At 42.2% G+C, this 144,179-nt stretch overlaps 1 protein-coding gene across 2 annotated transcripts; it reads left to right on the top strand.

The window, feature by feature from the left end:
* The first annotated feature begins 75,454 nt into the window (after nucleotides 1-75,454).
* On the top strand, nucleotides 75,455-143,931 carry cald1a (caldesmon 1a). 2 transcript variants are annotated; one of them, XM_072454807.1, is made up of 14 exons: nucleotides 75,455-75,545; nucleotides 79,053-79,138; nucleotides 101,782-101,922; nucleotides 103,418-103,796; nucleotides 112,457-112,569; nucleotides 116,867-117,137; nucleotides 120,377-120,514; nucleotides 127,702-127,745; nucleotides 127,866-127,941; nucleotides 129,758-129,892; nucleotides 130,736-130,831; nucleotides 134,413-134,478; nucleotides 137,328-137,364; nucleotides 143,449-143,931. In XM_072454807.1, exons 2-14 carry the CDS (start codon nucleotides 79,062-79,064, stop codon nucleotides 143,460-143,462), a joined length of 1,587 nt encoding a protein of 528 aa, XP_072310908.1. In that variant the 5' UTR covers nucleotides 75,455-75,545; nucleotides 79,053-79,061; the 3' UTR covers nucleotides 143,463-143,931. The 2 variants fall into 2 exon arrangements, with proteins under 2 accessions (XP_072310908.1, XP_072310909.1); XM_072454808.1 differs by lacking the exons at nucleotides 137,328-137,364; nucleotides 143,449-143,931 and adding an exon at nucleotides 135,372-135,413.
* Nucleotides 143,932-144,179: the final 248 nt, after the last annotated feature.

Raw genomic sequence — 144,179 nt, 5'->3', positions numbered from 1 at the left:
AATAGCCAGAATGTAGAGAGGCACGATTTTTAGAGGTGTGAACAATTTTGTGACTTTTCGTCAATGTTCACTGGGTGAAAAATAGGGAGGTTGGTCCCGAGAAGAAGAAAGAAGAAAGAATAATATTCCGATGCGAAAACAATGTTTCCCATTTTTCAAATATCATAAACTATACATTTTCGGAAAGCGCTCGCGCTTTCCTACCTCATGGTGTGGGTCCCTGGTCACTGACGGGTACTTTCGTTAATTTTGAGTGGGCTCCGCCCACTTTGTGTTTTTGGCCCTCTATACAGTAATAATGTTCAATTTTTGCATTACATGCTTATATGCACGGAACATGCAAGAGATGGGGAACGTATTCGTGAGCTACTTAGCCCAAATGAGTGCTTTATATGGGGATGACGACCGCTTCGCGGTCGTCATCTCAATGTAAAGTGCTTGTTTAGTGCGCACTTTTGCACGGGCTTCGCCCGTTTACAACGGTAATGTTCCATTTTCCTACTACTAATTAGTATGCACGGGGCGTGCATGAGTGAAGGAGTGCGTTAGTGAGTGTTTGGAAGTGGGCGAGCGCTTCGCGCTCGATTTCGTGCGCACTACGTGCGCACTTTCGCAGCCGTGCTTCGCACGGCCTTACGAGATTAATAGGCCTCTCGCCAGCTTGTGGCGCTCGGGCCTAATTACAAAGTATACAAAGAGCGCCACCACCAGAGGCTTTAAAGCGCCGCATACGGCTTCGAGACAGCAGTCGCAGACCTTCGCACTCACCTCTGAACTCTGGAGACACTGGAAGATATGGTCCAAATGGATTATTGAACTATTATTACATCGCATCTGTTTTTATTTAATTATTTGTTCACATCACTTTGACTCGTCTGTAATAGCGAATAGCATTCAACCACAATTAAAACAAGAAAATAAATGGCTGTACAGCAAACAGATTTATAATGACAAAAAAAGGTTGGGAGGGTTAAAATGTGTCCATAGCACAGGATATGTCGAAACAAGGTCGTGGTAAAGGCACAGAAGCATCCTCAAAACCCTCCAGAAGACATTACCAGCAGGTCATTTGTGGTTAAAGGCCCAGGAGTGACACCCAATGAGACCCTAACGCAATTACCCGCTGACAATCGGGGCCGATGGTTCCTTCACTCAGTGTGATGTATGCTGAATTAGCGCCGCTTGTAACCATTTATGGGCCTATCGACTGTGGCGCTGTGCTCGGAGCATGTGAGCCAATCAATGCCCCTTATTTAAGCTCTAATGGGAAAGGTCATTGGCGCGCGCGTTACTATTATGTTAACATTGCACTCCTCGCACTTCCTATTAACCGCATTATAAAAAAACACCACGTCTACATAACCGCGCACCATTATAAACGCAGTGATCTTATGCTTTACTCCGTATGGCGCCATGTTGCAACCTGACGCGGCTGCGAATCCGGGCCGCACGTCGGTTCCGTCCGCAGTGATCGTCTCGTCTCGTCGTGTGTTTGCGAATTAGTATGTGAGAGACGACCTGTCACGGCGCTGTGCATTTTAATTGCTCATCTTTTTTAATAATGGCGCCGTTATTGATTGCAGTTGGGAAATGTTTCTCTCTCTGCTCGTCGCGGGTTTGTTTGTAATTATTTGTCCTGGACTCCAGACGTATAGCGACGATTATTGGACTTGACCTGATATTCTTTCTGGTTGTTTTTTTGTTGCATGAGTTGTTTATTGAACGCGCTAAAAAGGTAATTGATCTTGGTAATGAATTGAAAGCTGTATAAAGCAATGGTTTGGTAAATGTGTTAAATCAGTGGTAAAAGTGGGTTGTAATATGTTTATAAGGTTAAAGTTATTAAGCTTGACTTCTCTTAAAAACATGAAAAACAAGAAGTAGTTCATTTTAAACAGTTTGCAACAGTCCAAATGTATTGCGCACTAACTTAAACCATTCAACTCTTGAATCCTTCAACCCTTAAATCCTTCAAACCTTCAACACCTTTCAACCCTTCAACCCTCTATCCTTCCATCCTTCAAACCTTAAATCCTTCAACCCTTCCATCCTTCAATCTTTCAACCCTTCAAACCTCCATACTTCCATTATTCAATCCTTCTATCCTTCATCCCTTCAATCCCTCAACCCTTCTATCCTTAAATCCTTCCATCCTTCAATCCTTAAATCATTCAACCCTTAAATCCTTCAACCCTTCTATCCTTCATCACTTCAATCCCTCAACCCTTCTATCCTTAAATCCTTCCATCCTTCAAGCCTTCAACCCTTAAATCCGTCAACTCTTCCATCCTTCAAACATTCAAGGCTTCAACTCTTAAATCCTTCAACCCTTCTATCCTTCTTTCCTTCTTTCCTTCAGCCCTTAAATCCGTCAGTGCCTCAGCAGTGCAGCGCCCGGAGACTTTTCCTCTTATGTTCATGTTATTAAGTTATTTCTTGGCCAGAAAACTTCTCCTCCAACACAAAGTCTGTACACCAGTTTTAGCTCCTTGAGTTCAAACTGGTGTGATTGACGGGTAGATTAGCCAATCAGGGAGATGCTTGGTCCATCCGTATCAAAACAAACATGGCTGCTCAGAAGGACAAAATAAACGGGAAAAACGGAGCACAATTCTGCTGAATCAATGAGCAAAGCGCTGAACGATGTTAATCTGAAGGAAAATACCTCATATTTTGTGGCACATACCATAATATCTGACCATTTAGTTCCTCAGTTTACCTCTAATTGTAGAGTTACGTTTATTGTGAGGGGGAAATATTCCATCCATCCATTTTCTACCTCTTGTTCCCTTTTGGGGTCGCGGGTGACTGGAGCCTATCCCAGTGACTTCGGGCCTTAGGCGGGGTACACCCTGGACAGTGGCCAACTTGTCGCAGGGAAATATTGTCATTTTATAATTATACATGGTTATTATCAAAATTAACTTCATAAATAACTATAATTTAAGGCCATAAGACGATACTGGAAACCTGAATTTAGAGACATTAGCTGATGTCCTCTTCTTTTCTTGTCTTTTTTGCACATGAAAGTAACAGTTGATTTAACTTGCAACAAATAATTCTGTTTAGTCAATTGATTTAAAACAATGGGTGTCCATTATTTAAATTTGGCGAAGAAAATAAAATCCAACAGCTGTGTATGAATAACAGAACGCTGGCCAAGCTCTGAAAACTTGATCCTTGGGTGTTTGGTGTTCTAAAACATTGGAGTGTAGAGATTTTAAAGTTTATTTTTAATTTATTCATTCAGGGTTAAAGGCAAATTTCAAAACAATTTCACCTTGTTGTTTCACACTAAATCATTTATCAGTGAAGATTTTATTTTCTACTTTTTTAGCTGATTAATTGAGGGACATTTTCCTACTCCATTGACTGAAATGTTTTTCTTAAAATAAAGAAAATATACCCTTTTTAATGGACGATTTGTACACATCTGTAGGCAAAAACTAACAAACCATTCATTATAATGTAGAAGAGCTGCTCATCGCCCACTGTCAATCACCTACAAGAAGAAATAGACTTTAGAGAATACATTGTACAGACACAAAGACATCAAACTCGTATAGTTAAATGCTAACAATAGCTAACATGCTACCGTGATATTCTTCACAGTGCATTTGTCGTTGTAATGAGTAATTTGGCCGGTTAAAAGCTCAATCCTTGGTGCTGCTCCTCGTTATTATACAATGTTGTTGCATCTCTACACTGTGTATCTGCAAAATTACCATTATTTTTTGTCTCTAGAGTACCGAGAATATAGGGTCACGTCCCGCAGGCTTTCGCTGAAGGGTGGTCCTAATTTAACAACATGGCGTGTGGAAATGAAGGTGCCAAACTTCACACAAGAGCTGTTTACCGCCTCCCCGACAGACCATAAACTTAATATGTGTTTAATTAACAAGGCAAGCTGTTACCGAGATGCACGCCTCAGTGGTTCAGGAGCTACAACTGAAGAAATATGCAGAGGAAGGAACAGTAAAACGTACAAGTAAATAACACACAAAGTAATCTTACTCAAGTAGAGCGGTTCAAAAGACTCATCATCGCTACCGTGTACTATATTTATATGTGAATATCTCATGTTACAATGTGGCACCTGTGGCTTATTGACAGGTGCAGCCCGTATGTGGACAATTTATTTTTTGTGTAAATTGGCACGGCTTTTATTCAGGAGCGCTCTATATTCTGAAAATTACGGTAATTCAGAAGTGAAGAAGCTCCTTGGATGAGTGACGAAAAATGTTCATGACCCTGTTGTGCATGTTAGCTCTAAAGTCTTATACCAATCTTATACCAAGCAGAGACTTTTTCTTAATGTTACTGTTTTTCTATAATTGATATTTCCATTTCTCATTTTATATTTATTTCTTCAGTCATGACATGTAGATTGAGAGTATCCAGACAATCATTTATTTTATTGTCTTTATATCCTTTTATTTTGATCCGACAATTTTCATAATATCGCTAGTGAGGTCATATATTTTCACTTCTTTTTTAAAATTCCCTGTAGCTTTTGAGGATTTTTATTCATTGCATGTTTTGCCTCTGATAGTTTGATCAATTTGTTTTTTCTGCCTTTGTTTCTTTTTAATAGAAGCAACGTCAATAATTTTGCCTCCCAAAACTGCCTTTTTTCCATATCTACAGTAATGTAACTAGGTGCATGATCAACTATTGTACCTATGACAACATCAGTGATATTTTATCCATCTTTAATTAATGATAGGCTTAAAGGTCACTTGAGAGTAGTTTTGGTATTTTTATCATTTAGGCCTATGTGCTAAACTGGGGGGAAAAATAAAAAATGCCGCAATGAGACTTTATTAATGATGTAAAAATCTGATAATATGTTTGTTTTTTCTAGGAAATAAAAGCTGTTTTATAGTATACATTCTCTATTCACTAATATTTTGCAATGGTAGCTATTCACACATATTTAAGATTTAATTTAGTTTTTATGCTTCTTATACACATTGTTTTTTTAAGAAATGTCTCTAAAAAAAAATACTTAGATTAAATCCTTCCACCTTTCCATTATTTTTGTCGTTTTTTAGTCGGTCAAACATGTATTTCTCTTGTGGTCAGCGAGGATTTGGCAGTAAAACCTTAACTTACAGATGAGTGATATTGAGGTGGACGTAGCATAGACTGTCAAAGAGCTGTGTGCCTTTGTAATGGAAATGAACAGTAGCTTAACTTTGGAAATAGTTTAGACGCTAAAAGCATTTGTGCTTTGCCTGGATTTACCCGAGGCCTTTGAAGTTCTGACGCTGTAGCACAATCCTCACAAGTTCTGATCTACTCGCCGCTCCAAACACGATTGTGAACGATCGTTTTTCGGGCAACTTTGAATTCACATTAGTTTTTATACAGAGAATGTGTCATTTCTCTTCCGTACATTTATAAAAAGTACAAAAAAGGAATATGATGATTAAAAAAGGAATAATGCGTAGAAGATGGTGTGATTAAAAAAAAGCATAAACAACTGTGACGAACTTTCAAAATGGAGATACAAACCTCTTCAATCACACAATAGTTGTTTTTTTCATCATTTTGGCTGCACTCGGCTCAGTTTCGGCCGCCGTCATCAGAAGCAGAGCCGTCCAAAGCCTTCAGGGGCCTTCAGGAGCCGTAAGCATTATGCCTGAGGGAACATCACCAATTCACTGCTGCTTAGGCTTCACTCTTAATGATTCACATCTCAACATGGCTCGCATCTGTAAACACTTCCACTAATTCCTCTACCAACATCCAATAGAGGTACAAAAGTTTGGGCTTCGAGCACAAGTAACCTCAGGAGCAATACCAGGATTGGCCATAGGGGCGTGAGAGTGCTCCTCCAGACATTAAAAACTCCAGTTGGCTTAAAGGACAAATATGATGCATTATTTTTATTTTTATTGGCTTTTAAACATGATCTTAAGTAGCTTCACTTTGGTATCTCCAGTAAAAAAAAAAAAAAAAAAAAAAATACTTTTCCCACGCCAGGAAATGACTTTTGGGCTCCATCTACTGGCTGCAGAGGGAATTACATAGGAAAGAAAAACATAGATTTTTGTCTGACACGCTAATGTAACCATGCGGTTGTGATCGTTATTTAGGGGCAGAAATGCTCAGATATTCAGGGTGTACCCGCCTAAGGCCCAAAGTCACTTGGATAGGCTCAGGTCACTCTAAGGGGAAAAGAATGAATGAATTAATACATGTAGATGACTAAAAGGCACGAGCGCAGACTACAGTACATCCAAGTTCAATCCCAGAGTCCCAAACAGACCATAAACAAGTGAAACAGAATATCATATCATATTACCGTATTTTCCGCACTATAAGGTGCACTGGATTATAAGGTGCACTGTCAATTTTCCATATTTTTTATATATAAGGCGCACCGGACTATAAGGCGCATTAAGTGAAACAAAACAGTCAGATAAGTCAGTCAGTTTTACTTTATTACTGCAGTATGAGTGGAAAGTGTCCGGCTTTTCTTCATAATCTTTTGGCAGTTGCTGTGGGATATTAATTCATCCACATATGAGTCGTTTTATGAGAAAATTAAAGGCTTTTAAGTTCCCCTTATAGTGCGTAAAATACAGTATGTCCTGTGAAGCAATCCAAAACAATCTGTCATGGTCCAAATTAAAATAAAAAATGTGTTCTACAGACTACATAGACGTAAAAACATATATTAATCAAAAGTTCTTCTTTACATTTGGTTATACATTGTTTCTTTTAGTTTTTTCTAGGCAATAAACAAACAAGAGCTTTCAAAAGTTTTAATTTACTTCACTATCATTTCTAATTGGACTGGGGAAAAAATACCAAAGACACAATATTATGTGTTTACTACGTTTAAAAGTTTAATCAATTATAATCTTGTTTATCACTTTGTCACCATGTTTTTTTATTTTCTCACACATCTCATTAAACTCTCCACCTCACACCTAAAAACACCTTTAATCCTTTGATATTTCTGCTCGTCGCGTTCAGTGTGAAATGGTCATTGTGTATCCGAGGTCACGTTGTGTATCCGAGGTCACATTGTGTATCCGAGGTCACGTTGTGTATCCCAGGTCACATTGTGTATCCGAGGTCACGTTGTGTATCCGAGGTCACATTGTGTATCCGAGGTCACATTGTGTATCCGAGGCACGTTGTGTATCCGAGGTCACGTTGTGTATCCGAGGTCACGTTGTGTATCCGAGGTCACGTTGTGTATCCGAGGCACGTTGTGTATCCCAGGTCACATTGTGTATCCCAGGTCACGTTGTGTATCCGAGGTCACATTGTGTATCCGAGGTCACGTTGTGTATCCGAGGCACGTTGTGTATCCCAGGTCACATTGTGTATCCCAGGTCAAATTGTGTATCCGAGGTCACGTTGTGTATCCGAGGTCACATTGTGTGTCCCAGGTCACATTGTGTATCCGAGGTCACGTTGTGTGTCCGAGGTCACATTGTGTGTCCCAGGTCATATTGTGTGTCCGAGGTCACGTTGTGTATCCGAGGTCACATTGTGTATCCGAGGCACGTTGTGTATCCGAGGTCACGTTGTGTATCCGAGGTCACGTTGTGTATCCGAGGTCACGTTGTGTATCCGAGGCACGTTGTGTATCCCAGGTCACATTGTGTATCCCAGGTCACGTTGTGTATCCGAGGTCACATTGTGTATCCGAGGTCACGTTGTGTATCCGAGGCACGTTGTGTATCCCAGGTCACATTGTGTATCCCAGGTCAAATTGTGTATCCGAGGTCACGTTGTGTATCCGAGGTCACATTGTGTGTCCCAGGTCACATTGTGTATCCGAGGTCACTTTGTGTATCCGAGGTCACATTGTGTGTCCCAGGTCATATTGTGTGTCCCAGGTCACATTGTGTATCCGAGGTCACATTGTGTGTCCGAGGTCACATTGTGTTTCCGAGATCACGTTTTGTATCCCAGGTCACACTGTGTGTCCCAGGTCACATTGTGTGTCCCAGGTCACATTGTGTATCTGAGGTCACATTGTGTATCCGAGGTCACATTGTGTGTCCGAGGTCACATTGTGTGTCCCAGGTCACATTGTGTATCCGAGGTCACGTTGTGTGTCCGAGGTCACATTGTGTATCCGAGGTCACATTGTGTATCCGAGGTCACATTGTGTGTCCGAGGTCACATTGTGTGTCCCAGGTCACATTGTGTATCCGAGGTCACGTTGTGTGTCCGAGGTCACATTGTGTGTCCCAGGTCACATTGTGTGTCCCAGGTCACATTGTGTATCCGAGGTCACGTTGTGTGTCCGAGGTCACATTGTGTATCCGAGGTCACATTGTGTATCCGAGGTCACATTGTGTGTACTTAACTTTGCAGCACGGGTCAGTAACAAACACACACTCTGAACTATTCCAGCTCTTTTAAACTGTCTCTCCACCAGGGGCTGTCCAAGCATCACACACTTTTCAGACGCTCAAAGTGAAGTAAACCTTAAGACAGAGGCAGAGAAGCTTTATACGTTCACTACAACACAATAAGTACGAGTAATTGAACCGTGATCAAAGTCAAACGGTTCAAAACTGAACTCGCCGTGCTGTGAAATGAACGAGAACATGGTTAGGGAGTGAGCACGGTTCTAGGCCGATTTTAGCTTGGGTCGAACATTAGCGTAAAAGGAAAGACATAAAGCTTTATTCGAAGATAATGATGTTAAAGATGATTTAACGCTGCGCAAAACGTAACCGCGCTGCTTCATTAATGAATTACTGTATTTTCCGCACTATAAGGCGCACTGGATTATAAGGAGCATTAAGAGAAACAAAACATGTACCACACAAAATCTCTTCAAGGTCAATAAGTACAACCAGAATTAATCCATATACAAGGTGCACTGTCGGTGAGAAATACGGTACTGGTAAAACTGTCAGATTAAAAAGTTCAAAAATTCCAGAACTATATTCAATCTGACAAAATAGTGCAAAAACCACAAATGGGGAGAGGAAGCAAACCTGAAATGAGAGCTCTGTTTCTCAAGTTGAAGTAGAACTATTATGTATGGAAACTACCGTACAGTACTACCGCACTATAAGGCAAACTTAAAAGCCTTAAAAAAACAAAAAAAAAACAGCGCGCCTTATAATCCAGTGCGCGTTATATACGGATAAACTCTGGTTGTGCTTACTGACCTCGAAGCGATATATATACTTTAATGCGTCTTATAATCCAGTGCGCCTTATATATGGATTAATTCTGCTGTAAAATGAACGAGAACGTGGTTAGGGAGCGAGCGTGAAAGTGTGACGGCAATATTAAAGTGGTAAAAGCGAGGATTTAAATGTTTTATTGCTGTGTGTTTATTGTCTTTATCATTTTATAACCTGCTCGACTCTGTTCTGTGCTGAGACTCTCTACGGACTCTGAGGCAAATAAAAGTCTCATAAATAAAGTATCACCTGCTGTTGAGTTCTGACTTCGGATGCGTCCTGCTCCGATTGCAGCGATGATTCCTATGGCGACCGGCTACGTTTTCCTCTTTGACTAATGTCCATGTGATCGCAGAAGCCAAAACGCGATCTACGTTCTGGAAAAGAGGCGAAAGTGACGTGGAGCATAATGTGATTACGATGGAGAAAGTGGGATTCTGGGAAAATCAAAGATGGTTCTGGCAAATGAAACGACACGTGACATCAGAGCCCGGTTTATAGACTATTTTAGATAAATACTTACAGATATGTTGAGTCCACAATAGTTGGATCATTTTCTTCTATTGTTTGAAATAGAAAAACAATTCTGCCTTTGAAATTCAATGTTTTTGCTGTTTAAAGTCTTAAAACTTGTCTGCTCTGGTCAGATGTCAGACGCTCAGGAGGGAGGGGCCCGGTCAGTGCTTGGGTGCAAGGAATGCCAGGTGCCACAGGGGGGCGGTAAAGCACGCTGTTGTTGTGTCTTTGGGCAAGACACTTCCCCCACCATGCCTGCAGTGTCCATGTGGTGTGTGAATGAGAGTGAATACATCAGATGACACGTGTAACATGTTCATTAGCATGCGCTGTACCCACCAAATAAACTAAATAATAAAACCATTTGCAGCAATTTGTTGAAAAATGCTGGATGTTCTTCTCCGATCGCCTCCACTGCAGGATTTTGAGCATTCTGGAACAGTTTCACACAGAGCGCTGCTCCACATAGTACATTTGTACATAGTACATTTGGATCAAATATTAAAGTGAAATTGTGCGTTATGTTCCATATTGATGCTTATATATTTTTCAATACTGAACAGATGGAGCGTTCTGATTGGACACAGATGGGGTTTCTGTGGTGCCATCAAACACTTTGTCAAGTCTGCTCCAGCAGTCATTATTTCAACCCTTTATATACTTTCTCCTGTGATTCCATAATTACTGAGGGACTCCCACACTGCAGTATGTACAGTAGAAAAGTATGTGTACTTCAGGAGCAGGAGTATCTGTGGCAGGAGGAAGACTTTACTGTTGTCTGTTACTGTCACAGATTTAACCCCCACAGTGATGTCAGCAAGAACACAATGGGAAAAAGAACAACTGTGAAGTGGAAGTAAAATGATGTTTGTTTGTTTGTTTGTTTGTTTGTTTGTTTATTTGTTTGTCTGTTTTTTTGTTTGTTTGTTTGATTGTTTGTCTCTAAATGACAATATAGAAGTTAATTTGTGTTTCTCTGTAAGCCGTATATAGCAGTAATATCAGAAGCGAGTGGTAAATCACGTAACAACTATTGTTTGCACTTTAAAAGAAGGTTCTTCAGTAAAACATTTATACCGTTTATAAGCAGAGGCATTTACCGGTGTTTAGCACTTAATTTCATTTACTAGGTATTATAATTATGTATAATAAGACATCTACAAATGAGTCATTGTCTTATAGCTTTACACAACTACTGCTTATTTAGATCACTATTTTAAAGCGTTACCAGATATTACACAAAACCATACATAATGCACAATGTCTTGTATTTTAAATAGAGATCGGCCGATATATCGACTGGCCGATACACGCACTTTTTAGCACATAGGTTCTAGGCCGATTTTTGCTTGGGTCGAACATCAGCGTACAAGGAAAGACATAAAGCTTTATTCGAAGATAAATGATTTAATGCTGCGCAAATTGTAACCGCGCTGCTTCATTAATGAATTACCATATTTTCTGCACTATAAGGCGCACTTGGATTATAAGGCGCATTAAGAGAAACATTGCTTCAAGGTCAATAAGTACAACCAGAATGAATCCATATACAAGGTGCACTGTCGGTGTCAGATTTATTGATTTTTTTTTCCTTCTAGTAAGTACAGACAGCATAAAATAACTAAATTAAATCTGACGGAATAGTGCAAAAAACACAAATGGGGAGAGGAACCAAACCTGAAATGAGAGCTCTGTTTCTCAAGTTGAAGTAGAACTATTATGCATGGAAACTACCATAAAAGCCTTTAATTTTTTCCCAAAAAACGACAGCGCGCCTTACAATCCAGTGCGCCTTATATACGGATAAACTCTGGTTGTGCTCACTCACCTCAAAGCGATATATACACTTTAATGTATATTGACCATTGACAATGACTCTTGGATGAGAGTCGAAACGTCTATTTTTTCAAACTGAGTCCAGATGACTACAACTGAAGCTTTTTCTACTATACACTTTAATGCGTTTTATAATCCAGTGCGCCTTATATATGGATTTATTCTGCTTGTGCTTATTGACCTCGAAGCGATATTGTGTGGTACACTTTAATGCGCCTTATACTCCGGTGCGCCTTATATATGAAAAATGATCGAAAAGAGATCATTCATTGACAGTGCGCCTTATAGTGTGGAATATACGGTAACACAGAAAAGGTCTATTCAAACCGACAATGACAGCTTTATTGGCCTTTGTGTCTGTGGGAGGTTGATCCAGACTCGTGTGGACGTTGTGTTTGCTGACGCCGGTGCCGGGATGCAGTGTCCTGGGACAGAATCCACATGTGTGAAGGGAGGGGGCCCTCAAAAGACCCCTCCCACATCTGACACGCTCATCCTTTCGTTCTTAAACTGTGGCTGCGGTAACAACACAAAGGGGGAAAAAAAAACTATTTCCCAAAACAACCAAACACTTAAATGTGTGTGGTCATGAGCTCTTCTTCTCCACATGTGGAAGCGACTATGTGGAGATGTTTCTGCTGTAGTTAAGGCTGCATAAATGTTTGGTTTTTGTCACAGTTAATTGCTAGTTTCATGTTTTGATCTTTTATTTAGCGCAGCTTTGTTTTTTTGTTCTTTTTTTATACCAGATTGGAGCTGATTTAAAGTGAAATATTACAACGTTTCTGGAAGAGGATCCATCACCTGCTTGTCTCCATGGAGATTCTGTTTTCTTTGCGTATTGTCTCATAGTGCATCTGTCTTACATTGATTAAATTACAGGTGTTTTTATTGCAAAAGAAACGATGACTAAAAATTTGAGGAAAAACAAAATAACGGACAACATATTGGGGAAAATTACTCTTTTTTTCAAACTCATGTTCGAATAATATGGTGTTATCTTAAAAATCTAAATGTCTTCTGTCTACTCTGTCTTCTTTACGCACTCTTCACAACCTTCTCGCCCGCTGCCTCCTCGTTCTCACTGTGGAAATCTGACCCGTGGCTGAATCCATTTGAAAAGCGATGAGGATCTACAGAATGACAGAAGAATGTGAAGCATTTTCCATCTGAATGTGAGAAGCATGCAGCTCTGTGTGCTTCAGAAACCCTTTGATATCCTGAGACGTGTGAAAGGGAAAAGAGGGAAAATGGACTCGGCCTCATAATAATAGCAGTATTTGCTTTTGACAGTCTTCAGGATTTTCTAATGACTTTGTTTGTGGGATAATAGTCACGATACTTTTTATCATGCTGTAGTGTATTTGGAGGGGGGGACCTGAGAGGGGGGGACCTGTGAGGGGGGGACCAGTGAGAGGGGGGACCTGAGAGGGGGGGACCAGTGAGAGGGGGGACCTGTGAGGGGGGGATCTGTGTGAGGGGGACCAGTGAGGGGAGGACCAGTGAGGGGGGGACCTGTGTGAGGGGGACCAGTGAGGGGGGGAACTGTGTGTGAGGGGGACCAGTGAGGGGGGGACCTGTGAGGGGGGGACCTGTGTGAGGGGGACCTGTGAGGGGGGGACCTGTGAGGGGGGGACCTGTGTGAGGGGGACCTGTGAGGGGGGACCTGTGTGAGGGGGACCTGTGTGAAGGGGACCTGTGAGGGGGGGACCTGTGTGAGGGGGACCTGTGTGAGGGGGACCAGTGAGGGGGGGACCTGTGTGAGGGGGACCAGTGAGGGGGGGATCTGTGAGGGGGGGACCAGTGAGGGGGGGACCTGTGAGGGGGGGACCTGTGTGAGGGGGACCTGTGAGGGGGGGACCTGAGAGGGGGGGACCTGTGTGAGGGGGACCAGTGAGGGGGGGCCTGTGTGAGGGGGACCAGTGAGGGGGGGCCTGTGAGAGGGGGGACCTGTGTGAGGGGACCTGTGAGGGGGGGACCTGTGTGGGGGGGACCAGTGAGAGGGGGGACCTGTAAGGGAGGGGCCTGTGAGGGGGGACCTGTGTGAGGGGGACCAGTGAGGGGGGGCCTGTGAGAGGGGGCCTGTGAGGGGGGGACCTGTGAGAGGGGACCTGTGAGGGGGGGACCAGTGAGGGGGGGACCAGTGAGGGGGGGACCAGTGAGGGGGGACCTTTGTGGGGGGGACCCATGAAGCTCTACGAGTCTTTCTGGATTTCCTCCTCTGCCTCCAGGCGATGATCAATTTATTTATTTATTTTTTTGCCAGGGACATTGCACATAAATATATTGCACAGACTGGAGAAAGCTACAGGTTCATTTTCATCTGTCCCTGGCAGAGGCAGGTGATCCATAAAATGACCCATGCGGTTGACAAGGGTCGGAGGTCAGATGACAAGACAACAAAGATCACCCCTCTTCAGGTGTCCCTGTCGTTCTACTGGAGGTCTTCAACACCCATGTGTTGAAGTCCTCCAGTAGAACGACAGTCCTTGGTCAATGTCCTGTCCAGCACTCCTCCCAGGGACTCCAAGAAGGCCGGGTACTCTGCACCTTTGTTCATTCAATAGGCCGAGACAACAGTAGAGACCTGTCCCGACCCGTGCAGGGACAGGGGCCCTTGTTCACTGAGGGGAACTCCAACACTGAGCTGTGGGACTATGATCAAGCCCACACCAGCCCCGCCTCTCATCATGAGCAGCGCCAGAGAAGTGGAGCGTCCGGCCCCTCTGGAGGACATGGGTTCCAGAGCCTGAGCTGTGCGTGGAGGTGAGGCCTACTGTACTGTATCCAGCTGGTAAAAGCTCGACCTCCCGCACAAGCTCAGGCTCCTTCACCCCCAGCGAGGAGACGTTCCATGTCCCCAGAGCCAGAGATCGTGTGTGTGCAGATGACCAAAGATGGTCATCTGCTCAAGCCACCTGCCCTTGACCACCTCCAAAGCACACAGCACCGGCCCCTTAAAGGCTCCGTCATGCGGGTATTGGGCCCAGAGAGAGGTGGTCCTACATTGCCTTTTGGGTCTGGGCCCAGCCGGGTTACAGGGGACCTCCCTGCGAGCACCCACCCCGGGCCTGGCTCCAGGGAGGGCCTCAGTAATGCCATTCCAGCTGATGTGACGGACCTTCATTAAAAACAACCAACATAAACAAACCCATAAACATTTGCTGCCCTTGTGCATCCTGATTTAAGCCTCATACATTCAAAGACGTGGCTGATGCTTTTGCTTTTTGTCCATCTCATACGAGCAGAGCAGTGCCACTGCTCAGTATAAATCCTCCCCGCCTCATGAGTATTACATTTAGACCACGGGCTGGAGTCTAAAAGGGGGTCAGATGTCATATGTAATATATACGACTGCACTTCTGATCTAAAACCTCCAATTAAAATGATGCATGACTCAGACGAGGTACAGAGGTTTTATCTTCACTGCAGGAATGACATGGAAAGAAAACACATACAGAAGACGTATAAAGTATGTACCAGATTTAAAATAGTTGCAGAATTCACCCAAAGAACATGAACGGTGGATTCTCATGTTTCACATCTCATAATGAACAAAACAGGCCTCATGTACTTTAGTTACGTTTATGTGTGTGTAAATCCAGCTTGTTCGATTCTGATAGTTTGATACTGATACTACTTTAAAACATAAATAACATATATAGCAAAACTGCTTTATATGTTAAGCAATGTCAAAGTGTTTTCTGAGCTTTTTACCAGGTTATAATGTCATTCCTTCATGAAATACACACCTCAAGTTGTATTTAGTCTCATTCACACTTGATGAATCTATTGAGTAAGTTTAGTGATGTCACAGGAAGTGTCTTCTGCGTTGTTTTTAAGTCCATAAATCATCCTCACCAGACAAATCCTGTTAATTACGACCATGTGCTTTATTATCATGTGGGAGGAAAGGTGGCTTTTGTTCATCTGCCCTTTGTAATTCCCTCTCCAGCCAGAAGATGGAGTTCTTACACGGTTCCTGGATGGGGAACGCCTCATAGTTGTAATGTAAAGTTTTGAGTAGATACGTTATTTTAAGTTCTAAAGCGTGAGACGCCAATGCAAAGGTTCTGAAGAACGTGTTTAAGACGAATAATGCAAACGATGAGACGCAGTTAATATTTCAAATGAGAATCAGAAAAGGTTTCTTGCCGTTGCCAATAAACAGAATTCACAAAGATAGGAATCTGCTTTGGTGATTTGGTGCAACATAAAACAATGAACAATGATAAAACAAGCTATGTAAAATAAAAGAAGAAAAACAATTTAAATCTGCTACAGGATTAAAATAAAATAAATAGGTGTATATAGGTTAAACAGAGTCCCCAAACCTTTAATTATGCGTAAAAGCTCATGTAATGTGGCCTGGCATTTTGGTTTTGTCTGTTTTTGCGCGGCGGCGCGCTCTTACACCTGTGACGAGCTATCAAACACAAGAACGGATCAAAGTATTTAGTCTACTTTTATCTTACTGCGTTTGCCATATTTTTATTTATTAATGTATATCTTTGTTATCGCCCAAGTACACTCCTAGTTTGTGCATTTTTATTTTTTGTTCACTGACAATGGCAGTAAAACATTTTCTGATTGTGATTCTGAAACTAAGAGGGAAAAAAACTGTATTTTTAGTGGTAGAAAAACTTGTCTGAGGGCCACATTTGGCTCCCGGGCCATAGTTTGGCCGTGACTAAACACATCATGAGTCAAAATTGTCCTGCAAATACAGGATGAATTTACAAACTCAAACCTGTTTTTGTTTTCTGGATTGGAGCCATTGCCCAGAACCATCAGTGCAACTCTCTGTGACTCACTGTTTTTACACCTTAGAAGCTTAAAAAGAAAAAAAAAAACCTCAGCCTTTTCAACAATAGCATTTTAAGGTAAAAGAAGTACAGAGCATTTTAGTAACTGTAATAACCGTTTTCATATTTGCCAGTGAAATAACCCTCTTGGACCGTGGACTCCTGGACAAACGGTGGATTACACTGAGCGGCAGGAAAAGTTTAACAAACAAGCACTTTTAACATGTGAGAGGCGAATAATAAAGGCACATTCGCCTCTGCTGGAGCGAGAGCAGAGGCCTCTGGGAGCGGGACGGGCCCAACAACGTCAGGCAATGGGAGACATGAGTTGCAAATCACATTATTTCACAAATGGAGAAATTTCACACACACACAGAAAACTTTAGCCACTCCAAAACGACTAACAACCGTGTCGGGCGCCGCGTCGTGTGCAAAAGCGGTTCAAACACTGCTCTGCATAAAGGTCACTAATTAAATCACTCTCTCGTCGTGTTTTTATAAATGGCAAACAAGTAAATGCAAATATTCATCTTGTCAGTGACATTTTCGGGCGCAAATAACGGAATCGTCCCTCTGTTCGTCTAGTGTCTGTGTTCTTCTCTGTCTGTTGCTGTTTTTATTCTATTATTTACTATCGTACTTTCTGGACTATAAGTCGCATCAGCCAAAAAATGCATAATAGAGAAGAAAAAAACATAAGTTGCACTGGAGTATGAAATGCAGTTGCAAGTGTGAAAACAACAAATCATATCACATATAAGTCGCCCCCGAGTATGAGTATAAATATAAGTATATAAGTATAAGTCGCACTCCGGCCCAAACTATGAAAAAAGGTGCGAGTTATAGTCTACGGTACTATTATTATTTTTACTGTTTTGCAGTTGTAAATAAAAGGGGAAAAACAGTTGCAAATGCTCGACCTGCTTTAATTTTTCTTTTATTTGTTTATTTCTTTGTGTCAGCAAAAATAAATGTCATAAATCAAATCTGTAGCAGCTGGCTCTGCTGTGGACTCTTCCAAGACATTGGCTTTGATTTGGGACAATGCGTCAACAAGATATAAATCATATTCTTTGAAACAATAGAACTGGTATAAAGTTTTACAGAATTGTGAACATAAATGTGATTAAACCTATGGCATCGGCACGTTTCCACGGAGCTCATATCGTACATGTCATATGTCGTACAGTAAAATGAAACAAACAAAGTTGTACTGCTGCTACTATGAGCACCTTTTACACGCAATGTCATCAGAAAGTTAAGTTTTCCACAATTAATTGAAAAAAGATCCACGCAAATAAAGTCTTATAACTGAAAATTCGAACAAATTTGCAGTGTTTGCATTTGCTTGCTTTTTGTATTAAAACAGGATGGAAAATTGGCAAAACATGTATGTGAGTTTCATAAGAACTATAATTTGTTATGTAATATATGTCTGTAGATAAAAAAAGGAATTTCGCCTTCATGTTTATCACAAGCTCTAAAATGAGCTTTTAACGTAAAATACAGTAGCGTATTATCTGGAGTATAAGTCGCACCAGCCAAAAAATGCATAAGAAAAAAACATATATAAGTCGCACTGGAGTATAAGTTGCATTTTTGGGGGAAATGTATTTGATAAAATCCAAGACCAAGAACAGACATTTCATCTTGAAATACAATTTAAAATAATAACAGATGAGAGAACATGGTGAATAGGTTTACGTATGCTAACGCTAACACCTTCAGCTACATGAGGCACAGACAGAACTGTGGTAAGTGTCTGGTATGTTAACGTAACATATTAACAGTTATTCAGATAACTATAGCATAAAGAACATGCTAACAAGTTTACCAAAGCATCAGTTTTACCCCAAATCACTAAATCCATTGAATTCTTCTTCCTCAGTGTCACTTCTAAACAACTCCACAAACTCCAGAGGTAGAGGAAGTGCAGGTTCTTCTTCTGCGCTTATGGTTGCCAGTGTGAAAATGACCAATTATATCACATGTAAGTCGCTCTGGAGTATAAGTCGCACCTCAAACTATGAAAAAAGGTACGTCTTAGTCCGGAAAATACGGTAAATGTGTTTAAACCAGGCTCTGATATCACTTACATATCGCTGAGTGGTTTTCATTTGCCAAAACCACCTTCACCTTTAAAAGATCTTTTCGATATTGTCTACGAATGAATGTAAACGATGTGACGCGACACAAAACTCCACAAATGCTAACGCAAGTTGCAACATTTTGATAGTACTGATGGTCATTTTTCAAACTCACACTATCCGATGTAAATATCTCTCTCAACAGGGGCCAAGAAGCTCACAGCAACGACAGCAAAAGAAAGAAAACGCTTCGTAAACGGGTTTGTACGATGAAGTTTGACACGTTTATCTCGTCTCCATGGAGAAGGATGCACAGTATCAGATGGTGGCGTGCGTGACTTCCTCTCATATGCGTCGTCCTTCATTAAACGCAGGAATGCACAGAGTTACATACTGACACATACAGATGCATTTACCTTCCACGGCACACAGAGTCTTTTTGAAGTTTATCTTGAAACAACACGAGCGGAGGAGGAGCGGCGAGCGCAGCATATGGAGCTCATTCTGCGCTGTGGCCCGATGCTCTTCACTTCACTCTTTGTTCTTTGTTGTCATCATTGTTTTAAGGCTTAAAGTGGGCCAGAGTCCGCTCGCTGCTGTTAAATACTGGAAACTAGAACAGGGCAGCCATTGTGTGTCACCAGTGGCATCCGCACACAAAGGGCACACAAAGCTCTGTTTATTTGTTTGTTATATTGTATGATTAGGCCAGGTACTTATTAAAATTGTTACGAAAGCAGGAAAATCGCAGAAATCGAGTAGTAAACAAGGACGAATATGCCCGTTAGTGGTATCGAAAATTAGCTCCAATTCTGAGTGAAGACCCTGTGAACAAATATCGAAAGACGGCTCAGTAGCGCCACCTCAAAAATCAAATAACATGGGGCCAATGGGAGCCCGACGGCAAAAAAAGTGGACGGAAAAATATGATGCTCACTCCAAAAAATTGTTCATGGGAGGACATGTAAAAAATAATATTATGACCCCGCCCTAAATCATACAGGAAGTCGGCCATTATTGGATCAAACACGGCATCTTCTACAGTTTTCCTTGAAAACACTTCTAATCTAATAAAATGGCTCTCTAGCGCCCTCTCCAAATTAGATTTTTTTTTATTCATAAAAGACCATGTATTTGTTGTAGATGACTGAAAAAATGTATAACAGGTTCATTTGTGACCGGGCACAATGTGTCAAAGTCACGTGACTCTAGCTCGAGTTTTTATAGTGGAAATAAATTGTCAAAAAAAGAGTGTTCGTTATCATTATTTTTATTTTTCTCTCACAAAACACACCAATTTTGATCCCCTTTAACGAAAACTATTTTTTTTTTACCGACCAAAATTCAGGATTGGTGAAAAATGTGATTGGTGTCAAAACAAAACTAATCCATATTATATCATCTTTGTATGGAACAACTGTATTTATTTTTACAATTGTAAGTTTAGGGTTAGAAAGTTAAGTTTAGGGAACTTTTCTCATTTGTCTTGCTGGTTTCAAAGCTAGAATCTAGTTGCCTTAAACCTAAAAGTCTGTTCTTTACTTGAAGTCCAGCGCCTCCACAAACCATGACTCGGTGCTAGTTCGGCCTCTGCAGCTCAGTGAGCCTGGACAAGAGCCATGGCCTGTCCACAAACTGAGGTACGCGCCTCTGACTGCAGGATGGACACAGGATGGCTGATATTTTGTTCTTATTTTTTCCTGCAAATCAGTATCTTGTGTTTCTGTGTACATAAACACGACAACAAATTGAATCTTGAATCTTGTCGTTTTGTGATTATAGTTCCAGTTTTAAACCAGTGAGAGCTACATACGGTTCTTTTTAGGTGAATTCACTGTATTATTAAAAACTATATTATTATTAACCATGTTGTTTTGCTCAGTGGAATGTTATTTCCTTCACTGTATATTATATATTACAGTTATTTATATTAAATACTTTGGTTTATACATGTCATGTGTTGTAGCTGCAATAATCCTCGCCGTAGCAACTGACCTACACCTTCTTAAACAAGCAGGTGTGCTAACAAGCCTAAGCATACAGTGTATGTCACTGAATTTGTGTAAGAATATGTGTACATGTGTATATATGTGGGTATATGTGTATAGCTGAAAATATATGTGCAATTGTATATTAACATCCAGGAACTCTGAACTGTACCCCCATCCTTCCCCTCCCCTTTTAAATACTATTACTGTTTTCAGAAATTATTCAGGAAAAAAAATAATAATAATAATTAAAAAAATGAAATAAATGATACATAAATTAAAAAATAATATACATAGATAAATAATAATAATAATAATAATCTTTATAATTAATTAATTATAAATATTATTATTATTAATTTTATTTTTTTTATTATCATTATTTTCCTGTATAAGTTTTAAGTTGCTATTGTTTGTTTGTCTCACTAAAAATCAAAAATATATATATAAAAAAACTAAAAAAACAGCATTTACCTCTATGTAAACTAAAGCCCAAACTTACATTTACACAAAAGACCAACTCCAAATCCCAAACTCTTAAGCAGTTCAAATTGCAGCCCTTCTAGACTAATGATTATCGCGGTAATCGGAGTCCGCGGTATCGGAGTCCGCCTATGCGCATTACGCCTGCCGAAAGGGAGGGGCTTCCACGGGGACCCACAGTGGGCTTTGTGATCGCCCTGAGCTCCGTGGAGGACCGACTGCTTCTCCTCGTCTCTCTACGCGACCCTTCTGCTCCACTTTTGCCCCCGTTATAAAGGATCACCAGGTAAGACCCCCAGGGAACTGCCCCGCGCGCCTTTGTGGCACCGGGGGCCGCGCGGCGCTTCTTCTTCTCCTCCTTCTTCTTCTTCTTTGTCGTTATAGAGAAAAACGCGATGCTTGACGGATTTGGCTTGGGGAAAGTTGAACTCTCTTTAGAGCCGCTCCCTCTTTTGCGCCAGCTCGTGACAAAAGTTGCTCTAACTGCTAAAACCGTTAAAAGCGCAGTTTGGAGCTGTCACGCGCGCAACAAAGGAAAGTGCGCGCGCGTGACGAGGATTCTGCACGTAAAGTTCAGTTCTTCTCCACACGTTTGTCATTGTCCCAAAAGTCAGACAAAAGCAGGGTTTTTTTTGTACTTTTTGTGTGTGTGTTTTTCTCAGTTGTTTTTTCTCTTGTTGCGTGATGTGAACAAATGTAGTTTAAATGCGTTAAACTCTGGTGCAGATTTAGAGTCCAGATCGTTTCTGAAGCTGTGGTCAGACAGTGTGAGTGGACATGGAAGACTTGTATTACTGCAAAAAGCTGTAAAACGTGATACGCACGCATTTTATGTGCTTGTCTCATCATTATTATCATTATTATTATCATTATTGTTTTCATTATTATCACGGTGGATCGCTTTGGTTTGAATATTTGGAGTCAGATTGGAACAAATGTTATATAATAGTATGCAAACACTGCAATAAGAAAGTAATGTATCAAATTGAAAATCAGTCATTTATTTAGTAGCTCAATGAGTGCTCTATTCCTATGCATTGAGTGTTTTGCGTGTTATTTCCTGACTTCAAGCTTCACTGTAACTTTTCTGCTGTGAGCCCCACTATTAGCTTGAGGATGTTATTGCTTTGCTTTGCGTACAATCTTCCAAAATATGGCACGATACATATGTCTACGTCTTTATGTCAGGAAGGATGTTTTTACTTCACAAAAATATGCTGAAAGAAATGCATTTTACTGTGCGCGTGATTGCCTCTGCATAGATCTGAGCTGTAACTTAGCCCGGTTAACCCCTTCCAGTCGGAGGAATTCTCGCGTTGCTTGTGAGTTCCTGTCCTGCGAACCACCGGCGAGTCAGACCAATCACAGGACAGCGTTGGGGTTTGGGGCGGTAACTGACATTGTACACGTATTACGGCCCATTTTAGAGCAAATACGAACTCATTTGCTTTTAAAAACGTGCCCACTGAAGATGTTTGGTGCATTTATGGACGGTAAAGATGTTTGTGCAGTTTTTCTCTCGACTGGATTCGACAAAAGTTTGATTTCTCGTCTTGTTTGTTTGTCGATCAGCTTCGTCACGACGTTCCACCGTTTCCCGATCGCTTTCGCCGACCGGCTTTCCAAACTGAGTAGTTAGAACTCATACATATCAATACATATCAATCTGGCCCGGTGGCATCGCCCGCTTGTCCCCACGGAGATGGATGAGTTTAACAGTTCAAGCGAAGGAATAACGCAGACGCAGCGCGCCTTTAAGTGACTTTAAGCAGTAGGTCGCCTGGTCAAACCTCGCTGTGCCGCTGGGCAAGACACTACGGACAGGAGGGTCGCCCGCAGTGACAAATGCACTCACTCTAAGAAGAATAAGGAGCAATATACCTAAAATCTAAACGTTGTGGAGTATGTAAGTAAGTATCAGGCCAGTCGACACTCGCTCCTCACGGAAAAAGGTCTCGGGTTCGACTCTTGGACACGCTGCGGTGTGAGAACTTCACCCGTTCTCCCTGCGTCTCGGCTGTTTTCCCTCTGGCTTTCCGGCATCTCCCATCAACAAGAGAACGGACACGTTTTCCCCACGACAACCGTCAGATGTACCTTGAGCATCTCGTCTGTATCTCGTACGTGCCGCGCCGATACGAGTTGCCGGACGTGTGTTGTCCGTGAGCGATAATCGGTCACGGGCAACACCGATTATTGCTCGACTCCTGCGGCGTAAAGCGAGGCCCTCCGATATCAAATCATCTCAAGGCGCAGCGGCGATCGTGAAGGCTTTCGATCCGGGCTTTATTACGTAGCAGTATCTGTGAAATGGAAGCGTGGAAAATGGATGAGTGTGATTTGGCGGCGGCGGACGGAGGGTGTCTAACGCTAGCTCCCCCTTTTCTTTTCGAACGCGCTCTCGGGCCCGCAGACGGAACCTGTAATTGACCTTGAAACTGAACCTGATATAAGATGTGCAGCGCTCGGAAAAACACGTGGAGAATGCCCCGCGCTCCTTATAAGGCGCAGCGCTGACCCGGTGACAGAGCAGCGGAATAGCCCCTGGAATGCAGCGCCGAGCAGCCGGTGCAGGCGCTTTTTGGGGGTTTTGGGTTGTTCTTATGGACACGCGAAAAAGATGTTGCGATTGGAAATGTCAGCGTTAACGATTGCTGTGGGGATAAAACGCTGCGATGTAACGATTATGTGTGATTATTAACGTCACAACCAAAACGACAGCAAAGTCCTGATCTTTTTCTTTTCTTCTTGTTTTTCTTAACCGCTCCTTAATATGTGACCTGCTTTATGAAATCAAACTGTCTGAAAGATCAATTTGATATAAACGGCAAGATGAAAAAGCACTTTGCATTAAAGGTTTTCTTTTCTGAGGAAAGTCTGAGCAGAAAGGACTTTATTTTGCTTCTAAAATCAACACAATTCTTTTACCGTATTTTCTGGACTATAAGTTGCACCAGCTTAAAAAATCCATAATAGAGAAGAAAAAAACATATACAAGTCGCATTTTTCGGGGAAATTGAACCAAGAACAGACATTTTATCTTGAAATGCAGTTTAAAATAATAGATTAGAGAACATGGTGAATAGGTGTACGTATGCTAACGCTAACACCTTCAGCTACATGAGGCACAGACAGAACTGTGGTAAGTGTCTGGTATGTTAACGTAACATATTAACAGTTATTCAGATAACTATAGCATAAAGAACATGCTGACAAGTTTACCAAAGCATCAGTATTGCCCCAAATCACTAAATCCATTCAATTCTTCTTCCTCTGTGTCACTTCTAAACAACTCCACAAACTCCAGAGGAAGAGGAAGTGCAGATTCTTCTTCTGTGTCGCTCAGAGCCTAGAGCGCCCTCTTGTGGTTGTCGGTGTGAAAATAATCAACATGTGAAATGTGATTGCCAGTGAGAAAATAATATCACATATAAGTCGCACCCGGGCCAAAACTATTAAAAAACATATAGTTTATACGGTATTTATGACCAACTCACTGTAATTACACCACATTTTTCCTTGTCCTTTTGCAGGACTAGTCTATACGATTTGAAACACGTCTCGAGTCAAACGTTTGTTCGTCTTTCTCACCTCTGCGTAACAGTAACAGTTTAGCTTTTCCCCTCTCTCCCTTCGCTCTAAGATTTATGTGTCACTTCTTCTGAGCACGCACGCTTTCTAAAACCATTCGGGGGAAGAGAGAGAAAAAAAAGAAAAGAAAAGAAAAGAAAAGCCACAAAGAAAAGTACAGGCTCCACCAGCAAGATGCAGTGTGCTTCTTTGTAGTGTTCTTAAAGGGATTGCAGAAGTTGGCGCGCGACGCTGTGGCTGCAGTTGGATCTGGAGGTAATTGCACACAGCGATAAGAAAAGGGCTTGGCAGCTGCCGACGCCGGGGCCGGGCAGGATGCAAGGGAACACTGCCATGCATTTCCGGAGCCTGCCCCTGGACTCCGCTGCCGGGTGGAGTCTTTTACTTTCGCACCCTTTTCACCCCCGTTCGCTCCGTACGACGCCGACGGAAGCTGCACGAGAGTAAGCTCGATTTATACAGGTTTTTTGCGCAGGGCGGTCCGGTTCTGCAGACAAGCACGCGCGTGCGTCAGACCGAGGGGCTTTGCGACGTTGTATCGATAATCCTCCGCAGCGTCGGGTTTCGGAAAACAAGAATGCGGTTCATTTCCTGGGAAGGCAATAGTTTTGGTACCGCCGCGAGAGCCAGGAAGTCAGTGGAGTGGCAAACCGAGTGGAAAACTGGCTCATGCAGGTTTCTGAAGCTTTTCCCCCCGCGCCGTGTGTTCGGTCCCTCGCAGTGTGCGCGAGGGAAAGTCGAAACGTGGCCTCGGTGGCGACGACGACGGAGGCCGCAGGCTATAACACGCAAACACTATATAATACATGTATTTTTATCATTTGCGCCGCAGAGTTTTTGTCTATTTTATGGCGTTTTTGCCCCGTTTGGACTGGGCATCCGCCTCTTGCACGCTTTCTGCGACAAACAGACATGTTACGCATGGATGACTTTAAAGAAAAGCCTCTTTTAACCGTGTAATAACAAGAACGCACCGATACACCAGCCCAGTATCGGTATCGGCTGATATCGGCGCCATTGAGCCCGATATCAGTCCACCGATATTGCACTCCGGTGATGAAATTGTTTTAACTCTGCCGTCCCCTCGGAAACGGGGAGAAACGCACAGCCCCGTGGACAGAGTGACATTACCGTATTTTCTGGACTATAAGTCACACCTTTTTTCATAGTTTTGGTCGGGGTGCGACTTTTACTTATATTTATACTTGTATACTCCGGAGCGACTAACATGTGATATTATTTGTTATTTTCACACTTGCAACCGCATTTCATACTCCAGTGCGACTTATAGTTATATTTATGACAGAACACGATGTAAATGTCACAAACAATCACTTCAGACATACTTTACTCCAAATAACTTTAGTGTGAGAGGTTTAAAGAAGGAGAAGAGCTCTGAGTATGAGGGAAAGATAAATGATACAATAAAACATGAAATACACAGAATGGAAAAGCGTAAAGGCAAATGTTACTAAACAATGATCATATTATAGCCTCTAAACATGCAGCTACATAACTTATAGCTCTATTAAAAGTAACACATTCTGAAGTGCAATCATTCTGAATCTACTTAATGCCACTGACGCAACTTTAAAGCCATAAAATCCCAGTAAACCCTTTTCTAAGAACCATTACTGTGAAAGAAACATGAGCTACAATAAATACATAACAATTATTTAACGCTCAAGTCGTTATTTCATGTTGATAATTAGTCATAGAAGTTAATCCGTGACTTTCCGCAGCTCAAATCTTATCGTTCTACAAAACAAAACGAAAAAGCGTTCCACAAATCCAAAGAAAATGTGCTCAGAGTGAATAATGAGCACTGAAAATATTGTTCTTTTCATCACACATTGAATGATAAGTCGATGTTGTAATGATCAGGCCTTTTTCCCTGGAGCGACAGTGAAACATATTCTTCTGTTTGATGCAAATGGAGCTTAACTCTCATTTTAAATCATCGTTTACATATCGTGAATATTTCCAAACGTGTTTTAGTTGTGCGCTGGCGCCCGTCGACCCGTGTCCGCCGCGGTCGCTCGGTCCCAGTGTTTCGCTCGCCTGATGCAGCTTTGTTTGACTTAAAATGTCGCGTCCAAAACCACAAATAGATTCGACTCGTAATGTTCTGTTCGCTCGATGTCATTGTTATGAATCTGTCTGGACTCTGGATATCTGCTGCAGTACTTGAACTCTATTTAGAACCACACATATTCATTATAATGTGTGTACAAAGTGTATTTTTTAATTCATTCATTCATCTCATTCATTTGTGCTTATTAACGTTCTATTATGGCTGCAACTAATGATTATTTTAATAGTTGACAGGTCATCGACTATCATTTTTTGGATTCGTTTCTATTGTACATTGAGATTTTTCAAATACATTTTTAACCAAATGAAGGTTGGAAAAATTGTGACAGAAGGTGTCTATGGAAGAGAATGTGTATATTACCGCTATATTAAGATAAGATAATCCTTTATTGTCCACACATGGGGAAATTTCATTGTTGCAACGCAGGTAGATACAGAGGAAAAGAAGTTTGAAAAACACTCTCAGTAGAAGATCTCTTATAAACAAAAACTCCCATTGACAAAACCTCCCATTTCCCAACAAGGGATGGAGGGGAACAATAATAAAGATAAAAATAAATAAACAAATACCATTGCATGTGATCACGACCATAATTGCACATGAATGTCATTATTATCACCGAATACCGCTACAAATGATTGATTACCGGTAAATCGAATAGAATTTTTACTTCTTTTTTTACATTTTGATTTAGTAATACCATTGCCTTCTTCTTCTTCAGGGATATTTTTGTATGTTTTAAAGTCTGTATATTCCAGTTAACAGCTATGTCTATATACATATAACTTTTCCATAGTTTTCCATAGTTGTCCAGTCAATTAATCGTTGCAGCCCTTCATTGCCGTTTTCTCTTTAGCACATTTAACATGATCTCTCTGGGTGGAGTCTGCATGTTCTCCCCGTGTTACCGTGGGTTCTCCGGCTTCCTCCCACCGTCCAAAGACATGCATGTGTTAGGTAAAATTGGTGACTCTAAATTGGCCCTAGTGAATGAATGTGAGCGTGAACTGTCTGTAATGTCTATGTCTCTGTGTTGGCACTGCAACAAGCTGGCCACTGTCCAGGGTGTACCCCGCCTAAGGCCCGAAGTCACTGGGATAGGCTCCAGTCACCCGCAACCCCGAAAGGGAACAAGCGGTAGAAAATGGATGGATGGATGGATTAAACATATTGTAGATTTTTTTCAGCTTAAATTCAAAACAACATGTCACGGTTAGTGATGTCACCATTATTAGGTTCATCGATAACCGTGATTATTCAGGTCACAATATAATCGTAAGAACCAAAAAATAATGATAATCGTGACACTTTTTAGAAGCAAATTTAAGTATTTTTTTGTTCAATATATAGCCCAAAAATGTATAATTATTAATTTAATTATGAGACAAACTATGATCTTATACGACAAAGATAATCGCCCCAAAAAGCAGATCTGAGCGCTTAACTTCTACTTAAACGTTGCAGTATTGTTGTATAGGTTACACACAACTATATTTTGCATCTTCTGTGTTTGTCCTGCATGTGTTTTCCTGGTTTATACATCCTTTAGTGGCATTCAACTTTAAAATCGAAGGTTTATTTGATCCTATATGTCAGTTGGGTTTCTTAGACGTCCAAAATACGTTGCCGTCGCAGCCGTTTTAAAGACGTGTAAAGTGGAAATTATCCGGCCGTTTTCCAATCCCCTCGGGCCTTATTGTCCTCCGTGTCGTCGCTCTGTTGTGTTTGTCGTTCGGTGGAGTTGGCGGTGCACGGTCGTCGCTTTGGGGAACATCCTCTCGCGCTGAGCAAATAGCTCTGGAGTCTCTGGAGAGATGAGGACCACAGACTCTATTTCTTTTACTTAAAGTTCACCTTGTGATCTGTAATAGACTCTTTTGACATTTCAAGTGGGACCAAACACCTAAACTCCACCCACAATCAGCAAGGGCAGAGAGGGCGGGGTCTGAATCAGGAACAGTGGGTGTGGTCTTTGTTACATGTGTTTGAATGGGAAAAAAGCTTTAATCAGGGCAAAACGTACTCGTTATGTCATCAGATAAATAGCATTTTTAAACCGCTTTATTGATCTCAAATGGCTTAGAAATAGAAACTAGAAACAAGCAAGTACCTCACCGCAATTGGTCATGATGTGTCATGTGTCACTCGGAGTATTCACTCTTCAAATAATAGCAACTAAGTAGAGGGATGTGGGCGGGGATAGGGGGTAGGGGAAAACGTGCATTTTCTGAGCACTCAAGACCACGCTGCAGGACAATACGGGATTAACTGGAGCTTTTGATGATGAGGAAAAACAGTAGTAATAAGGTCAATAATAATATAAAGGTGATTTTGCGTCATACGTGTTCTTTCATTTGAGCCCAGAGCCAAGGTCAGACGTGATGCGATTCCCTCAGATTCATTGCGTTGATCTTTGACTCTCCCGTCGCCCCGATCCCCAAACACTGGTCCCGTGCCCGAGTTGGCCGCGTGACCCCCGAAAGACCCGGGTTCGAATTCCTCTGGGTTTCAGTCTCACTCAACAGTCGGATGCTTTGTGAGATCGGCTCCCCTCTTCGGACGAAATCGAAATTCAAGCAATTCGAGATCCAATTTTTATTCAAATCATCGTTTTTCTGGAGGTCTCTTTAATGGAGAGGTCTACGGCCAATCTTCTGTCAGTGAAAGAATGTGGTTTGGAGCAGAGTTCAGACTTTGGAGGAAGACATTTGACAGTTTTGTTTGTGTTAAATCGCACTGATTAACGGTCTGTCATGTTTCATTGTTTGTTAAATTAATATCACCCTGGGCAAATCATCTAAGAGGCACGATGGCACTCATTGGCACGCCTCCGTCACCCATAGGCACTCATTGGCACGCCTCCGTCACCCATAGGCACTCATTGGCACGCCTCCGTCACCCATTGGCACTCATTGACACGCCTCCGTCACCCATAGGCACTCATTGGCACGCCTCCGTCACCCATAGGCACTCATTGGCACGCCTCCGTCACCCATTGGCACTAATTGGCACGCCTCCGTCACTCATTGGCACGCCTCCGTCACCCATTGGCACGCCTCCGTCACCCATTGGCACTCATTGACACGCCTCCGTCACCCATTGGCACGCCTCCGTCACTCATTGTCACCCATTGGCACGCCTCCTTTACCCATTGGCACTCCTCCGTCACTCATTGGCACTCCTCCGTCACTCATTGGCACGCCTCCGTCACTCATTGGCACGCCTCCGTCACTCATTGGCACGCCTCCGTCACTCATTGGCACTCATTGGCACGCCTCCGTCACTCATTGGCACTCATTGACACGCCTCCGTCACCCATTGGCACGCCTCCGTCACTCATTGGCACGCCTCCGTCACCCATTGACACGCCTCCGTCACCCATTGACACGCCTCCGTCAGCCATTGACATGCCTCCGTCACCCATTGGCACGCCTCCGTCACCCATTGGCACGCCTCCGTCACTCATTGGCACGCCTCCGTCACCCATTGGCACGGCTCCGTCACCCATTGGCACGCCTCCGTCACCCATTGGCACGGCTCCGTCACCCATTGGCACGGCTCCGTCACCCATTGGCACGCCTCCGTCACTCATTGGCACGCCTCCGTCACCCATTGGCACGCCTCCGTCACCCATTGACACGCCTCCGTCACCCATTGGCACGCCTCCGTCACCCATTGGCACGCCTCCGTCACCCATTGGCACGCCTCCTTCACCCATTGGCACGCCTCCGTCACTCATTGGCACGCCTCCGTCACCCATTGGCACGCCTCCTTCACCCATTGGCACGCCTCCGTCACTCATTGGCACGCCTCCGTCACCCATTGGCACGCCTCCGTCACCCATTGGCACGCCTCCGTCACTCATTGGCACGCCTCCTTCACCCATTGGCACGCCTCCGTCACTCATTGGCACGCCTCCGTCACCCATTGGCACGCCTCCGTCACCCATAGGCACGCCTCCTTCACCCATTGGCACGCCTCCGTCACTCATTGGCACGCCTCCGTCACCCATTGGCACGCCTCCTTCACCCATTGGCACGCCTCCGTCACTCATTGGCACGCCTCCGTCACCCATTGGCACGCCTCCTTCACCCATTGGCACGCCTCCGTCACTCATTGGCACGCCTCCGTCACCCATTGGCACGCCTCCTTCACCCATTGGCACGCCTCTGTCACTCATTGGCACGCCTCCTTCACCCATTGGCAAGCCTCTGTCACTCATTGGCACGCCTCCGTCACCCATTGGCACGCCTCCGTCACCCATAGGCACGCCTCCTTCACCCATTGGCACGCCTCCGTCACTCATTGGCACGCCTCCGTCACCCATTGGCACGCCTCCTTCACCCATTGGCACGCCTCCGTCACTCATTGGCACGCCTCCGTCACCCATTGGCACGCCTCCTTCACCCATTGGCACGCCTCCGTCACTCATTGGCACGCCTCCGTCACCCATTGGCACGGCTCCGTCACCCATTGGCACGCCTCCGTCACCCATTGGCACGCCTCCGTCACCCATTGGCACGCCTCCGTCACCCATTGGCACGCCTCCGTCACCCATTGACACGCCTCCGTCACCCATTGGCACGCCTCCGTCACCCATTGGCACGCCTCCGTCACCCATTGGCACGGCTCCGTCACCCATTGGCACGCCTCCGTCACCCATTGGCACGCCTCCGTCACTCATTGGCACGCCTCCGTCACCCATTGGCACGCCTCCGTCACCCATTGGCACGCCTCCGTCACCCATTGACACGCCTCCGTCACCCATTGGCACGCCTCCGTCACCCATTGGCACGCCTCCGTCACCCATTGGCATGCCTCCTTCACCCATTGGCACGCCTCCGTCACTCATTGGCACGCCTCCGTCACCCATTGGCACGCCTCCTTCACCCATTGGCACGCCTCCGTCACTCATTGGCACGCCTCCGTCACCCATTGGCACGCCTCCGTCACCCATTGGCACGCCTCCGTCACTCATTGGCACGCCTCCTTCACCCATTGGCACGCCTCCGTCACTCATTGGCACGCCTCCGTCACCCATTAGCACGCCTCCGTCACCCATAGGCACGCCTCCTTCACCCATTGGCACGCCTCCGTCACTCATTGGCACGCCTCCGTCACCCATAGGCACGCCTCCTTCACCCATTGGCACGCCTCCGTCACTCATTGGCACGCCTCCGTCACCCATTGGCACGCCTCCTTCACCCATTGGCACGCCTCCGTCACTCATTGGCACGCCTCCGTCACCCATTGGCACGCCTCCTTCACCCATTGGCACGCCTCCGTCACTCATTGGCACGCCTCCGTCACCCATTGGCACGCCTCCTTCACCCATTGGCACGCCTCTGTCACTCATTGGCACGCCTCCTTCACCCATTGGCAAGCCTCTGTCACTCATTGGCACGCCTCCGTCACCCATTGGCACGCCTCCGTCACCCATAGGCACGCCTCCTTCACCCATTGGCACGCCTCCGTCACTCATTGGCACGCCTCCGTCACCCGCCTCCGTCACTCATTGGCACGCCTCCGTCACCCATTGGCACGCCTCCGTCACCCATTGGCACGCCTCCGTCACCCATTGACACGCCTCCGTCACCCATTGGCACGCCTCCGTCACCCATTGGCACGCCTCCGTCACCCATTGGCATGCCTCCTTCACCCATTGGCACGCCTCCGTCACTCATTGGCACGCCTCCGTCACCCATTGGCACGCCTCCTTCACCCATTGGCACGCCTCCGTCACTCATTGGCACGCCTCCGTCACCCATTGGCACGCCTCCGTCACCCATTGGCACGCCTCCGTCACTCATTGGCACGCCTCCTTCACCCATTGGCACGCCTCCGTCACTCATTGGCACGCCTCCGTCACCCATTAGCACGCCTCCGTCACCCATAGGCACGCCTCCTTCACCCATTGGCACGCCTCCGTCACTCATTGGCACGCCTCCGTCACCCATTGGCACGCCTCCTTCACCCATTGGCACGCCTCCTTCACCCATTGGCACGCCTCCGTCACTCATTGGCACGCCTCCGTCACCCATTGGCACGCCTCCTTCACCCATTGGCACGCCTCTGTCACTCATTGGCACGCCTCCTTCACCCATTGGCAAGCCTCTGTCACTCATTGGCACGCCTCCGTCACCCATTGGCACGCCTCCGTCACCCATAGGCACGCCTCCTTCACCCATTGGCACGCCTCCGTCACTCATTGGCACGCCTCCGTCACCCATTGGCACGCCTCCTTCACCCATTGGCACGCCTCCGTCACTCATTGGCACGCCTCCGTCACCCATTGGCACGCCTCCTTCACCCATTGGCACGCCTCCGTCACTCATTGGCACGCCTCCGTCACCCATTGGCACGCCTCCTTCACCCATTGGCACGCCTCCGTCACTCATTGGCACGCCTCCGTCACCCATTGGCACGCCTCCTTCACTCATTGGCACGCCTCCGTCACTCATTGGCACGCCTCCGTCACCCATTGGCACGCCTCCTTCACCCATTGGCACGCCTCTGTCACTCATTGGCACGCCTCCTTCACCCATTGGCACGCCTCCGTCACTCATTGGCACGCCTCCGTCACCCATTGGCACGCCTCCTTCACCCATTGGCACGCCTCTGTCACTCATTGGCACGCCTCCTTCACCCATTGGCAAGCCTCTGTCACTCATTGGCACGCCTCCGTCACTCATTGGCACGCCTCCGTCACTCATTGGCACGCGAACGATCCGTCGTCTGCTATTGCCGGGCTAACGGTTTGCTAGCTGCGTGTGTGTTTCAGAGTGTTGGTTGAAGCCTGCTTTCATGTTTCCTTAAAAGATTTAAATATTTCCTCTCACAGTTTGGATTCTTTTACATTTTGAGTCACAAAACTACAGCAACAGCCTCTTTTGAAGTCAAAACTAGGAAGCACCAGGCTAAAATGGAACAAACCATTTAAAAAAACAAGCAGGACTAATACCTGGCAATGAACCATAGTATAAGTACAAGTAACGTGACTGACTTCAGTAAAAAAGGGGCGAGTATAAAAGTAATAGTAGTACTTCACACAGATTTTGAGAAGTATTAAAGTGTGAAATGTTTTGACCTCGAAAAAGATTTTGGTTGAAGGAAGTGACACAATCAATAATGTATCTAGTCCTTTTTATGTTTTATGTTTCTGTTTCTCAAAAACCCGGTCTGTAACTCAAAACTGTCCATTTCAGACGCTCACAGAAAGTACTTTTCACTTTCAGTACAGTTAAATAATGTAGTGAGATAGAAAAAACAGATACCTTAAGTAAAGTACAGATAGCTAGTACAGTACCTCTACTTTTCTACAAGTTTCAGTCTACGTACCTGCACTTTTACTAGATACCGTATTTTCCGGACTATAAGTCATATAAGTTCATAGTTTTAGCCGGGGTGCGACTTATACTTACATTTATACTTATATACTTATACTCCGGAGCGACTTATGTGTGATATTATTTGTTGTTTTCACACTGACAACTGCATTTCATACTCCAGTGCAACTTATATATTTTTTTTTCTACTCTATTATCTATTTTTTGGCTGGTGCGACTTATACTCCAGTGCGACTTATACGGTAAATATAAAATGTAGCTATAAAAAGACAAGCAAATAAGAGTTGGGAATATTAATCAATCTTAGTTTTCAGATCAAGAAATAAATGGCAGAAAAAAACACATTTCCTGAATAAAAACAACATGCATTTTGACGTTTTACTGACTGAGGACGTAGACTTAAACTGACCATTTACGTGTTAGAAATGAAAAGTGGGTTTATTGAAATGAAAATGAGCCCTAAAACAAAGAAAATCAAATTTTCTGTAACAAGACAAGAGCATCTCACTAGACCTGGTCGCTAAAGTTAATAAAGTGCAGATAAAATTTGTGCAATCCAAATCAAGATGAGTGAAAGACATTTGAATAAAAGGAAATGAAGAGTATGCATCATTGGAAACTGCAGAAATACACGGTATATATACATTTTTGCTCCCATATGAAACGGTAAAAGCTCTTCTCTTCAGGGTTAATGGTTTCTTTGGGCTTTTTGCACATGATTGATTGCGTTAAGAGTGAGGTCAGCGCACCTCGGCCGTGTTCCTGATGTCATCCCGCAAAGATGCATGTACTTTTGCTTTCCCAGCGGCCGCCGGAGCGCCGCGGTGCAGGGGAACCAGGAGGCGGGACGTTCTTTGGCCTGCGGGCTTCTTTTCATCTGATAAAACAAGCACAGGAAATGTCTCTGCCGGCTGATTGGCCTTGTGTACTCCTCTGGCCTTCTCCCCGTGGGACCCGGGACGTGCACGCTCAGGCTCGCGGTCACGGGGCCCTCGCGGTTTTGTACTGCAGCCGTAATATCACTGCAACAGTGTGTCAAGCTGTTAAAGGGGACGTACTGTGTCAGATCAAGTCTAATGAGTTTTGAACCTTGTTACAATGGTTTTCTAATTATTGGTTTGTAAAAGTTGTATCGTTGATTGATTCCTGAATGTTTGAGGAATTGTCCTACAACTGAGGGCGCTGCACTGCCGAAGGACTGACAGAATGAAGGGTTGAAGGATTTAAGGGTTGACAGTTGAAGGATGGAAGGATTGGAGGTTTGAGGGATTGACGGTTGAAGGATGATGGAAGGGTTGAAGGGTTGACAGGTTGAAGGATGGAAGGGTTGGATGATTTAGGGATTGACGGTTGAAGGATGGAAGGTTGTAGGATGGAAGGTTGAATAATGGAAGGGTTGAAAGATGGAAGGGTTGAAAGATGGAAGGATGGAAGTGTTGAAGGATGGACAGATTGAAGGATGGAAGGTTGAAGGGTCGAAGGATGGGTCAGTTGCACACGGTTGAATTTCCTCCACCCTTTACCTAAACTTTGAGCTTTTAACCATGTTCTTAAAAGATCTTCTCATCAAAAACATTACTGGAGTTGCATTTAGCTTCATTTACGCCGGTTTGATTAATCCTGCTCAAAAACACTACATTCTGAATTTCCCCGATATGTGACATCTTCTCGAGCTGTGACGTAACTCTCGAGATCTTCTGTGCCGTTTTAAAGTCCATTAAACGTCGTCACACTCTGAGCATTTCTGTCGTCAAATCACGACCATTACAACTGCGTTACAACTTTCTCTCTCAAGTATGTAATTCCATCTGCTGCCAGTCGGTGGAACCTCAGTTCCTTGCATGAGTCGTGGGTTCTGCAAAAGCCCTGTTTTCACCAACTCACCAAAAATATAGTTTTTATTTGGTTAAAAGTCAATCGATCAAAGCGCAATATACAATTTAGGCTTGATTAATCTCAACTGATCGATCACTGAAACAATCTTCAACAAAATTAGAGGTTAACCGGTCCATACAAAGGTTCCAAAATGTGTCATAAGCTGAAAAAACAAGTTTGTGTCTCAAATTGTGCATGAAAAATGATACAGAAATGTGAAAAATGTACTGTATTCCATAAATCTGCTCCACCCGGATCCTCAAACGGCTTTACTTCAGCTTCCTCTGGGTCAAAGTGAGTCTTTTCATCGTGAGACTTTTGCGTGATGTATTCCCACGTCAAGCTGTAGAACCAATGTGTAACGAGTGAGAACCGCATACGTTTTTGTTCTTGATGTGAAAACTCTGATAGTCACTGCAGTACTCATAGGTATTTCCTGTCGATGTCAAAGTAACTCTTTAACTTCTATACGTTCCCGGTGCTTTCTCGACTCGGTGTAGCTGTCCTCTCGTCGGCCCCTCGCTTCTGCCCCTGAAAGCCCCTCCCCCTCCGGCCCAAACCTGTACAAAAACAAACAGTGCTAATCAGGAGCCTGTCAATTTCACGTGTAAACGGGTTCATATTTTCGCTAATGGGGAATTAGAAGGTGAAGGTGGAGGTAACGCAGTGATGCAGACCTCAGCGGTGCGTGTAGAATGGCCCCGCGTGGACACATGAGGCTGAAGTCATCTGTTTGCACAGTTACTGAGGTTAACCACTCTGCGGATCACGGGGGGATTTCAACTGGTCTGATTTTGGCCCGCTACAGGCCTACGTGGGCTTTAGGAGTACAGGATAGACCGCACTGCGTAACTAGACGTTCTCATTTCTAGTTATTTAAACGTTATTATATTGGGACGGCGAGAGTTTGGGAGGAAATGCATTGCGATTTGATTGGGAATATATGTGTAAAAAGTAGGATTCTGTTCAAAGTGCACGTTGTAAAGAGCTTCAGGAGCATTAACATGTGAGAGAAGACGCAAAAAAGTGATAAAGAAGAGGAAGTATTTCAGAACACGTTTGTAGAGGACTAAACTACAGCCACAGCAAGGTTTTTCTATTAAATCAAATGCAAGTTTGTGGACATTCTCAAATTGCTGACTGCTGATCATCCCAGCGAATCATTCAAAAGACATAGCATTTTCTCACGTTAGACTGTGCAATCAAGTTTTATCCAGGCCTAGAACCTTAATAAAAAACCTAGAACATTAAAGTACAAAAGCGCCACACATACGGTGGAGGCGTAGTCGAGAGAGTTGTGGTAAAAGATACATACACTAAGCATAGACGTGTGCAGAGGCAGATAGCGCGTTGATGTCTAGGGACGGTCAAACGTGGGAAAGAATCAATCTAAAAGCGATGTGCCCGTCCGGAGACGCCTGTCACCATGGCAATGTACATAAAGGAAAGAGTTTCTGGAGTGTCTGCCAGTGTGGGTCAAGAGATTTGGTTTTCTGTCATGTCTTTGTGATTTTAATGCATTTAAAATATTCCCTGTTGTTTGAAGCACTTTGAATAGCCTTCGAATTCTGCTCTACAAATAAACTTGACTTACCTTGCCTAATAACGGGTCTGTCTCACACTAAAATAGTTGCTATTGAGGTTAAGATACGTCAGGAGTCCTAGGGGCCAACAGAATGTACAGTGTCTGACAGAAAAGACATTGAACTTTGTGCCAGTTTTTGTTTCATGAGGACAGATCCAGTAATTCCAGAGATATGAACATAAACCAGGTCAACACTTGATACGACAATACAATCAAACCAAAGTCACAATTTGATGCATTTATCAAGTCGCAAAGGTTTAGGTAATAGAATGTCTACTGTAAATAACAAAATATCCTTATAAATAAAATACATTAAAAAAAAATATACAAAAAAAATACAAAAAATTATCATATTATATAAATGAATAAAAATAGGAATAAGAAAGTAATAAATAAATAAAAATAATGATACAATAAAATAAATGGTATCCCCTTAGTTTGAGTTCAGCTCATATTAGTCTTTTATCAGACATTAACGTTCCTGGAGCTGAACATAACTTGCTCTCCAAACACAATCCTACTTATTAAACACAAATTGCAAATCTAATCGCAATTGCAAAACTCTGCAGCCATGTGTCTCGTTTCAATACTATTTAAGGAAGAGAAACAACAGCATTATACCAGGCAATATACTGACATACAGTATATTCCTGAACCAAGATTTACCCCACGAGTCCCGGTATGAATGCTGGAGCGCTGCATATCTTTCCCATTGTGAAATAGAGCTGTTGCGTGGAGGTGCTTCTATGTGTTTTATGGTTACGGAGCGTTGGAGCGCTGCCACCGACAGGAGTGAGAACCGCGGAGCCTGTCAGCCGCTCGGCCTTGTACGTGCTCATGATGGAGGGCCTTACCTCATGCACATAAAACAATAGTCGTGCCCTTAAATGGCCATTCGCTTGACTCGCTTTCCTAGGATTTTGTTTGGAAGTCCTTCAAAGTGAGACAATATTGCTAAATAAAGCTGAACATTTACTTTTAAGGGTTGTTTGGGCTTTAAGGTTTTGGCTGTCGTGTTGGTATAATTATGTCTGTCAATACGCTACCTTTTTCTGCTTATTATAATGTATTCATTTGTTAGCAGAGGCATTATGTGAACAACTCTGAGCTGAAAGACGAAAATAAAGTATTAGTTGCTTTGCCTGGAATGTTCCACTATACGGCAATAAACGTATCTTATCTATTATCCAATTATGATGAAAAGAAATACCTTGAAAAACATGAATTCTTATCGTGAGCTAACCATAATAGCTTAGCCTACTCCGAGATACAAGATTTGGTGATATGATCGGTATCGTGGGCTGCTGTATCGATATGTCGCCATTAGTCACTTTCGGTATAATTTCCAGAATTATTTTGCGCTCCTATGTTGTTGCCTGATTAAAGGAAGGAAACTTTGACATTTTCACTGTTTTGACGATTGAAACGGGCGTAGTTCATTTTAAGTTTGCGCAGGTCGTGGTTCAACAAAGAAACATTTTGTTGAAATGTATTGGGTTCTAAAAAAATAGTGATATATATCGCAGAATATCATGAGCGATACATCAATCATCGCACGTATCGCAAAACGGTGGTATTATCGTATAGTGAGCCGTGTGTCGTGTATCGCATCGTGACGGACCCTGTGATTCCCCGCCCTAACTCCCATCAGCGTACTCTGATTAGCCCTAGCGTTTTCTGTGTTGTGGTTCAGGCCTGAGGATGGAGGTGTAACTGGGTGAAAGGTTGTATCTTAGACCCTCGTTTCTGTCTTTCTTCTCCTCCGCTCTTGGACCACCTCTTCTGACCTTCACTGTCCTCAAAGGAGTGTTCGAGGCTTTGAGATGACCCTTTTTGACGACGTTGGTACTTTGTCTTTGGAGCGGCTGTTTGGTTTCACCCAGGGATGTCAAGATTATTATGTCAATGGCTAATTGTGATTATTTAGTATAATCATAAAGACAAAAATAAATTAAATCGGGACATTTTTAGAATAAAGAATAACATTTAATTTTTTTAAATTGGAGTTTTGTTTGTTTTCGTGATGTTATTAATTGCGAATAATTGGTAAATTGTCATGTTTATTCCCACAATAATCGTCACGCTAAAATTTTAAAATTGTGACATACCTAGTTTCATCAACGCAGAGTTCCCCTAGTGGATTGGTCGGGTTATGGCCCTGAAGTCGTCGCAGTCTTTGCTGTGTTCGTGGCTCGGCTTTTCAGAAATGCTAGATAGAAGGCGGTGATTTATCAGTTCGCCGTCAGATGAACCGAAGAAACGACTTGGATGAGTGGCAAAAACAATGTTCTTTTGCTGTAACCTTCCTGGACAGCTGAAGGACTTCGCAGATACCATTCTGTGGATAATTCCAGGCAACAACATAAGTAAGAACATCATAGTTGTTCTCTTTGCTTGTCGTCCAGTCCCGTGGCGCGAGAACCACTTTGTCTCAGTGTCTACAGCCTGTGACAGTTCGAATATAGGAATTCGGAGAATAGAGAACTCTGGGAAATGTAGTAACTCTGTCCGATTCATGTGGATAAGCTGCGCGGCGAGAATTCCCCCCGTCAGAGCCGCTAATGGTTTAAGAGGGCGTTTATAGACTGTACTCTTTGTAGCTGCTAATCAGAAGCACACACAGCTATTTACACTGCCACAAGAGAGGCTTAAAACACCACATTTCACTTGTCCATTTCACGTTATTTCTACTTTCATATAGTCGTTCGCTTGGACCGACTTGTTTGTTGAGTTCTGTTTGTTGGTTGTAACGCATTATGCTCGTAAATAGTCTTACTGAGATATAAGTTTGATATTGCGTTAATGTGCATTTGAGGGGAAAACTGAAACTGCTAAACTAATACAATCATCGCATTTCAGAATAAGACCAAATGCATATAGTTGCTTTCCGCACGAGGAAATAAAGAAATGGTCTTTGGGATTTTGAATTTTGAATTTTGACAGTTAAAATTGCGATATGATTGGGATTCACCTCGCGGCCCTATTGCGAGATGGGGCCATTTTGGGGCCTGTACATGTGTGATGGTCAGATTACTGATGTGTCAATACTGAAACTGATGCGTGAACACTGAATTTAAAGCTGAGGTGCCCGTCTTTGTCCTTGTAAATTATCACATTTTGTTTTGTTTTTTTCCCAGAGAATTTGCTGTGAAAGAAATCAGGCCACGGCACACTCTGCATCTTATAATAACGTTTTATCTCTCGTAAACCCGGAAGTAAGAGCCGACGACAGCGCTCTGAGTGACTGTTCTTTGGCGGCCCGGCCCATTTTCCTTTGCTCAAGTTGTGAAAACGAATGCATTTGAATATTAACGATGCGCCAGAGCGTTTGTGAGAGGAACTAGTTAAATAGATATAAATACAGACTTTGTCCTTTCCCGGTTTGAAAATCAGGTAAATCACCTGCTTTAATGCCATCATCCATCTCCCTATCAAGCACCCTTAGAGATTAAATCTATTTCCCGCGGATTAATTTCTGCGCCCATTAGGTCATTTGTCAATTTTTGTTTGCGGTTCTTATCATCGGTTTGGCAAATAGACAAGGAGAACCAAAAAAATAAATGGCTCAGAAAACCATTTTAATCAGGCGGGGTCCGGTGGGACGGACGCTGGCAGAGGCGTGCGCTTAACCTCATCAGAAAGCTGTCAAGCGATGATTGGGCCGACCGTTTCGCCAACTTTTTATTAACTTTGTACCGCAAGGGCTTTTATTTGATCGGGATGACAGCTAAATAGAACTTGTTATACACTGATTCATACTTCTCAACGTTGTCAGAGGCTTTCAGGCAACGGCAAGAGAGCGTTCAGTTTGAGTTTCGAGCGCACGTGCGTCCGATTATCCTTTGATCATGTCGCAAATCCCCCACTTGGAAATCCACATGAAGACAATTATTTAATATAAAGCTAATTCGATTTCTCTCGTCCGTAAATCCGTGTTTTGTGTCTGCTGAGTGTTTCGGAGCAAAGCCAATGTCCTTAAATCGAATGAGTGCCGGTTTACTGCGGTGTAATATTACTGAAGTAGCAGCGATTCGCTCTTTGAGTCCGTTCCAAACCCGCAGAAATACTGAGGGTTGCGTCTGGATTGGCTTGTCGTGTATGAAAAGTTAAATATCTGCTGTCATAGTATCTGGAATACTTGAAAATGACCTCCAATACCCCTATCTTTTGCAAATACCATTACTACATTAAAGGCACGCTATGTAACCTTTCCCGTGGTGATCCGCCGTGCTTGTTTCCATGGAGATTGAGATGTCGTTGCTTTGCCTTGAGAGTGTTGTGCTGGGTGCAGCCTACTGTGGATCGCCTTTCCACAGATCTCAGCTGTAACTGGACCTGGTGGCATCGTTTACTTGTCTAATGTCGTACTGTGGAGCATTTTAGGTGTCCTTAAAGGGCCTGTAATACTGTATGTTTTACCGTATCTAAAACATACCTGTAGTGGTGTTTTGTTTCATTCACACATGTTTAACGCAAATCATGCATGTTTAGGCTGTGTTCCACTCTTAAATTGTAAAAAAAAAACTCTGCACCACCTTATGATGTCATTAAGTGGTAATAGAGGACTGCACTGTTTTTTTGACTCCAAAGTATTTCAATAGAATCATTTGGATCATATCAGCCTTACAGTTGCCTAATTTTAAAGCGACAGCTATTGTTTTAGCATCGTTGAAACGTCTTCACTCTCAGTGGCAAGCTAAACTGAGCAAAAAACAAACAAAAAATATGAAACAGACAACTTAAGTTTATTATAGCGCGTTGTAGAGTTAAGCTGTTTAATTGAGGCCAACATTAAAGGAGACATATGATGCTAAATCAACTTTAACAAGCTTTAAACCTTATTGCAACAAGTTTTCTCATCATTAGTTTACGAAAAGTTGTATTTTGATTGATTCCTGCGTGTTTGAATAATCCCGTATATAGAGCGGTGCAATTAATTGGATTTTAATTACGGCAGTTAGGGCGGTGCAATTAATCAAAGCAAACTGCTCTGAAACTCTCCTAAACTAACTCCACGCTGTGTCCATGCAGAGGTCAGGGGACTGTGGGCTTAATCTAACATTTCTCCCTCATCAAATATCATATCTGGAGAAGCATTTAGCATTTATTCATGCTAGTTTGATGAATTCTCTCCCCTCTGAGCGTCAAAAACACTCCGTTCTGAATCTCCTCGATAACTGACGTTTTCTCGATTGGCGCTGAGAATCTTCTTCTTTAAGTGCCAGACTCATTTTGTGGATTTTTCCCATCTAATCACGATCATTACAACTGTGTGCTGAGACCCGGAAGTGAGAGGAGGCCAGCTTTAAATGTTTGTGAAGCTGTGTGTAATTCCCTCAGGTAGTTTTTATTGTCAGCCCTACCTGTGTTTTCCTGCAAATGCTCAGAAAGATCCTGTTTTCACCTACCCCCGCCCACAGCCCTGTACTTAATTGTGATTATTTGAAAACTTAGGACTCCTAGTGATAGTACATGTTCTAAAACGTCACGCAGCTAATAAAAAAAAAAAAAAAAACAGGAAATGAACATCTGCTGCTTGTTACGGTGAAACGTCACTTTGAAGGCTTCTCAGTCGTGCAACATCGAACAGGTAGTCAGCGGTCCCGTTTCTATTTTCAAGCCGTTTTAGATCAATATTGGGGTTTGCAATGCACTAAATGTAAAATGATGATCTCCTTGATGATTGTACTTGTAGTGAACAGCTTTGTGTTGACCTCTGCTTTCCTCGTACAGTTTTCTCATTAACTGTAGCTGATGTCTAATTCAGAGTGAGCGACGCTTAATCGGGAGGACGCTCGGAATAATGGTTGTTTCTCGTCCGATTTACAGCGACACACATCACATAGAGGAGCAAACGGCGCTAACATATGAGCAGGTTTACTCTGAAACACGGTTATAAAGCCTGACTGATGTGCTGTTTATGCTAACTGGGATTTCTCCACGGAGCTTTTAGCGACGGCTTCACATTCACTCGTGGATGTATCTATCTCCAGTGTCTGTTCAGCGCTGATAAATTAGATGGATACAGATACATACGACCATAAAATATACACAGAGTAGATTTACAAAGTCATTTAATACGTTCTGTTTTATAAATGAGCTCAGCTGTGGTTTGATGAGGTGTGGGCCATGGACATTAATTTAAATAGCTCAATATTGTGACAGGATAATCAAATGATAATTTTACAATCAATCAGAAAAGCCAGTTTCTTGGATTTATAGAAAAAAATTGTACCAATGTACCACAAAAGTACAGAAATATCTCTTATTTTTACCGGCAGTTATTAATATTGTTGTTATTATCATCATTATTATTAGTAGTAGTTGTAATAGTATTTATTTTATTTATTTTATTTATTTTCATTTATTTTCATTTATTTTCATTTAATTATTTGTTTTCATTTTAATATTATTTATTTATGTATTTATTTTTCAAAAATCCCTTCTGCACATTTTTAAAAATCTACTATGTCAACAAAATGAAGCAATTAATTTAAATCTGGATCCATACGTTTTTCATATTTATATGTCCAAATGTCCAAATATGTGTTTATTTATGTATGAAAACAGTCCATTCCTTTTATACAAGTAACTCTACATTTAAGCTTTGTATTCACCTGCAGTGTCTTAATCCTTAATTTACTCTTGCTCTGTAGCCTAAACGTGCAAAAGTGTGGGAAAGACACATTGTTGACGCTGGCAATGGCCTTGTTTGTTGTCACTGTCTTCTGTTTATCACATGGCAGAAGATTACACACGAGTCTTTTACACACGAGTCTATCATTTCAAATCAAACGCTCTCAAAGTCGCTCTGAAAGTCGCTCTCAAAGTCGCTCTGAAAGTCGCTCTCAAAGTCGCTCTGAAAGTCGCTCTCAAAGTCTCAAAGTGGCGCTCGTGCGGACACGGTGACCCAAACGCTCACAAACACCAGATTAACACTGGCTTCACACCGTCACACAGACATAATCTCTCGACACCGTGTGGAGAGACGTCTGATCGTTATCTGATTGTTGTTGTATTTAAAGTACAATGATACGGGATACGATTAAAATATACTGTATAAATCCTTCATGAGGGAAGTGTATACTCTAAACGACATGTGATTGTCAGGACCTCAGCTGCAGGAGTTTTAACCATGTCAAACTGTTCACAGAGAGGCCTGGAGTCAAACCTGCAACCTTCCTGCTGATCTGTAGATGGGTCCCCACTCCTTCTGAGGGGGCCCCACTCCTTCTGAGGAGGCCCCGGCAGCATTGAAGGACAGGCTAAATACAGAGGAAGTTTCCCTACGGGGACAATGAAGTGCACCTTAACCTTGCTGTACTGTTACTTCAAAACCGCAACACATTTGCAAAGGGACCTTGAACCAATACTCACTTACCGTATTTTCTGGACTATAAGTTGCACTTTTTTTCATAGTTTTGGCCGGGGTGCGACTTATACCTATATTTATACTTATATACTTATACTCCGGAGCGACTTATACGTGATATTATTTGTTATTTTCATACTTGCAACCGCAAATTTTCATACTCCAGTGCGACTTCTATATGTTTTTTTCTTCTCTATTATGCATATTTTGGCTGGTGCGACTTATATTCCAGCGCAACTTATAGTCCGGAGAATACGGTATTTACTTTTGGTCATGTAAACCCCTCCCCCAATGATAAAACACCTTCCCCCCTTTTACCAAAGAAATAATGTTATTGCTCTGTCCAGAATGTTCCGCAGTATGGCATTTAAACATGTTTTTGCATGTTTTTGTTCAAGAAATGCTATGAATTCTTATTGAGCGTGGACTTGCCTCTCCACAGATCCGACCTGTAACTTGGCTTGCTTAGTTAGTTTAATGCCACACTGTGGAACATTCCAGGCAAAGCAATAACATCTCCACCAGCAAAGGTAAATAGTGCGCCTTTGAGTCCTGGTGAGTGGCGTGGTGCCTCTCAGCCCTGTGACATCCACCTGGGAGACCACCTCGGGGCCCTGGGAGACTACCTCGGGGCCCCCGTATTACCCCAGGTTAGACTTAATGAGCAGTAATAGCACCCGGGCCAAAGCAAACCATTCAGAACAGGGCGAAATGAAATAGCAGTCAGTCACGAGCCAAACATAAACACGAGCTGGGTGGGAGGGCGGTGCATGTTTCAAGGCTGGCGCATGTGGGCCACAGGCGTGTTTTCGGGTGAAGCCCAAAGGAAGAATTAGCCGCGACGGTGTGGTCTCACAATTATTTTGTAAAAGTACTCTAACGTCAAAATAAAGTTATAGTAGGCCTGTCACAACATGTACAATTTCAACAATTCTTTAAAAAAAAAAGTAAAAGAACTTTTTTTTTTTATTTATTTTATTTATTTTATTTATTTTATTTATTTTATTTATTTTATTTATTTTATTTATTTTATTTATTTTATTTATTGTATCTATTTTATTTATCTTATTTATTTTATTTGTTCTATTCATTTGTATTTACATTTTTAAATTCTATTGAATTTTTTTTGTTTATTTATTATTGGTTTATTTTTTAATGCATTTTCTGTACATTAAAGGTGTACGGTGTATCTTTTCTGGGAGTACGCCACCTCTTTGAAATGAGCTTCCATAGGTTCTACATTATCCTTCACTTTGCGATACTTTCTGCAGCAATGTACTCTCCAGTCTTTTTCAAAGTACTTTGCACATAAAACAAAGACCTCATTACTTCCCATATTCTCGCTTTCTGAACCAAATCTCATTTCCAGTTGTGCCATTAGCTTCACATAGCGCTCACTACAACCTCCGCTTCCTCAGAGAACCAGTCAATTATTTACAATTTCATGGCTGTGTGAGATACGTGTTATTCTAATACATTTGGGGAATTAGGGGCCTTAAAAAACCTCATATGACAAACCTCACGAGCCGAATTTTATCCTCAATTTACCGCTAAACCCTACGTCTGGCTGATATTATTCGGCAGTGATTGCGCGCTCTCAATTAGCGCAGGCATTTAAAAGAAAAAAAAAGTATTCGATTTGAGTCAATCAGGCACCAAATGAAATTAAATATACGTCCGCGGGGGAGAAGAAGAGCGAGTGGCGAGGGTGGAATGGAAAAGGCTGGGAATGTGGTGCGCTCGACGGTGAAGGAGAGAAGGGGAGAGGAAAGGAGGGAGGGAAGGAGAGAGAGAAAGGACTTTGTTATGTCTCGTGAAGCTCTAGGGTTTCCTGGAATTTCTGGCTGAAGAATCCCAGAGAAACAGACAGAGGGCGAAAAACTGCACGAGTTCAAGATGTTCCAAGAGGCGGACGTTGCGGCGGCGGCTGTTACGGCGGCGTGTTAGCGTTTAGCGGCGACCGGGACGACAATGGACAATGGAGGAGAGTTCGGAGGATGTCATACTTACAGAAAACTGGTGTCGGCCGACTTTAAAGGGGACGTACCTGATCGTTACTGTTTGGAAACGTGAAAAACGGAACGAGTCCATGTGCCCGATGTAGTAAAGTACGGTCTGTTTTTCCCCAGGACAGATGTACCGTATTTTCCGGACTATAAGCCGCAACAGCCAAAAGATGCATAATAGAGAAGAAAAACATATATAAGTCGCACTGGAGTATAAGTATGAGTGATCAAATCCAAGGCCAAGAACAAACATTGTACTGTGAAATGCAATTTAAAATAATAACAGATTAGAGAACATGGTGAATAGGTGTACATATGCTAACGCTTACCACGCTAACTGTGGTAAGTGTCTGGTATGTTAACGTAACATATTAACAGTTATTCAGATAACTATAGCATAAAGAACATGCTAACAAGTTTACCAAAGCATCAGTTTTACCCCAAATCACTAAATCCATTGAATTCTTCTTCCTCTGTGTCACTTCTAAACAACTCCACAAACTCCAGAGGTAGAGGAAGTGCAGATTCTTCTTCTGCGTCGCTTAGAGCCTAGAGCGCCCTCTTGTGGTTGCCAGTGTGAAAATAACAAATAATATCACATATAAGTCGCTCTGGAGTATAAGTCGCGACCTATGAAAAAGGTATGACTTATAGTCCGGAAAATACCGTATTGTGAATGCATCTATTCAGCACTTTTTCTGCGACTATAAATAAAGCGTTTTATTCTCCGTGAAGCAGGAAGTTAGCATGCTAATGTTTGTTAGTTCCACAGCAAAACTCGCTCTGGCAGATGAGTCCAAAACCAATGATTTGTCCCAGTTTTATACAAGACATGTCCCAGTTGTCCTGGTTTTTGACCCTTTTGATACAAAGAGTGGGACTTATTGTTGTTTATTTTGCCACAATAGAGTATATCTGACTTTAGAATAACTAGAACACCAAAAATGCACTCATAGTGTCTCTGAGATTATATACGGAGTCACAAGTGAGCCGTGACAGAAGTGCAACTTAATCACCCACGCTTTTTACAGCTTTTATTATTACTCCCCATCTCAACTCGGGTGTGTCTCAGTTTTTAATTTGGAAAATCTGGTCAACCTTATGCATAGTATTTAACGGTTTACCAATTAAATTAGCAGATTCGGGTGTGTTACGCAACATCGGAAAACTTCAGCTTTGCCAAAATGGTCACGCTTTACCTTATTTTAAAGACAAGAACCTCTTCAATGACTGAGTTTATATCATCTAATAATAATATCGGCCAGTTTCCGAGTCCCTTGACGTCAGTATCTATCGGTTGACACATCCGTCAGCGTTTAAATGTACGTACTTTTCTGTGTCACTGTGAGAAAACCTCTAAACTATGTATATAATGTAAATGTTTCGTATTATGGCATTTTCTACCCCCCCCCCCGGGACGACGGCTGGAAAAGAGCTTAACTACAGGCCCAGTTCAAATAAATGAATAATAATAATCATAATAAATAGGTAAATAAATAAGTTAATAAGTTAATAAGTAAATAAATAAATAAGCAAATAGATAATTAAGTAAGTAAATAATTAAGTAAATAATTAAATAATTAAGTAAGTAAATAAATACATTTGTAAAAAAATAAGTAAATAGATATATAAGTAAGTAAATAATTAAGTAAATAAATAAATAATTAAGTAAATAAATAAATAAATAAATAAGTAAACACATATGTAAGTAAATAAATGAATACATAAGTTAATAAATAAATAAGTAAACACATAAATAATTAAATAAATAAATAAGTAAATACATAAATAAGTAAGTTAATAAGTAAGTAAATAAATAAGTACATTAACAAATTAGTAAATAAATAAGTAAATACGTAAGTAAATAAATAAAGATGATGATTGAATAAATGAATAAAAATAAAGCCCGATGTTAAAGCTGTGTCTGGCCTCTTTTCTCTGTGAACTCGTGCCATTTCAATGCACTAAACATGTACATTTGCCTGTACGCTCCTCAAAACGCTCATAAAACGTAAAGAAAGCATGATCGCCGGCAGATTCACCCCTAAACTCGCCGCGCAGACAGTTACAAGCGAGCAAATGTCAACTTTCATTTGCAAAGTTGATGTCTTGAGTGACGATACTTTCAGCAGAATAAACGGACGGGGAAAATAGTTTTGAAACGACTACAGGGAGTGAAAAGCTGCAGTAACTTTGAACCTGTTTTCACACAGACTAAGACACCACTCGACCGCCTGAAAGTCGTCTGGAGGTGACGGGAGACAGAAAGTGCCGGTGAACCTCTGCGCACGTCCCTTGCCTTTTAGAGAATCCCAATCACCTCCGTTTGGTCGGCTGTCATGGAGACCAAAGCCATTCATCATGTGTCTACGGAGTATAGTTTTTAGCCTCTGCACCTGCCCGAGGAGGCCCGGAGCATCCCACGTTAAATGGCCCCGTCCTCCATCACTCAGAGCATTTGTGAACAGTGGAGGAGAGGGAGAGGATTCAGTGACGTACAAACAACAGCAACATGTACATAAACTGAGAAAACATCAGATTAACAGTGTAAAGAGAGACCCTGCTTTTCTTCACCTCCGTCGCCGCTCTTAATGTTCGTTTGAGTAAATCCAGAGTGTTTACAAAGTGGGTCAGGAACGACATGGAGCTGGTCAACCAAGAAGTCGTCTGGAACATGAAAGACAAAATAACACATTCAGTTACACTGTATAATTATTATCCATTATAACGTTCAAAAGTGTCTTCATTTGTTAGTCAGAGTGCATGTGTAGTGTGTGGTTGTGGTATTTTCAGTGCCGTTTGCATTAGATACATGGTCGGATTGTAGAGATACACAATAGTTTTAAGAGATTTTCACACGCCGCTTTTTTAGTTGGTGAATCGATTGGCTGGGCATTCTTTGATGACTTCAGGCAAAAACATTATCCATTAGTGGTATAAATTATAGGTGTATAAATGAACTATGGAACACTTAATTGATTAATCGCAACTAATTGTCAAGTAGTCGTCAACTAATTTAGTAATGGAATAATCGTTATTTGGACAGAGCATGTCGTGTGCTGAGAGAACAGCTTTATGATTCAGACAGAGCAGCATACTCTATCATGATGCCCTAAAAAGTCTAATTGTGATCTATTTCCTGTGACAATCTGCTTTTTTGAAATCCTCATATCGTAGCTCACTTATTTTCTTTTGAAAGTAGCTCTGTACTCAAACAAAGACACGTTGTTCCCACCCACGCCTCCTATTGGTCGAGCTCCAAAATGCTCCTAAAGAGTGACAGGTGGACTCAACCAATCACAGTGAAGAGTGAACATTAAGAAGAAGCGGGAAAGACAAAAAGTGTACATGAATCGTGATGAATCAGAATCGTGATGTAGCACTAAGAAAATTCATTCATTCCTTCAACACACTCGCGGCTGACTGGAGCCTATCCCTGTGACTTTGGGCCTTAGGCGGGGAACAGCCTGGACAGGGGCTCGTCGCAGGGTTACCACAGAGACACACAGACGAACATTCACTCTGTGATAAAATGTGAATATATGATTATATTTCTGTGATGTATTTTATCTGCATCATTAGTCTAAGAGAAGAACGGGTGTGTGACAAACTGCATTTGTGAAGGTATCATAAAGATGGGCCAAAGAATGTTGCCCCAGGGGGGGAGTTGCATCCCCCCTTGCAGGCTTTATCTCTACGGAAAAATACCAAGTGCCTTGATGTGAGGCTGACCAATGAGAAATGTGACCCGCCTATTCATGTGTGATTTTAATAAAATGACTTGTAAGAGGGAGGAACGCTGAGAGTGAATTTGGAAAGTCGTTCAGGTTGCTTACAACATCTTGGCGCGGCTAAGCCTTCCTCTCCCTTGCAAGCCACACAAAAGACTGACGTTTCTGTGTCGTTTAATATTCTAAGTTGAATTATGTTCTCTGACTGTTAAGTAATAGCATTGATTCATGTGTAATTTCTTGACACACTCTCACATTCAGTCACTAGGGGCGATTCACAGTTTACCTGACACATACATTCACATGCGGAGAACCCGGAGAGAACCAACGGTAACACGGGGAGAACATGCAGACTCCGCCCAGAGAGATTCTACTGCAAAATCTCCAAGAAAATTGTGATCATATTTTTTCTTTGCATAGCACCCACCGCACATCAAACTCGTATCATTCCTCCTCTGGACGTCATGAGAACGTCTGGTCCACTTCAGCTCAGAACAATCCTGCCTCTCGTCGGGATCGCAGCGCTCTCATGCCACTTCGCCCTCCTCCCCGCCTCCTCGCAACCTCCCTCTATCTTTCTCCAGGAATGCAGTGCTTTATTTTGAAAAATACCTTGTCATGCAATACCCTTGAAAAGCTCCCGCGCACTCTTTGCAAAAAAAAAAAATTGGCATTCGGGTCCGGCGATTTACAGACTCGTGTGTTAAAACAAGAAAAAAAAAATCAAGATTTACAACGCTGCGGAGGGATTTATACCAATATGTCCAGCGTGCCAGTGATTTCTATGGTGTTGGCTCGACGTTTCCTGAGAATGGTTGGCTTTCATGTTTTGTTCGGACCAATTTTTGTCCCCGTGTGTGTGTGTGTGTGTGTGTATGTGTGTGTGTGGAGGGCATTGCATCATTCTTTGTGGCCAGGTCCATGTACGGTATGAAGGCGAGACGTTTTCGACTGCTTTTGAGTCGACCACATAAATCACTGTGGAGTTTATAATCTTCCCTTCTTCCTCTTCTCTTTCCTCGGTTCCCGCTGGAGGCTCGTTGCTCTTCGGCCACGCGTCCGCTCGCGCCACAACACGGTTTTTACGGGAGGCGTGAAAACGTTGATTTTTATGTTCCCACTGTAACGTGGTTGTCTTAAAGGCCTCGTTGGGGGCCTCTACCTGCAGTGGATCAGGGCGTCGCCGAGGATGCAGTATTTATGAGGATTTGAGGGTATCTACATGATTAGAGTAGAATATTTGTTAAGACCAGGAGTAGTACCAATTCAAGTTGGAGTAGCATCAACGGCAGTATAATTGTTGCACAGTGAAGTACATTTCCAGCATGAATATGAAGCAGCAGCATGTCCATATATGGTGTCTGCTCGGGCGTGGCTCTCCCTCGGTCCCTCACTAGCGGCAGATTGATGTCCTGTTGAGGGGACGGAGACGGCGACCCAGACCTCATTTACTCTAACAGAAGGCAGGTGTCAAGACGGCCGTCCTCCAGGAGCCCGGGACGACCACGCATCACGTGCAAACGGACGCCGGAGACGCATGAGGGATGGACTCCTGACAGGTCACATGACGCGGCGCTCTCTCAGACTGGGAATGAGAGCGAGAAGGGCGGGGCAGCAGATGTGGGAGTGGAGCACGATCAGCGTTTAGTGACATATCGCAAACATATCGATACCGCAATTTGGGGCGTTCAAAAGTGAAATCTTTAATTAATCTAAGTAATCTTTAATTACTCGAGTTTGTGACCAGCTTCATCAAATTTAACTTAATTGTGACAAAAACAGCCCGATAAAAAAGTTTAAAAAGTCAATTTTTTGGACAATATATTGAACTAAAAAGGCTTCATTTTGCATCTAAAATTGTTACGATTATAATTTCTTTTAGTTCTTACGATTGTATTGTGACCTGAATAATCACAATGATCAATTAACTGAACAATCTTGACATCGTTAATCGCAATATTGGCTCAAGAAATAATCGATATCGCAAAAATATACAACAGGAGGTCCTCAGGCTGACAGAACTGTACTGTTTTTAAAGTCAAATGTAGATGTAAGGTTTTAGTTTTTATTGTGTAGATTGTTTATTGTAAAAAATGCTACTAAAAGAACTGATCAGAAAACAAAAAGTTATGTTTCAAACTTTCATAAATATATAATGTGATATTTGTATTATTATTTTTGAAAATTAAACCGCGACTAACATGTTATACTCCAAAATCACCCTTACAATCGCTATTGTGTTATTGCAGAGTTATCAAATATAGATATAGCACATTTTTCAATTCTTTTCTCATTGTCGAGCCGTATAGTAAATTGTGTTGGAAAATTGTAAGGGAAAAATTTACAAATATACCAGGAAATATGCAATAACCGAAACGCTGGAAATGTACATAAACAAAAAACATTTTCAGCTATTTTAGTGGTTTGTTTATATTTTTTAAAAAGTATTAATTTATATGTATACATTATATTTCATACTGGAGTGGCTATGGCATGCAAGGTTTCTATGAAGCTGTTGGAGATAAAATAGTGATCCACTGACAGGACGTCCCAGCAGCAGTGAAGGACGGTCAGATGTAGAGATCAAAATAAAGTGTAGTTAACCTCATTTTGTGTGAAACATCGAAGGTTTGTGATCTTCTTGGTGGATATTGTACAGCGGATGGAACGGCAGCATTTTAGTCTCACGTAGATTTCTTCTCATATGTATTGTTTACTATTTTAGATGCTTGTTCATAAAAATAATACCAACGATTATTTGGGTCACAATTTAAACCATATCATTTATTGTCATTCAAAACAATTACCGTATTTTCCAGACTAAGTTGCACCAGCCAAAAAATGCATAATAGAGAAGAAAAAACATATATAAGTCGCACTGGAGTATGAAATGCAGTTGCAAGTGTGAAAATGACAAATAATATCACACATAAGTCGCTCCGGAGTATAAGTATATAAGTATAAATATAAGTATAAGTCGCACCTCGGCCAAAACTATGAAAAAAGGTGCAACTTATAGTCCGGAAAATACGATATATATGTGCAGTCAAAAGTTACATTTACAATAACAGGTCTGTGCAATTAATCAAATCATTTAGTGCTACAAGCTGTTAGCTGTTAGCTCAGTAAGGCCGCTCATTAAAACCCCCTAACACTCACGTGACCCACACTATGACGTGGGAAAATATCATGGATCATTTTAATCCCATTTTGTGGAAGTCGAAACATGTACATCTCCATGGAGACAAGCAGTTGAAAAGTTAAATACTGCACCTTTAAATATTGTATCTGGTGATAAACATGCTTTCACTTGTCTTTGTAACGCAAGATTGTGTAGTTTAAGTACATTTTGCCGCACAATAGAGCGAACACCGTCGTCTGTCAAGGCGATTGAGCTCAGGATCATCTTGTTTAGCATCACTGAGCAGCCGTCTGTCCATCATTACTTATTTATCTTTATGTCTAACAGCTTTGAAATGCCACAATCTCTTGTTACAATGGCCCAATGTTCAGCTGCACGTTCTATTACTCTTACATATCCCACGTGTTCTGAGTCGCGCTTGTGTTTTTGTATTCATGCGTCTCAGTTTCCTGGTTATCGGCGCATTTTTGAACACTTAATGTCTTTCAAATCATGTCATATTTTGTCTAGAATTTTAATCTCTCTGAAACCCATGGATCGATGTTGCTGATCTTGCATTTGCCCCATGAATTCGCTCCAAACTGAACTTTTCTGGGTCTCCTGGCATCGGTTTGAGATGTTTTTCCACTGAAATGTTCCATAGCAGGCATTAAATTGAATCTGCCTTGGTTTGATTAAATTATAGGTGCTTATGCTGCTAAATGAATAAATACAAATATATGACTAAATAAATACATAAAAATAAATAACAAACTACAGTATTTATGCTTTTCATCCATATTATGCTTTTTTTTGGTAAATAATCTCTATCTAGAAACATTCAGTCGCCATTTTTCAACCTTTGTTTGGTTAAGTGCAATTTCAATTATCGTTTGATTGATCAAAAATGACTATTCAACGACTAAAACGAGACCCTCTCCCAGGAAAGTTACGCAGTGCACCTTTAAGGAAACGCACAATATCGCACGTCACAAGTTCAGGTCGCATATTTACTGACACCTTTCGACTTTTATTCCTTTTTTTGGTTTATCTCGTGTGTTTCCCCCCCCCCCGACGCGCCGCTTATAGAAGGAGCAGAGGTGCGCGGGTGGAAAACGAAAACAGCTTGAATCTCGAGCAAACAGACGAGGTAGAGCCGAGCGAGGACGGCTTATTTATCACTTTGATCTGCGCTGCGCATTACGGAGCAGCAATGCATGAAAGACAGCTCGGAGACGTAAACAAAACGCTCCCGGAGACGGAAGTGTGACCGGAGTGTAAAGGAGATCGCTGCTCATAAACGCGCAGTGTTTTTTGTTGTCTACAGAGGGAGCTATAACCTGGTAATAAGGTGTTTGCAATTGTCTAATGTTGACTTTATTTGTTGTATTTGTACCTGTTGTACACATACACATTATAGTTTTACACCAATCGAGCAGGTATTTGTGGAGAAAATGTTGAAAAATCTGTAGACAGGAAGTGACATCACATTAAGTTTATGCAAAACAAAGAAACTACTTTTTTGACTCTCGAAACATTAATTCAACAAAATAAAGTCACTCTCATATATTTTCATTTGTCTAATAAAAATAATAATAAAAATTGTGACATTAGAGTGTTTGCTGGGTAATTTCCTAGTGTGATGTCATCAATTATAAACAGGAAGTGAAATTATAAACCTAAAAAAAATGCTATTCTGTGACAATTTTTTAAAATAATTATTAGCATAATTCAAAATATGTTTATCTTAACTGCATCTTAGTTAAATAAGTCGTCCGACCTGTAGGGGGCGCTTTTTTACAGCCATTTTGAATTTGTCTGATGATTAAACCACAACAAATACTTTTAAAGACACTGTTTGATTGACATAATAATTGACAGAGATATTAATTTGTGTCGATATTCCCCACTTGCGCTAATCACACATGCACAAGTTTTAAAGTACCGTATTTTCCGGACTATAAGTTGCACCTTTTTTCATAGTTTTGGCTGGAGTGCGACTTATACTCCGGAGTGACTTATATGTGATATTATTTGTTATTTTCACACTGGCAACCGCAAGAGGGCGCTCTAGGCTCTAAGCGACGCAGAAGAAGAATCTGCACTTCCTCTACCTTTGGAGTTTGTGGAGTTGTTTAGAAGTGACACAGAGGAAGAAGAATTCAATGGATTTAGTGATTTAGTGATACATTTCCACCAAAAATGCAATGTATACTCCAGTGCGAGTTATATATGTTTTTTTCTTCTCTATTATGCATTTTTTTGTTGGTGCGACTTATACTCCAGTGCGACCTATAGTCCAGAAAATTCGGTGATTGTATCTATTTCAACAGTGACAGTTTATCAAAAGTACTTAAAATACAGCGTTTTAAGTCTGAAAACTGCACTGCGAGTCACTCTTGCGTTTTTGTTGTATTGTGGGGGAATTGTTTGTCCCCAAAACAATTATACTCCTGAGATATGTACAGCAGTATTCTTTCGTTTGAGTGCAAAGGTCCCGCCTCCACACAAAGTTTGCGGCGTTCGCAACCTCTTTTTTTCTTCCAAGAGGAATGTTTTCTTCGAGGGGGCTCCGCTCTGACCGCAGCCTCGGTACATGCGAGCAAGGAAAGCTCCGTGCGCGTTCAAAAATGAAACTGTATGCGCGTGGCGTGTGCGTGTTCCTCTGGCCTCCCCCATCACTCATGACGTTTTGAGCCCGTGCCAACTGTGTAACCGCTGCATCGTCCAGAGTGTGAGAGCTCTATCTATGACACGCCGTGCAAAGCAAAAACCCAGCACTTTTCCCCCTTTTTTTCTTTTCCCTGTTTGGTTACGGGAAAGGCAGCGTTTTTCCTTCCATATTTGGTCATGTGGAGTGGAGCCAGGCGGCAGCGGCGTTGCGATGCTGCGCGCAAACTTCTCGATTTTGTGTGGGATCCGGACTCTGTGGAATGCCTTCTCCGCTTGGGCCGCAGTAATATTAGTACGAGATCTGAACGTGCAGTTTTTTGCAGAGATACGTGTACATGATACTGTATACTGGCGGATCTGCATATTTGCAGCAAATACTTATATTAAAACTAATATAATATAAAACTAATACTTATATAAAAACTAATATTTACTTATATTCTCATTAGACAGGGAAATGTATTGAATTATTGATAATATCGTGGATGTTGTTTAGAAGGTGTGATGAATATGTTGTGATCTGTCAAATAAGGTGATTTTGTGATATTTTAGTACTTTTGTGGGTAATTGTACTTTTCCTTTAAAATGTTAAAGGACCCTTGACTGGTTTTTACAATTTTAAAATGTTGACTTTATTTTGTGTATAATACATATGTATTATAGTTTTACATCAATCGAGCAGGTATTTGTGGAGAAAACGTTGAAAAATCTGTAGAAAATTACAGGAAGTGACATCACACCAGGGACACTCATTCCAGTCAAAGTTTATGCAGAATTTACACAAAGAAATAACCTTTTTGACACTTTAAAAATTAATTCAACAAAATAAAGTCGCTCTCATATATTGTTTTGTGTCAAATTTTAAAAAAATAGTTTTTGCCCAGTGTTTGCTGGGTAATTTCCTAGTGTGATGTCGTCGATTACTAACAAGAAGTAAAATTATAAACCTAGAAAATTAGCTATTCTGAGGCTAAATTTTTCATAATTTTTCACAATTTTTTTTATATATTTATCTTACCTGCATTTTAGTTCAATGAGACGTCCAACCTGTAGGGGGCACTTTAAACCATATCTATTGAAGGACACATTTTAAAGGCACATCTGTGCCGTTTTTAAGTCCATACATCATCAGCAGACTCATTCTGAGTATTTCTGCAGTTAAATCGTATACATTACAACTGCATGGCTGCATTAGCATGTCGAGGGGAAAGCTACCGTGTTTTCCGCATTATAATGCGCACTTAAAAGCCTTTAATTTTCTCAAAACAAACCCACAGTGCGCCTTAAATTCCAAGTGTGCCTTATAGTGCGTAAAATACGGTAGGTTTCTTTATCTACCCTTTGTACCTGCAGCCGGTAGATGGAGCTCTAACTCGACTCCGGATGTGGGAAACACCAGAGCGATATGAAGTCATGTGAGCTTTTTGTCGACAATTTTTTTTCTTTTTTAGTTCTAAAATATGAGATGCCAAAGGAGAGTTCAAGAGCACAAAGGCCAATAATGAAAATAAAGCAGAATATTTGCACTTTAAAGACAAGTTTTAGCTCATTTCGGTTGGACGGCCCTGTGATATTGTTACCAAGATGCTCCAAAACGTATTGAAATATTCACAATTACCCATTGTAAAATAAAAATGCTGAAGTGGATTGATTGGTTGAGTTAAACCCTTAATAACCACACTCTGTCTTTTACACTGTGAAGGCGGACATATTTGCACACCGTATGGCCCATGTTTCAGCTTCAGCAGAGCTCTTTGCAGCAGGTGGTGACCCCGGTGCAGTGCCAAATGATCCTCCCCAGATCTTAAGCCAGGATCTCGGTCGGGACTTCCAGATGGAGGATTAACCTGCAGATTTACGGGTGAGCAGGGAAAGTGGAGCATCTGCAGATAGACACAACGTTTTCTACTGAACCCACACATTTAATGAACTACAGTGAACTATATAGTAGGGTCGTCGAAAAAGTCTAAATCCAGATATAATTTATGACTTGTATCAAAGTATCAATACTGAAATAAATAGGACCCTTGTGGTAATAAAGAAAAACAAACATTGAAAGAAATATAGATCATTTTGTATGTTGTTTTTATTGTAGAAAAGAAAGATACTGTTTGGTTTTGTGACAACGTCTGATCAGTTTAATTTAAGTTCAAGCTGATTTGAATGATTGGTCCACCTGTCAAAACCTGGAGCAGACCCCCTTGCCATGGCGACAGCGATTCACGGAAATACGACTTTACTTCCTACAGGTTCACTTTAGGCAGATATCCGAGTTCAGATTAAGGATTTTCACTTGTATAGCGGTGCTGCTAAACAAACCGTTAATTTTTCGAAATTTGTATAGCAATGTCATAATTGCATAGCAAAACACGAAAGTGACTAACAATCAATATTTTCCATTGATATAACACGATTATTTATTTAAATGTATTTGTAAACATTCTATTAAAGAAAACTCTTAACAAATTAACTTTTAAACACTTTTTAAACTTTTTTCTTTAAGTAAAACTTACAAATAAAATTAATTGTTGAACAAATTAATCAACACAAAGTCAGATGGCCTTATTTACAACTTTCTTCCATATCATCATCAATCAGATGACTATTTGCAGGAGTCTCATTTTCATATTAATTGTCATTACACTCGGAAAAATAAAGGTTGCTGTGGTGTCCATCGTGTATTTTATGTGTTATTCAAATTGTACCGCTCTATTTGACGTTCCATTAAATTTTTAGTTTTTTTACTTGATGACAGTTCCTAAGTACTCACGTCACCGCTCCTGCTGCACATTTGATGACGGTCCCTAAGCACTCGTCTCAGCTCCAGTTGCGCATTCGGATCAGTGTAATTCGCTGCGCCCAAAATACGCATCTGATTGTTAAAAACGAGGTTGTGTCACTTGGCAGTATAAATATGAATATTTTGGCTGTGTATGATCTGCAAAGACTTTTGAGTTTAGGAGCTATTGACCTCGGAAGTCTGAATCTGACGCAAACTTTACAGCATGTGGCTCCTCCCACTTTCAGACTCGTGGTCTGAGACAGCAGCGGGATTCGTCACGTCAACACAGCGTCCTACATGTGTCATGCTGTTATTGACGATCGATTGACGAGTGATCAGTACTTTAAAGCGCTTTGGTTACACAATTGAACACGCATTTTTGTATCGCAAAAGCTCCGATTCAAATGCACTTTTTTCTGACGAACGCATCGCATTTGAGAGAAATTGCGTTTTTTTTGCGATGCGATACCGCTTATTCTGAACCCTGGATATGAATAAGCACACATACTTTAAGGAGCTGCACCCAGTTCTTTTCATGCAATAAAGTAAGTTGAACTGTTTTGCTCTAGTGCAGATACAGTACACTGTAAAAAGCAGCTCTTGAGGTCAAAATGAGGCCGCTGTGTGTCGTCTGCATCTAATAACAGAGCATTTTATCCACCGTGAAGCAGGAAGTGTGCCATTAGCATGCTAATGTTTGTTAGCTTTACAGTGAGGGCAAAACTCTTCTGTTTTAAGACTGTAAAAATCAGGTACAGCACCTTTAACCAACTTAAACTGTAAGATCAAAATGAGCGCGCCCGGGGGGCCACTTTGAAGCAGCTGACACCAGGAATTCCACATCTGTAATATTTAGCCAGGTGAAAGTGTTTTAGGTAACTACTTTAAACACCTGCCTGTAAAAAGGAAAAAAAAAAAAAGTGTGCCTGTCGAGGAGCTGTCAGAGCGCGGTGATGGATCGGGCGTGTTGGACTAATGTTTTTCCTGCGGTTTGAGTGAAGCATAGACACACACATGCAGAGAGGGCCTGGGAGGGGCCGGAGCGCTGGTGCGGAGCAGGTGGCGGGAGCTGCTCGGGGGGGGGCCCGGCAAAGGTCACGCTCGACTCGGCTCGAACGCTGTAGTGACAAAAGTGGAAAACATAGTGGTACAACGCTGTTTTGTGATGTATAGCAGGAGGAAACACGGGAACAACTGCTGAGTCAGAGTCCGATTGTATGAGCAGCGTCAGGTCATCGTGTTGTGACAGGAAATAAACAGTTTTTTTCTGTTTTCTCTAGGCTCTTGAAATACTGTCTCAAAAACATGGGGAAAAAAGTACCATATTTCCGGACCATAAGTCGCACCAGCCAAAAAATGCATAATAGAGAAGAAAAAAAACATATATAAGTCGCACTGGAGTATAAGTTGCATTTTGGGGGGAAATTCAACATGTGAAATGCGGTCGCCGGTGTGAAAATAACAAATAATATCACATAAGTTGCACCCCGGCCAAAACTATGAAAAAAGGTGCGACTTATAGTCCGGAAAATACGGTCAATTTTAAACGGTTTGCAGTGGTCCAAACTTTCAGAGCCCAGAACAAAGTGTTGCCATCACGGGAAAGCTATCAACAGCTAGCTTGCTAACAGCATACTTCCTGGTTCTCGGATGACAAAACCAGAGCCGCAAATTCTCTATCGCTGCCCGTTGCTTGAACTCAATCACTATCACTGGGTAATTTGACGGTTCTCTTCACCAGTAAGATGTGAAAGATGATGTTTTAGTTTGAACTCAACTTTTGAACGGCTATAGGAAATCATGTAGGACACCGGCCTCCGAAGTACCTTTAATCTTACTGGACTTGCCGCAGTGCTAAGTGATAGAGCATTCAGCGCTGTGTTCACTTATGTATACGTCTATGAACACAACGCTTCATAATTAGATGCCGATAGCATACAGCGGTCTCATTTTGACCCTTATTGCTGCCACTTTTATCATTATTTCCTTTTAGACTTGAGTATTTGTTCGTCACCCCAGGGCAGCTGTGGCTACAGTCGCTTACCACTTGTAAAGCACTCTATAAAACGTCTTCTTTTTTACTCTGGTGATGATGCTGTGTGAACTTACTCTTTTATGCCTCTTTTATGTGGAATACAGGTGGTTTTAATTGCAGCCTGTGCCGGTAGACTAAACACAGATGTAATGGCCCAAACTGAGTGACAGCGCTCACTGACCGACTGTCTGCTGCTCATGCACACGGGGCCTGCAATTATCAGGCCTGGTTTACATTCAGCTCTCGTGAAGTGGGCTGTACTCTGCTTTTATTACAGTTGGTTGAATTGCTAGCTACTCATTTCAACAAGGTGTTTTTTTATATCAAACTATTTTAGTCACATCAACTTTACTGTATAATTGTGAGTCAAGGATGTTATTGCGGTGTGTTTATGATGTCAATAATCGTAAAACTATGATGTTTCTTCTCGCAATGATTGCGCAGTAACAACTGATGTTTAGACTTTCCACTCGCACGTGGGAGTAGTCCGTTTTCGCTATAGGCCTTGAGCTGCTGGATCCGTGTGTGTGACACAACAAACGGAGAGGTGTGCGGAATGTGAACCATTGTCTGGGAATGCAGGAGTCTCCTTCTCGAAACGCTATGGAAACTTCACGTCTCTGAACCTCAGCGCCTCTTCGCACCGGCGTGAGAAGGACACACGGGAGGAGTTACGTTTACATGCTCTACGTTTACATGCCACTGTCAATGCCAAACAACCGAGCTTAATTCGCGGTCGCCAGTCGGACCACTCTTGTCCCAGTTTACAGCAGAAGAGGAATTTATTTGGTGCACACTGAGGTCATTTAGCTTTAGCATTAGCACTAAAACTAGCTATAATTGCTCATAAAAAAATACTGAAAACTGACTCTATTGGCAGACACTCTTTCCCATATTTATTTGACATTGCCGGCGTGACAGGCGTCTCCGGGATGGGTACATTGCTTTTACATTGATTCTATGCCATGTTCGACCGTCCCTAGACGTCAGCGCGCTATCTGCCTCTGCACATGGCGCGCAACCAAACTCAATTCGCGGTTGCCACTCACACCACTCTGGTCCCAGTTTACAGCAAAAGAGGAATTGATTAGGTGCAAACTGAGTGACGTTCAGGTGTGTCTAGTAATTTAGCATCAGCACTAAAACTAGCTATAATTGCTCATAGAAAATACTGAAAACTGACTCTATTGTGACAGGCGTCTCCGGGACGGGCACATCGCTTTTGCATTGATTCTTTGCAATGTTCGACCGTCCCTAGACGTCAACGCACTATCTACTTCTGCAAACGTCGCACAACCAAACTTAATTCACGGTTGCCAGTCACACCACCAGTTTACAGCAGAAGAGGAATTGAGTGGTTTTACTTTCATTTTAAGGCAACGGACTAAAACAAAACAATCTAAAATGAGTGAGTCCAAGTCCAAACACATGTCTAATGTTTACTCTGATTGTGGGAACAGAATTCATCGCTTAAATTGTTGCTTCCCACTTGTTATTTTAAGTATTATTTGGGGCTCACATCCGTCATAAATTGGCGTTAAATTCAGACTTAAACCAAAGAAAGTCTCAGGAATACGCACCGGGACCTAAATAATAATTGCAGCTAATTCAAATTATATTTCTAATTGGTTTGTGCAGCCCTAATTGCATTTTTGAGAAACTCTTGACTTGATTAAAAGCCACATTTAAATTTGAAGGATAAAGTGTGATGTCGAAGCAGATGTAAACACTTGTAGAGAAGATGGATGTTTGGACATAGTCGTAATTTCCATGAAAATTTAAAGCTACAACTAATCCCGGTTTATGGCTAAAACCAAACTGTGAGACAGCTGTGAGAGAACTGTGAGAAAATACAACAAAAGTGTGTATTCTAATCTGTGACACGTCTTTATTCTGTACACGAAAATACACATGGTGCTGTACACTTGACCTAGTTTAGTCCTGATGTAGGCTTGGTTTGGTCCTGTTCTAGTCCTAGTTTAGTCCTGGTTTAGGCCTGGTTTAGTCCTGGTTTAGTCCAAGTTTAGTCCTGATTTAGTCCTAATTTAGTCCTGATGTAGGCTTGGTTTGGTCCTGTTCTAGTGTTAGTTTAGTCCTGGTTTAGGCCTGGTTTAGTCCTGATGTAGGCTTGGTTTAGCCCTGTTCTAGTGCTAGTTTAGTCCTGGTTTAGTCCTGATGTAGGCTTGGTTTGGTCCTGTTCTAGTGTTAGTTTAGTCCTGATGTAGGCTTGGTTTAGCCCTGTTCTAGTGCTAGTTTAGTCCTGGTTTAGTCCTGATGTAGGCTTGGTTTGGTCCTGTTCTAGTGTTAGTTTAGTCCTGGTTTAGGCCTGGTTTAGTCCTGATGTAGGCTTGGTTTAGCCCTGTTCTAGTGCTAGTTTAGTTCTGGTTTAGTCCTGATGTAGGCTTGGTTTGGTCCTGTTCTAGTGCTAGTTTAGTCCTGGTTTAGTCCTGATGTAGGCTTGGTTTGGGCCTGTTCTACTGTTAGTTTAGTTCTGGTTTAGTCCTAGTTTTGTCTTGGTTTAGTCCTGGTTTAGTCCTAGTTTAGTCCTGATATAGGCTTGGTTTGGTTCTATTCTAGTGCTAGTTTAGTCTTAGTTTAGTCCCTGTGTGAACAGAGCCTGTCTCCACGTTCACACACCCGGTTTAGTCTAGGTTTAGTCCTGGTTTAGTCCTAGTTTAGTCCTGATGTAGGCTTGGTTTGGTCTTGTTCTGGTGCTAGTTTAGTGCTAGTTTAGACCTTATTTAGTCCTAGTTTAGTCCTGATGTAGGCTTGGTTTGGTTCTATTCTAGTGCTAGTTTAGTCCTCGTTTAGTCCCTGTGTGAACAGAGCCTGACTCCATGTTCACACACCCGGTTTAGTCGACTTGGTCCCGTTTTATTCATGTTTTAGTCGAGGTCTATTCCAGGATTAGTTTATTTGATTCCCAGTTTAGTCCCAGTTCCCATGTTGTGTTTGTGCCGGTGTGGAGGCATCCTTAGTTTACACACACCCAAGTGTACAATTTGACAATTTTAGGGACTTTATGATTACAGTATTTAGAGTTTCCTATAGTAGACTAACAATGGCATACGCATGAACAACATTCTTTTAGCTGTAGAAGCAAATATAAACCAACGCCGACTCGATCTTATGACAAACCGCTGTATTTCCTGTGATTTGTTGGACCAAGATCAAAAATATGATACAGTATTTCCAGTGCATAAAGCATCTAACATTATCCAAGCCACAAAGAGGGAAATAACTGCAGAAAAAACCCCAACAATAAACCAAAAGTTGTTACATATTTACTCTATATAGCGCCATGAACTTGGAATTACTAAATGTCTTTTTGTGAATTATTATTATTATTGATGTTTATTTGGTGGAGACAGTGGATATTTTTTTGCCTCTGACAAATCTGACGACTCCATCCATCCATGACGACTCATAAAACTAAAATGCAGGAATTTTGCTGAAAATTATAAAAATGTTATCACAGAATAGCAAATTTTTTAGGTTTATATAATTTCACTTCCTGTTTGTAATCAATGACATCACACTCGGAAATTACCCAGCAAACAATGGGCATTCTACTCATCTACTGTGACATTTTTAAAAAATTGACTCGTAAAAATAAGAGAGCAGCTTTATTTTGTTGAATTAATGTCAAAAAGAGAGTCAATGAGAGTAAAAAATATTGTGTAAATTCTGCTTAAACTTTGACTGGAATGAGTGTCCCTGGTGTGATGTCACTTCCTGTCATTTTCTCTAGATTTTTCAACGTTTTCTCCACAAATACCTGCTCGATTGGTGTAAAACTATAATGTATATGTACAACAGGTACAAAAACATCAAATACATAAATAAAGTGAAAATTGTAACATTCTAAAAACCTGTCATAGGCACTTTAATGAACACACATGATATACCTGCTGTAAACACGCCGGGTTGTAGCCCTGGGCTTATTTCCATCCATTGTCCCGCATTATTCATAATCCCAGCGTACATTTGCCAAGGTCTGCCTCATGATTAAAAAGTATAATTCAGGTGATGATTTATTCTATTTACAATGAAAACATTTGCTTTGTTTGGAGCATTACCAGAACCGTTCCAAAACAGTCTCAAACGAACCGGTCCGGGGGCCCCGGCCGGCGAAACATGGATTTTGTTTCGAGTGGCGCTGGTCCCGATCCCAGCTGCCTCGGAACTGAAAATACTCGGATGAACTCCAAAACTAATTCCTTCTAAAAACTCTGTTGACAGAAATTGACCTTCACGTGCCAGTATGAGTCATAACGGCGCAATATATCAACGACAATTTACATTAGACTTATATCTATTGGTGTAATTATGCATGCTCTTTCATTTTAACGAATTTGCTCCGGTTTAGTCGCCAATCAATGTAAAAAAAAAACGCAAAGAAAATCTCAAATATCTTGATAGATCTGTGCGGAAAGCTGCAGACGACAGATGCGGCTGAGAGAGCGACTTTCAGAGACGGGAAGCAGGAGAAAATGCTGCGTCCGAACGTGCCAGAAAAACCTCCAGTGAATTTATGAACGCTCATCCTGTGCCGCAGTGCATCGTGGGATTGTAAACGTGTTAATGCTGGATGCGAGCAGCTCTCCAAACAAGGGGCTGGGAGGTGGTGATGGATACCACACGTGTACACACTTTCTACTGCAGTGTAAACACTCGCATGTGGCCCGGCGGATCGGATTGCGCCGTAACGCATGTAAAGTCGTGCGCGTGGAAATAAACATGAAAACGCATGCTTTGTATAAGAGAGAGCGGAGCGAAATACTTCACGGAGCGCTTGTTTTATCTTGCCATGATTGCCAGTCATTCGTTTTCTGCCACTTTTCAAGGACACAGAGTTGTATGTAGGGATGGACAATGTATCGGTTTCGATATCGGCGTTAGTATTATTATTGTCTGGAAGTTAAACTCATCTTAAAGTGCCTATGACAGGTTTTTACGATTTTCTAATTTTGAAAGTGTATTTATACCTGTTGTACATATACATTATAGTTTAACAACAAATTGAGTAGGTATTTGTGGAGAAAAGTTGAAAGATCTGTAGATAATGATGGGAAGTGAAAATGACAGGAAGTGACATCATTCCAATCAAAGTTTATGCAGAATTTACACAAAGAAACACATTTTTTGACACTTTAAACATTAATTCCAACTAAATGAAGTCGCTCTCATATATTTTTATCTCAAATTTTAAAAATAGTGACCTTAGATGAGTTTTTGCCCAGTAATGTCCTAGTGTGATGTCATTGATTACAAATAGGAAGTGAAATTATAAACCTAAAAAGGGCTAACATTTTAATAACTTTTAGCAAAATTCAAAATATATTTATCTCAACTGCATTTTAGTGCGATGAGTCGTCTGACCTGTAGGGGGCACTTTAAAACGCGCTTCACGAGTCGGAAACGATAATTACATTTTGAAAGCGCGGCATCTTGATGAAAGTTGATTACCGGTCGGAGCAGATTGAGCTCATTTGAATTGGTTTCCCTGATATTCCTCCAGAGTGTGCTTACCCCGCAGAACACGCCAAGTTTACCCAAAGTGTCCCCGGAGCCGCAGCCAGCTGTTCGCCTCCGCCGCCTACGGGCATCTGCCGCCGCCGCCGTCGAGTTACATCACTGTAGAGGAAGTACCGTTACCAGAGAAAGCGCCATCACACAAACGGTGATCTGAAACGGCGCGACTATCAGTGACAACACTCATCGCGCACGTGTCTGTACGCTAACCGCTAAGTCTTCTTTTAAAGTGAAGCTGTTCTCTTCGTGTGATTTTTGGACAGTTCATGCAGATTTCTTTTACTTTACATAAGCACGGAGACGGTACAGCAGCCGGTGGCGTTGTTGGTCACGTATCTGGCATCTTATCACCAGATTAGATTGTGTACCAGTCTCTACGGTTTTACAGCAAGGGTCCCCAACCGCCGGGCCGCGAGACATCTGCTACCGGGCAAAAGTGATATACTAAAATGTACATTATTTTTGTTTTGTAGCCTTGTGCTACCTTCTACCTGTGTTTTACTATGAAAATGTCGAGCCAAATAAACATTACCGTATTTTCTGGAGTATAAATCGCACCAAAAAATGTATAAGTGATCTGTTCTTCTGGATCTACCTCTGTATCTACCTGCGTTGCACCAATGAAATTTCCCCATGTGGGACAATAAAGGATTATCTTATCTTATCTTAATAGAGAAGAAAAAAACATATAAAAGTTGCACTGGAGTATGAAATAAGGTTGCAAGTGTGAAAAGTCGCTCCGCAGTACAAGTATATAAGTATAACTATAAGTATAAGTCGCACCCGGGCCAAAACTATGAAAAAAGGTGCAACTTATAGTTCGGAAAATACGGTAAGTATCAGTAATAAGACAATTACTTCATATTTAGAAGGGTTCGTACACATTTTAGGCTGTTGTTACTGGCCCTGCCCCTTCTGAATGTACCAGACCAGAAAAAAAGTTGGGGATCGCTGGTTTACGGGCTTTTTTTTGTGATAACGGCTCACATGGCAACCTAACAATGCTAAACCCTACATGCATAAGCATTTATATGAACTGTAAATGTTAGTGGAGACGAGATGGGTGCAAACTGACACCTTCTAAGCGCTGACAACTCAAATGCAATATAAATGAATCACTCAGAACTCTGGGTTTGCTGTTTGTTTTCTTTAAGTCGAGTATAAAGTGTCCACAAAACCACTTTGGAGAAATACTCGGAGCTAGCGTTGACCGAGTCCTGCGGCCACCGTAATTTGGGCGCTCGCTCAAATCCTTTTATTCAACGCTTTGTTTGTAAAATGTCTACTTTGACGCTTTTCACGTTGACTCGCCGCATAACTGGAGCCATATAGGAGAAGGTCTGTTTGTACGCCCCTATACATCGAGAGACGATTACCCCGGCGCTCGTACGCGGCGAGTGTTTGTTCTTCGTCGCGCGATTGACAGTAAATGTAGCGCCAGAAGCGACAATTTCATCAGCAAATCTATAGACTGCGGCGCCGGGTCCATTGTCATGCAAACGCGACGGCCGTGGCCGTGACGAGCCGCATCGCCAAACAGTCGGAGCGTTTGCGAAAGTTACCGCGTCAAACCGGCCTTGGACTCCTCCCTTTGACAAGAAAAGAACACAGACAATCGCGCTGTCAAAATAAAAGCCTGTATTTGTCGGCATACGCAAATTGTCATGCTACTTTGGGCTAGACAGTCTGAATGTTTTGATTCTGACCGGCTAAATATTGATTCTTGAAGACAACTCGTGTCAAAATATGTCAAACTGCAGGTTTCGTAGCAAAATGCAGCGTTCCTTTAAGTTCGATGTGTTGTGGGAAGCTCGTTCTAATGGAAATGTGTGAAAATAGTGCTTTACCTGTCATGCTTCATCTTATACACTGTTCTACAAGGCAATCAACTCATCCGTCTTGCTTTTATTAAACTATTATTGCTAAAATAAAAGTGCCTATTCACAGATTCAGCCCCTAACCAATTATTCTCTACAGTTCACTCAATCACAGAGAAAAAAGTCCCTCTCAATTCCGATAAAAATGGATTTCCGTCTGACGTGCACATATTTAAGGGCTAATAATTATCATATGAGTTTAATTTAATGCGGATTTCACATTAAACATCAAAAGGACGAGTTTTTTTTGGGGTAAATTCTGCACTTTGATCGAGTGAGTGTCCCTGGTGTGATGTCACTTCCTGTCATTTTCTACAGTTTTTTTGCCGTTTTCTCCAGAAATACGTGCTCGACTGGTGTAAAACTATAACGTATTTGTACAACAGGTATAAATACACCAAATAAAGTCAAAATTAGAAAATTTAAAAAAACCTGTCACACGCACTTTAAGCTAAGATAAGCATCTAACGGTTTATTTAAGACTGGTTTATTCATAATCACGGAGCGACTATCGGTCTCTGTCCACCGTTGTTTTTCCGACTCTTGCAATGCATTGTGGTCTGTATTGACTGATCAGTGACCTTTTCAACTGTTGGACATTTGGACAGCAGTAAAAATGGCGTGAGCTCTAAATAGTGCCCTACTTAGGTAATAGTGTGGACGTTCGGACACAGTCTGCTTGTCTCCATGGTGATAGATACGTTTAATGCCATGCTGTGACTGGAGCATGTTGCGTACCCTACTTCACACAGCACACTTTTAGGACGTACAAAGTGCGAGCGGGTGACGCGTCAAATAAAATCCAGATTTCGCTTCAATCTCGATTCATGTGCCGTTGACGTCGCTTTGAGGAAGTAACTAAAGTTGTCCGCTCCCTGCGTTTCTGTTTTGAACGTGGAACGGCGTTCAAGGCAACGGGAATGAGCTCACGATTCCATTTTGATCACGTTATAGCCCGGCTCCAGCGCAAAGTCGTTTATTTGCGGCAGCGGCGGATCGGCCCTGTTCTCGCTTTAAAACCGAACTGGGAAAAAAAAAGCAACTCTTTGAGGCTGGAGTTTTCCTCAGGCTGGACTGAAATAGCAGAGTTCACTTGGACACCTGCACAGCTGCTCCTCTCCACTCCTCTTCCCTTCTTCTTTCCCTCCTCTCTTTTATCTGCAGTCACACAGCATCGCAGCTAAAGGCTCTCAGACATCTGCTGCCTAACGTGCCCTCACCTGAGCCTTACCTACGCGAGCGTGCACCCGGAGAGGATTAATAGAAGATTCCTGTACTTCTTCCACAAGTTTTCCTTTTTTTTTCTGTCTCCAGCCTGGTTGGGTTGGATAACACTTCCCACTCGCAGACATATATACGTTTCCCTCCACACTATACTGTGCGTTACTCCTCGTGCGTCACGCTTTATTTCCAGCTTGTTTTCCCAAGTTCGAAACAAAAATAATAGCGCCCGTAATCCGGAAAGACTAATGAAGATTCTTTTCCATTTCAGCTGATTAGTCTGAGGGAAAAGTAAACAAAAAGCGCCGCTGCACAAACTTGACATCTGCTCACTTTAAACCCCGGAGAATAGTCCATTATCGTTAAAGATGATGCAAGAGTTTGCCCCCGGGGGTTTGGAGTTGGGTTTTTGGGAAGGGGGGATCCAAAGTTCTCCGACGAGCGCAGAACAGTTACAGAAGTGTGGAAGCATGGGACTATTTACATCAATCACCTTTATTCCTTTTTATTGCTCTCCGGGTCGTTTGTCTTTGAGAACAACTTTAAACTTAATAACACAGTAGAGATAGGATTGATTTATTGGACAGTGTATGGATGGTCAGAAACATTGGATTCCAAGGCCAGAGAATGAGCAGAAAATGGAGAATCTTAAAAACAACAAGGTCGACCAAAGTGTTTAACACATAATGCACATAAGATGATGTAACGCAACAGAAAATACACACAGAAAAAATAAACTAAAGTCAACATCATTACTTCTACTTAATTTGTCTCAGGAGCACAACAGGAAAAGATCGGTCTCCCCTTCTCTTTGTTTTTGGGGCAATAGCTGACTTGTTATATTTCCCCAAATTTCTAGGTCTAATGTTGCAAATTTAAGATTATTATCAGCATAGTTTAAATGCGTTGGACAGATTTTTTCAATTGATTTTTTTATTTAAGTCAAGAAAGAAAACAAGAAAACAAGACCAAAGACAAAAACGACATAGAATAAAAAACAATAGACATTCAGCAAATAATAAAATAAAAAACGAGAGTCCGAATGTAATTTTTTTCCATGCTACAAATGTCGTTGGACAGGTTTTTATGATTTTCTAATGTTATTTGGTGGAATAATACCTGTTATATGAATTATACTTGTACAGCAATTAAGTAGTAGTTTGTGGGAAAAAGAGTGGAAAACTATTTTTTTTTAAAGTAAATGTTCATGTAGGAAACATATTTCTGACCATTTTACACTTTTCATTACGATTTCAACAAAATGTGTCGTGTACTTTTCTGTCAAATTGTATTTCCAGAGACATTAGAGGAGTGTTGGCCCAGTGTGAAACATGGTCGCTAGGTTACAGTTATGGAATTTCCCACTGTGATGTCATGATTTACATCCAGGAAGTAAAATTGTAAAGTTAAAAAAGGATATAAAACAACTTTTTTTTGACTCTTTAAACATCAATTCATCAAAATAAAGTCACTCTCATATATTTGTCTTTGTCAAATTAAAAAAATAGTGACATTAGACGAGGTTTAGCAAAATCTTTGATATTTTTCATCTTAACTGTGTTTCAGGGTCACTTGCTTGTCAAAGGAATTAAAAATAGACTAGTGGATTTCTTTTTATGTTCATGCTTACATCAATGTTAACATGGTATGACTGGTTTTCAAATGCCAAAACATGTTGCACGGCTTTGGAAATGGTTATTCATTTAAAACAGGCCTACAGTAGTTTTCACTTTCCATTAGGGCCGCAAAATACATCACAATCGAATCAAAATCCCAATTTGAGTCAACAATCCAATGTCCCCTGCAAAGAACAAAACATCTGTCCTTTTCAGAAGAGTTTAGAGACAAACATAAGGGATTCTTGCATTCGTTTATCTGTTCATATGATGCTCACTATATTACATGTCCACTCTGAACACAATCTTACTTTTCCTGAACATGAATAGTAAATCTAACCACAATCATAATACTTTTGCACAACATTTTGCACCCCAAACCGTGCAGCCGTACTCCGCGTACACCCAAAGTCGCTAAAGAAATTCCAAACATGATTGATAGTTATTGACCTTGGCGTGTTCGCCGGCCCCGTCCGCATCTGAACTCTAAATCCACAGTGAACGCAGGGCCCACCGTAACCGCTGCCTTTAACAAGTCGCCATTGTTTTAGTGTGTTTGCTAACCGCGCGGCTGGAGAGCAAATTCCCCCCCCCCCGCCCCCGGCTACCGCGCCATCTTCCCGTTAAAGAGCGGCGTTCGACCGGCCCGCGAGTCGCTTTGAGGCGCTCTTCAAGGCCGCAGAAATCCGGGGCTCTACGGCGGCATTCCTAGCATAGCTCTTGAGCCGTAATGCGAAGATGAACGTGTTTGTCCAAAGGGTTCGGGAAGGACGGAGCGTTACGGTAACCATCCCGGAGGCTCAGCGCTGAAGGTTTCTCACCGATTGCACCGCGAGTATGTGGAGAATTCGACTTGAGACTGAAATAGCTTTTGCTTCTTTTCTTTTTCTTTTTTCCCCCCCGGATTGAGCTTTGAAGCGAGAGTGTTCTTATGGTTGTTCTGCCAGCGCAATAACGGCATAAAAGTGTTATTGTGGATGAGATCAAGATGCCAAAACACAGCCTCCTCATCGACCAATAGAGTTTTACATTAAAGTCGAGCTTCACAGGCCTGTACGGCAAACATTATTGATTTGACTTCAATGATTTTGACGTTTGCAAGTTGACATGTTTTTGCTTCGCTTGGAGTATTCCGAAATATATTTAATTACATTTGACAAGAATAAACCAAAAATAAACAAGACCACACCAGGAATTTAGTTCCGTTATTTTCTGGACTATAAGTCGCATAACTCTTTTTTCAAAGTTTTGGCCGGGGTGCGACTTATATATGATATTATTCTTTATTTTCACACTGGCAACCGCATTTCACATGTTGATTATTTTCACACTGACAACCACAAGAGGGCGCTTTAGGCTCTAAGCCAGGGGTGGGCAAACTATGGCCCGCGGGCAACATCCGGTTTTGCCCTCAGGCATCTGTCTGCACTTGTGTCCTTAATAAATATGACGTGAAATGAATTAAATAATAAATTCAATAGCCTATATTTGACAGAAAAGTAATATTTGATTTGATATTTAATTTTTGGGATTTAATTTTTTTATTTTCGAGCCCTCTCCACCTCTCTCTGTCTCCCGCCCACCATATGACTCCTCCCTTTAGGGCGGGACTCATTTGCTGCTGCTCAATCCATTTACATGAATTGGCAAATTACTTTCGGGTGGAAGTCTAAAGGTTTTGATTTGTATATAACGGTGTCCAGATGACATTTCAAAGGCTTTTCCCGTGGACAACTCCCGGACGAATGAGAGATTAAATCCACCTGTTTGGAATCAATAGTATCCAAAACATGTAAAGCTTGATGCATTGTGATGTCCATTGTCTCTCTTAGCGTTAGCAGTGTGTGTGAGCAGTGCGGGCGGCGGGGACAGGATAATGTCAGTTGTGTTCCCGGGGCAGCCTCAGCGTCTGGACAGGGAGTTATTTGACCGGTGGACGTGTCATTAATAGTAAAATGAATACAAATGAATGATCGCCATCGCGGGCTGCGGATGACACATGGCGAGAGTGAGACAGAATGCACATGGAACCAATGCTTTACAGAGGCCTTGGTGATGCCACATCCATGGAAGATATATTGTTTCATTGGATTTTGATTTCTAACGCTGAGAAAAGATGTTAAATTCTTCGTTTTGAAGTTTCAGCCCCGGAATTTAGCAGCATTTACTCAGTCTGACACATATTATGCAAATTGGACTTTTTTGAGCATTATAACCTTTGTTTCCTCATGAAGAAACATACCTGGAGTTGCAGTTAGCTTCATTCACACTTCTTCTTCTGTTTTTAAGGCCGTAAATCAATGCCAAACTGGTTCTGAGCATTTCGGCGTGGCTACGTTGGCGTGACAGTGGCGCGCATTTGGTTTCTCTCTTCTGTGTAATTCCCTCTGCAGCCAGTAGATGGAGACCTAATGTCAGGTCCTAGCGTGAGAAAAGCCAGACATTAAGTGATGTTTTTAATTCAACTTTTTTATTCTTTTTTTTTTTCTGCAAATAGGTAAATTCACAGGGAAAAACGTCTTAACAAAGATCCAGGATGCCCAGATTTACTAATGCCGTGCTGTGCCTAATTCCCACTCTTATCTGTGACTCTGCATTGAATTTAATAGGTGAACATTACATTTACATTTTTTCCACAATTGAGAAAAACACAATGAAAAAGAACACTGCAAAATTCAAAGTCTAAACTTCTAAACAGGCTTCAGACGTTAGTGTTGTGGAAATACAGTATGTTGCAGCGCAAATGGGGATTCAGATGAACGAGGCCGATCAGAGTGAAGTCCAGGTCGCTCCACTCTGAGGAACGCTGTGTCTTTCCTCTTCCTCTTCCTCTTCCTCTTCCTCTGCTCCGGGTGTGTGGGCGCTCCCCTATGCACTACTGACACTGTCCTAAAGAAGAAAACTCATTTCCTCCCCTATTCCTGTAGAGACCAAATAAATGACAGAATATCAAGGTAAAAATGTAGTTCGTTTTCATGTTTTCACCCAAACTGAGAACAAATTGCCAATGATTAAAATTTATTCTAAAATGTAGTTTTTCCTGTTGAAAATAAGGCATATTCTGTATATATTTTTCAGCCCATACCAATATCCAATGTTTGCCTTGCGGTTGGCCAATGAAAAACATTTGCTGATATCAACGTTTTTTGATGGATTTTCGTGAATATTATACATTTGTTCCACTTTTTAGGATGATTTTGCAAACGTGTAGGTTCATTGCTCCTCCATTTCCATCAGAAAAATCCGATATCACCAGCATTAGGACGGACGTCACTCATCCTAACGTTTAAGGATGAATTAGTTATGACATGTATGCGATCCTCAAGCCTTATCCTTATAGTTCTGCCTTTTCACAATGACACATCTGGTCAGTGACCTTCCCTTCAGTTTCCCATCCGAGAACTAACCCGGCCCCGCCCTGCTTGGCCTCCGATCGGACCAGGCTTGACAAAGTGCTCAAAGTACTCAACAAGAAACATTCTATGTACTTGTACGGTCATAGAATTCGCTCCAAACCTGTGAAGATTGTAAATTACCATATTTTTTGGAGTATAAGTCGCACCAGCCAAAAAATGCACAATAGAGAAGAAAAAAACATGTATAAGTCGCACTGGAGTATGAAAGGTGGTTGCAAGTGTGAAAATAACAAATAATATCACATATGAGTCACTCCTGTGTATAATTATGTAAGTACATAAGTATAAATATAAGTATAAGTCGCACCCCGGCCAAAACTATGAAAAAAGGTGCGACTTATAGTCCAGAAAATACGGGTACGAGGAAACATGAATTGTATTTTCACTAATAATTTGAATTTATTCCCATTATGCAACCAAGTTATAAATTAAGATCAAATGCTCACATTAATTCCAGTGCTGTCCCATAAAAAAAACTCTTCAACTGCTTCAAAACAAAGTACAAACTCTCTTTATGTCTAACTTTGGTAAACAAGACAGGAAAAGTTCGCCGTCCTGATATGGAAGGGAGGAAGAGGAGGAAGAGTGCGAGGAGGGGCCCTTTGGGGGGGTTTAAGAAGGAAGATTCTTCGGGGATGTGGGAGGGGCCACGGAACAGCGGGAAAGGAGACAATATTTTTGCCCCGGACCCAAGAGGACTGTGGGAAACTCGTACTTTCCTCTGCTGAGCGTTCGCGGCGCTCTGAGTGGCATGTTGTGAAGGGTTGAGGCTCAATTAAGGTACAAGCTACAGCACAATTATTATGACTCTTGCCTTTTGTATACCTCTCCACGTCCACGCCGTCTGCAGGATAACGTATAGCGGTGATTTCTAGGGTCCTGGGTGGTGGGTGGTCCCGTTTGCGAGGCTTATCTAGACAGACAATGACATTAACAATACGAGTTTACGTATATGTCAGTGTTTCCGAACGTCCTTGGCGATTATCCGTGTTGCACCGTGTTGTCTGCCCTTGTTTAATTTAGTGAGCCTTGGGAATAAGCTGGAATGTGGTCTTCGAACCAGTTGTAATGCGCTGGGAGGGAAACGGGACTCGCCGCGTTAACGTTTCACAGTCGTATTTGTCTCTGTTCGAAGTAAAAATGCGTTGGTTTCGACAGGTTTAGAGCACGAGGTCGGTGACATTTGCAGATGACGACAAAGGGGATTCAAATTTGTGGTTAGAAAATTGCATTCAGTGCGGTATTGTTTATATTACGCTCTAAAAAAAAAAAAGTCCACTGTGGAGTTTAGGAGCAGAACTGTCGACTTCTGTCATCTAGTGATGCAACGGTTCTTGTTTGCTGGATACACAATTTAACATTTTGCAACCTTGTCTAGACTAGAGATTTACAATAATATGTCAATCCTAGCGAAAGCCATGTCTCAGCGATTGTGCTTTTGTAAAACGTATTATGAATCAGTCTCGAGGTGAAGGAGATTGAAAACGCAGTATCTTGATATAATGTTTAGATCATATTTTCATTATGTATCAGGAATGTGTTTAAATGTTCCTGTAAATGTCTCGTTGAGTTTGAATTATTGGCAAAATGTTGTGGTTTTTTATGTCGTAAATGTTGTTTTGAAGATATGCAACATTTGAACATTGACAATATAATTTATAGCAAAAATATATATATAATTTTTTTTTTTTTTTTTTTTAAATAAACCAAGAAATAAGGTTGATATTTCTGCACTTTTGTGATACATTGTACAAGCATTTCACAGTTTTCTGATAATTAAACTATTATCTATTGTTAGAGGGATAATTTTTGTCAACATTTCTCACACCGAGGTTCAAGTTTCTTACAAAACGTGTACAAACCACAAAAGAATAAAAGTATTTCTGATTCTGAATATTCACAAAAGTCATCATTTTCTACCTTTATTTGGGAAATTACATCATATGTTTCTGTCTATTTCTGAGGTGATTATAGAAATTATGATTGTGATTATATCGTTTTCAAATGTTTTCATACCTCCAAAACTACTATTGCAGTCTGTCCTTTTCTGTCACTTCTGTGAGACACTTCGCAGTAATGTGGCTGATTGCAACAGGAAGAACAAACTCATCTAGATTATCTGTGCCAAAACCGCTTTCCTTTGGCAACGCTTGTCAAAAGGGAAACAGCTGAATGATGCTTTTATTTAACTGTTAATTAACTGTTGCATGTAAGTGTTTGCACTTTAATGGTTATCAACCCTCCACTACATTTAAAAAACTTTTTTTTATAAACGTTTTTACCGATCGAGCAGTTTTTTTTATTTGATTATTTTTTCTTTACTGTTTTGTTTGTTTGTTTTTATGGTTTTTTTTTTTAAATCAGTGAGGCCTTTTTTCTTCTTTTTGAGCAATCAAACTGGAGAAAGGATATTGAATGATGTGCAATCTTGTGCTGCTCAGGGCTTTCGTACATTTCTGCACTTGTCACTTTATAGTACTTTACTACTACTATAGTACTTTACAATACTTGAACCATTTATGTTTTAGTGCATTTCTGATGGACGGCAAAATAAACAATATCAAAGAAGATATTGTTTATTTTTCACTTTTGGCCAGCAGGGCGCAATTAACGCCTTCACTTCCTCTTCCTCTTTTATTTTGATGGGACATTTCCTCTCGTACCGCGGTCTTAGCATTAGCATTAGAATTATTCTTTAGGCTTTATTCTTCCTATAAGTGATCTGTTCTTCTGTATCTACCTCTGTATCTACCTGCGTTGCACCAATGAAATTTCCCCATGTGGGACAATAAAGGAATATCTTATCTTATCTTATTCTTTAGACTTTGTTCTTTAGACTTTATTCTTTAGGCTTTATTCTTTAGGCTTTATTCTTTAACTTTGTTCTTTAAGACTTCATTCTTTAGACTTTATTCTTTAGACTTTATTCTTTATTCTTTAGACTTTATTCTTTAGACTTTATTCTTTAGACTTTATTCTTTAGACTTTAGACTTTATTCTTTAGACTTTATTCTTTAGACTTTATTCTTTATTCTTTAGACTTTATTCTTTATTCTTTTGACTTTATTCTTTAGACTTTATTCTTTATTCTTTAGACTTTATTCTTTGAACTTTTATTCTTTAGACTTTATTCTTTATTCTTTATTCTTTAGACTTTATTCTTTATTCTTTTGACTTTATTCTTTAGACTTTATTCTTTATTTTTTAGACTTTATTCTTTAGACTTTTATTCTTTAGACTTTATTCTTTAGACTTTATTCTTTATTCTTTAGACTTTATTCTTTAGACTTTATTCTTTATTCTTTATTCTTTAGACTTAATTCTTTAGACTTTATTCTTTATTCTTTATTCTTTATTCTTTATTCTTTAGACTTTATTCTTTAGACTTTATTCTTTATTCTTTAGACTTTATTCTTTCTGCCACAACTCGGGTATGTTTGACCCCTGAACATCAATGAAAAGTCCCGGGTCACCGAGGCTCTCTCTCTTTCTCCCTGCTCAGGTCTGCGTTCAGCACAATCTTGCATTTTGTCAGGACAAACTACTATTTGAATCGCAAACTACGCAATCATCAACAGTGAATTACTGAGCGTCGTTTGGTATGCCGCAAAACGCAGCAGAAAGCATGGTCGCGCGGGGAGGCTGTGGTCGCGCGGGGAGGCTGTGGTCGCCGGGGAGGCTGTGGTCGCGCGGGGAGGCTGTGGTCGCGCGGGGAGGCTGTGGTCGCCGGGGAGGCTGTGGTCGCGCGGGGAGGCTGTGGTCGCGCGGGGAGGCTGTGGTCACGCGGGGAGGCTGTGGTCGCCGGGGAGGCTGTGGTCGCGCGGGGAGGCTGTGGTCGCGCGGGGAGGCTGTGGTCGCGGGGAGGCTGTGGTCGCGCAGGGAGGCTGTGGTCGCGCGGGGAGGCTGTGGTCGCGCGGGGAGGCTGTGGTCGCGGGGAGGCTGTGGTCGCGCAGGGAGGCTGTGGTCGCGCGGGGAGGCTGTGGTCGCGCGGGGAGGCTGTGGTCGCGCGGGGAGGCTGTGGTTTTTTGCAACATCAAATTCTGTAAAAAAGTGGTTACGCCTTCTAAAAATCTGGCCCTCAGGAAAATGTTGCTGACTCTCCCTGTGACTCCCCCTGTGACTCTCCCTCTCCCTGTGACTCCCCCTCTCTCTGTGACTCGCCGCTAAACTTCCTTTTCATCCTACCCATTTTCTCGCATGCATTCTTTACCGCGCTATGTTCCCACCGTTTTGTAACATTCTTCCTCAGGCCGACTCTGTTTACATTGTGTTGTGTCCCCCCCCCAGGGAACCGCCATGGAGGAAATGGACTTTGAGCGGCGCCGCGAGCTGAGGAGGCAGAAGCGAGAGGAGATGCGACTCGAAGCCGAACGGTACGACACTCTTTCCCTGTTTGGACTGTTTTAGCACCTTAGGGAGACCCCAGTGCCAGTCTGTGTTCTGCACCTCATCAGCAGTACCACGCGCCGACAGAGGGGGCGACATCTCTCCCATTTAAAGGGCGTAATAGGGCCGCATTTGTCAGGAAGTGCATTGATGTTGGACCCGCCTTCTCTGTGGGAACGCTCAGTCAAATCCTCCCTCTCTCGCTCTTCCTCTCCCTCTCTTTCTTTCTCTCTCTTTGGTTGTTTTCTGTGTGTCTCCTCCTCTTTCTCTGTTTCCCAATGCGTCGCTCCCTTTCTTACTCTCGTCCACTGTTTCCTCCTCTTTCTGTTTCTATCTCTGACTAATGTCTTCATCACTCTCTCTCTGTTCTCTGTCTCTCTTTCAGTTTGTTTTCTCTCTCTCTCTCTCCATCTCTCTCTCTCTCCATCTCGCTCTCTTTCAGGTTGTTTTCTCTCTGTCTCTCTCGTTCTCTCTCTTTCGCTCTACATCTCTCCCTCTCTCCCTTTCAGATTGTTCTCTCTCTCTCTGTCTCTCTCTCTCTCTTTATCGCTCCCTCTCTCTCTTTCAGGTTTTTCTCTCTCTGTCTCTCTCTCTCTCTTTATCGCTCCCTCTCTCTCTTTCAGGTTTTTCTCTCTCTGTCTCTCTCTCTCTCTTTATCGCTCCCTCTCTCTCTTTCAGGTTTTTCTCTCTCTGTCTCTCTCTTGTTCTCTCTCTCGTTCTCTCTCTCTCCCTCTCTCCCTTCTCTCTCTCTTATGTGCACCCCGCTTTGATTCACTGGGAGAAACTGATTAAACTAAAGTTCACTTCATCAAAATGATTGAGCAGTAACGCGCCAAGTGCTGTAATCAAAAAAACGTAAAAGCGTTCTGTCTGGTTTTTCCCTCCCGAGCGAGATGAGGACTTGATACATGGCACGTCAGGATTTATATTTATATTATATTTTATCCAGCTCCTTGACAAAAGTCCCGTGCCCTTCCAATTAAAGACGAGCCAAACGCAAACGCAGATATAGCCCAAGGTCGGCCCACGTTCGAGGAGCGTTTCATTACGGTCGGTTCTGCGCTCGGGGCTGACCAAACACGCCGCTCTGACCTCAGCCCAACACATGTTTCTACACCATTTTTCATTTTTATGGCAAATACGCGCAGGGCGTCCTCCGCTCTCGTGTACAAGGTCATCGCCCAGGGTAACGTCATGTAGATTGGATGAAGCAGCATTATTAGCGCGTGTGCCGAGGAGGGAACGTGGAGTGAAGCCAGAGCGCACCAAGATTCAAGAAATAACGTGGGATAAGATGAGAGCACTGTCAGATAAAGCTACTGAAGGACAAATATGATGCATTTTGTGTTTGTTATCGGCCTTTAAACACGCTCTTGAAGATCTTTACGCAAAAAGGTTAAGAACAAATCCTACTACGTATAGTCAGGAGCACTCTAACGCACAGAAATCCAGTGTTTATAGAATATTAATAATAATTATTATTTTTATTTAACAATAATATGGGATTCAAAAAGTTCTATCAGTAGTGAGCCAGTCTGTCCCAGCCCCATCGCGAAAACTGCGTGTCAGTGTGCTCGTGTGTGTTGTGACCTTTTTAAACACTACTGATGTTGTAAAAAAAAGCCTTAATCTGAAGCAGAGCCACTTCCTCCTCCTCGCTCTATCGCAGTGTCACATGTCCTGCCCATATTTGGAAGTTAAGAGGGTAACACATTTTAATGTAAATAACCAAGTAAATGAGTGGTGTATGTCACTGGAAAGCTCTTTGGCTTCGTCAGAGCATGTCAAGAATCTGACGAAGTTGAAGTTACGAACATTTTCTGAGATCACCCTGTTGAACGAGGCTAAATGTCTTTTTAAAGTGGCACAAGGGATAAAGTGCTAAAGTGTGCTGTGTCTGAAGCGCTCTTGTTCCGTTGGACGAAATGATAGTATTTTAGTTAAATCCATGTTGTTTTGCACTTGCCTTTCCTTTCGAGTGCGTTCAAAGAACACTCGGCGTATTGTGCGGCGTAAAGCGATTCCGACTCTCGTAATCCGCTCACTTTTTTGAAATCTAAAAGCAACAGACACTTTCTGTGACGCGAAATAACTGGAGGCACCCGGCACTTATCTTTGAAACTTCTATGAATAGCTTTCACACAAAGTATCATTTGCAAAGTTTGTTCCATTTGTTACATTTTAGATATGGCAAACTCGGAATATAAAGTAGTAATTTGGAGTGAATGTAGTTCCGCTTTTCTAACGCTGAAGCTCTGTGGCTCCTGGTGTTAAATGTATGTGATAATGACGCCACATTTTGTATTCTGCACATAATGTCGGCTTGACAGACACGAGGTAATGACTGAGCGTAACAGACGCTTCAGGCTAAAGCGGCGTCGACATGTTCCGCTCCGAGTTTCAGATGTTTAAATGCTCTGGTTTCATTTGGGCATTAAAAAAATGGATGAGACGCTTTGCACATGGAAATATTTACAGTTTTTTCCGGACGATAAGTCGCTTCGAAGTATAAGTCGCAAAGGCCAAAAAATGCATAATAGAGAAGAAAAAAAACATAAATAAGTCGCATAAGTCGTTTGGCCGGGGTGAGCAATTTATATGCGATGTTATTTGTTATTTTCACCCTGGCAACCACAAGAGGGCGCTCTAGGCTCTAAGCGACGCAGAAGAAGAAGAATCTGCACTTCCTCTTCCTCTGGAGTTGTGGAGTTGTTTAGAAATGACACAGAGGAAGAAGAATTCAATGGATTTAGTGATTTGGGGTAATACTGATGCTTTGGTAAACTTGTTAGCATGTTCTTTATGCTATAGTTATCTGAATAACTGTTAATATGTTACGTTAACATACCAGATACTTACCACAGTTCTGTCTGTGCGTCATGTAGCTGAAGGTGTTAGCGTTAGCATACGTACATGTTCTCTAATCTGTGATTATTTTAAATTACATTTCAAGATTAAATGTCGGTTCTTGGTCTTGGATTTTATCAAATAAATTCCCCCAAAAAATGCGACTTATACTCCAGTGTGACTTATATGTGTTTTTTTTCTTCTTTATTGTGCATTTTTTGGCTGGTGCGACTTATACTCTGGAAAATACGGTATACAGTTTCTACCAGTGTAATGCAACAGTCATGATCCCACCTCCACATGTGCCTGCTTGGCCTAGTGAGAAGCACATGTGCGGGCAGCGGCTGCGAGCGACGTGGGGCCGTGTAATAACGCCGCTGTCACAAAGCCAAATTCCTCAACATTAGAAGTGTTTACGGTCCCGGGCTGCGCGGCCTGGTTCCTGGTTCTACACGGAGAATGTCCCACAGGCCGTGTAAGTGTGCCCGGACTGGCACCTGGAGCGAGGCACGCGCTCCATGCCACCTATTAAACCCACCGGCACAGAGACGTTTCATTTAGAGGCAATTCCCCCAGTTTCCAGAGCGATATATTACACTTCTTTTTTAAAGTAATTGCACGGCTGTGATGTGCTGGAAACATGATTTACTCAAAAAAATTAAATGTAGGTCCTATTATGTCACCTCTTTTTCCATGTAATCATTTCACATTAATCCACAGCAAATAATTCAGATCGTAGATAGTCTATTTACAATATATGTACATCTGATATAGAATATGTAAATAGAAAAATAAATAAAACTATTGTTTTTTTAAGACCTGTGTTAAATAAACATAATTCAAGATATAACTGCCACTTTAGTGTAATTTATCCTCATTTGATCACCGAAGCTAAGCAGGGTTGGGCCTGGTTAGAGCCGGGATAAACGAGGTGCTGCAGTGATTCAGTGGGGGCACCAACCCAAACGTCGGTGCCGTGATTAAAGGTCCCATATTGTGCAAAATCGACTTTTCAGTGCTTTTACCTTCTTACAGTGCAATTGGTTCCTCATATTTGATTGATTCCTGCCGTTTTTTGCGTACAGTCTATATCCTTTTCCTCGGATGTGCAGACGCGTCATAACCACTGCATTTCCGGGTTTGTGAGAGGAGTCCAAGATATGGGTGATATTTCATAATTATTATGTTATGGGTGTTGCACAACAGTTATTATTATCAAATATACCCTTAGGGTAGACTACGAAACGCGAAAAATAGCATGATATGGGATCTTTAAGTGGGGGCACCAACCCAAACGTCGGTGCTGTGATTCTGTGGGGGCACCAACCCAAACATTGTTGCAGTGATTAAGTGGGGGCACAAAGGAATATCTTATCTTATCTTATCTTAAACCCAAAAGTCGGTACCGTGATACCCACGGCTGTCTGACTGCAGACAGCCGTTGAGTTCATAGGCAAAACACTCCGCACACACACTTTAGCCCCAGTCTCCGTTTAAGATGGTGTATGAACGGGAGTGTGTTTTTGAGAGGGATGAAAATGAATCCATGGCACAATCTGGCGTGTTTACAGCATGTATTTTATTATTCATTAAAGTAACGTATGACAAATGTTTAGGATTTTCTCATTTTGACTTTTTTGGTGTATTTACCTGTTGTATATGTACATTATAGTTTTACACCAATTGAGCAGGTATTTGTGGAGAAAACATTGAAAAATCAGTTTGAAAAAGTTTATGCAGAATTTACACAAAGAAACCACTTTTTTGACAATCTAAACATTAATTCAACAAAACAAAGTCACTCTCATATCTACCTGCGTTGCATCAATGGAATTTCCCCATGTGGGACAATAAAGGATTATCTTATCTTATCTTATCTTATATATATATGTGATGTCATCAATTACAAACAGGAAGTGAAATTATAACCCTAAAAAAATGTGCTATTCTATCAAAAAATGTCATATATTTTTTTGCAAAATTCAAAACATATTTATCTTAACTGCATTTTCGTCCAACGAGTCGTCCGAACTGTACGGAGCACTTTTAGCAGTATTTTCTCTGACGTAACTGTACTCTTGTGTGAGTTAAAGTTATGGGAGTTTTCAAAGATCTGGTGCCCTCGTGCTGGGAAACGCAGCTCTCCTCGATGTAAATCACGGAATGGGACGCCAAAGTGTTGTTTTTAGAGCTGTCGGCCTGAGTTACTGAATGCGTTTATGTTCGGGCGGAGTTTAGACTTCAAAGCTTGGTTGGAATCGCCCTTAATTAGTTGCACAAGTGGACCTAGACCTGTATTTGTAGAGTTTATCCTTCCTGCTTGCTTTTGCTTTGCTTTTCAGTCGCTTGTATCATTCACAATAGACTGTACCGTAATTCAATAAACATTCTTGGCTACTAATGTTTGGAGTGAGTGAAAAAGAGCATTCTGGTGAATTCTAAGAGCTCTCGGGCATTTCTCAAGTCCGTGGGCATTTTTAAGAAACAAATGTGGAATAAAAAGGCCTGATATCTTTCTATGTTCTAACTAATAACTGCATTGTGCGAGTGCTACTGGTGAAACGTGTTGTCGTAAAGTTTGAGAGTTCATGTTAGGTTACCGTATTTTCCGGACTATAAGTCGCACCTTTTTTCATAGTTTTGGCCGGGGTGCGACTTATACTTATATACTTATACTCCGGAGCGACTTATATGTGATATTTTTTGTTATTTTCACACTTGCAACCGCATTTCATACTCCAATGCAACTTAAACATGTTTTTTTTTTCTCTATTATGCATTTTTTGGCTGGTGCGACTTATAGTCCGGTGCAACTTATAGTCCAGAAAATACGGTAATCATTTTAATCAGTGGAATCTTGTATTCTGGTGAATTTCAGGCCATTGCCCATTCACTTGGTTCCATGATGTTGTTCTATTCTATGCGTTTTTTTAATTTTCAATTCTAGTACAATGACCTCGGTTTTTTCGGGGTTAAGAAGCAAATGATTAAGCGTCATCCAGGTTTTTATATCCTTCACGCAAGACAATAAAGTGCACCTTAACCTTAACCTAAACCCTTTGTTTTGCTGAGTCAAATGTAGTTTTAAAAGCACATTTCTTGGGTTTAAGAATTTGATGGTTGATTGATCATTTCTACTGCTGGGATTGACTCGTCGGGTTACACCATGTTTCTGTTCGCCGACACCGGACCAATCACGATAGAACGTCTGTCTCTCTCTTTTTAAACTGGCCCCTCCCCTTCTAAAGCGTGCTGCTTGTGGAATTTTCCCAGTCAATTCAGAGAAAAACGTCAGCGTCGACTTAAAATAGGCAGATTCTGTGGCTTCTTTGGCTTCGTGCGCGGATTCCAAATATGAGCTCTCAGTCTTGGTTAGTCATGGCTGGTCATCACTATTTCGTACATTATCGGGCTTGCAAAAATAATCTAGTATTTTTATCCAGCTATACTTGCTTTTTTCACTCTCTGTCCTCATTAGTCACATTTCCTCCAGTTCCTGTGAGACTTATTTTTACCGTTGTTACACTCATAGTATTACATTTCCACCTTTTTCCAGTCCGTCTCTTATTAGATGCACGGAGTAATCATTAATTGTATTCACACTGACGAAACAATCCTATTGCAACTTCAAAAACACACTTTCACTTTCAAATAACTGCGTCTTTTTACAGCCGTCTTCATTTTCTCATTTTTTTTCTTCCTTTTCTTTATTTTTCAGATTCTCATTTTAAATGTTTTTTATTGTAAACCACAATATTGATCTAAAACGTCTTCGTAATAGTCACAAGTCTATTGATTGGCTGTTCAAAACTGCAGAACTGATAAGCCCCGCCTCTTTGTAATGACACTTTGCCCTAAAAATCAGCAGAATATCATTGACGTGTTTTATTATTTTAAAAGTGGCTACATGACATTTTAGAACTCTACACTTGAAGTCTTAGTTTTTGAAACAATCACAGGTAAGCACAGGGATGTGGGCGGGGATAGGGGATAGGGGGATAGGTGCACATGAACCTTCTGAGCACCACTTCTGATAATAAAGGATTACTCAAACATTCAGTAATCAAAATACAACTTTAAGGGAACTCCATTGCATCAAGGTTTAAAGCTCATTAAAACGCCCCCTTTAAGTTTCATAAAAAGAACTTTAAGCACTAAAACAAAATGTATATTGCCATTGTCAATGAACAAAATTCACAAACATAGGAACTTGTCTGGGTGACTTGATGCATCACAAAACAATAAAACAATGAATACTTAAAATCTTGTAAAGCACTTAAAAACTGTTTATTTTATGATTAAAGTCAGAGTAGAGTCTTTTACTGTCATGTTGGACTGAACCTGCATAGTTGCGAAAACCCACGGCTCTTTTCTTCTTCTTTTTTTTTTTTAAAATGTTTTTGCCCGTAGTCTTTATCGGACAGGAAAGGTGAGCATGAAATGGGGATGAGAGAGCAGGGAGGACATGCAGCACATTGTCAGAGTATAAGTCACACCAGCCAAAAAATGCATAATAGAGAAAAAAAAACATATATTTAGTCGCATTGGAGTATGAAATGCAGTTGCAAGTGTGAAAATAACAAATAATATCACATATAAGTCGCTCTAGATTTGAAGTATAAGTGTATAAGTATGAAAAAAGGTGCAACTTATAGTCTGGAAAATACGGTAACTCCTGTCAATGGCCATGTGCAGCCAAGTAAAAGCTCTAATCCTGGACTTTAGACCTCCACAAACATGTTCTTCAGTGCGTGGGATTCTCGAGTTAGTTTATATTTCCGTGTTCTCTAAACGAGGGTGAACTCGTTTGAATCGTGCACTTTGACTATTACAACATAAATCATTAATTGCGAACATTAGATATTTTCCCCAAATAGTTCAGCTCCGGCCTTCAGCCTCTGGTCTTATACATGAAGCCAGACGGGTCAGAGGGAAAGTGGGCAGAGAGTGTGCAGTGTCCAGAGAGTGGGCAGTGTCCAGTGTGGGACGTGTCCAGTGTGGGACGTGTCCAGAGAGTGGGCAGTGTCCAGAGAGTGGGCAGTGTCCAGTGTGGGACGTGTCCAGTGTGGGACGTGTCCAGAGAGTGGGCAGTGTCCAGAGAGTGGGCAGTGTCCAGTGTGGGACGTGTCCAGTGTGGGACGTGTCCAGAGAGTGGGCAGTGTCCAGTGTGGGACGTGTCCAGAGAGTGGGCAGTGTCCAGTGTGGGACGTTGTCAGAGAGTGTGCAGGACGAGTCCAGAGAGTGAGCAGTGTCCAGTGTGGGACGTGTCCAGAGAGTGGGCAGTGTCCAGTGTGGGACGTGTCCAGAGAGTGGGCAGTGTGGGACGTGTCCAGACAGTGGGCAGTGTCCAGTGTGGGACGTGTCCAGACAGTGGGCAGTGTCCAGTGTGGGACGTGTCCAGAGAGTGGGCAGGACGAGTCCAGAGAGTGGGCAGTGTCCAGTGTGGGACGTGTCCAGAGAGTGGGCAGTGTCCAGTGTGGGATGTGTCCAAAGAGTGGGCAGTGTCCAGTGTGGGACGTGTCCAGAGAGTGGGCAGGACGTGTCCAGAGAGTGGGCAGGACGAGTCCAGAGAGTGGGCAGTGTCCAGTGTGGGACGTGTCCAGAGAGTGGGCAGTGTCCAGTGTGGGATGTGTCCAAAGAGTGGGCAGTGTCCAGTGTGGGACGTGTCCAGAAAGTGGGCAGGACGTGTCCAGAGAGTGGGCAGGACGAGTCCAGAGAGTGGGCAGTGTCCAGTGTGGGACGTGTCCAGAGAGTGGGCAGTGTCCAGTGTGGGATGTGTCCAAAGAGTGGGCAGTGTCCAGTGTGGGACGTGTCCAGAGAGTGGGCAGGACGTGTCCAGAGAGTGGGCAGGACGAGTCCAGAGAGTGGGCAGTGTCCAGTGTGGGACGTGTCCAGAGAGTGGGCAGGACGTGTCCAGACAGCAGCGTGGGAATGGGTCAGCGTTTCAGCCTCTCCCCCTCCTCCCCCCCTCCTCTCCCTCTCCCCTCTTCTCCACCTCTCCCCTCCTCCTCCTGCTCTCCTTCCTCCTCCCCTTCCTCTCCCTCCTCTCCCCTCCTCCTCCTCCTCCTCCTCTCCTTCCTCCTCCCCCTCCTCTCCTCCTACCCCTCCTCTCCCCTCCTCTCCTCTCCCCCTCTCTCCTCTCCTCCTCTCCCTCCTCCTCCTCCTCTCCTTCCTCCCCCCCTCCTCTCTTCCTCTCCTCCTCTCCCCCTCCCGGCCCACCATCCCTCCGTCGTCTCCAGGAGGGCTGTACAAGGCTGTTCTCATGGGCTTTTGCCAAATAGTTTTCTGTGACATTTTTGAGATATTTAGACGTAAAGAAAATATACACACATTTACGTACGTATATATTTATATACTTTTTCTTCTCTTCTCAGTGATTGCACTGCTTTGTGCATCACAAACATGTCATTGATAAAAATGGAAACCAAAAATGCTATTTTATAAACATCTATAACTGTAAACAAGAGCAGGATATCAAAGACGAAGAGATATCGCATCTCCATGGAAACGTGATTGGCCCCGCCTCTCAGAGCGCCTGAGAAACCAGACAATTTATGTTTAACATTGCACTTAAGTATAACAAGGTGTAAATAGACTTATTGTACATATTTAACTGGTGAGACTCACGGGCCCCTGAACACGCCCCCGGAACACGCCCCTGAATACACCCTGAACACGCCCCTGAACACGCCCATGTGCGCCTGAATCAGATTAAGTATGAACACGCCCTTATCTTCCTTGCATTAATTTAGTCACCGCCTCTCCACAGATCTGACCTGTAACTTGAGACATCGCAGTCATTCATGCATTATTAGGCTTTGATTCAGTCCTTAATTAAAACAGTGATAGGTTTATTATACTGCGGAACATTCCAGGCAAATTAATCACGTCTCCATGGAGATTAGCAGGTGGTTAAAACACAGCATCATTTCATAATGTCATTTTAAAACTTGACGCTGTATTACAACATGTTTTAGTGGAATTGGGTCAGAAAACTTTAAATTATTACAGACATCTACTTGTGGGGGTTCCGAGTCGGTTGTGTGGTTTTTTTGGGGGTCCTGGACTGAAAGGTTTGTGAACCTCTGGCCTACCTCTGGCTTGGTGGTTTTAGATTTGTTGTAGGATCATTTCCCTTTGCCATTTAAATAAATTAAACATCTTGAGCTGTTCCCGGTGTTTTCCTTGTGAATACATACGAGCTGTTTGTCCCACGACAGACTCAGGGGAAAATGAGACCACCGTGTGCTGTCTACATCGGATTATAGCGTATTTTATTCTCCCCAAAGCAGGAAGTGTGCTGTTAGCATGCTGTTTGTTGTTGGCAACAGCTTTTCACCCAAACTCTGCTGTGTAAAGGGGGAAATGTATTAGTTTTTCATCACGCCATGGTTTCATATAGTGAATATGCAGTGTAAAAAACCACATATTTGGGGTATTTTTGATTTCTGGCTTCATATTATCTACATATTACACTTCTCAGGCTTTTGGATCCTATTTAGTTTTTGAGTAAACTTGAACTGACTGAATAGTGGCTCATGTCACAACACCTCGTTAAGTACAAGATTAGAACGTTTGGTGGTCTTAGAGTGGTGATCTTTAAGTCTCTAAGGGATAAAAAATGACCTGGGAAGTTACATTGTCCCATAGAAATCTAAGGACATGAGTGGTTTAGATGAAATTAAGAGCAGATTTGATTGTTTCCATTTCACTTTCCAAAAGACAAAAAAAAGCCTTACTTCTTAATTGTCCACTGCAGGTCGAAGTACTTTTTGCAGTAGTCTTCGCGCGCAGTGGCCTCAGCGCCTCCTCCACATCTGTACGGAAGCCTCCAGATGCAGAAGTCATTGGGCTTTTACGACATCTCTGTGTATAAACTATGCGGCTCTATATTAGCTGTCATTCAAAATGCTTTTATTAGGAGCAGCGCGGGGCCACCCAGGCTCCTGGCACAGTACTTTACACAGTACTGCACTCTGACAGGCGCACATACCTGACGTTTAGAACCATGTCCAAACACCACTCCGAACAGGAAACTGGATTTGATCAAAAGTGCAGATTGCTGGGGTTTTTCTCTCTCTCTCTCCTGATTACATACTTTTTCATTTTCTTTTCCTGGTCCCTTCGTCCCGCTGATGGACCGCGGGGCCCGGCCGGCAGAGGATATTTGGGAGAATATGAAAGTATCTGTTGTGTACGCGGCGCCGTTAGCCTGTGATCGACAGCGATGCTAATTCGGCTTTGAGTGGCGTGTTCTGCTCCTACTGCGGGACTTGTAACCCAGAGTAACACGTTTGGAATGGGTCAAAGGAAAACTCGAGCGCTCGGACCGCTGCAACACGGCGCAGTATTGATTATGCAACGTGATACGGCGAGGATCAGTCGATAGTCCGTTAAACAATGTCGTAAACGCGTTTTTTTTTTTTTTTGTAGCTGTCTTTTTCACTAGATGGATATTATTGTTAGGGGCCGATGGTAAACGCAGAGCAGCAGAACAGCAACATGTCTCTGTAAAGAATAAAGTATCTACCGTATTTTCCGGCGTATAAGTCGCACCAGCCAAAAAATGCATAATGGAGAAGAAAAAACACATATAAGTCGCACTGGAGTATAAGTCGCTATTTTGGGGAATTGTATTTGATGAAATCCAAGACCAAGAACAGACATTTCATCTTGAAATGTAATTTAAAATAATAACAGATTAGAGAACATGGTGAATAGGTGTACGTATGCTAACGCTAACACCTTCAGCTACATGAGGCACAGACAGAACTGTGGTAAGTGTCTGGTATGTTAACGTAACATATTAACAGTTATTCAAATATGTCTTCTTCTTTGGTGTTTTAATAACGGTTGGCTGTATCCACATTACCGCCACCTACTGTAGTTGTACGTCTTCAAAGTATGTGTTTTACGCTATACCGAGAAAGAGTATGTCACTTTCTATCTAGCGTCTGTTGCTATGGAGACACGGCGGTGGCGGACCTTACACTAGAAATGTTACACAGTGCACCTTTAAAGGATGCATATTGTGTGTCATGTAATTGTCCTTTAAACGTGCTCTGGAGACTCTTCACTTTATTGTGTTACAACTTAAATCACTGTGTCTACTGAAAAGCACATATTATTCTCTACCTGTGAGGCGATCAGGATTTGGTGTTAACACTCCACCTGCTGGCCGTAGAGGGAACCGCGGGATAACAAAACAAAAGCTAGCCATTAGCAATCTGCCCCAACGTGCTAATTCTTCCCTTGATGTGTTTACTGAAGAAAACATCATAAATGGGATAAATGAAACAAGCGTGAAGGAAGCTAGATACAACTCCAGGTATATACCGTATTTTCCGAACCTTTTTTCATAGTTTTGGCCAGGATGCGGCTTATACTTATATACTTATATACTTATATACTTATACTCCAGAGCAACTTATATGTGATATTAATTGTTATTTTCACACTTGCAACCGCATTTCATACTCCAGTGCAACTTGTATATGTTTTATTTTTTTATTTTTTTTCATTTTTTGGCTGGTGCGACTTACACTCCAGTGCGACCGGAAAATACGTTTTTTGTTTTTTTTTCAAAATTTTTTCATCTGAATGGGACAATGTAGGTCTACACTCATGTCAATCGTTCTTCAAATGCACCTAAACTAAATTGATCAGTGAACATTCTCTGCTGCAGTCCTTGTGTCTGGAGCCCCGTTAGCACCGTTAGCCCGTGAGTGACAGCGAAGCTAATTCAGCTTTTAGGAGTGTGTGCTGCTCTCCCGCTGCGCACTATTTAACCCTGAGTTTGTAGCCGCCAAGGACTCTTTTGTTCCATTTTTAGCCGTTGTCGCTCTCTCTTTCTCCTGACATTTGCTGATGTATCTGGGACGGCGCGCTCCTCTGGGACGTCTTGACTGTCACTTTTTGATACGCATGAGGTTTTTTTCTCTCTCACGTCGAATAATAAAACATCACTAGTATTTCAAACATGGGTTAATGTACTCTCTGCTGCTGCAGCCTTGGAAGAATACTTTGATATTGAAGAAAAGGCTCATGTCATAAAGTGAATGTAAAACTTGAACCCGGAATAACTCTCTAAACTGTCTAATTAAAAGGTATCAAATGAAAAAATGTAGAATGATGTGAGACAATGGGATGATAATCAGCCCATGGTTATGATCCGGTGTATTTATAGCATGCACTGGTGATGTCCCAATACTACCAATTCTAATCTGATGTGCTCTTTTTTAGACACAACACAGAGCTTCTCAAACTGTTTCTGGCGTGCGCCCTTTGGGAAATTATAAATGTATCCACGCCATCCACAGCCTCGAGGAATTATAAAGGATGATAAAATAAAAAACAATACAAATTGCAACTATATAATAGACTATTACAACTATTAGCCTAAAATAACCGTTATAATTGACTAATTTACATTTATTTCTTTGGTTTGTGCATGAAGCTGAAGGAATGACACAACACAGAGCTCTGAGTGCCCTGCCTCTGTCTCTTCTCCCGTGCGGACAGGGCAGCTGCGCAGACAGGGCGGGGCAGCTGCGCAGACAGGGCAGCTGCGCAGACAGGGCGGGGCAGCTGCGCAGACAGGACGGGGAAGTTGCACAGACAGGGCGGGGCAGCTGCGCAGACAGGACGGGGCTGCTGCGCAGACAGGGCAGGGCAGCTGCGCAGACAGGGCGGGGCAGCTGTGCAGACAAGGCAGTCGGTTGTCAGCAGTGGGACAGCGCACTCGCGTTACTTCTCGTCGCTGTGTGTCACTTTTACCACTGCAGGTCCACGACCGTCACACACAAACTGCTTTCTGCGCGGAGCTGACTCGTACATGTTTCACTTAAAATAAACATTACATGTTTAACTCATCTCACTAATAACTGATATAATACTTAAAAAAGTTATAATTAAGTGCCAATTATAAAAATAAATATGTATACTTCCTATGGCGTTAGCATACTACACGGGCTATGTACAAGAGTTTTGTCTTTGTCATTGTAAATCACTTAATTAGAAGTAATTTAACAGAAATTACTGCTGTAATTTGATTCTTTTAACTTGGACAGACGTGACACTGGCGTGACCACAGCGCACACGTCTGATGCTGTTCCCAGGGCTCCTAGGGGCCGCTCAGGGAGTGTGTGTGTTTGCTCAGGCACATGAAGTATTAGAGGGAACATTGAACAGTAGTGTATGAGAAATGTACCTTTTTTGTTAAAGAAACACATATATCTCCTCTCCCTCCCATTATCGTACGTCCAAAGACTGCGTTGACGTCACTGCTGTCGCTCTCCCACAGGCGTTTACACACTCAGGGCTGAGGAAGGACGAGCCTCTCAGGGCGTTTACACACTCAGGGCTGAGGAAGGAGGAGCCTCTCAGGGCGTTTACACACTCAGGGCTGAGGAAGGAGGAGCCTCTCAGGGCGTTTACACACTCAGGGCTGAGGAAGGAGGAGCCTCTCAGGGCGTTTACACACTCAGGGCTGAGGAAGGACGAGCCTCTCAGGGCGTTTACACACTCAGGGCTGAGGAAGGAGGAGCCTCTCAGGGCGTTTACACACTCAGGGCTGAGGAAGGAGGAGCCTCTCAGGGCGTTTACACACTCAGGGCTGAGGAAGGAGGAGCCTCTCAGGGCGTTTACACACTCAGGGCTGAGGAAGGAGGAGCCTCTCAGGGCGTTTACACACTCAGGGCTGAGGAAGGAGGAGCCTCTCAGGGCGTTTACACACTCAGGGCTGAGGAAGGAGGAGCCTCTCAGGGCGTTTACACACTCAGGGCTGAGGAAGGAGGAGCCTCTCAGGGCGTTTACACACTCAGGGCTGAGGAAGGAGGAGCCTCTCAGGGCGTTTACACACTCAGGGCTGAGGAAGGAGGAGCCTCTCAGGGCGTTTACACACTCAGGGCTGAGGAAGGAGGAGCCTCTCAGGGCGTTTACACACTCAGGGCTGAGGAAGGAGGAGCCTCTCAGGGCGTTTACACACTCAGGGCTGAGGAAGGAGGAGCCGGGCGCGAGCGTAAGAAACCCAGAGGGAAAACAGTTGTTCACAAGCTGCAAAATCTCCCATGAGCCCCGGCGCTCCACCACACATGTCGTCATTAGCATGCCGCGGCACGCTCGGCTGGACGGCCTCAAAGGCAGAGCGCTGGTGTTCAGGAGCCGGGCATGTGAGGTCAAAGGTCAGGTGGAGCGGGGGCACATCAGACAAGCAGAGCAGCGCCGGCGGGTCAGGTGCTGCTAACAATGCCCAAGAGACGAGGGCTTAAACACAGGAAACGGGTCCAAATCCTCCTCACGGTTGAGAATTATGTGGTTAAATGGATCATCCTCATCTTTTTCATGTTCCATGTATTGTTTTTGTAATGTATAAGTTCCTTAGTATTGTTTTTTTGCTGCAGTCGTATTGCAGAGTGTTATGGAAACTGGTATTCATCCATTGTTTCCATTGTTTCAGTTTTACAGCCGAGATACATGTTTGTTAGTAAAAAATAAAATGTATATATATTATTATCAATAGCTTTTTTTCATCTACCACTTTACTTACTACTTACTACATAAAACAAAAAAAAAGAATAACCATTGAATCCTACATAACACAACATGACCAGAGAGCAAAAATCAAATTAAGACCACAAGTAGCGATGTCACAATGTAGAATTTGAGATAAAACACATCAAGATTTAACGATTATTCACAATTATTGAGACTGAGACCAAACAAACAGTAAAAATCTCTATATTTTATTTCATTCCCGTTGTCTAACATGCTACTATTCCTCAAGTCTGGGAGCGGCTTTATGGAATGTCCCTCTCAAAGTTAAATTTGACAAAAACAGCCAGATAAAAAATCTATTAACAATTAGTTATATTTTTTGGATGACAGATTGAACTTAAAAAATACATAATTTTGTCACAACATTTTTTATTTTTTGCTTCTTACGATTATATTGTGAACAAAATTATCCTGTTTATCGATTAACCTAATAATCTTGACATCCCTGAGCACAAGCAGACGTCAGCTAAACATTAAAAGAAACAAAATCACGTTTCAATTAAAATAAAACTACCACAAGTCAGTCCAGTCTTTGATCGTTGGTGCTGTTTGTTTTCTTCCATTTCTTTGTGATGGCTTTTTTTTCCTGCCGCCAAAAGTACATTCCAGAGGTGTTTCCATGTATTGTGTCCACGGCAGGAGTTCTGAGGCCCAAGTATACAGTTCTGAAATTGCATGGGAGGCAGAGTCAAAAAGAGACTGCAGAGGCATCATACTACTTATTATGGTCTGTTCCTGTACCAACAATCACTGTATCAGCAAACTACAAATGTTAATGTGCCACATAAAACATGACTACCATATTTTCCGGAGTATAAGTCGCACCAGCCAAAAAATGCATAATAGAGAAGAAAAAAACGTCGCACTGGAGTATGAAATGCGGTTGCAAGTGTGAAAATAACAAATACTATCACATATAAGTCGTATAAATATAAGTATAAGTCGCACCTTTTTTCATAGTTTTGGCCGGGGTGCAACTTACAGTCCAGAAAATACGGTATATGTTAGTTAACTACATGATAAGATTCATCCTGTCGGTCTCTGGAGCCTGATGAACCATAATCTACACCGTGTTGCTTTCATTTGTGTGGGTTTTCTGTCCGTTTTCTGCTTCCCTGCATTTGTCAGAACTGCGGTTGGAGATTTTCCAGATTCAAAATAGGCTTGTTTAGATTTATTGGTTTGGTCTTTGCTGAAACAATGGTGTTTTGATGAATCCACTCAACCGCGCCCTTCAGTAAAGCCGCCGCAATTATTAGAGACATCCATAAGGCTTTGCGCGGACTTCGACGAGATGACTTTCCTGCGGCGGAACGGCCCCGCTCACGTCACGGCTCTCGGACCAGAACAGAGAGTGCACTGAGTCTGAAAACATGACCTAATAATGTGACTTTGAGTTCTGGCGCATTGTTGATCGCGTATGTTATCGTATCGGATGCATCGGGGATTCAAAAAACACGAGGAGATGTTCCCACGGTGAAACTCGTAGACTGAAAAGTACACACAGCTTTGAAAATATCCTCTTCCTTCTTGGGACTCCTTTTTAAGTCATCCGGAACGCTCCGCAGTGAGACGCACGTGAAGGAATCTAAGTGGTTCTTAAAGTGCCCCCTACAGGTCGGACGACTCGTTGAACTAAAGTGCAGTTAAGATAAATATATTTTGAATTAGGCCCAAAATAATGAAAATGTAATTACAGAATAGCATATTTTTAGGCCCGAGCGCCACAAGCTGGCGAGAGGCCTATTAATCTCGTAAGGCCGTGCGAAGCACGGCTGCGAAAGTGCGCACGTAGTGCGCACGAAATCGAGCGCGAAGCGCTCGCCCACTTCCAAACACTCACTAACGCACTCCTCCACTCATGCACGCCCCGTGCATACTAATTAGTAGTAGGAAAATGGAACATTACCGTTGTAAACGGGCGAAGCCCGTGCAAAAGTGCGCACTAAACGAGCACTTTACATTGGGATGACGACCGCGAATGTAAAGTGCTCATTTGCCCTAAGTAGCTCACGAATACGTTCCCCATCTCTTGCATGTTCCGTGCATATAAGCATGTAATGCAAAAATTGAACATTATTACTGTATAGAGGACCAAAAACACAAAGTGGGCGGAGCCCACTCAAAATTAACGAAAGTACCCGTCAGTGACCAGGGACCCACACCATGAGGTAGGAAAGCGCTCGCGCTTTCCGAAAATGTATAGTTTATGATATTTGAAAAATGGGAAACATTGTTTTCGCATCGGAATATTATTCTTTCTTCTTCTTTCTTCTCGGGACCAACCCCCCTATTTTTCACCCAGTGAACATTGACGAAAAGTCACAAAAATTTGCACACCTCTAAAAATCGTGCCTCTCTACATTCTGGCTATTTCACTTTTTTTAAATAAAAAACATTGGCGCGTCAGCGCCCCCAAATGTACCAAAAATGCATTGAAAGATGGGAAATGACCCAAAAAAAATCTGATCGTAGAATCATGAAATTTGGCGCAGAGGTAGATGGTGACAAGAGAAGTAAAAAATATTATTACGGCAACGCCGTCCGCCCAACCAAATGTCGGCCATATTGCTTCAAAAATGGCTAAACATGACTTCGGAGTTTTTCCAAACGTCGTACTTTTACGAACTCCTCCCAGGGCGTTGGCCCTAAAAAGCTGAAATTTGGTGAAAATGCTACTGAGGAGTGGGACATCAAAAGTTATCCAAATTACATTGATACCTGTCACGGTCTCTGTGCGGCGAAGCCGCAAACTTTAGCTAGAATTTCAGAAATCTCCCAAATTTAACATTTCTGCCGTTTGCGCAGATAATGTCCGAATTGCGTCAAATTAGAATCAGTTGTTAAACTCTTTGCCCTAAACCTACTTGAAGTGAAATAAATTCATTTGGAGCCACAGCGCCCCCTACAGATTTTATATGGAGGTTAAATATTTAGTTTTGCGAAATTATATGAAATTTGACACACAACTCAATTTTGGCATCCCCATCAAAAAAGTCAATGAGACCCATGTCATAATTGTTATGGCTTTGCCGTAACGATGACCGAAACCTTCCATGTTATTCCAATGGGGAAATCGCCAGAACATGTTTACACTTTAGACTTTCACAAACTCCTCTTAGGGCGTCAGCCCTATTAACCTGAAATTTGGTGAGACTCATCTTCAGGACCATCAAAAGTTATCCACATTTTTATTCAAAGAGTCACGGTGTCTGTGCGGCAAAGCCGCACATTTTGCCAAGAATTCAAAATAAAATTGCTTTTTGATGGTAAAACAAAGGGGAGAAGATGTGACAGCGTCACAGATTCAGCAGTAGGCGTAATAAAAGGACAATGGGGCGCGTTAGCGCCCCCTCCTCTTGCGGCGTGGCGGCGGCGTGGCGAGGGCCGATCATTGCCGCTTGCGGCTATATTTTAGGTTTATTATTACACTTCCTGTTTGTAATTGATAACATCACAGTAGGAAATTACCCAGCAAACACTGGGCAACATTTGACAATAAAAAATAATATATGAGAGCAAGTCTATGTATTTTTTAATTGATGTTTAGAGAGTCCAAAAAGTTGTTTCTTTGTATAAACTCTGCATAAAATTTGACTGGAATGAGTGTCCCTGGTGTGATGTCACTTCCTGTCATTTTCTACAGCTTTTTCAATGTTTTCTCAACAAATACCTGCTTGATTGGTGTAAAACTATAATTTATATATACGACAGGTATAAATACAACAAATAAAGTCAAAATTAGAACTTCATAAAAACCTGTCTCAGGCACTTTAAAGGCGGTATGGACGATTTTTCGGCGATTTGAGAACGCAGGCGGAAGTGCACATGCGCACTCCCCCGTGCGGACCGATACAACACACACGAGGGTTTGTTTATTCGCGCAACATCGCATCGCTCGTCTCCCGTAGATTTCTGCGTCAGCTCGAACTGTCTTTCTCCGTCTTCATTTTGCCCCGTACACTGAGGGAACTATATTATGATAGATCCATGCGCTTAGGCACGCGTAAACGTGGGGAAGAGCCTGACGCAGCTGCAGGTGAGTGGTAGGTGCGTTTTATGATTGATACGTGGCAGGACAAACGATTTATCCACGCCACGAGGAAATATGATAAAAAATGTGTTGAAAAAAATCGTCCATACCACCTTTAATGTATCGGCCAAGATGTTGCGCTTTGGTCAAAACCAATCTGGCCTGATTACTGAAGACAAACTGTTTCTCATGTATTAGACTCTCTTTTCTGGCGCTGTCTCAGATGATGTTGCTTTGATTATTCGATTTTCATCACCTTATCGTAGTAAACCCTAGTTTATCTTATCATTAAAGGAGCACTATGTACGTTTTCTGGTGGAGGATCTGCGAAAATGTTAATACTTTGCTTGGAATTTTCCACAGTTTATCTATCTCTTTCATTTATTCGATTGCAGGTGGGTTTTTTTTTTGGAAAACAAACCATAATTGTTAGTACAGGAACAGACCATAATAAGTAGTATGATGCCACTGCAGACTGTTTTTGACTCTGCCTCCCATGCAATTTAGAACCGTGTACTTGGGCCTCAGGACTCATGCTGTGGGCACAATACATGGATACACTTTTGGAAGGTACTTTAGGCGACAGGACTAGACACCTTCCATGGAGATTCGTACAATTTTTTTGTAACATTCCCAGCAAAACAATAACATCATTTTTCATACTTTTGGCCGGGATGCGACTTATAGTCCAGAGCGACTTAAGTGGCTTCCACACCGCCGCGGCCGAAGCGTCCAGTTTACATTCAAAGTCAATGGTAAACGTGCGTCGAGCACGTAGTGCATTATCTGATTATCAAAGCGATTTCTTTGTTTTTGCTGCGCGATTGGTGCGTTTTTTTACGCTCTCGACGCTTTAAGCTCGCGTATGAGCCGGCCGAGGCGACGAAAGCGGCTACACGACGTGTTCAGATATGTTGAGGTCTCTGCCGCTGAAGCATAGCAGCCGCCGCAGCAGCCAATCAGAGCTGACGCTCCAGTGACGTACGTACGTACGTATTGCCCCTCGCATTTCCGGTATTCCCCGTGGAATTCCACAAGAAGAGCCACTTTTTCCTTGCTCGTCAACAATGGCAGACGAAAGACTGATTGTGGCTGTTTGTGGGAGAAAGGAGCTGTACGATGTATTCACGGTGGAATACAGAGACAGAAACAAGCCCGGCGCCTCCGTGTGAGAGTTTTGAAAACCAAAAACGTGAAAACAACGCTCTCGATATCCGTCATTTTACACAATGAACAAACAACTCCACTGCTCATGCGACAACACCTCTACTGCGCATGTGCGCAGAGAGCTCGAGAGCGCGCGTCCGGTGCGTAAACCTTTCAAATGTACACGCGCTCAAATTCTGCATCAGGCGCGTTTAGGCGTCTGCGGTCTGTACGTACCGTTATATGTGATTTTATTTGTTATTTTCACACTGACAACCACAAGAGGGCGCTCTAGGCTCTAAGCAACGCAGAAGAAGAATCTGCACTTCCTCTACCTCTGGAGTTTGTGGAGTTGTTTAGAAGTGACACAGAGGAAGAATAATTCAATGGATTTAGTGATTTGGGGTAAAACTGATGCTTTGGTAAACTTGTTAGCATGTTCTTTATGCTATAGTTATTTGAATAACTGTTAATATGTTACGTTAACATACCAGACACTTACCACAGTTCTGTCTGTGCGTCATGTAGCTGAAGGTGTTAGCGTTAGCATACGTACACCTATTCACCATGTTCTCTCATCTGTTATTATTTTAAACTGCATTTCAAGACTAAAGGTCTGTTCTTGGTCTTGGATTTTATCAAAGAAATTTCTGCCAAAAATGCGACTTAAATATGTTTTTTCTTCTCTATTATGCCTTTTTTTGGCTGGTGCGACTTATATAGTTATGGGTAGAAGGTTTCGGACCCTGGACCAGAAAAGACAGTGCCCCTTTATAAATATAGCAGCAATGTTACCATCAGATTAGAATTGTATGCAAATGATCAGCTCCTACAGAACATTCATATCCGCAGCGCTGCTTCTGATGCAACTCTTGTGTTATTTTCTCCTTATTACATCTGTCCAACATCATCTCTGTCACTGAAGGAAGTTGCTATTGCTTTTGGACAAAATGAGATGATGTAAATATCATTTTGGATATAACTTGTTTGTTTCCTAACATCCGTCGTGAAGCACGCGCAGCAGAACAAGCTAGTCCGTCTCACAGTTATATTACATTTCCTCTTTATAGCAAATGTTGTTAAAACACAGATCTAAATAACACTGCCCGGATTGTCCATTGCAACGGCTTAAACGGGATGCAGATGTTTTCGGGTAAACTGCATAAAAGAGAAACGCCAGGAAAGGCCATTAAAAAGATTAAAGTCGTGTAAACTTATTATGCAGTCGTACACAACCAATTCAGAGCGGTTTCCAACAGTCGGCCCGGGCACGCTGCACTTTATAAACCAGAGAAGAAGTGCAGTTTTGTGGCAGATTCGTGGCTCTTTCCTTTACGGCATCTCTAGACTTCATCAACGTTCTTTTCCCGTGATAAGAACTATTGCCTTTTGCGCGGTCGACAGGTCAGTTTGATAAGAAGAGGGCGAAACGTCGGCAGAAATCCTCTCGGCCCGGATTATGGGACAGTTACAGTCCAATTTGAGGAGAGGTTAGTTCACTTAAAGGTTCCCGACGGAGGAGAGTTGGCACGGAGAAGAAACTGGGAAGATTCCACCTGTTTGTGTTTACAGATTAACCACAAAAACCCCACAATGCCACGTCCGTCTGCTCCTACTGAACGTTCTTTTTTACCAGAATGTGTATTTTAATTACAGAATTTGACAAAAAATCAGACCACTGCACGCTGTCTTCATTTATTTACAAAAGAAAGACCCTGTGTGCGTCATATTATGATGCATTTTGAGGACAATTCACTCCTGAAAGGGTCTACCGTGTTTTCCGGACTATAAGTCGGATAAGTCTATATGTCTTTTTTCATAGATTTAGCCGGGGTGTGACTTATACTTATATACTCATACTCCGGAGCAACTTAAATATGTGATATTATTTGTTATTTTCACACTTGCAACCGCATTTCATACTCCAGTGCAACTTATATATGTTTTTTTCTTCTCTATTATGCATTTTTTGGCGACTTATAGTCCGGAAAATACGGTACTTTACTGTTTGCATACGTTTCTGAGCTCGGTTCTTCCCGGTGTGCGCAGGATGGCCCAGACCGAGGATGACGAGGAGGAAGCCGCTCGAGAGAGGCGGCGCCGGGCCCGTCAGGAGCGCATGAAGAACAGGGAGAACGAGGAGAACAGCGGCGGTCAGCCCGAGACCACCATCCTGACCAACAACCACAGGTAACGGCGCCGAAAAGACCAAACTCGTTTAATGGTTAATCAGGTCACAGTGTAATCGGACGAACCAAAAGATAGTAATCGTGACAATTTTTGAGGCAAATTTCAGTATTTTTTGTTCAATATATCACCCAAAAATAGACCTAAATGTAAAGAACTTTTTTACCTGGCTGTTTTTGTCACGTTTAACTTTATTTTGACTTTCAGGAAGTTCAATATTATAAAGTTGCTCACAAATTTGAGGAACAGTGACATGTTCGACCACGGGAATGAAAGAAAATGAAAGATTTAGCTGTTTCTCACAATAATTGGAACACTAAAATTGGATATTGTGACATCCATACCTGCGTATAACCACACCCTTTTCAACCATGGATAAACCACCTTTTATGTGGGGCATTTGACTTTCAGACTTGTCAAAAAAGTTATTTGTTCTCCGCACTGTGGGCCATGTCGTTTTTCCATCAGAGATACACCTTACTTTAAAGTGCCTCTGACAGGTTTTTCCAATTTTCCAAAGAACTGCAGTACTGAAAATTATCAATAACTAATGTGACTAATCATTTGCCGGGATTGTCAGTGATTTTGTTGCTCTTTATACTATGTGCTCTAATCATTGATCTCAATTGTAGTGAATTAAATGCAGATTAAATTACCAATAAATGTTTGCAGACACAAATATAAAATGGGTGCAGTTCAATCAGAAAAAAAACAATAAAAGTCTAGCTAGAATTGATTAGTTATGTCAAATCAACTTTAAAAAATAATCATATATTTTGATAATCTTAATTGTTAAGGGATGTAAATATAACAAAGAGAGTGGCATGTTACAAAATAATCATCAATAATACACTTTACTCATACATACTACCCGGTGTAGTCCTAGTTTAGTCCCGGACTAGTTCTGTTCTAGTCCTGGTTTAGTCCTGGTTTAGCCCTGGTTTAGTCCTGGTTTAGTTCCGGTTTAGTCCCGGTGTAGTCCTGGTTTAGTCCTGGTTTAGTCCTGGTTTAGTCCTGGTTTAGTCCTGGTCTAGTCCTGGTTTAGTCCTGGTTTAGATCCAAGTCTAGTCCTGGTTTAGTCCTGGTTTAGATCCCAGTCTTGTCCTGGTTTAGTCCTGGTTTAGTCCCGGTCTAGTTCTGGTTTAGTCCTGGTTTAGTCCCGGTTCAAGTCTTGGTTTAGTCCTAGTTTAGTCCTGGTCTAGTCCTGGTTTAGTCCTGGTTTAGATCCAAGTCTAGTCTTGGTTTAGTCCTGGTTTAGATCCCAGTCTAGTCCTGGTTTAGTCCCGGTCTAGTCCTGGTTTAGTCTCGGTTTAGTCCTGGTCTAGTCCTGGTCTAGTCCTGGTTCAGACCTGGTTTAGATCCCAGTCTAGACCTGGTCCACTCACAGATGTCACTGTGGTGCTCTCTACACTTTCCCTCTGGTCCATGAGGACAATGGGCATCTGCTGACCGGGCGCTCCCGTCGGCCCCGGTCACAGTGACTCTTCTGTCTCTGCAGCGTGACGGAGTCTGTGAGCGGAGGCTCTGTGGGCGGAGCCGAGGAGGAGGACCAGGCCCTGATGGAGCGCATGGCCAAGCGGGAGGAGAGACGGCTGCGGCGCGTGAAGGAGGCCATGGAGCGGCAGAAGCTGGAGAGCCCCGAGGCCGACGATACTGCCGCCGCCACCGCCGCCGACGACAACGTGGAGAAGACCGGCAACGGGGAGGAGCAGAGGCCCTCGTCGTGGCGTAGGGGGCGCTCTCGAGAAAGTGAGGAAGAGGAGAGCAGAATGTACAGGAGTGAGGAGAAGGAGGAGGAAGAGGCTGCGCCCAACGAGCCACAACCGGCCGATGAAGAAAGAGAGGACCAACCGCAAAGCTCCTTTCTACGAGACCAGGTCAGACATTCACTGTTACCATAGAGACACATCGATTAAACATGGCATTTAAAGTGCCTATGACGGGTTTTTACAATCTTCTAATTTTGACTTTGTTTGGTGTGTTTATACCTGTTGTACATATAAATTATAGTTTTACACCAATCGAGCAGGTATTTGTGGAGAAAATTTTGAAAAAGCTGGAGACAGGAAGTGACATCACACCAGGGAGAGTTTGTGCAGAATTTACACAAAGAAACAACTGTTTTGACTCTCTTAACATGAATTCAACAAAATAAAATCGCTCTCATGTATTTGTATTTGTCAAATTAAAAAAAAGTTAAATTTTGGCCCAGTGGTTGCTGGGTAATTTCCTAATGTGATATCATCAATTACAAACAGGAAGTGAAATTATAAACCTAAAAATGTGCTTAGTGTTGATAATGTGGTTATCTGTGATAACCTTTTTTCAATATTTTTTAGCAAAAATCTAAATACATTTATCTTAACAGCGTTTTAGTTGAGTGAGTCGTCCGACCTGTAGGGGTCACTTTAACTACACAAATAAATCGATAAATAAATAAATAAATAAAGTGCTAAGGAGTTGATTGGCCCCCTCCTGAGCTGCATTATACAGTCTGATGGAAGTTTAATATTCCAAAAATAGCTTCCGCTAAAACTGAAAATAATTTTCTAAGTTATTTGGTTGATTAAAGATCTTGCATCACTTAGTTCACTTCAAAATTAAATATTGAGCAGTTGGTGGTCTTTTAAATATTCATCACATCTTCTTGGAAAGAAGCGTTTCAGAGCGTCCCAAAGCATCCCAGAGCATCCCAGAGCATCCCAGAGAATCCCAAAGCATTCCAGAGCATTCCAGAGTGTCCCAGAGCGTCCCAGAGTGTCCCAGAGCGTCCCAGAGCGTCCCAGAGCGTCCCAAAGCATCCTGGAGTATCCCAGAGAATCCCAAAGCGGTCCAGAGTGTTCCAGAGCGTTCCAGAGCGTCCCAAAGTATCCCAACATATCCCAAAGCGTCTCAAAGCGTCCCAAAGCGTCCCAAAGCGTCTCAGAGCATCTCAGAGCATCTCAGAACATCTCAGAGCATCTCAGAGCTTAGGGGCGACCACAGAGAAGGCCCTGTCTCCCCTGGCTCTAGGCACCACGAGCTGGTCCATGCTGCTGGGGTGTAAATGTACACGAGGTCTGAGATGTAATGTGGGGGCCAGTCCACTCAAAGCTTTAAAGACAAACAATAAGATCTTAAAATCTACTCTAAAACAAACAAAGACGCTAGAATCATACGTAGTGCACCTTTAAAAAACAAACATATTTGCATATTTTCTTATTATTGATGTTGTAAGAATGAATTTACAGGAAAAGTAGTGGAATATTAGAAAAAAAATCGTTGAAATGCCTTTACCGTCCGACAAATTTTCAAAATGTTTAAACAATTTATCAATCTTACATACTATATGTTTTATTTCCTTTGTAAAACTTTAAAAAACATGTCACAATAGGTGCAGTACTTTGTGTAAACACTTTGGCAAATGTGTTTTCCTAGGAGTCCGCCGAAGAACCGCGAATGTCCGACGAGGTACGCTCACATTGATTTATTGGCTTTGGCGGAGCGCTGGTGCGATGTGTGTCTCAAAGACGTGCTAACCGCCTCCCACAGGAGCTAACGGAGGAAGCGTCTGGTTGGACAGTGAGTGAGGGTTCAGATCAGGTCGCGTCATAAAAACGTGAACTCTCTGAAGCCGGCGAGGCCCGAGAGGCTCCGGCGGCGTCCCGTGTAGAGAACGGAGGCGTGGCCCGAGAGGCTCCGGCGGCGTCCCGTGTAGAGAACGGAGGCGTGGCCCGAGAGGCTCCGGTGGCGTCCCGTGTAGAGAACGGAACGGACGGCAGTGCAGAGGACCGGGAGCCCTCACTGGATGATGAGGTATCGTACGGGGGGTAAGCCCGTCGCAGCAGAGTGATGCACCGCTCAGCATGCTGGGTAAATTCAGCTCAGGCGGTCAAGGAATATTTACTGTCAGTCGAGTGGAGGAAATTGGTGGGAACACAACCTGTTGCTATAGGAGCTTTCGTAGTAGCATTGATAGGTTTGTTTTAGTGATTGTAGTGGTAGAAGTTGTTGTTGTTGTTGTTATTGTTGTTGTTTTTAAAATAGTTTTCTTGAAGTTGTAGTAATAGTCAGTGATAGAAAGTAACTGCATTTTTTTACTACATTGTTGTTGTTGTTGTTGTTGTTGTTGTTGTTGTTGTTGTTGTTGTTTTATGGCGGTTGGCATCCAATTGTTGCATTACCGCCAGACTTTATTCCTCAGACTGTCGTAGTCCGTAAAAGTACTCCTTCCATTGCTTTGGTGTTACAAAGCCCATGAGGTCATGATATGACGTTGTGCATGGATAAAGCTTACCGCATATTCCGCACTATAAAGCGCACTTAAAAGCCTTTAATTTTCTCAAAAAAAAAGACGGTGCGCTTTATAATCCCGCGCCTTATTTATGGATGTTTGGAGAGAGTGTATCTACACTACCCGCAAACCCGGTCTGGAGAGACGGGAGATGGCGGAGGAGAGTGGATCGGGGATGGAAGACGTTCTGGACGGCGTGGAGGAGCAGCCTTTTCTGCCTGCACGTGCCCGGAAACGTAAAAAGTCCCTTAGCTCGTCCGAGGGTTCTGGGAATGAGCAGCAGGATGAGGCTGAAGCTATTGATGTCCGGGGTGAGAGCAGAGACTGTAAGGTGATCATAAAGCTTGCACAGGATAGTGCATCCTTTAAGGAGTGGAATTCAGTGGCATTGTCAAAGAGCCTAACTGTAGCTGTGGGAGTGATCAAGAGTGCGAGTGTCCTTAGAGATGGCTCGCTGCTGGTCGTGTGCAAGGACGCGGCTCAGCAACGGAAGGCGATTGGAACTAAACGTCTGGGTGGAAAGGACATTCTTGTGTCTGATGCTGAAAGAAACACGGTCAGAGGAGTTATCATAGGTGTCCCTACGGCGACGTCTGTGGATGAAGTTAAGGAGAATTTGACGGGAGTTACTGTGGTGGACGCTAGGCGTTTGAAGGTGACCCGGTTTGGGGTAAGATGTGACAGCTTGTCGGTAATGGTAACACTTGAAGGGAGGTGCCTGCCTAGTAAGGTGTTCATTGGGTACATGTGCTATAGCGTCAGGCCATATGTTCCGCCGCCCCTGCGTTGCTTTAAGTGCCAGCGCTTTGGGCATATTGCAGCGGTCTGTAGAGGGAGGCAAAGGTGTGGTAAATGTGCAGGAGATCATGAGTATGGGAAGTGTGACGTGGGTGCAAAACTGAAGTGCTGTAACTGTGGGGAAGAACATAGCTCTGCCTACGGGGGATGCAGGTTTAGCAAAAGAGCTGCTGAGGTGCAGAAAATAAAGGTCTCTCAAGGTATATCCTATGCAGATGCAGTCAAGAAAGTTTCAAGTAACGAGTTTAGAGTAAATACAGAGAGAGGAGCCAGCGCTGCTCCCAGCCAGGGCGAAATGAGAGAGGCCAGCGTGGCTCCCAAGAAGTGTGAAGGTTTCAAGAGTGGAGGTCCCATGTGTGCAGGTTCCAGAATTAATGAGAATACCCTGGTTGTGGATAGAGAGGATTTTGTACTCTTTATGGTGGATGTTGTAAACTGTGCTGCTCAGACTCAAAGCAGAAATGAAAGGATCAGGATCATTGCTAAAGCTGCAGGGAGATTCCTTGGAACAAAGGAGCTTGATTGGGCAGATATAGAAAACAGGCTAAAGGCGCTAAATGGGAGTCGGAGTGATGGGGGTCTGCTTGTGGGGAGTCAGAGTGATCAGAGTGACGAGATGGGGGTGGGGGTGGTCTCCTGTCCTCGCCCAGTCTCGTAGACGCACGGCTACCAAGCGGCGACATCAGTGGACATATTAAAGCCTATAGAATGAAGCCTGAAGAATAAAGCTGTACGGTGGAAGCACCGAACGTCAAAGAAGGAGAGGAAGATGAAGAAGAGTCTCCCTGGAATAAAGCCGGTCACAAAGACATATCATGACCTCATGGGCTTTGTAACACCAAAGCAATGGAAGGAGTACTTTTACGGACTACGACAGAGTCTGAGGACTACGACGACAGAGTCTGAGGACTACGACAAAGTCTGAGGAATAAAGTCTGGCGGTAATGCAACACTTGGATGCCAACCGCCATAAAACAACAACAACAACAACAGCATGGATTATTTCTGGTTGTGTTTACTGACCTCGAAGCAATTTTATGTGGTACACGTTTTGTTTCGCTTAATGCGCCTTATAGTCCGGTGCGCCTTATAGTGCGTAAAATACGGTAATTAAATCCGTTTGAAGACAGAGTATTTACAGACGAAAGGGTGTTTTCATCAAAAAAACTAAATTATTATCATTAAATGTATTATTCGATTACTTAATTATTAGACAACTCATTCTATAATCGATTAGTTGCGCTGAATCGACTAACTTTCCACATGGTTTGAGGCTTATATTGTTTTAGAAAAGTTAAAGGTTTTGATTTCAAGCCCCAACTTTGAGAAAACAAAAGTAGATTCACTAGAAAAAATGTAAAAATATATATACGCAAGCCGAATGCTTTATCAATATCAATACAGCTGGGGGAAATATTTGAGTATATTTTCGCTCCTTTATCTGTCCTTGAACTTTCTCATGTTTTTCTATTATGAAAGAAAATTAACAGGAAGTAAAACTGTAAAGTTAATGTCCAACCAGGAAGTAACATTATAAACATCAATAAATCTGTCAAAATGGGAAGAAATAGACAAATTGCTCTGTAAAATCTTAAATATAATCATGTTCACTACGTTTTAGTTTAAAGTACACAAAACTGAGTACTCCTTCCACCATTGGTAGTAGTAGTAGTAGTAGTAGTAGTAGTAGTAGTAGTAGTAGTAGTAGTAGTAGTAGTAGTAGCAGTAGTAGTAGTAGCAGTAGTAGTTGTTGCAGTCGCAGATGTAATAAAAAAATACATAATAACAATAATGAAAGTGGGTGTAGAATTAGTTCTGATTGCATAGTTTGCAAGATTTTGTCATAGGGAGCCGCGGGGGCCGGCTGAAACTGCCATGTTATTTTGTGCCGCGGCTTCTGAAACTGCTGCGCTATTTGACCGCGCCGGGTTAAGGTCAGGGTTAAGGTTAGGGTTAAGGTTAAGGTTAGGGTCAGGGTTAGGTTTAAGGTTAGGGTTAGGTTTAAGGTTAGGGTTAAGGTTAAGGTTAGGGTCAGGGTCAGGGTTAGGGTTAGGGTTAGGGTTTGCCATGAGGCTATATGGCAGTGCCGCGATTCCTGAAACTGCTGGGCCATTTGACCGCGCCACGGCTCTGCAGCCACGGCCTTTGTCATAACAATAGTAGTAATAGTAGTAGTAGTAATTTAGTTGTAGGTTTGTAGTATATTTGTATTCCAAAATGCACTGTCTAATGCATAATTATTAGCTGGATAATTGTCTGAGCTGCAAACGTGTTAGACAAAGCCAGATGCTGAACTTACCCGGCTGCAGTTTGTCACAGTGTGATTTGTGCTGTTTGGACTGAAAACGCCTCAAGGTAAAAAAGACTTGACGTCGTCGTGTGGAGGAACGCGGTGAGATAAAGGACGATATCACAGCATTTGTGTGTTTCACTGAACGGTTTCACTGAACGGTTTCACTGGTTTGTGCACGTTTTCACCTGAACAAAGAGCATGACGCACGCTCCACTCACTGTGAGAAGGATGTGAAATAAAGCACGAGGAGCAGGATTTGTGCATTAATGATCTTTCAAACTGTGATTCTGTTACGCTTAAATTGTGCAGTCCTGGTGGTTTGGATCAAATGTAATAACTACAAAAAAAAACAAAAAAAACGTATTTTCCAAACTATAAGTCGCACCTTTTCTCATAGTTTTGGCTGGGTGCGACTTATACTCCAGAGCTCAATGGATTTAGTGATTTGGGGTAATACTGATGCTTTGGTAAACTTGTTAGCATGTTCTTTATGCTATAGTTATCTGAATAACTGTTAATATGTTACGTTAACATACCAGACACTTACCACAGTTCTGTCTGTGCCTCATGTAGCTGAAGGTGTTAGCGTTAGCATACGTACACCTATTTCACACAGATTGTACACAGATATTTCAAGATGAAATATCTGTTCTTGGCCTTGGATTTTATCGAATAAATTTCCCCAAAAAATGCAACTTATATATGTTTTTTTTCATTTATTTTTATTTTGGCTGGTGCGACTTATACCCCAAAAAATACAGTACTTTGAATAAAAAGGTATTAAACGCCGCCACCTGTGTCTAAAACATATAAAGCGATCACATTTTGAGTCCTGTCTGAGCGCTCGCATTAATAGTTAAATGCATTTATAGTCTTGTGTCTCAAATAAAAACTATCTCTCCTTTAGCGCACAGATAGATGCTGTGTCTGCTTTTATTAGCTCCATAGTTTACACATCCCCTTCAGAGTGTAAACCACATGCTTAATGCTCGTTGGCAGCGTGTGTGAGATAAAAACATCCTTAAGATGCTTACATTCCTCGTATTACAGTGCCTACTTAAGACATCTACAGTTTTGTCGAGTCGGCTGTGATAAATGGAGTAAAACAATTCAGCCTCCAAAACATCACGATGCAGCAGCAGTAAACAACGAGTTTGAAGCTTAACTTTAATTTTACACTTAATAAAGGAATTAAAGTGCCTGTGAAAGGTTTTCACCATGTTCTAATGTTCACTTTATTTGGTGTATTTGTACCTGTTGTATGTATAAATTATAGTTTTACATCAATCGAGCAGGCAATTGTGGAGAAAACGTTGAAAAATCTGTAGACAGGAAGTGACATCACACCAGGGACATTCCAGTCAAAGTTTATGCAGAATTTAGACAAAGAAACAACTTTTTTGACTCTCTAAATATTAATTCCACAAAATAAAGTTGCTTTCATATATTTATATTTGTCAAATTAAAAAATATTGTGACGTTAGATGAGTTTTGTCCCAATGTTTGCTGGGTAATTTCCTAGCGTGATGTCATCAATCAACAGGAAGTGAAATTATAAACCTAAAAAATTATGCAATTCTGTGTCAATTTTTTTTCCATAATTTTTAGCTAAATTCAAAATATATTCATCTCAACTGCTTTTTAGATCAATGATTTGTCCGACCTGTAGGGGGCGCTTTAAGTCACTTATTTCCATCAAATCAAATTGGCCACTGTACATTTTTCACTTTGCTTTTTTTTTCTCAAAAGGTTTTTTGTGGTGTTTTTTTCCACCCAGGTAGAAGTAACCAATTTTCTGGTGAATTTAATGTTGACGAGCTCTGACCAACTAAACTATATCATAAACGTAGGAGGATGCAGGCGTGTCAGATTCGTCTCCTCCACGTTTCTGCTGCTTCACTTTGGACTCAAAAAAACCAATAGAAAATAATCATTTCTCACCAAACTCTGACTCGATCTTGAGACAAACCACTGTATTTTCAGTGGAGGAAAGTTTTGCTGTTAAAATAGGTCTTTTAAAACTTGCGAGACAATAAGTAGATATTTCATCTTCATATCATTTAATTTTTTGTTCATGTGTCTCTCGTTTATTGCTGCTTTGGGGCAATAAACGATGAGAGAAGAAAACACACTGAAGACACTTTGGAGCATTAGTTTGGAGACACAATTAGTCCCACTTGAGATGCTGGGGAATCGAGTGGTGAAAACACACAATTGAGAAATAAAAAAATCTTTGGTAAAATTGAAAACTTAAACTGAACATGGTACGTGCTCGAGTGGTCAAAAGTATCAAAAATCTGACCAATCGACTAAAACTAGAATCAAAACAAGTTTTAAACCGTTTTAAAAATCTTGACTTTGATTTTTCAAGTAACAATTATTTTGTGTTGAAAATCGTCTATTGTCTAGAACCTTGACTCAAAAAAGAGCAATTTGGTCATCTAGAATCAAGTATTCCTTAATTTTGAAATGTTAGTATCGTGACAACACTTTTGTAACATTTTAAAAAAAAATCTGACCCAGTTCTTTTTTTTTTTATTGCACAGTGTTGGCCAATATACACAAATCTGCCTCTAACATTACCGAGCCGTTTCAATTTCTCATATAATGGATTATTTTATTACCAGAATGTTCTAAAATTTCGGGATAAGGCAACAAAGACAGTTGCAAAAATGAAGTGGGAGAGACTATTTTCCGGATTATAATAGATTTTCATTGGAGAGACAAGGAGACAAGTGACTAAAAGTGAGACATACCACAGTCGTGTCCCGTTCACACGAGTGCTTTGCGGTGTGTGTGTGTGTGTGTGTGTTTTTTCCGGGTGTTTTTGCTGTGTGTGTTTTTACTGTGTGTTTTTACACACAGTGTACTTACTGTGTGTTTTTACCGTGTGTTTTTGCTGTGTGTGTTTTACCGTGTGTTTTTGCTGTGTGTGTTTTACCGTGTGTTTTTGCTGTGTGTGTTTTTGCCGTGTGTGTGTTTTTACCTTGTGTTTTTGTCATGTTTTTGCCGTGTGTTTTTGCTGTGTGTGTGTGTTTTACCGTGTGTTTTTGCTGTGTGTGTGTTTTTGCCGTGTGATTTCACTGTGTGCCCGACCGTCTTTGATCACATGACACCGCGCACCCTCTCTCTCTCCGACCTCCCTGTTGATCGCCCCGGTGTTTCTCATGCAGGTGAATGTGAGGGGCGGAGCTAGAGAGCAGCGGGAGGAGCCAAGGCCCAACGGGGGGATCCACGCAGAGGACACGCCTCCCAAACAGCACCGGAGACCTGAGAGGACCCTGAGGTACACACACACGCGTATACACACACACAGACACACACATATACACACACACAGACACACTCATATATATACACACACACACACACACATATAGACACACACACACACTCATATATAGACACACACACACACACACACTCTCAAGCGGCCGGGATCAACTGTCCTCATGAAACGTTAAGTGTGTTTACCTCACGCACTTGTCGACTGTGCGATAGAATTACTGACTGCATCATTCAAAAATCTAATCTTGAATTGTCAACATTGACTGTAAAGATGCCACTGTGTGTCATTTGTGGAACTGTCTGTCGTTTGGGGGCTGTATCGAGGGTTGTATTGTTGGGTCGTATCGGGGGGGTCGTATCGGGGGGGGTTGTATCGGGGGGTCGTATCGGGGGTAGTATTGGGGGGTCGTATCGGGTGGGGCGTATCAGGGGGCTGTATCGCGGGTCGTATCGGGGGGTCGTATCGGGGTAGTATTGGGGGGTCGTATCGGGGGGGTCGTATTGGGTGGGGCGTATCGGGTGGGGCGTATCGGGGGGCTGTATCGGGGGGCCGTATCGGGGGGCTGTATCGGGGAGCAGTATCGGGGGAGTCGTATCGGGGGGGTCGTATCGGGGGGCTGTATCGGGGAGCAGTATCGGGGGGGTCGTATCGGAGGGTACTATCGGGGGGTAGTATGGGGGGGTCGTATCGGGGGGTTAGTATCGGGGGGTCGTATCGGGGGCTAGTATCCAGGGGGTCGTATCGGGGGGGTCGTATAGGGGGGTCGTATCGGGGGCTAGTATCCGGGGGGTCGTATCGGGAGTTGTATTGGGGGATAGAATCGGGAGGGTCGTATCGGGAGGGTCGTATCGGGAGGGTCGTATCGGGGGATAGTATAGGGGGGTCGTATCGGGGGTCGTATTGGGGGTCGTATCTGGAGGGTCGTATGGGGGGGTCGTATCGGGGGATAGTATAGGGAGGGTCGTATCGGGGGGTCGTATAGGGGGGTCGTATCGGGGGGTCGTATCCGGGGTCGTATCGGGGGATAGTATCGGGATGGTCGTATGGGGGGGTCGTATCGGGGGATAGTATTGGGAGGGTCGTATGGGGGGGTCGTATCGGGGGGTCGTATCGGGAGGGTCGTATCGGGGGGCTGCAGTGTCTTTGACGTGTGTCACCTGGGCTATGCTACACTCAGCTCAAGTGTGAAGCGCTGGAACTAGAGATGACGGTAACTTCATCGCTCCTGAGGTCATTGTGCGTTTGGACTAGTGGCTGCAGTAACTAGTGGCTGCAGTAACTAGTGGCTGCAGTAACTAGTGGCTGCAGTAACTGGTGGCTGCAATAACTAGTGGCTGCAGTAACTAGTGGCTGCAGTAACTAGTGGCTGCAGTAACTAGTGGCTGCAGTAACTAGTGGCTGCAGTAACTGGTGGCTGCAATAACTAGTGGCTGCAGTAACTAGTGGCTGCAGTAACTAGTGGCTACAGTAACTAGTGGCTGCAGTAACTAGTGGCTGCAGTAACTAGTGGCTACAGTAACTAGTGGCTGCAGTAACTAGTGGCTGCAGTAACTAGTGGCTGCAATAACTAGTGGCTGCAGTAACTAGTGGCTGCAGTAACTAGTGCCTGAAGAGTGGGTCCAGCTCGCCTCCGACGGTCCCTCTTCTGCCTGAAGAGTGGGTCCAGTTCGCCTCAGTCGGTCCCTCATCTGCCTGAAGAGTGGGTCCAGTTCGCCTCAGTCGGTCCCTCATCTGCCTGAAGAGTGGGTCCAGCTCGCCTCAGTCGGTCCCTCATCTGCCTGAAGAGTGGGTCCAGTTCGACTCAGTCGGTCCCTCATCTGCCTGAAGAGTGGGTCCAGCTCCAGTCTCCCTCGTGTCCGTCTGTCCGTCTGTGAGAGTCGGATCTCTCCTTCACTGGAACTCCTCCAGGTTTCTACGCTTTTTTCCCAAAGAGGTTTTTTTTGTAGTTTTTCCTGGCCGAGAAGGAGAGTCTAAGGACAGAGGACCCTGGGACATCGTCCCTCGCCACCACAGACATTGTCTGACTCCCTCGCCACCACAGACATTGTTGATTCATTTCTCCCTGTGGCCCTCAGAGGCAACTGTTGTTGTGATTTTGGGCCTTACAAAAATTAATTGATTTGATTTGATTTTGATTTAGTGGCTGCAGTAACTAGTGGCTGCAGTAACTAGTGGCTGCAGTAACTAGTGGCTGCAGTAACTAGTGCCTGAAGAGTGGGTCCAGCTCGCCTCAGTCGGTCCCTCATCTGCCTGAAGAGTGGGTCCAGTTCGCCTCAGTCGGTCCCTCATCTGCCTGAAGAGTGGGTCCAGTTCGACTCAGACGGTCCCTCTTCTGCCTGAAGAGTGGGTCCAGCTCGACTCAGACGGTCCCTCATCTGCCTGAAGAGTGGGTCCAGTTCGCCTCAGTCGGTCCCTCATCTGCTTGAAGAGTGGGTCCAGCTCCAGTCTCCCTCGTGTCCGTCTGTCCGTCTGTGAGAGTCGGATCTCTCCTTCACTGGAACTCCTCCAGGTTTCTACGCTTTTTTCCCAAAGAGGTTTTTTTTGTAGTTTTTCCTGGCCGAGAAGGAGAGTCTAAGGACAGAGGACCCTGGGACATCGTCCCTCGCCACCACAGACATTGTCTGACTCCCTCGCCACCACAGACATTGTTGATTCATTTCTCCCTGTGGCCCTCAGAGGCAACTGTTGTTGTGATTTTGGGCCTTACAAAAATAAATTGATTTGATTTGATTTTGATTTAGTGGCTGCAGTAACTAGTGGCTGCAGTAACTAGTGGCTGCAGTAACTAGTGGCTGCAGTAACTAGTGGCTGCAGTAGGTGTTACACGGGTTGTAGTTCTGAGAGTGACACTTGGGAGGATTTGTAGTCAAAATGAAATTAGTTTGAGTGGCAGACACAGTATTGTATTACCGTAGTGAAAGCAGTAGATGTCGGCGCGGTGGTTAGTAGTTAGTGTCTGAAGTCATATCTGAAGTTGTAGTAACATAGAATACTATTGCCAATAAAAAAGTATTTTATACATTTAAACTAAAATAGCTGGTGCAGAAAAAGGCTTGATACTGACTTTCAGTCCAAAGGCTACATTACTATGTCATTTTCAACACAAAATTATAGTAGTTTATCAGAAATGTCCTCATGTTCTCGTACGAGTCATAATAGATTAATAAAACCCAATGAAGACAATTTAGGAAAAGTCCAATATTTTAAATGTCATGTTATTTTTCAAAGTTAAACCCATTACTTTTAATACTCATCAGTATTTAGATATTGATTTTTTTGGACAATCCAAAGTAGAATTAGTAGTTATTGTGCAAGTAGCAGCGACAGAACTTTGTAGTAGTAGTAGTAGTAGTAGTAGTAGTAGTAGTAGTAGTAGTAGTAGTAGTAGTAGTAGTAGTAGTAGTAGTAGTAGTAGTCATAGTAGTATGAGCAGCATCAGTACCAGCAGTGTGTGAAGTATTTGCACTCAAAAGTCATGTTACTTTAAAATATTATTGCTTGATTAGAAGTCAAAAGTATCAACCCAAATGTAAAATGTATTTGGAGAAACGAATGTAATCGGACAAAAAATACACAATAAACAAATCATATCTGAGGCTGAAGCGTGTCACTTACAGCTGTTTTTCACACCGTGGAAGGAGGAAGTAGCTCTCTAAATCTCGCTAACTTGTCACACGTCTTCATTTTCAGGCGGGCGCACTTTAGAACAGCTTTTTCAGACGCTAAAGTAAAGCTGGGGTGGACCAACGCAGCGCAGCCAATCAGAGCGCTGCCTTCGACTCTTGCTTCCTGGTTGATAAGAAATAAAACACTTTATTATTACCTGCAGACAGCGCACAGTGGTCTCATTCTGTCACAAAGCTCAACTTTTACAAAATACTCTTCGGGGGGAAACACTAAATTTACAAATAGGCCCCCAAAAAATTTACGCACCCCAGATTTAAACTTACTCAAAGTGGGAGGAGTTACACAAACTTTTACTCACGTAGAAGTAAAAGTATTGTGTTAGAAAACTAAAAGTAATGTATTGCAATATCGTCCAAATGTTCAAGTAAATCCCAAGTAAATGTAATTGAGTATAATGTAAGTGAATACTACCCCTACCACGTCTGAGTAGAAGTAGTAGTAAAAGTAAGTAGTAGAAATATTTGAACCGGACAATTGTGTGTTTGTGTCTTTAAATATTCATTCCCTCTCGTATTTCCCCCGTTCATCTGTTTGTAAAGCCCCCCACACTCAGCGAGACTCTCCTAAACGCTCTGATTTTTGATCCGGCTCTTTGTCTCCCCCCCAGCCGCGACAGCGCACGCTCCCCCGAGCCGGCCGTGGGCGTGGACGAGGAGGAGGACGCCGCGCGCTTGGAGGCGGAGCTGAAACTGGAGGAGCTGAAGAGACGACGCGACGACGCCGAGAGCGAGGAGTTCGAGCGCATGAGGCAGAAGCAGCAGGAGGCCGAGGTCGAGCTGGAGGAGCTGAAGAAGAGGAGGGAGGAGAGGAGGAAGGTGCTGGAGGAGGAGGAGAGGCAGAGGAAGCAAGAGGAGGAGCAGCGCAAGGCCAGAGAGGAGGTACGAGCGCATGACACGCCGGCACAAGTGTGAGGCTGAAACCTCTCTTAAAAGAAACGTACCGCGCTTTTGATCTGGTGTTTAGTATCGACCTATTATCACATAAGTACATTCTGTTCACTGTAAACAGCAATATTCATCATAAACGGCTCGGTTATAGAAACAGATCCAATGTCTTCCTGTTAAAAACTCCAGGACTTATAAGCTCCGCCCCCACAACAAGCATTTACCGTATTTTCAGCACTATAAGGCGCACTGGATTATAAGGCGCACTGTCAATGAATGGTCTATTTTCGATAATTTTTCATATATAAGGCGCATTACAAAAACGCTTTTAGGTCAGTAAGCACAACCAGAATTAATCCATAGATAAGGCGCACTGTCGTTTTTTGAGGAAATGAAAGGCTTTTAATTGCGTTTCATAGTGCAGGAAATACGGTACATGTTTTTATTTTTGAAATGTGGCTACTGTATTTTCCGGAGTTGGAGTCGCATCAGAGTCTAAGTCGCACCAGCCAAAAAAATGCATAATAGAGAAGAAAAAAACATATATAAGTTGGACTGGAGTGTGAAATGCGGTGTGAAAATAACAAATGATATCACATATAAGTCGCTCCGGAGTATAAGTTTAAGTATAAATATAAGTATAAGTCGCACCCCGGCCAAAACTATGAAAAAAGAAAATATGGTACTTTAGAACACCACAGGCCAAACTGCACCTAAAGATGTATTTATTTTAATATAATTGCATCTATTTTATATATATTTATTTGTATAGGGCATTGAACATGAATTTAAAGGAGCACGTACACAAACCAAACCTTACAATTCTGACCTTGACGAGCTTTTGATTGTACAGAAAGGTCGATCTTTAATCCTAAATTACAGTTTTAACAAAAAAAATCTAGCAACATTTAAATTTTTACTGTCACGGCATAAACAGACACTAATGGTACTTATCAAAAGATATACTATAATATGATGACTTTTGATCATTTCATCCATTTCTCCTTGATAGAAGCCATTTCCTCTTTCCTTTTGTTTCTGGTGTAACGTTTAAACAAAACTACAAAACTATAATAATAACAAAGTTGTAAGGACGAGCACCGGGTCAGTCACTTAATACATACAAAATATGGAACTACAAAATAACAGAGAACATGGTGAATAGGTGTACGTATGCTAACGCTAACACCTTCAGCTACATGAGGCACAGACAGAACTGTGGTAAGTGGCTGGTATGTTAACGTAACATATGAACAGTTATTCAGATAACTATAGCATAAAGAACATGCTAACAAGTTTACCAAAGCATCAGTTTTACCCCAAATCACTAAATCCATTGAATTCTTCTTCCTCTGTGTCACTTCTAAACAACTCCACAAACTCCAGAGGTAGAGGAAGTGCTGATTCTTCTTCTGCGTCGCTTAGAGCCTAGAGCGCCCTCTTGTGGTTGCCAGTGTGAAAATAATGAATAATATCACATATAAGTCGCTCTGGAGTATAAGTCTCACCCCGGACAAAACTATGAAAAAAGGTGCGACTTATAATCCGGAAAATACGGTAATAGCTGTGATCTGATACTCACAGAAGTAGTCTTTCCGTCTGTGACCAGAAGGGGGTGTAGAGAGAGTCGACTTAAAACTACGCTTACAGTATTAGATATTATTGAAATTTGATTAATTGCACAGCTGGACTCTCTGCTATTAATTACAATTCAAAAGGAACAACTAAATCTTAAAAACAGACATATTCTCCTGTTTCTCTAGCACCTTAATCACTCATGTGCTGGTTTTTGGCTCTCTCGTTCCCCTTCTTTTTTTCCACTTTTCTTATGTGACGTTAATGAGCGCTTTTGGTTTGTAATTAAAAGATGGCCCTGAGATACAGTGCTCCTAATTAAGCGAGACAAGTTCTGCCGACACTCTGCCAAGTCTCGACACGCCGCTAATGCTTCAGACTATCGTAGTTATTGTTAAAAAACGACTTTGCATTTGCGTGTGGCTCGAGCGCTCCGACGTGGCATTTTCCCAAGGCTTTGTAAATAAAGAATTTGCCGGACGTAATTGAATTTGTTTTCGACCCAGTTCATTGAATAAAAGTGAGTAAATAAATTAGAATGTGGCACGTAGTAACTGCTGCCTGCGCAAACTCGGGTGTTTCGTCGGCGTCGCTGTAGAGTCGGCAATATATTTTTAAATTATCATCGTTAGAAGGCAGAATATTGAATGACAAGTGACGATATAGCATCAGCTACTCAAAGAAAGTCCATCATAACAATAATCAGATCATATTTTTGCGATGGTTGACTTCACACACGTTTGAATTGACTGTAAAGTGAGGCGCAAAAATTCAGAAATGTATACCGTATTTTCCAGAGTATAAGTCGCACCAGCCAAAAAATGCACAATAGAGAAGAAAGAAAACATATATAAGTCGCACTGGAGTATGAAATGCGGTTGCAAGTGTGAAAATAACAAATAATATCACATATAAGTCGCTCCAGATAGTATATAAGTATAAATATAAGTATAAGTCGCACCCCGGCCAAAACTGAAAAATCGTTTGACTTATAGTCCGGAAAATCCGGTAACTTTGCTTTGGCATTTGCTTTTCCCAAAACCATCACTAACTTTCCTGTTAAAATAGAGCCATTTGCACGTTTGCTGTTTTTGGCGCACGTCCGTTTCTACGTTTCCAGGAGCAACAGGTTAGGTCCAGTTGAATAGAAGGATATGCGCAGGAAGGACACCTGCTGGGGGTATTGAAATAAACGCGTCGGCTCAGCGGAATCGGACACTCCAGGACTACGGCGGAATTCCTTCAACAAGCCGCCGTTTTGAGTCAGCGATATACATATTTACTTGTTCAAAAGGCACAAAACAATATTAGCACATCCACCGTTTCTAAAATACAGGGATTTGAACAAGAAATATTTGATGTTTTAGTTACTTATTTTATACTTACTTTTCTTTCAACCTTTTCTACCTATTTTAATACATTTGAACAAAGACAAAAGAAAAACATAACATGTACAGGTCAGTAACTCCAGTTCCAGTACTGAATAACTGCATTGGTGTACCACAAGGATCAATCTTAGGCCCCCTCTTATTCACCTTATCATCATTCATTCTAGGCTTTTTCTTAAGTGTATCCCACCCGTGTTCATCTTCTTATGAATATAGATATGATTGATAGGTGTAAAATAAAATGTTTCGTGTTTTATTTGTTGTTTGTAGGAGGAGAAAAGGAGGATGAAGGAGGAGATTGAGAAACGAAGAGCAGAGGCGGCGGAGAAAAGACACAAAGTGGATGACGCCGTGGACGGAGAGGGCAAACCCTTCAAGTGTGTGAGTCCACGAGGGTCATCTCTCAAGGTCAGTGCCAACAGAGTCTGCGATACGATATATTGTTCTCCTCATATTTAGCAATCACAACTTTTACTTTAATTTTATCTTGTCTTATTAAAGCAAATGAAAAATACTGTTCGATATGACTTTCCTGCACATTAACAATCATTTCCATTTAACACAAAAAAACTGTCACATTTATACCTCATGCCCATAATATTTGATACAGTTCTATTGTTTTTTGTTTCCAGATTGCGTTGTGTTGTTTTTTTGTTTTGATTTTTACCTTTCGTACACACCGGGAATACTTTATTACACTGTGCAGCTGAGTAAAGTCATTTCATGGTTTCATTAGAAGATTAATACTCCAAAGAGTTACTTGCGCTCCTTAAAAAGTAACTTCCAGATTGAAGTCTAATCGAGAAACCTACAACTGTCCAAAATGTGCCTGGTATATATCACACTGTCGCTGTTGCTATAGCAGCCCATACAACTGAAATGTCTTAATTGAACTCTTAATCACATGTTAACCATCTTTATCTTTTGCCTTTTTGATTTTACTTCTAAGACTAATTATGTTTAAATGTGGCACTTTACCCGACTCCTGCCTTCCATTTTAGGAGGAACAAGGATTTTTATGGTGAAGAACATCTTAAGTACATATTTAAGCTCACAATCTTTTTAGAAGCTTTTTAACATGTTTATGTTTTTCCTTATAATTGCCTTTGTCAGAGTTGTATTTTATTTGATTTATGTGTGTTTAAGTAATCATGATGATTGGCATCCAAGTGCTCAAACTATTTTAGTTTGTATCTATGTAATTCAGAGTGACAAAAGGTTAAGGAGCAGACAAGAATCGATTCTGCAGTTTTGAACAGGAAGTTGTTATATTAAAGGACAAATATTATGCATTATTTGTATATTTACTGGCCTTTTAACATGCTCTTGAGTACCTTTACGTTGGCATTTCATGTTCTTGAACTAAAAGAATGTTTTTTATTATGTGAATAACTGAGCTTTTGCTCCATCTACTGGCTGGAGGCAGAATTAAACATTTTCATGCTGGCCTGCTTACGTCCTGGTCTCAACACGCAGTTAATCCACCAATTGGGATTAGACGGCAGAAACAAGTCTGACGAAGATGTATGGACACAGATCGAGAACAGTTATCGAGGAGATTCAGAGTGTTTTTGACGCTCAGAGGGGAGAAGACTTACTAAACATGATTCATCAAACTAGCATGATTGAAGCTAAATGCTCTTTAACATTGTTCCGTCATCAAAAACATACCCGGAGTTGTATTTAGCTTCATTTGCGCTAGTTTGATGAATCATGTTTTTTAAGTCCCTCCCTCTGAGCCTCAGAAAACACACTTTCCTGATTTGTGACATCACAGGAATAATTTTTGAGATCTTCTGTACTGTTTTTAAGCCCATAAATCATAACCATATTCTTAAATCATCAGCATGTCCTGGGCAAGCTAGGTTTTCCCTTTGTCATTCCCCCCACAGCCAGTAGATAGTGCTCTAATGCAATTATTGACGTGGGAAAAGCCAGACTGCTGTGAAGTAATGTGTACTTTTCGTAGACCTTTTTTTTAGTTCTTAAACATGAGATGCCAGATAAAAGATTTAGTAAAGTTTTAAGTCCAGTAATAACACAAATAAAGCTTAATATGTGTTCTTTAGATAAACACTGCGGTTACCCATGTTCAAACTGTAAAACGACATTTGGGTATTAACGCATCGTCTTTAATCGAGGCAATTGTTAATGAATATTTCCAGCAGGGCCAAAGTCTCCCGCTCACACACACACAAAAAAGTAGAAAATTAAACTAGGTGAATGTTGAGCCTGTGGAGAAAATGTCATTAGCCACATTAGCAGCGGTCTCACGTGGCCTGGACTCATTATGAAGTGTGTGAACTCTGCCACCCCTGTTTCCCTGTGACGTCTTCAGTAAACGACATTGTTTTGGATTTTCCCATCATGCATTGCACCTCGCGGACACAGCTGTACTTTGTCGTCATGTTTACTGTACGTATATATCTGCGTGAATGTGTTTGGACCTGCTGTGTCTCTGCGTTTCCTGTTGCTTTGTACTCAACAGAGCACGATCGAGATATTCAGTTCAACTTTTACTCGTTTGTGAAGTAAAACTAAAGTAAAAACGCCCATCAAAGTAATTCATTAGGCCGCACTGACACGGCACATTAGATCACAGAAGCTAAATGCTTTCAAATGTCGTTAGTGTTGACTGGCAGGTTTTAATTACAATACAACTACACATGGTTTCCTCTGTGCGTTATATCTCAGACAATATCACATTTTCTCTTAGAAGGATTAAGCTGCGATACATTTTCATTATGATATATTTATGTTATGATGATCTTTTTAACTGTGCCGGAGCCAAAATGTCTATCACACAGATTCAAATCCAAAGCCATGACGTCCGTTTATGCAGTTTTGAACCAGGTTTACCGTAAACAATCTTATTGTCTATTATTTATCTACTTATTGTCGTCTTTTTTAACCAATTTACTACAAAACTTTACTACCAAAACTACAAAATGGACATTTCAATAGTGGAATACTGTTACTGCATGTTAGGGCTGTACAATATTTTGCAATCGAATCAAAATGTCAATGGTCAGCTCAAACGAAAGATCTTGTCTTTTTATAGAGGTTTCAATGGTAAAAAATCTGCTAAATATGTAGTTTGTACCCGACAAATCAAGTAAACAGTTGTAGAAAACCAGATAAACAACAGGAACACTTTTTTCTTACTTTTCTCTCTTTGAATAAGCTGTTTCTGACTTAATGTGTTGTGTAAATTACCGTATTTTCCCCACTTAAAAGCCTTTTATTTTCTCAAAAAACGACAGTGCGCATTTTTAATCCAGTGCGCCTTTTACCGTATTTTCCGGACTATAAGTCGCACCAGCCAAAAAATGCATAATAGAGAAGAAAAAAACATGTATAAGTCGCACTGGAGTATGAAATGCAGTTGCAAGTGTGAAAATAACAAATAATATCACTTATAAGTCGCTCCAAACTATGAAAAAAGGTGCGACTTATAGTCCGGTGTGCCTTATATATGGATTAATTCTGGTTGTGCTTACTGACCTCAAAGCGATTTTGTGTGGTGCACGTTTTGTTTTACTTAATGTGTCTTATAGTCCGGTGTGCTGCAGAAAATAAGATAATTGTTTTGTTGAAGTGTCCTTTATCTCCCCCTGTCCTTAGAGAACAAGCTATCTAAGCGCTGCGCAGTCGTAGCAGCAACAGAGAAACTAGTTTTGGTTTAAATGTGGTCGTATGGAGTTAAATTGAGCAAAACAATAGCAGCAAAAAAGCAAACAAAAACACATTTTATCAGTTGTTGCTGGCACTCCAACCTCTAAAAACGCTGCACCCGTCGTTTAGCTCTCTGCAAACATGTTCTGACATTGTTGGGATGCTCCTTCTCTCCCGTGTTAATGCTGCTCGAGTCGTTCACAATGTGCACTCGGAACAGAACCCTACTTTTTACAAATTCTGCAAATCTAGTCCCCCAACTCCTATCCATTGTATGCAACCCTCCACACACGACAGATAAAATGCCCGTTTTTATTTTTTACAGTGCCGGGACAGAGCGGCTGGTGGGAAGGACGGGCAGGAAAGCGATTAGCGTTAACAGGATTAGCGTAACCGCGTTCGGGTGGCGACGGCTTTAAAAAAAAACTTTTAAAAAAACGTGTCGGCGAGTGGGGAATTTCCTGTCAAAAGTATTTCGGGAACTCCCACGTTCGGGTAGCGCGCGGCGGGGTCCGGTTTTACAGCCGGGGGGGAGGGGTTTCCAGACACCACTATCTAACTTACAACTAACTCTTAATGTTGTATACGGACCTTATTAATTTACCGACTGCACAGTTTGCCTGGTGATTAACAATTACATTATTACCTTAAGGCTTAATTGACTTTATGTCCAAATTAATGATGCGGTTTTCTTCTGAAACACGTACAATTGTGGCGTGATTCTGCGACACAAAACTGTTGTTTGTCAAGGTTATTGTCACGCTCGTGTTCTGACGCCAAACCTGTTAATTGCTGCAGAGCGGATGCCGGCGGGTGCAAATAAAGTCTTCAGCGCTGAAATAAGTTATTAATTGTTGATATAACACCTTAATTTTATTAAATGGATCTTTAAACTGGCAGAAAGAGTGTTTCTTTGCTTCATTCGTACCGACGTCCCTCTGCGATCGTTTGAACTGTCAGGTCTGTAACACTAACTCTCCGTTAGACGCTAGCCATCGACATCCGAGCTAATGCGACGCGGCGATTAGTGGCAAGAGAGTTTGTACTTTATGTTCTGATCGTCCGATGGTTGGGCATTTGTGTAAAGCGAGCAGAAACAGATTCACAAACAGTAAAGGAGAAAGATTAGTAGGTCTGTCTGAGGTGCTGCTGTACTTATCGTTATTTCTGCTCTATAAAGCGCACCGGACTATAAGGCGCATTAAGCCAAACAAAAAAAAACGCTTCGAGGTCAGTAAGCATGACCAGAATGTATCCATATATAAGGCGCACTGGATTATAAAGTGTAGTTTTTTGAGAACATTAAAGGCTTTTAAGTGCGCCTTATAGTCACTGCACGGTTCACTTTCTGCAAACGTCTGTAAATGTATCTCTAAATTTCACATACATAGCAAGCCTATTTTTCATCCTATAGTAGATTTAATTTTATTTTATTTTTTATGTTGTTTTATCATTGTTCATTGTTTTACGTTGCACCAAATCACCAAAGCAAGTTCCTATGTTTGTGAAATCTGATTCTAATACAGTCGTGTGTGTACTGCGTGTGTACTGAGTGAGTAATGCGTGTGTACTGCGTGTGTACTACGTGTGTACTGTGTGTGTACTACGTGAGTACTGCGTGTGTACTGCGTGTGTACTGCGTGTGTACTACGTGTGTACTGTGTGTGTACTACGTGTGTACTGCGTGTGTACTGCGTGTGTACTGTGTGAGTACTGCGTGTGTACTGCGTGTGCACTGCGTGTGAACTGCGTGTGTACTGCGTGTGAACTTTGTGTGTACTGTGTGTGTACTGCGTGTGTACTGTGTGAGTACTGCGTGTGTACTGCGTGTTTACTGCGTGTGTACTGCGTGTGTATTGCGTGTGCACTGCGTGTGTACTGCGTGTGCACTGTGTGTGAACTTTGTGTGTACTGTGTGTGTACTGCGTGTGTACTGCGTGTGTACTGCGTGTGTACTGCGTGTGCACTGCGTGTGAACTTTGTGTGTACTGTGTGTGTACCGTGTGTGTACCGTGTGTGTACCGTGTGTGTACTGTGTGTGTACCGTGTGTGTACCGTGTGTGTACCGTGTGTGTACTGCGTGTGTACTGTGTGTGTACTGTGTGTGTACTGCGTGTGTACCGTGTGTGTACTGCGTGAGTACTGCGTGTGTACTGTGTGTGTACCGTGTGTGTACTGTGTGTGTACCGCGTGTGTACTGTGTGTGTACCGCGTGTGTACTGTGTGTGTACTGTGTGAGTACTGCGTGTGTACTGTGTGTGTACCGTGTGTGTACTGTGTGTGTACCGCGTGTGTACCGTGTGTGTACTGCGTGTGTACTGCGTGTGTACTGCGTGTGTACCGCGTGTGTACCGCGTGTGTACCGTGTGTGTACTGTGTGTGTACTGTGTGTGTACTGCGTGTGTACTGCGTGTGTACTGTGTGTGTACTGTGTGTGTGCTGTGTGTGCTGTGTGTGTACTGTGTGTGTACTGCGTGTGTACTGTGTGTGTACCGTGTGTGTACTGTGTGTGTACTGCGTGTGTACTGCGTGTGTACTGCGTGTGCACTGCGTGTGAACTTTGTGTGTACTGTGTGTGTACCGTGTGTGTACCGTGTGTGTACCGCGTGTGTACTGTGTGTGTACTGCGTGTGTACCGTGTGTGTACCGTGTGTGTACTGCGTGTGTACTGTGTGTGTACTGTGTGTGTACTGCGTGTGTACCGTGTGTGTACTGCGTGAGTACTGCGTGTGTACTGTGTGTGTACCGTGTGTGTACTGTGTGTGTACCGCGTGTGTACTGTGTGTGTACCGCGTGTGTACTGTGTGTGTACTGTGTGAGTACTGCGTGTGTACTGTGTGTGTACCGTGTGTGTACTGTGTGTGTACCGCGTGTGTACCGTGTGTGTACTGCGTGTGTACTGCGTGTGTACTGCGTGTGTACCGCGTGTGTACCGCGTGTGTACCGTGTGTGTACTGTGTGTGTACTGTGTGTGTACTGCGTGTGTACTGCGTGTGTACTGTGTGTGTACTGTGTGTGTGCTGTGTGTGCTGTGTGTGTACTGTGTGTGTACTGCGTGTGTACTGTGTGTGTACCGTGTGTGTACTGTGTGTGTACTGCGTGTGTACTGCGTGTGTACTGCGTGTGCACTGCGTGTGAACTTTGTGTGTACTGTGTGTGTACCGTGTGTGTACCGTGTGTGTACCGCGTGTGTACTGTGTGTGTACTGCGTGTGTACCGTGTGTGTACTGCGTGAGTACTGCGTGTGTACTGTGTGTGTACCGTGTGTGTACTGTGTGTGTACCGCGTGTGTACTGTGTGTGTACCGTGTGTGTACTGTGTGTGTACTGTGTGAGTACTGCGTGTGTACTGTGTGTGTACCATGTGTGTACTGTGTGTGTACCGCGTGTGTACCGTGTGTGTACTGCGTGAGTACTGCGTGTGTACTGCGTGTGTACCGCGTGTGTACCGTGTGTGTACTGCGTGTGTACTGTGTGTGTACTGCGTGTGTACTGTGTGTGTACTGTGTGTGTGCTGTGTGTGTGCTGTGTGTGTACTGTGTGTGTACTGTGTGTGTACTGCGTGTGTACTGTGTGTGTACCGTGTGTGTACTGCGTGTGTACTGTGTGTGTACCGCGTGTGTACTGTGTGTGTACTGCGTGTGTACTGTGTGTGTACCGCGTGTGTACTGTGTGTGTACTGCGTGTGTACTGTGTGTGTACTGCGTGTGTACTGTGTGTGTACCGCGTGTGTACTGTGTGTGTACCGCGTGTGTACTGTGTGTGTACTGAGTGTGTACTGTGTGTGTACTGCGTGTGTACTGTGTGTGTACTGAGTGTGTACTGTGTGTGTACTGCGTGTGTACTGTGTGTGTACTGAGTGTGTACTGTGTGTGTATGTGTGGAGCAACACTGTAATACTTATGGATCCTCTGTCCGCAGATCGGAGAGAGGGCGGAGTTCCTCAACAAGTCGGCACAAAAAAGGTAAATAAACATAACTGCTGAACGTATAAGTCTGCTATTATTGTGTAAAGTATTTTGTTTTGTTTTTGCTTTAATTTTTTAGTTTTTCTCTATTTTCTACTTTATTCTTGTCTTTTTCAGCTCGGTGAAGACGTCTCACTCTGCCGTGGTGTCAAAGATCGATAACCGGCTGGAGCAGTACACCTCGGCCGCTCAGGTGAGTGTGCGGGAAACATTCAGAGGACGATTAAGTTTGTTTGTAGCTTGGTAGTCATTTAGTTTTTTATTTAGACATTTTTATGAGTCAACTTATTTAACTAAGTGCCTCTGACAGCGCGGACGACTAAAATGCAGTTAAAATGAATATTTAGCTGAAAATGATACAAATATTATCACAGAATAGCACATTGTTTAGGTTTATAGTTTCACTTCCTGTTTGTAATCGATAGCATCACACTAGGAAATTACCCAGCAAATACTGGGCTAAAACGCATCTAATGTCACAATTTTTTTATTTGACAAATGAGAGCGACTTTATTTCATTGAATTAATGTTTAAAGAGTCAAAAAAGTTGTTTCCTTGTGTAAATTCTGCTTAAACTTTGACTGGAATGAGTGTCCCTAGTGTGAGGTCACTTCCTGTCTGCAGATTTTTCAATATGTTCTCCACAAATACCTGCTCAAATGGTGTACAACTATAATGCACATGTACAACAGGTATAAATACACAAAATAAAGTCAACATTAGACAATGGTAAAAACCTGTCATGGGCATTTTAAGGGATCTTCTCAAAATGGGTTGAAGCTGAAAAGACTTAATTTTTTTAAACCCCCTCCCCCCCTCAAAAGACTTTAAAAAAATGACTGGCTTCATATAAAATGTTAATGCGTTGATAAAACGATAGTAGCTTGATAGACCCTGCTCACCTCTAGTGAACATCCCTGAACATCCTTTGGTATGTTTATCAGTAGAAGTTATGAACTCTCCAAATAAAGTCACCTGTCGTGCATGTTTGTTTACTCAATCCACATGGTCCACGGGCCCTAGGGGCCCTACGACATTCAACCCAAACTGTGAGATGACCACATTGAGATAGTCTCAAGAGGATGAGAGAGTCAGAAACTAATGTTTCTATCTGTAATTGTCAATAGCCTGAGTTTAGACCTTAGACATGTCAGAATGACAGAAGCAGAACACGCGCTTTTGTCTCAGTGAGAATCTCACGTCTTCTGTGATTGGCCAAAACCTCATGCGGGTTTGTTTTGTTTCCTTCTTCCGGTCAGTGCGGCACGTCACTAGAGCCAAATCTCTTTATCATTTGCTGCGCCGCGTCTTGCCGCAAAAAAGCTTTGCCAACTTTTCTGCACCAGCCGTGTTGGCGACGCCCGCCCCTTGCGCGGGCCACGGCGCGCCGTGCTCCCCCGTACGGGCCGCGGCGCGCCCTGCTCCCCGTATGCAACCGCCCCACTCCGCGCACGCACTCGCCGCCTAATGTTGGCCTAATGCTTGTTGCTGACAGAGTTTTTTAGCATTTCAAAACAATTACTGCCACAACGATGAAGCTTCAAAGCAACAAAAAGATGAAATGTAGGTTCAACCCCCCCAAGATGAAAAATATAAGTATTTTCAGCAGCTTCAACCATTTTGAGATGATCCCTAAGCACAACAGTAGAAAAGAGAAGGTTTGATTGTGAATTGTGACTTTTTTCTGCCATACATATACTTTTATCATAACTTTATGGATACTTCATAGTTTGTTTGTTTTTTTGGGACAATTTAGCATAAATTAAGTATGAGAGAGGGAAGGATATTCAGCAGTGTCGCAGCAGCAAAATGGCAACACAGTCATTCTCATTTGAACACTTTTGAAGTCATAGCACAGACACTCCATGAATCCGTCACTGTTATTAGTCAGCTGTCTGTGAAATTCTCCATTTCTCCAAAACCTGAACAGTTAAAGGCCGGTTTCTCTTTGATCTCTTTAGCCACGTCAGTTTTCTCTGCCCGTTGAAAGTGCGTTTTTTGGTGTGCAGAGGGAGAACAAGGAATCTCGATCTCCTCGCTCCGGAGCCGTGGACCTGCCCCTCGTCACCGACATCAAGAACATCAAGAGCATGTGGGAAAAGGGCAACGTGTTCGGCTCTCCTGGAGGGGGAAGCACGTTCAAGGTACTGCTCCACTTCAGCACTTTAGAAAGAGTGGGAACGGTTTGAAGTAGTAAAGTAGGATTTGTATAGATATATTGTAAAACCGGCTCCTGGGCTCAAAGTAAGACGCATAACGATGGCAAAACTGCATCCACTTATATATTTAAAGGTCAGAGCCGCTCCTGCCACGCTCTCCTTGGTTCTCCTCGCTATTTAAACCCCAAACTGTTGTATATTGCTTGCTTATTGCATGTTAATCAGACAAAGAACGATTACACCAACAGGCTTTTGCCGCTTTTGCCTTCAAAGTTTGGCAGTTTCACGCTTTTTCCTTATGTTGTGCTTGTAAACTTGGGGTTTGTCGGTGCAAAGTGCTTGTAAACGCATCTTAATCCGTCATAAGTGCTTCCTGCGATGCATGTTCTTTATGTGACTTGAAACAAAACAAAAAAACAAAGAAAAAACAACAGTAAGGTTATAAACTATGATAAAACAGGCATGCAAAAATACGTGTTGGTCTTAAAAATAGCTGAGGTGGGACCAAGTTATTTTATTTTTTTAATTTGTATTATTTTTTTATTTTATTATTATTTTTTATCATCATTGTATAGCACGTGTACTATAATCATTGTATAGCACGTGTACTATAATCATTGTGTAGCACGTGTACTACAGTCATTGTATAGCACGTGTACTATAATCATTGTATAGCACGTGTACTATAATCATTGTATAGCACAGCATGTACCTCTCGTCCCGCACACAAACGCTCACAAAGAGCCCGATTCTCTGACACTTCCTGCCTGACCCAGTTGCTGCTGATGACGGGCGGTGCAACGCTGACCTCTGACCTTATCCAAACAGGAAGCAGCTGTGATGAAGACGGGCGTGGCCGGCCGCATCAACGACTGGCTGAATAAAACCCCTGAGAGTGGCAAAACGCCAGGAGGAAGGCCCACGGTAAAGTGCCAGTACACACATACACAGAAGTACACACATACACAGAAGTACACACACATACAGAAGTACACACACATACAGAAGTACACACACAGACAGACACACAGACACAAGTACACACAGACAGAAGTACACACACAGACAGAAGTACACACACAGACAGAAGTACACACAGACATACACACACACAGAAGTACACACAGACACAAGTACACACAGACAGAAGTACACACACACACACACACACATACAGAAGTACACACAGGCACACATACAGAAGTACACACAGACTCACACAGACACACAGACAGACATACACATACAGAAGTACACACATACAGAAGTACACACAGACAGAAGTACATGCTCACACACACAGAGATGTACACACATTTACTGTCTGTATTGTGAAATCAACTGCTACTTCAAATAATGTCGCTCAAGAACTATTTCTAAATCACCATTTCCTTCAGATGTACAGCCTTAAAAGTACTAACAGACTGTGGTCAAACCTCTGTGTAATAGAGGTGTAATAGAGGCATAATAGAGGTTAATAGAGGTGTAATAGAGGTGTAATAGAGGCGTAATAGAGGTTAATAGAGGTGTAATAGAGGCGTAATAGAGGTGTAATAGAGGCGTAATAGAGGTTAATAGAGGTGTAATAGAGGCGTAATAGAGGTGTAATAGAGGCGTAATGGAGGTTAATAGAGGTGTAATAGAGGCGTAATAGAGGTGTAATAGAGGCGTAATAGAGGTTAATAGAGGTGTAATAGAGGCGTAATAGAGGTGTAATAGAGGTGTAATAGAGGTGTAATAGAGGCGTAATAGAGGTGTAATAGAGGCGTAATAGAGGTGTAATAGAGGTGTAATAGAGGCGTAATAGAGGTGTAATAGAGGTGTAATAGAGGCATAATAAAGGTATAATAGAGGCGTAATAGAATTATAATAAAGGTGTAATAGAGGTGCAATAGAGGCGTAATAGAGGTGTAATAGCAGCATTCTGACACCTTGGTCAAGGGAGAGAGCGAGCCAATCAAATGCTAAGTTTGGACTGAGTCTGTCAGGTCACGATAGGATTAGAATCAAACAGGTCTAACAGGTATACAAACTCCTCCCTGTGGGCGGGGCTTAGTCCGCTCAGAGCAGTATAAAGTCTAGCTCAGACCAGCTCCATTAGATTGAAAATAACTTTCAGATGGAAATCAAAATGTCTTGATTTCTAAAACATTGTCCAGATCAGTGACTCTGGATCCCTCCTGGACGAATGAGGGAGTAAAACCACTAATTTAGCTCTTGCTCTTTTGGTGCTCTGCAAAATTAGAATATTGAGTAGTCTATAAAAAACAATTGTAAAATGGCTGCAAACAAACCTTTGGGCCAGAAAAAAAATTACATCGTCAGTGGTGTAACAAAAACGATGCTAGTCTAATGCTGTTCGTTCTCAGAGTTTGTGTGTTCCTTTCGAGTAAAGTTGGGAAAATCTATTGCAACACTTTACATTTTATGTGCTGTTCTGACTCAAATAATGAAACCAGGAAAGTGCTCAAATAAATTAAAAAAACTTGGATAAACTTGGATAAAATAAAGGATTATCTTATCTTATCTTATCGTATTAATATATTGACCCGTACTGTGTTTGTGTTTGTAAATTATAAATCAACTTTTGAGTGAAACTATGCTTTTCTTTACATTAGCTCCATGTAAACGTTAGCAACATTAGCACAACATTGCGTTTCTAACTACAGAGGCTCAACAGCAGTGCGAGAGCAGGCTCACAGACAGCAGGGGGCAATAGGGAGCAACTCAAGGGAAAATAACATGACAAGTACAATCAATATTCTGAGATATGAGGGTTTTACAGTGTGAATTTACACGTCAGAAAATACAACTGGAACACAGCATAATACTTATACTTAATATTGTTTTCAGGGCTGCACGGTTCTGGACACTAAATTGCTGTTATATTTGAAATTTACATGTTTAAAAAGTAAGAATAAGAGAAAGATAAATTAACTTTTCTCATCCCACTACTTGTACTACAGCTAACACTCACTGCTGCTTCCTAGCACAACCAACTTCAGTACCCCAAATACCCCAAATAACCTTTTATAAAGATTTGTTTGAGCTTCTATAGTAAAATATGTCCCTTATAAACATTGTTAAATAAAATAATTGATGCAAATTTAATCAGATTTGTTTGCATGGACCCATTTCTTCCTCCTCTGACATCATATTTTAATAATATTCTCGTTAAAAAGAGCATTACACAGCGTCGTCTTATCTTATCACTTAAATATCATTCATCCACGTTCCCAGTACATTCCCGCGCGACCATATAAGGACGTTCCCACGGACGATGGCTGCAAATAGCGTACTGATTGCGACGTTTAAAGTGATCCCAGTCGTGGTTTGTAAACGGCTGCAATCAGGACGAGAAAACACACGTGACGCCGTCGTCTTCTCCGTCTGGCGCCATCTAGTGTCCAAACGCTTTCGCACAGAGTTCAACCTCATCGGGCGCCGCTGTCGTCACGTCCTCGCGCCGTGTTTGAGCTGCAGGCGCAGATTTGGCCTGTGTTTGGTAGAAAAAACGTCACTGGAGCGTCTTGTGTTTATCATAATCTGTGCTTCATGTCTCTCCCGCGCTCGTGAGCTCCGATTCGTGCCTGTGTTTTAACCCGTTTAAGTGAGACTTCCAGTGCAGTCTCCACTTGTTTAAAATGCAGTGTATAATGTATTGCACTTTCCGCTCGGGTTCTTATTTCATTTCTTGCTCAAAGCTCCAAAAGGGAAAAACACATAGAACATAAACTGATGCAATATTTCAGCACAACAAGAATATTAAGTCTAAATTTCACTTTGAATCGCGAGTATCTCAAATGTGTATTTCCCTGCATGGAACAAGAAGTACGTCTTTTACACTATAGACAGGCTCGTACACTATATATGTTTTGATCATTGTAATTGTTATCTGGACTTTGCAGACTGTAAAACACATACAGAAATACTTAGGTAGTGATATTATGAAATGGAAATATAGAATAAGAAAGGCTTTATCTGGGAAAGCGCAGAATGTGGACGAGACGCTCACGACAGGTTCATGTTTTCATCTTTATCCGGTGAAGCAGTTGTGGTGAAAAGTAGTGTGAATGTGGCGAGTGAGTGTTGGTGAAGGTCAGATCAGATGGCGCAGACTGGCAGCCGCGCTTCCATCCGTCTGCCCCAGGGCATCTGTGGCTTACCATCAGCAAATCTGGAGTGAATGATGCAATGCAAATGTCTTGAAAGGTGCGATATACGCAATGTTTACAGCGTGTTTAGACTGTAGGATTTATCAGAAAGGACAGTGTGAAACGGGGATGAGACTGGGGAAGGACACGCAGCAAAGAGCCAGAGCCAGATTGGAGCCGAGCAGCACACTCACCTTATTATGTACGATAGAAATAATCCTTTGACCAGCTCTATCTAACTGGACATACAACTGGAACATTTAAATATTGTATTAAATTAGGAAAACAGAGGTTATTGTTTCCCTTCTCACACTTAGAACTTATTCATTTATTAATGTCTTATTTCCACAGGATCTGAAGCCAGTGGACGTCACCAACAAGAGGAGTTTATGGGAAAACAAAGCCTCTCCAGCCAAGGTACAGTTTAATAAATGTTTTATCTACAGGCAGAAGAAAAGTGCTCGGATAAGTCAAGCCAAGTTTGCTCTGTTAACTTTTATTTAAAAAAGAAAAACACTCAAATCAGAATCTCTTTTTTAAGGGGGAAATCTAACTGCAGCACACATCATAAAGAAAGACATTTACACATTTGCAAAACATTTTTTTATCTGACACCGACAATGTTCACAGGATTCTCGAACTTTGATTGTTTTTTAAGTGGAGTCATTGAAGTTCGCGATCAATGCTTACATTTTCAAGCCTAAATTCAATGTTAAATTGTAAAATACAGTAAATTCAGGAGAGCAAGGCATTAACAATCAATCCAAGCGATGTTTATGGTGAATTCACTCTGAATTTAAACAGTTGAATTGAGTGAATTTTTCATTTTTTATTTTCAAATTGAGAAAAAAAACATACACAAACATATAGATAGATATTTTTGATCAAAACAATTCAAGCATGTTTTTTCAGGGTTAAAAATGTGATTATCTTGGATACATAACTTAATTTTTTTAAACTTTTTTTTTGGGTATTTGAATTGCCTACTTTAGATTTTTTAAATATTATATTTTCCCAGTTTTATAAGCAATAATTCCATCTACGTTTACCACTACACTACTACTATTACTGCTACTTTAAATACCAGCACACAACACCACCCAGCTACAAAATACTTTGGGTTTACACACTTTGTCCTGTAAATTTTCCAACAGTGGCGGACGGGTTTGTGGTGGCGGACGGGTTTGTGGTGGCGGACGGGTTTGTGGTGACGCATTTACCCCCATCCGCTGTCAATCACACGCTAATGCTCCCGATTGAGCCTCAGACGGAATAACAGTCTGTTTATGTTCTGTGTTTGTCTTTTGAAGAACTTGTAGCTAAGTTGACGTCAAATCTGGAAAAACGAGAGGTAAAAATGCCGCTTCGGAGCTGAATGTGCTTTTGGCCTGATCTGTTTGTTTCTTGGGGAGTTTTTACAGTCGACTTTGCTTTGCTCACGCTCGGTCGCCGTGTTTGTCTTTGGCCTCGCTTCGCCGCCAGCTCTGCAAAAGAGATCATCGTTTCAACAACAATAACTTATAGCACTTATATATCTGCAAAACTACAACTATTTCCATATTTCCACAGCTGCTGCGGACTCAAAACAGTGACTAATGTGTTTGTAATGGCGTTGCACCTTTAAAGGTGACGTGTTAATGCTAAATCAACTCTAATGAGCTTTTAACGTTACCATAAAAAAAAAATCTGTATCATTAGTTTACTCAACATTGTATTTTTATTGATTCCTGCGTGTTTCGGGAATTTTGAGTTGCTCAGAAAAGTCCTGTTCGCACTTATCCCCTATCCCCGCCCACATCCCTGTACTTACCTGTGATTATTTGAAAAATTAAGACTCAGAGTGAGACTTTGAGAGTTCTAAAATGTTTTCAAAAGTAAAAACGTAAATGACAGCTGTCCCCATGAAGAGGCGGGGCTTATGAACAGGAAGTGAAATGATGATCTACACATGTCACATAAATGCCCAAAAGAAGGCACAAAATGTCACAGTGACTAATGTGTTTGTAATGGCGTTGCACCTTTAAAGGGGACGTGCTATTGCTAAAACAACTTTAATGAGCTTTTAATGTTACCATAGAAATGTTATCGTATCATTAGTTTATTCTACATTGTATTTTTATTGATTCCTGCGTGTTTCGGGAATTTAAAGTTGCTCAGAAAAGTCCTGTTCTCACCTATCCCCTATCCCCGCCCACATCCCTGTACTTACCTGTGATTATTTGAAAAATTGAGACTCAGAGTGAGACTTTGAGAGTTCTAAAATGTTTTCAAAAGTAAAAACGTAAATGACAGCTGTCCCCATGAAGAGGAAGAGGCTTATGAACAGGAAGTGAAATGATGATCTACATATGTCACATAATAAACGACCAAAAGAAGGCACAAAATGTCTCCTTTAAACCATTGTTGAGTCAAGATTTTATTGTGAATACTTTAAATGCTTCTGCAATGTGCAAAAAATATTTGACTTGAAAAATAGTATTAGGTCCAGTGCCATGAAAGATTTCAATAAGATGTACTTTTTTTTTTTTTTACTGCAGTAGAACAAAAATAAATAACCTTTTTGGTAAAACAGCGATATCTGTTTTTGCGAGTCTCTTTTGTTTCTGAAAATACAAAATGAACTGAACATGGCACAAAAGGCTTTCTGCAAACGGCTCCTCGTCGCCACTCGACTGTCACTGGCTTTGTTTGGCGCGTCGCTATGACAACCACCGCACTCTTGACTCCTCTGACAGAGCTAATGGAAGAACAACAGTGCATTTACAAGAAGGACTCTCACTTTCACTGCTCGATAACCATCATCAGCTGGAGTACTCCGCGTCGCCTTTGAACAGATGACACTCTCGATTAGGGGGACCAGACGTTCCCTTGTACCCGGGGCGGTCCCACTTTTGAGCCCCGTGTCCCATGTCCCGGCAGATGTGTCCAAAACCATTGATTTGTCCCAGTGTTATTCAAGACATGTCCCAGTTTTGACCACTTTGAGACCTTCCAACAGTAAAGAAGAGATTATGTTGTCGTTTCTTTAGCCAAACTAGAGAAACTCTGTCTTTAGAATATTTATTCAGATTTTTTTTAGGCTTTTTAAAAAATGTTAACGCTAGACAATCAATGTTCTAGTTTGACATATCTCCAAAACAACATTTGCGATATTCTCCATGTTGTTTTGCGTCTCATCTATTTGGACAGTTGTTAAAAGCGAGTGTCACTTTCTTTCACACTGTGTTGATTTATGATTATTATTCATGTTCTTTTCGTTCTTGCAGGAGAGCGGCAGAGGGGAGAGCAAGTCCTTCGCCAATGGTAAGTCACGGCGGCTCAAATGCGGTTCAAATGCGGCTCAAATACGGCTCATTTGTGGCTGAAATGCGGTTCAAATGCGGCTCAAATACGGCTCATTTGTGGCTGAAATGCGGTTCAAATGCGGCTCAAATGCGGCTCAAACGCGGCTCAAACGCGGCTCAAACGCGGCTCAAACGCGGCTCAAATGCGGCTCAATTGCGGCTCAATTGCGGCTGAAATGCGGCTCAAACGCGGCTCAATTGTGGCTGAAATGCGGCTCAAACGCGGCTCAATTGTGGCTGAAATGCTGCTCAAACGTGGTCAGATCGTGGTCAGATCGTGGTCAGATGGTGTTCTCGGTTCTGTGCGGGACAGACTGGCGTGCGGTCAGAGTGTAATGTCATTTGTCGACAGAATCCGGGGCTGTCGTCCGGTCCTGGCTCTGGCCACGCTGTGTTCTGTCATTTCTTATGCTTCCACTGGAGGCAGCGACGAGCAGGCTCTCACTCTGTTGGAGTTCATGACAGTTTCGGAAGCAGATTTTACACAGATTTGGCACAGGTTAAACCATCTCTATGTCCATCTCTATAACTAATATTTATGTCCATATCTATGTCCAGCTCTTTGTCCAGCTCCTCTGAATCTCTTCAGAACACAATATGTGACTGAATTTACCTGGAATACTGTGCATACGTGCGGCTTTAGTTGATCCTTTTTGTCAATTCTGCAGAAATCTGTGCTGCTTTCTTCGTCCTCCTCGTACACCGCCATATTATTTATCACTCTCTCTGGTTGGTCAATCTGTCTGTCAAACAGTGATATACTAAAAAGAATGATTATATTACACAGCCTGAAAGAAGGCCACAGATAATGCCGGCGCCCGTGGCAACCAACTGCTATCCAGATCGGGGCCAAAATGATTGACAGTTGTCCCTTTTATGCCACCAGAAACGTGGCGTTCCCAGTGTCGATAATCACTCCGAATGTTCAGTCTAGCCAGTTATTCACTTGCAGTTTTACAGTGATATTTTTAGGAGCAGGCGTCGGGTCATTTCGGAGTTCACGTGTTGACAATAGAACATAACTTCAGGCATTTACTCGTGGTCTAATTGGATTCTGAACCAGACTGAGGGTTTTCCCAGGCGTGAAGGAGAGCGGGGTGAAAATGGAAAAGATGAACAGTAAAAACTGTTTCAGGAGCGCTTGTCCCATCGCTGTTACTGTTAATAACTCAGCAGTGATGCAGTGACATGTAAGTTGTCATTTTTAGATAATATTAGTACTTGTGCATTGACTTTTATGACCTTAAGTACTTGAGTTGTTTGAGTAATCCTGTATTGTTTTTTGGGAATTTTTGTTTGCGCTTAATATGTCAGCTATGATTTTTTTAAGAAAGGAGTAAATGGTGTTTTTCAGATATTAGTAATAGACCAAATTATCAATTATTTTTTTAAGAAATGATGGATTTTATTTTATTTTATCTTTACTTATTTAATTTGTATTGTATTTGTTATATTTGTTATTCATTTTATTTATGTTTATTTTGTTTATATTTATTGTATTCATTTTTATTCTTTATTTGTTTGTTTTGTCTTTTTTTCCATTTTTCTTCTTTTTTTATATATATACTATTTTTAGGCCCGAGCGCCACAAGCTGGCGAGAGGCCTATTAATCTCGTAAGGCCGTGCGAAGCACGGCTGCGAAAGTGCGCACGAAGTGCGCACGAAATCGAGCGCGAAGCGCTCGCCCACTTCCAAACACTCACTAACGCACTCCTTCACTCACGCACGCCCCGTGCATACTAATTAGTAGTAGGAAAATGGAACATTACCGTTGTAAACGGGCGAAGCCCGTGCAAAAGTACGCACTAAACGAGCACTTTACATTGGGATGACGACCGCGAAGCGGTTGTCATCCCAATATAAAGCACTCATTTGCGCTAAGTAGCTCACGAATACGTTCCCCATCTCTTGCATGTTCCGTGCATATAAGCATGTAATGCAAAAATTGAACATTATTACTGTATAGAGGGCCAAAAACACAAAGTGGGCGGAGCCCACTCAAAATTAACGAAAGTACCCGTCAGTGACCAGGGACCCACACCATGAGGTAGGAAAGCGCGAGCGCTTTCCGAAAATGTATAGTTCATGATATTTGAAAAATGGGAAACATTGTTTTCGCATCGGAATATTATTCTTTCTTTCTTTCTTTCTTCTTCTTCTTCTCGGGACCAACCCCCCTATTTTTCACCCAGTGAACATTGACGAAAAGTCACAAAAATTAGCACACCTCTAAAAATCGTGCCTCTCTACATTCTGGCTATTTCCTTTTTCTAAAATTAAAAAAATTGGCGCGTCAGCGCCCCCAAATGTACCAAAAATGCATTGAGAGGTGGGAAATGACCCAAAAAAAATCTGATCGTAGAATCATGAAATTTGGCGCAGAGGTAGATGGTGACAAGAGAAGTAAAAAATATTTTTACGGCAACGCCGTCCGCCCAACCAAATGTCGGCCATATTGCTTCAAAAATGGCTAAACATGACTTCGGAGTTTTTCCAAACGTCGTACTTTTACGAACTCCTCCCAGGGCGTTGGCCCTAAAAAGCTGAAATTTGGTGAAAATGCTACTGAGGAGTGGGACATCAAAAGTTATCCAAATTACATTGATACCTGTCACGGTCTCTGAGCGGCGAAGCCACAAACTGTAGCTAGAATTTCAGAAATCTCCCAAATTTAACATTTCTGCCGTTTGCGCCGATAAAGTCCGAATTGCGTCAAATTAGAATCAGTTGTTAAACTCTTTGCCCTAAACCTACTTGAAGTGAACTAAATTAATTTGGAGCCACAGTGCCCCCTACAGATTTTATATGGGGGTTAAATATTTAGTTTTGCGAAATTATATGAAATTTGACACACAACTCAATTTTGGCATCCCCATCAAAAAAGTCAATGAGACCCATGTCATAATTGTTATGGCTTTGCCGTAGCGATGACCAAAACCTTCCATGTTATTCCAATGGGGAAATCGCCAGAACATGTTTACACTTTAGACTTTCACAAACTCCTCCCAGGGCGTCAGCCCTATTAACCTGAAATTTGGTGAGACTCATCTTCAGGGGTGGACCATCAAAAGTTATCCACATTTTTATTCTAAGAGTCACGGTGTCTGTGCGGCAAAGCCGCACATTTTGCCAAGAATTCAAAATAAAATTGCTTTTTGATGGTAAAACAAAGGGGAGAAGATGTGACAGCGTCACAGATTCAGCAGTAGGCGTAATAAAAGGACAATTGGGGCGCGTTAGCGCCCCCTCCTCTTGCGGCGTGGCGGCGGTGTGGCGGCGGCGTGGCGAGGGCCGATCATTGCCGCTTGCGGCTATATTCTATATTATTTTCTATTTTGTTCAACTGACTCTAAGTATTGTCTTAGATTTAATGAAATGTTCTATAGTTTGGCCTTGCATTCGTTTTGTTTTTCTTGCACAAAAATACCTTGAAAAACAACTGTCAGCATTGGTGGAGTCATGTGCTTATCTCCATGGCGATAGCGACATTTAATGCCATACTGTGGAACATTCCGGTACTTGAACAATACTTTGGACTGTCCCTACTCTTGTGTTGATCATTATCTAACATGAAAAAGAGGATAATAAGTAGTTTAAAGGGGACGTATTCTGCTAAATCCACTTTAATGAGCTTTTAACCATATCACAACAGTATTTCCTCATCATTATTTCACTCAAAGTTGTATTTCGATTCATTCCTGCATGTTTTTGAGTTCATCCTGTTTTGTCCTGCATTTGAGGCTTGAGTGCTCAGAAAAGTCCTGATTTTCACCTACCCCCCTATCCCCGCCCACATCCCTGTACAGCATTTTTTTATTTTTTTAATGAACACTCCGAGTGACACATGCAGGGTTCTCAAACGTCATGTATACACTGTTCAACAATAAAACCCTGTCAATGACAATGTGCTGCTTGTCACTGCGAAACGTCACTGTGAAGAGGCGGGGCTTATCAGTTCTACAGGTTACTGTCAATTACTGATATTATTAAGCCATTGAAGATTTTAAAAAATGATTGAAATGCATGAGAAATGTTCCTTTTTTTTTCCTTTTTTTTGGGAGTTAAAAAAAAATTCAAACATAAAAAAGACAGCAATTGTACAAGAACATGAGCAGAGAGAGTGCAAAAACAAAAGTAGGCAGACATCCAACAGGTGACAAAAGAAATGAAAAGAAAGAACTCAAATTTGTCCATTTTCAGTTAATTTTTTTGAACGTCCAAAGTGATGTTTGTCCAGTCCTTTATTGTCGGTGCAATTTGTGTCATCCATGTTTTTGTGATGCCCTTTTCCGCCGCTGCCAAGAGTATGTTCCCGAGGTATCTCTCCATTGTGTCCACAGCAGGAGTCCTCAGTCCCTAGTTCATAGTTCCATGATCAAGAGGAACGGCAATGTCAAAAAAAACTGTGAATACGTCTCCTTTAATTACGTTTCAGTACCAAATGTGTTGTGTCCGTGGCAACTCGGCGTTTCGCTTCCGGAGTCCCCAGCCCAGAGAAGAAGAGAAGACTGTCTGGGCCCACAAATGCAGTTAGAAGGACTTGTTTTCACCTCCGTGTAGCCTCACAGTTTATCATCCTCCGCTCTTCTCCCCAAGAGCCACTCGCAGCTACCTGCCTCATACTTTTAAATGAGATCCGAGCGCTTCTGAATCCTGCTTTCGGTCCCGGCGGAGCGTGAATATGAGTGAAGCGAGCCCTGCAGACGGGCGTATATGTGTGTGCATCGTACATACCGGCCGGCCCGCACCGGTTTGGCCTCGGTAAACCCGCTCTGCAGCCATTTGAGCGGCTCTCGCATATTAGAGATTTTCCGCTCGTCGCTCGCCGCGTCCGGAGCCAAACGGCCAAACTGCAAACTGCAAACTGCTCCCTGACGTTAAGAGCCGGTGTGTTGTTGGAGATTAGCACAACATCAGGGTCTGACTCACAGGATGGTAAAGCTTTAGGGTTTGGGCTCAAATCTGGGACAACACTGCAGCGAAAATGCTCAATCGAAGAAATAAAATGTGCTGATTGGTGACCTACAATTCATGTACAATTCTGTTTTTTGTTTCTTTTCTGTCGTTAAAGGGAATATGTTGTGCTTTTTTCAGGTACTTAGTGTTGAATTAGAACATAAGTAGAGCAACGTATTGCATTTTGTTAATTTTAAACTGCAAAATTGATGTAAAACGTCTTAGTAAAAGTAATATGTCAATGTATTTTCCGGAGTATAAGTTGCAGCCAAAAAATGCATAAGAGAGAAGAAAAAAACACATAAAGTCGCACTGGAGTATAAGTCACATTTTTTGGGGAAATGTATTTGATAAAATCCAAGACCAAGAACAGACATTTCATCTTGAAATGCAGTTTAAAATAATAACAGATGAGAGAACATGGTGAATAGGTGTACGTATGCTAACGCTAACACCTTCAGCTACATGAGGCACAGACAGAACTGTGGTAAGTGTCTGGTATGTTAACGTAACATATGAACAGTTATTCAAATAACTATAGCATAAAGAACATGCTAACAAGTTTACCAAAGCATCAGTATTACCCCAAATCACTAAATCCATTGAATTCTTCTTCCTCTGTGTCACTTCTAAACAACTCTACAAACTCCAGAGGTAGAGGAAGTGCAGATTCTTCTTCTGCGTCGCTTAGAGCCTAGAGCGCCCTCTTGTGGTTGTCAGCGTGAAAATAATCAACATGTGAAATGCAGTTGTCAGTATGAAAAAAATAGAATAATATCACATATAAGTCGCTCTGGAGTATAAGTCGCAAAAGTCCCGGCCAAAACTATGAAAAAGGTGCCACTTATATTCCGGAAAATACGGTACTTCCTGTTGAAAACGGCAGAACTGACATTTCACCGTAACAAGCTGCAGATTGTACTTTACATGTTTTGAAAAGTGGATATGGGTCATTTTAGAACCTGACATGTGCATAATACGTGTCCTTCTTAGCATATAATAATAATAATAATAATAATAATCAAAGTAAATCAGGAATGGCTGCTTTTATTCAATGAAGTATTAATCTAGACTCTCTCTCTCCAGGAATGGGACACTAATGTCTTGAAGAAACTCCTGGGGACCACGACAATCCAAGACTCTTCCTTTATATTGACCCCATCCCAAAGTGGGACGCCCCCAAAAACAGAAGGACAGAGGACCATCCGCCCCGGCTCTGGACCTCTGCACCACCAGTCACGGTTTTTCTCAAAGAAAAATAAGTGAAAACTGTGAAATTTGGACTTACGTAAAGAGAAATCCTGCCAGGAACAAAACTAATAAATATAGTCATCGCCCTCAGTGACAGACTAGAGAGTTACAGGCTTTAACGTCTTCAGAAAGAAACGAGCGCTCTTCCCTCTGAGACAGTGACGTTCCATCTCTGATTTATTTATATTATCCAGTGTTCACCCGTTCAGGACAGAAATGTAAGCACTTCTAGAGTTTAGCTGAATTCACTTTTTATAGTACAACAGTGGTCTGAGTAATATATGTTAGCGCACGCAATGTTTTACCAAATGTATCCTCTCGTAACGTCTTTGTACTCAAAAGTATTTTCCTTTTTTTTCTTTTTTTTTATATTCAGAAACTCTTTTGACCCAAAGGCGGTTCTTTTGGGGGCGGAGCTACGAAGCGCGTAAGGCCCAATATGACTTTTATCAGCTTTTGCAACAGTTTTATTTATGTTTTTATCGAGTGACTTTTTTTCTATTACGAGCGATTTTTGTTTTTTTTGTACTTGTTCGATCACTTTACCAGCTTCAAACATTCCTCTT

Source organism: Eucyclogobius newberryi, unplaced genomic scaffold (genome assembly GCF_026437365.1).
Source record: "Eucyclogobius newberryi isolate DKJ021-1_F unplaced genomic scaffold, fEucNew1.0.hap1 SCAF_2, whole genome shotgun sequence".
Lineage (NCBI taxonomy): Eukaryota > Metazoa > Chordata > Actinopteri > Gobiiformes > Gobiidae > Eucyclogobius > Eucyclogobius newberryi.
The sequence above is the reverse complement of the archived record's forward strand: the minus strand, read 5'-3'. Positions and strand labels throughout refer to the sequence as shown.

Excerpts from the sequence above, each read along its gene's own strand:
- cald1a (XM_072454807.1), top strand. The coding sequence starts at position 79,062 with ATGGAGGAAATGGACTTTGAGCGGCGCCGCGAGCTGAGGAGGCAGAAG. Across the intron at positions 101,923-103,417 it reads ATCCTGACCAACAACCACAG|CGTGACGGAGTCTGTGAGCG; the intron begins GTAACGGCGCCG and ends CTGTCTCTGCAG. Across the intron at positions 112,570-116,866 it reads AGACCTGAGAGGACCCTGAG|CCGCGACAGCGCACGCTCCC; the intron begins GTACACACACAC and ends TCTCCCCCCCAG.